This window comes from Physcomitrium patens, chromosome 18 (assembly GCF_059467195.1).
Source record: "Physcomitrium patens ecotype Gransden chromosome 18, ASM5946719v1, whole genome shotgun sequence".
Classification (NCBI taxonomy): Eukaryota; Viridiplantae; Streptophyta; class Bryopsida; order Funariales; family Funariaceae; genus Physcomitrium; species Physcomitrium patens.
Genome location: NC_143427.1, coordinates 4,214,427 through 4,358,605, shown reverse-complemented (window position 1 = coordinate 4,358,605; position 144,179 = coordinate 4,214,427). Strand labels below are relative to the sequence as shown.

The 144,179-nt window shown below is 35.0% G+C and overlaps 12 protein-coding genes across 26 annotated transcripts; 9 read left to right on the top strand and 3 right to left on the bottom strand.

The window, feature by feature from the left end:
* Window positions 1-25,127: 25,127 nt before the first annotated feature.
* On the top strand, window positions 25,128-30,320 carry LOC112295630 (uncharacterized). Of its 3 annotated transcripts, none has more exons than XM_024547461.3 (13): window positions 25,128-25,474; window positions 25,721-25,859; window positions 26,018-26,210; window positions 26,404-26,517; window positions 26,612-26,714; window positions 26,941-27,142; window positions 27,513-27,609; window positions 27,767-27,809; window positions 27,995-28,137; window positions 28,554-28,643; window positions 28,764-28,811; window positions 29,303-29,454; window positions 29,918-30,320. In XM_024547461.3, the coding sequence occupies exons 2-13, from the start codon at window positions 25,723-25,725 to the stop codon at window positions 30,051-30,053; spliced, it is 1,458 nt and encodes a 485-aa protein (XP_024403229.1). In that variant the 5' UTR covers window positions 25,128-25,474; window positions 25,721-25,722; the 3' UTR covers window positions 30,054-30,320. The 3 variants fall into 3 exon arrangements, with proteins under 3 accessions (XP_024403229.1, XP_024403231.1, XP_024403230.1); XM_024547463.3 differs by having other exon boundaries at window positions 25,194-25,431; XM_024547462.3 differs by having other exon boundaries at window positions 25,194-25,462.
* A 17,029-nt stretch (window positions 30,321-47,349) lies between these two features.
* Window positions 47,350-49,918, top strand: LOC112295234 (F-box only protein 6). Its single transcript, XM_024546520.3, has 2 exons — window positions 47,350-48,241; window positions 48,360-49,918. Exons 1-2 carry the CDS (start codon window positions 48,235-48,237, stop codon window positions 49,571-49,573), a joined length of 1,221 nt encoding a protein of 406 aa, XP_024402288.1. The 5' UTR covers window positions 47,350-48,234; the 3' UTR covers window positions 49,574-49,918.
* A 1,178-nt stretch (window positions 49,919-51,096) lies between these two features.
* LOC112295235 (RHOMBOID-like protein 13) lies at window positions 51,097-53,528 on the bottom strand. 2 transcript variants are annotated; one of them, XM_024546522.3, is made up of 3 exons: window positions 53,160-53,528; window positions 51,770-52,875; window positions 51,097-51,553 (listed from the first exon to the last, which is right to left on the bottom strand). In XM_024546522.3, exon 2 carries the CDS (start codon window positions 52,593-52,595, stop codon window positions 51,777-51,779), a length of 819 nt encoding a protein of 272 aa, XP_024402290.1. In that variant the 5' UTR covers window positions 52,596-52,875; window positions 53,160-53,528; the 3' UTR covers window positions 51,097-51,553; window positions 51,770-51,776. The 2 variants fall into 2 exon arrangements, with proteins under 2 accessions (XP_024402290.1, XP_024402289.1); XM_024546521.3 differs by having other exon boundaries at window positions 51,770-52,777; window positions 53,160-53,527.
* A 241-nt stretch (window positions 53,529-53,769) lies between these two features.
* On the top strand, window positions 53,770-57,399 carry LOC112295233 (increased DNA methylation 2). Of its 3 annotated transcripts, none has more exons than XM_024546518.3 (5): window positions 53,770-53,911; window positions 54,921-55,280; window positions 55,613-55,943; window positions 56,096-56,501; window positions 56,721-57,399. In XM_024546518.3, exons 2-5 carry the CDS (start codon window positions 54,949-54,951, stop codon window positions 56,993-56,995), a joined length of 1,344 nt encoding a protein of 447 aa, XP_024402286.1. In that variant the 5' UTR covers window positions 53,770-53,911; window positions 54,921-54,948; the 3' UTR covers window positions 56,996-57,399. The 3 variants fall into 3 exon arrangements, with proteins under 3 accessions (XP_024402286.1, XP_090100286.1, XP_024402287.1); XM_090244160.1 differs by lacking the exon at window positions 53,770-53,911 and adding an exon at window positions 53,928-54,060; XM_024546519.3 differs by lacking the exon at window positions 53,770-53,911 and adding an exon at window positions 54,077-54,794.
* An 11,472-nt stretch (window positions 57,400-68,871) lies between these two features.
* LOC112295289 (uncharacterized) lies at window positions 68,872-72,130 on the top strand. The gene is made up of 5 exons (XM_024546642.3): window positions 68,872-69,102; window positions 69,233-69,774; window positions 70,048-70,222; window positions 70,428-71,083; window positions 71,369-72,130. Exons 2-5 carry the CDS (start codon window positions 69,272-69,274, stop codon window positions 71,484-71,486), a joined length of 1,452 nt encoding a protein of 483 aa, XP_024402410.1. The 5' UTR covers window positions 68,872-69,102; window positions 69,233-69,271; the 3' UTR covers window positions 71,487-72,130.
* A 130-nt stretch (window positions 72,131-72,260) lies between these two features.
* Window positions 72,261-73,712, top strand: LOC112295290 (uncharacterized). The gene has a single exon (XM_024546643.3). The coding sequence runs from the start codon at window positions 72,490-72,492 to the stop codon at window positions 73,507-73,509; it is 1,020 nt and encodes a 339-aa protein (XP_024402411.1). The 5' UTR covers window positions 72,261-72,489; the 3' UTR covers window positions 73,510-73,712.
* Window positions 73,713-80,408: 6,696 nt separating this feature from the next.
* LOC112295287 (putative xyloglucan 6-xylosyltransferase 5) lies at window positions 80,409-83,844 on the top strand. Its single transcript, XM_024546639.3, has 2 exons — window positions 80,409-82,125; window positions 82,812-83,844. The coding sequence occupies exons 1-2, from the start codon at window positions 81,213-81,215 to the stop codon at window positions 83,375-83,377; spliced, it is 1,479 nt and encodes a 492-aa protein (XP_024402407.1). The 5' UTR covers window positions 80,409-81,212; the 3' UTR covers window positions 83,378-83,844.
* A 1,099-nt stretch (window positions 83,845-84,943) lies between these two features.
* On the top strand, window positions 84,944-93,541 carry LOC112295286 (uncharacterized). The gene is made up of 20 exons (XM_024546638.3): window positions 84,944-85,415; window positions 86,612-86,720; window positions 86,983-87,089; window positions 87,504-87,595; window positions 87,761-87,832; window positions 88,121-88,250; window positions 88,497-88,711; window positions 88,991-89,058; window positions 89,525-89,606; window positions 89,871-90,036; window positions 90,178-90,225; window positions 90,498-90,588; window positions 90,997-91,086; window positions 91,309-91,388; window positions 91,613-91,725; window positions 91,926-91,965; window positions 92,174-92,347; window positions 92,480-92,554; window positions 92,711-92,788; window positions 92,878-93,541. The coding sequence occupies exons 2-20, from the start codon at window positions 86,624-86,626 to the stop codon at window positions 93,061-93,063; spliced, it is 2,004 nt and encodes a 667-aa protein (XP_024402406.1). The 5' UTR covers window positions 84,944-85,415; window positions 86,612-86,623; the 3' UTR covers window positions 93,064-93,541.
* A 5,386-nt stretch (window positions 93,542-98,927) lies between these two features.
* LOC112295305 (serine/threonine-protein kinase STY46) lies at window positions 98,928-106,203 on the bottom strand. Its single transcript, XM_024546678.3, has 17 exons — window positions 105,913-106,203; window positions 104,962-105,648; window positions 104,294-104,408; window positions 103,778-103,863; window positions 103,508-103,609; window positions 103,129-103,201; window positions 102,711-102,821; window positions 102,333-102,383; window positions 101,907-102,091; window positions 101,327-101,434; window positions 100,995-101,068; window positions 100,702-100,877; window positions 100,481-100,576; window positions 100,238-100,318; window positions 100,005-100,058; window positions 99,682-99,816; window positions 98,928-99,433 (listed from the first exon to the last, which is right to left on the bottom strand). The coding sequence occupies exons 2-17, from the start codon at window positions 105,162-105,164 to the stop codon at window positions 99,335-99,337; spliced, it is 1,749 nt and encodes a 582-aa protein (XP_024402446.1). The 5' UTR covers window positions 105,165-105,648; window positions 105,913-106,203; the 3' UTR covers window positions 98,928-99,334.
* An 11,153-nt stretch (window positions 106,204-117,356) lies between these two features.
* LOC112295047 (uncharacterized) lies at window positions 117,357-120,148 on the top strand. Of its 10 annotated transcripts, none has more exons than XR_012219506.2 (4): window positions 117,357-117,395; window positions 117,511-118,709; window positions 118,883-118,958; window positions 119,160-119,284. XR_012219506.2 is itself a non-coding variant. In XM_073540562.2 (3 exons), the coding sequence occupies exons 1-3, from the start codon at window positions 118,597-118,599 to the stop codon at window positions 119,492-119,494; spliced, it is 252 nt and encodes an 83-aa protein (XP_073396663.1). In that variant the 5' UTR covers window positions 118,559-118,596; the 3' UTR covers window positions 119,495-119,642. The 10 variants fall into 10 exon arrangements, 3 of the variants coding, with proteins under 3 accessions (XP_073396663.1, XP_073396662.1, XP_073396661.1); XR_012219507.2 differs by lacking the exon at window positions 119,160-119,284 and having other exon boundaries at window positions 117,511-118,094; window positions 118,297-118,709; window positions 118,883-119,066; XR_016498267.1 differs by lacking the exon at window positions 119,160-119,284 and having other exon boundaries at window positions 117,511-118,359; window positions 118,566-118,709; window positions 118,883-119,066.
* Window positions 120,149-133,757: 13,609 nt separating this feature from the next.
* On the bottom strand, window positions 133,758-136,047 carry LOC141046510 (uncharacterized). Its single transcript, XM_073540857.2, has 2 exons — window positions 135,198-136,047; window positions 133,758-134,915 (listed from the first exon to the last, which is right to left on the bottom strand). Exon 2 carries the CDS (start codon window positions 134,231-134,233, stop codon window positions 133,829-133,831), a length of 405 nt encoding a protein of 134 aa, XP_073396958.1. The 5' UTR covers window positions 134,234-134,915; window positions 135,198-136,047; the 3' UTR covers window positions 133,758-133,828.
* A 4,341-nt stretch (window positions 136,048-140,388) lies between these two features.
* On the top strand, window positions 140,389-142,621 carry LOC112295360 (mitogen-activated protein kinase kinase kinase 20). The gene has a single exon (XM_024546845.3). It carries the CDS (start codon window positions 140,879-140,881, stop codon window positions 142,619-142,621), a length of 1,743 nt encoding a protein of 580 aa, XP_024402613.1. The 5' UTR covers window positions 140,389-140,878.
* Window positions 142,622-144,179: the final 1,558 nt, after the last annotated feature.

Sequence of the window (144,179 nt, the reverse complement as noted above, 5' to 3'; positions counted from 1 at the left end):
TAAAAAACTTTATTTTGAGTTTTATCTATTTTAATTATAGGATTTAAAAAAATTATAGGACCTAAATATTTAGTATGAAGCCTTGAGAAGAGATTAGAGCCTAAAGATGAAAATCTTAACTAGTAGGAGGCTTATTGGGAGGGATGAAAGCAAGGCATGGTTGGATGAAGGCAAGGAATGGGGATTTTCATTCCTATTGGTCAAAGGCCATGCCCAATGGACTTCAAGGAGGTTGCCTAAGGCCTTATTAGGGATTAGGATTTCTTCTTCAAAGTCATTCGAGCTTTGGAGGCTAGGATCATCAAGTTTAGGTTTATGAATGCAGATTGGATGCTAATTTTGTATGATTTGGAGTTTTTATGAAGGAGTTATTGGTACTCAAAGTTAAGGTGTCAATTTCATACCTACTATTACTTTTTGGAGAATAACATATGTTTACAGAGAGCAACAAAAGTTTGGCGATTAGGATTGGAGAGAAAACTTTCTTGACTATATTTTTTATATACTTTTTGATGAATTTGGAGTTTGGATGAAGAAATTATAGAGGTTTTAAGTCATCACGTCCTAATCAAAGGTAGTAAGTAAGTGATTTTGTTCATAGTAATGGTTGGAGCCATATCTTGAGTTTTTAGAAGAATTTTTGGCTCAAATCTTTTGAAAAAGGTAGATAATTGTGTTGAAAAACTATACATACAAACTTTGTGGCATTTTGGTATTTAATTTGTGAGATATAAAGAAAATTACACGTGGGTGTATAAAAACTAGGATTTGAAGCTACTGTTAGGATTTTGATGGTATCTTAAGATCCGCAATGAATTTGTACTTGAAATTTGTTATAGAAGTTGATAAGAATACATCACTACTTTATGTAAAATTTGAGTGAGTTTGGACGGTCGGATCAGGAGATGTGAGGTATTGAAGTTTAGGAAAATTTCCACATAATGGTATACAAGGTTTTAGAGGATTTTATCATATTTTGGATGTTGTTGGTTACTTGAGGCTTATGTATTTGGTGTGATTGCTCCAAAAAGGAAAATTTTATATATAAACTTAGGGCTTCTTTTATTTTGAAGCTTGATTCAGTAATTAGTGATAGCCAAGAGCCAAGTGCTTTCTTGAGACAAATTCTCTCTACTTCGACACTGATCTAAAATGATGATATGAGGTAATCTTTAGAGACAAAAGACAGTTTCAAAGAAGATTCATGCAAGTGTTGGAGCATCAATATCATAGTGTAATACAACCAAGTGAAGTTGCTTCAAAAGATGATCTATAATGACAGCAAACATAGTATGATTGTGAGGCATTTGCAACAAATACATAATGAGATCAATAATTACCTACTTTCAACATGCCATAGACAATAAAATTTGCTATAATAGCCCAAGAAATATTGCATTAAGTGATTTTTTTATGTTGTCATGATTCACAATAATACACAAAAGCTCATACATTATAATCCAAACTCGTTCAAAATCATATTTTTGAGATGTATTCTACAATCTTCTTATATCTTAGGTGTCTAGATATTGGCATATTGTGTCCTTCTTAAAGTATGCATATTTAAAATATACTATTATTAGGTACATAAATTCTCTTCTTAAAATAGAATAAGCCATCATTGATATGATAATCTCAATATTATATATTGTCTCCCTTCAGTTGATTGATAACCATCTTAAAATAACTTCTTTGTATTTTATTCTTCTCATTAAGTTTAAAATAATATAATTAATGATAGCAAGTTCTGCCTTGCCATTTAATTCGAGTTTTAAGTCAAATCTACGTAATAAGATATCCAACATGGTATATTATATCCTTACTTGTACTCAAACTGAATGTCAAAGAGTTGCAACTACTCTTTGTAATGATGATATTGTGATTTCATATTTTCCAGATACAAATCATATAGCAGTGGTTGATGGTTAGTCCAAACAGTTACTAGTTTCTCCAACAAATAGTATTGCCACACATTTGTCACATGTACAATTGTTAGTTGCTTTTGATCACATACTGAATAATTGTGCTCTATCCTTCTGAATTTTTGTGATTCATAAACCAGAAGCTAAGGCCCTATCAAAGTCTTATTGAAAAACACTGCCAATAGCAAAGTCGGAGGCATCAATATGAAGTATACATAGAAGGTCGAGATCATATGGTGTTGTGTACTAACACGACTATATGGTGAAAAATAAAAATATAGTTGTTATTATATAAGAACTTAGTATGAAGATGTAGTAGAAAAATAAGGATAAATGATAAGAAGGTAATAAAAAGTTTAATCTTAGTGTTGTTTTTTAGAGAAGGATCTTCTATTTACTTTGTAGGGTATAAATACCTCAAATTAAAGTAAAAGAGATAAGTAATTGATAAATATATATTAAAAAGAGAGTTATCAATAGTTTAAGCAAAAATTACCTCAAATTACCAAATATTACTACTCAGAGGAGCATAGTTCTTAACTTGGATCAAAATCATACACTAAGGCATAAAATTACATATCTATGGTGATTCTAAGATTTTTTTAGAGATCAAGGAGTAAAATTTGAGAACAAATTTGATAGGATCTCTTTAAGATTTAATTTAACAAAACAAACACTTTGTCTAGGATTTAGGATTTTATTAGGATTTCATTAGGATTTGATATAGAATTTGGTTAATGTTCAATTAGGGTTTTAATTAGAATTATGTTAAAATTTCTATTTTTAGTATTTTTAAAGGATTTTTTATTATTTCTTTAAAGTTTTTTTTAAATATTTCTTTAAGATTATTATTATTTTTTTAAAGATTTATTTTTATATTTTTTTAAGATTTCTTATTATTTTTCTTAGGTACTTTTTTATTTCTTTTATAACTTCTTTTAAATGTATTTTGAATTTGTCAAAGTTCAATTAAGTTTTTTAAGGTTTATTCAAGATTATTAAAGATTTTATAAGGCTTGGTAGGACTGTTGTTTCATTTCTACTTACCCTCTACAACTAAGAGCCAATGCATTCTCAAGCAAGAACACATATAATATGACACTAATTTATTATTTTTATTAAAATTATGTTATTTCTTATATCAATTTATTCATCTAAAAAAAAAAAAAAAAAAAAAAAAAAACTTATTGAGGTTTTTTAATGTAATAAGACAAACACTTTGTGTTTTTTAGGTCCTAAACAAACATCTATTGTAAAATAAAAAGAAGGCTATAAAGAGAAAATAAGACCTTTATTAGATATTGTATAAGATTTTGGCCCCATAGTTCCTATTGTAGCTAAATAAACTTATTTTTTGACATATTATCTTCTTTGACAATCATACTTGTTATTTTATGGTTGGGTCTTTTTTTTTAAACAATTTTAAAGAATATGCTTAGATTTTTCACAATATAAGTATAATTTTTTTTGACAACGATAAGACTTTTTTTGTTTAATAAGAGGTTTAAAATATACCATATTAATTTATATATCTCCTACTTCCAAATATATGTATTGAATAGACATTAATATTGCCATTGAATTATAAAAACATTTGAGCCACTTATACAACTCACACATCAAAATTTAAAAAACCAACTATCATACTTTGTAGCAAAGTCAATTACTTGACTTAATGCCTAAGGATTTAGTAAGTTTAGCATCAATTTTTTTACCTCAAATTATAATTTGTAGAAAAATTGACTAATGAGTGCAAAATCATCTCACTTCATATCAATTGCAAGTTGTCAAAATTGTAAAGCATATAATATTATTATTTTATTTTTCTCTCACAAAATACAAATCTTATTTTTTGTAATATAAATTATATATTTTTTTAATATATAGATTAAAAAAATTCCAAAAAATATTTAAATTATTTAATATTAAATTATATTATTAAAAAATAAAAAAATAAAGATAAAATAAAACATAAAAGTAGTATTTTGATATTCTAACTTATGATCTTGGAGTTGGATAGCTTTGAAGTTTAAGTTTAATTACTAATTGTACTTGATTGATGAATCCTCAAAACTTTGATCTTATGCTATTAAATTGTTCAAGAAAAATAACTCTTGATTCTTTAACACTTCAAAGGTATTTCATTGTAGTAGAAGTAACATAATTTGATATAAATATTTAAGCAATTATAATCATCTTCATATCTTCACTTCTTACTAGTCTTATTGTTTCTTGTAGTAGTAAATTGAATTAATGCATTGCAAGCATTAACTCTTTCATTTGATCTTGTATATGTACTATTGCACTTTTTATTTTAACAAAGAATATTAATAAGAATAAAAAAGGCCTTATTCTTGCCTCTATACATACTATCTAACTAAGAACTATATAACAATGTTCTATAGGACTTCCAATACATGTCCAACTAGCAAGATATGTATCTAACTTGTAAGATAAGTTTCTTATATGTACACCATATGTCCACCTTGTACCACAAATCACCAACATGTGTGACATGTGGCCAATTTTTTGGCCAAATTTTTAACCTAATAATCACCCATAAGCATGTATAAAGGCAAAATTGCATCTATGAAGCTTCTAAGAAGCTTTCTTACAAGATATTATCAAATCCATCTACTTTTACTTATTTATATTATTTAGGTTATTGTTAAAGTAAATATGGATGTTTATCACAATAGTCTATTATACCTATTTTACAACTAATCATTTTAAGAAATCTCATTATAATATTTTTAAATAGTTTTTATCAAAATTTATTCTTTTAATTTTTTTAAAAAATACACATATTTTTATTTTACTTTTGTGGCTCTAAAAAATAAATAGAAATTTATTTTATAAAAATAAATCATTAATGTTAAATTATTTTCCATTAACTCTCTAAATTTTATCAATATTTTCAAAAGTAATATATTTTTGTATTTTTAATTAAGCCTTTTTATAATATAATCATTATTTTTTTCTTTCATCTTATAAATGTATTATAATATAACAATAATTAAGTAGATTTTAGCCAAAAAATATATATGCAATTTATATGTCATATTTCATCTTTGATTTAGTATGTTGTTAATACTTTCTTTTATTATTGTCATTTTCTATATGTTTACATATATAGAAATTTAATATTGATCATTTATTATAATAGTTCTTTTGTATTGTAAGGTTTTGGATATTTCTTATTACGAGATTTATCATTTCTTACTATCTAGTTTTATATTTTTTTAGCAACTTTGGTTAAACTTGAAAAAATTGCTAAAAAAACTTATAGATAATATTTTTGAAGATTATATTATATTTGTATATACATAATTAATATCATATTTTTAAGAATATTTTGAAATTTTTATCTTAAGTAATAAAATAAAAGTTAATGAAGAAAAAATAAAACTTATCTATTGTTAGATTTAGAATATTTTTTTTGATATTATCACAAAGAAAGAATCAATGACAATCACATTTCTTAACTTTCCAAAAACAAAGAGACATCTAATCGAATATTTGAGAAGTTAAGAAGTATTTTAATAACCTTCACAAATATTATGATTACTAATACGTATCAAATTTTATATAAAATTTTATACGAATTTTTTGGAATAATATCATATCATATTGCAAAAACAAAATATGCTTGGATGGTAATTTTTAATGGATACAATTGATAATAGATACTCATCATATATTTTCAATAGGTATTTATTTGTTAATATTGATAAATTATCTAAACATATTTTTTTATTTTTAGTATTTTAATTTATAATTAAGATTAGATAGTTTTTAAAAGTTAAGCCAAAAATAATTATACATGAAAATAACATCTAGCATCAAGATATAAATAATGACAAAAATATTTGTTATATTTGACATTCCAAATCAACGAGTAAGATCTTATAATTGCTTCTACTATCATGAGTAAATGTAACACTAATCTTAAATTATAACATATTGTACTAGATAAATAAAATTAATTATAAATTTTAATCTACTTTGTATTGGACTATCTCAATATTGCTTATAGATTGCAAAAATATTGATTTATATTTGTAATTTTTAATAACTTATTCTCCTCTCTACAAATTTGATCTTCTACTATGTACATATTTCTATAGGTTTAAAGATTATTGGTCATCTTTATACAAGAATTCTTAAATTCTTGGATTATTCAAAATAGTATGTTAAGGCGCTCCTTATGTATTTTTGCTTTGCAACATCAACATCATTGTTACAATTGGTCATATATATTTCAACAACAAGAAGAAAATAATTAGAATTTTAGTATATTATATTATTTTCAAAAGGCATATTATGCAATAATTCTAGTGTCATCTTTTTGATGTTTTAATTTTACTATATGTTTAATATTATTGTCAATACTATGTATGTTCATTTCTTGTTTGTCATTCCCTTCTTATTCACTTGTGGCATTGAGTAGTTGTGTACATTTAAAAGAATTTGCTATTGGTTATTGCAAAATTTCAGTCCATATATGTTGCATCTAGCGCATATCTTCCAACACATTGACCTTATAAAGATTGATGTTGTTATTTCCAAATTATATTTGAATAAATGAATATCTTTGTTTGAACACAATAATAAGACAAATAACTATTGATTAAAAAATGGATTAGATATTGAAAGAAAAATGTTTCAAATAATATTTAGTATTTTGATATAATTCAAATTATGTGTAGCACAATTGTCAAGTAGCAAAAAATATTGACAATGTTGATGTTACATGTTTCAATTTAATTGATGGAGCTATTCAATGCATCTGGTCAACAATAATTAGTTATTATTATTCTAGCAATACTAAATTTTAAATTGGTCATTTCTCTTCTTCTTTTTCAAAGGTTCATGGCCTTTGAATCTTATTAAGAATAAAGAGGTGGAATTTTTGTACTATCCAAAGACTTCATTGTAAATGCAACAAATATCTTATTATATATTTTCTTTGTAGCTTTAATATATTGGTTGATTATATGACTATTTAAAAAAATTGATTTAACTTCTTCCAATTTATTGAACAAATTACAAAGTTTTACACACTTCTTATAAATGAGAGCAAAGTTATTATTGATGTGAATATTGTCACAATGATGTACCTATGTCACAAACATATATAATTATATTAGTAATTTTTATAGATTAGAGATGTTATGTAGAAATTGAAAGAAGTAAATTTGATAATATCTTATAGAAAAGAATTTAAGAAGTTTCATAGATATAGATTTGATTTTTCAAGTATTGATAGATGAGTAGTAGATTGAAAACATAGCCAACAAGTTGGTCACGTGTCGCACATTTTGATCACTTATCATACAAGTTGGCTATGTGGCACATATGTTGGAAAATTGCCTCGCAAGCCACACACATGTCACAAAAGTTCAACAAATGTTAGATGATCTACAAAGAATTGACATATAGCTCTCTAAATAGATAGTATATAAGTAGGCAAGAATGAAACTTTTCTCACTTTTGTCAATGCCTTCTTGTTCTTAATCTTCTTTCAAGAATCTTTAATCTTCTTATATTTGGTGATAGTCATTTTAGTTTCTATCTTATAACTAACTATGATTTGTCTACTTTTTCTCTTTAAATGTCACAAGATTACATTATTTCTATAGAATTTGGTTATGATTCATGTCCTTCACAACCTAATTTACAATTTTAGCCTAATTTACAATTTTAGCTTCTATTGCTAAAAAGTCAAGCATAGATTTGTAATAACTTCCAAACTTGTACATTTTCTGATATTCTTTAGGATGTGATCAAATGATCAAATGATCACATTTGTCTCTTGTGTGAGAAATTATACAAGGCCAAATTCCTACTATGTCCGCTTTCAGGGAAGCCTTTTACTATACACTATTTTATACACTATTTTATTATATGTTATTTCAAATTTTGACAAACATGAGGTTGTTGCACATATGTTTAATTATGAAATGAAAAAAATTACAAGAAACAAAGTTGAACACGAATATAGACTGTGTGTTGACTTTAAATGCAAATATGTTAAACAATTAAACATTACAACCTAAAGCTCTTACATTACGATTCATAGAGAACTCTTCTTTAGGACCTAAATCGATACGGGCTATGGCCTTTGTTGTGCCCTTCTCACTTCGACTCGTCATTGATCTATAGTTGCACACTCAATTGCTGGCTCGCCTAGCCGAAAAAATGTGGATACCATCGGATTTCATATTCCTCTACTTAAGGTGTATTGGGTAAATTTACATAAATGTGTACCACCTGATTACCATTTGAGCAAACAGTCTTTCAAGAGACTGCATGTGCACTTGTTACATTAGAAGCTGTGTCCACTTCTGTACTTTACAGAAACAGTCAGTGGCACTTCATTTCATTGAATACTTCGGATTTGGGGTAGGGCTTAAGCAGATCATTCAGAGTTAAGTTCAGGGACGGGCTTCGTGCCGTTTGTCTTCATTCTTTAAGGTCATCACTCAGCACTTCTTAGAGGTTTGCTGCTACACCAGCCGAAGTTATCAGCGCAACATGTTGCCCTCATTGCGATTCACCCTTCTACCAACACCATACGGTCACTCAGTACTTCTTAGAGGTTTGCTGCCACCCTTGCCGTAGCATTCAGTGCAAGATTGTATCCTCATCGTGACCTCCACCCAACCCACAAAACCCTAAAGCCCTAAAATCTATAAATTTGTTACAAATCTTGAAATCTTTTTAAAACTGTAACAATAGCTTCAAATCCTGATTTACGTATACTCTTGTGTAAATTTCTTTATAACTCAAACTAGTTCTTTAAATACCACAAAAAATAGTTTATAGCTTTTCAACCTAATAATTTACATTTTTAAAAATTTTGATCTAAAAACTCATGTGGAAACTCAAGATATGACTCCAACTATTACTATTAATAAACCAATATACTCATTGCCTTTGAATTACTTGTATTGTCTTCAATTTCCTATAACTTCTTTAAACAAACTCTAAATGTAATAATTCTTTTTTAAATAACATTAGTCTTAAAATCGCCCTTGTAGTTGTATCTTTCAATCTCTAAAAGCTATTGTACAACTTCTCATATCCTCAAAAGACCAACAATATGTCTTAAAAGACCTTTTAACTTCAAATGGTTATAATAGCTTCACTTCAGACTCCAAATCCTCTAAATTTTGAGCAAAAATTATAGCTTAAATTATAAATCTTATATTTCCTACTTTTGATTCTCAAATGTATCTTTTGAAGTTGCCAAAATTCTTATTATGGATATAGATAGCCTATTGAAAGCCCATTGGTCATGACCTTCAACTAATAGAAATAAAGACCTTCAATCTTTACTTTCATTCATCCATACCTTGCTTTCATCGCTCCAAATAAGTTTTTTAGTAGTTTGGATCTTCAGCTTTGAGTTCCAATCTTTTCTAAAAATAATTGTAGTAAATATTTAGATCATATATAATTTAAACACTATAATCAAAATATGTAAATCTCAATATAAATTTTCTTACATCAACTATTTTTAAATTAATCTACTAATTATTCTAATATATATCATGACTTATAAATATATTATATATTTTAATTGATTTTTACGTAATATAAACAATTACAATACTATGATATTATTTCCTCCTTTTAGAGACAAGTGCTACACAAAGTGGTCATCATTTTTTAATAGATCTTCTTATTCTTCATCTTACTTTGATAGATCTTATCAATGAAAAGTCTCAACATTCTTTACTACATTTGCAAGATTCTTTCTTGGCTCTCATGTGCATTTACTAATATCATATCTATACTAATAAATAAGATATTCCAACATATTTTAGCACCGCCTTGAATCTAAGTCTTTTTTTACTTCAAATTTTTTATTACTATCCACTTTTATAAGAAGATGTAGTATTTGTCTTCTTTTTAAAATATTCATTATCTTGTGTGGCTCTAAAAGAAATATGTAGAATATGGAATATATCTTCATAGGCTCTAGTGTCATATTATATGTTATCTTATTTAGAAATGCACCAAGCACTTAACTATAGAAGGTGAAGTATTTTACAAGTATCCAAAAAACCTTACTATTTTTTATTCATACAAGAAGAATGCAATTCAAATTTCAATTCAAAAGTTCTTAAAATCAATACAAAGTGCTCAAAAATACTCTTTTTAGTAACCTCAACTATACACAAACTCTAATAGTCTTATTACTTTCATAATTAGGTAATTTCTATTTTTCTTTACAAGCCCTAATCCTAGTCATTGAGCTTTAGTAAGCTATAACTTTTAATCTAATTATTTCCTTGATACAAATTTTTTCATATAAATGCCACTATAAGTCTTTTATATACTCAAAAAATTTCAATTTAATCCAAATTATAGAGTGTGAGAAAACATCCAAAAAACCGCATTAATGTTACTTGGTTGGCAACTTAAAAGTTGATGCAAATGTTCTATTTGTAATTTTTCCTTCTTCAACGATTAACTTTTGTTCAAAATTAGTATGTAGCTTGATCTTTATGTCCTCTAATACAATGCCAAATTTCATCTTTACGTCTTCTAATACAATGCCAACTTATAGATCTTTAGATATCATAGAAATCTTATCTGACTTAAAATTGCCAATTTATAGATCTTTAGATATCATAGAAATCCTATCTGATTTCAAACTACCAACTTTCGATACCTTCTTGTATTAAAAACCAAATATCTTTCAATTATATTATTAGATTAATACAAAATTTTATTTACACTTAGAACACCTAATCAACCAAGTATTATCCAATTTTGAATTGTAGATGTGACACTAACTACAAGGACTTTATTACTCCTAATTTAATTACATAAATTCAAAGTTACTAATATAAAACTTGACTTTGAATAATAATTTCAAAGTCATCTCAAATTCTATGAAAACAAGCCTTATGCTTTTAAGAGAAGCTTAAAACTAGCTCTTCAATTTCAATCTTTGATCTCCAAATGCTTCCATATTTTGCCCTTGGCGACTATTTTAATGGCTACAAGTCTCATTTTGACCCTGTCTTAGAAACGGCAAACTTTTGGATATCAATCGAACCTATCATAGGAATTTTTTAGCTCGACCCTACCTTCAACTTAATCTTAATTTCAATCATATTAATTATTTATCTCTTTTATCTTATTTTTATTAATTTATAGCTTTTTTTAGGCAATAAGAAAATTTCTACAGCTTGAAAGGTAAAATTATTAATCAATCTTTAATCTATTAATTATCAATATAAAAAAAATAAAATATATTTTTTTTTTATAAAAGTCATGTTTAAAAGGCTTGAATCATTATTAAATCAAGATGATAGCATATTAATTAGAAATTTATTTTCGATTATATTTTTAAAATATAATTGTATTACAATATGACACTAGTAGATGTAATTTATCAGCAATATAATTGACTAGTGTATAAGTAAGAAATGGTCCAAGCTATAGTAATTCAACTTGTCACAAAGACACCTAATCTTGATATTGTGATGAAGTAACTATACTTTGTTACCAATGTGAAATTGATGTTGCTCCCTATGATGAATATCAACCTTTGTCTTTTGTTATTTTTAATCTTCTTTTAAATATGCCTTCTATATTAAATATAAGTCAAATAAATAATTTATCAAATCTTTTGCTATAAGATTATCAACTTTTGAGAAGTCAAAAACATCAAGATATAGATGGTAACTATAATTAGTAAAAATATATATTTTTTGTTAAAAAAAGTGTACTATATTATTATTAACAAACTCTGTCAATGGCAAAAGAATTGTCTAATCATCTTATTGGTAGTTGATGATATATCTTAATTATTGCTCTAAAACTTGATTTATATGCTTTATTTGTTTATCAATTTAGGAAAGAAAAGCCAAAGAGAGCTTTATATCCATTTTTAAAATTTTAAAAAAGATTTTTTAAAATCTTATTATAAATTGAGTCCCTCTATTCAATATAATATCTTTGAGCAATCCATGATTATAATAGTTGTGATAAAAAAAAAACTTGGTTGTTTCTTTACTTTTAATAGATTTTGTATATAGTATAAAATATATCATCTTGATAAAATGATCTACTATCATAAATATAGAATCATAAGAACTTGACAGTAAAAGATCCGTGATAAAACCCATAGAAATAGAAGATAATGATTGTTCTAGAATAAGTAATGGATGAAAAAGTCCATAAGGTCAATGACAAGGAATTTTTGATCTTGAACAAATGTTACATGATTATATAAAGTTTATAACTACCTTCTATATTTGAAGCCACTAAAAATTTTTAGGTACTTTTTGTATCCAAAATGTCCGACAGTAGGGAAGTCATAATGAGCTTAAAGAATATGTAATTATACTTTGCCTTTAGGAATATATCATTATTCCTTAAAATAGAATAGATTATTCTTGAATTTGAATTTAGAAGTATTATGAGACTTAAAAGAATTGCATTTAATATCTAAACAAGAGAATTAAAGGACATACTCAATTGAATTTGCTTGAAAAAAGTTAAGTCAATAATCAATGTTGTTTTCATTGCTCGTAGATAAAAATTCTTTGACTTCAAGAGAATCATTTTTTATTGATAAAAATTTTTATATTAAAGATAATTATTCTTTGGTATAAGATAAAAATATTTAAAGATGACATTTGAAAAATCTTATTATTTTTTGGATCAATAAATAAACTTAAAATCAAATATTGATAAAAATATGCTCCAACAAGCTTAGCAATGATTCAAAACTTATGCCAACATGAAGTACTTGAGGTTATTTTGATCTAAATACATAGTAATTGGATTCAAGGCACCTTCTACATAATAATGCCATACTTAAAATAAATCCACAATTACAAAAAATTCTTTGTTGTCGATTTTATAGTTAATCTTAGTTGCTGAAAAAAAATTGGAATGAAAAATTACTAGGTGGAGTTTTTTATATGTTCTAATTTATAACAAAATAATATCTATAGCAAGATTTGATATATATATATATATATATATATATATATATATGTGCCTTGAAAATATAAACATAATACAAGATTGATATAGAAATAAATGATGTCTTTAAAGCTTCAAAAGATGCTTCAAATTCTTTGCTCTATTGAAATTTTTCTTTATATGTTAAGCATATATAAGGAACTATAACTTGAATAAATTTCTTGATAAAAATCAAGTAATAATTAGTAATTTTTTTAAATATATATATATATATATATATATATATATATATATATTTTATTATTTTTGAGAACTTTCAATCTATGATAATTTGGACTTTCTTAAGATCCATCATAAGACCATTATTTGACATGATGTACTTTAGAAAGTTAACTTGAGTAATGAAAAATATATACTTTTCTATCTTATATTTGTTTATAATAAGTAAAAAATAACTGAAACATATAATATATTTATAAGTATTGATACATATTACAATGATTAATAGATTAATTTAAAGAGAGTTAATATAAGAAAATTTATTTTGAAGTTAATCTATTTTGATTATAGTATTTAAATTATATAAGATTTAGATATTTAATATAAAATTTAAAGAAAAGATTGAGACTTAAAGATTAAGATTCAAACCTCTAAGAAACTTATTTAGAGGGATGAAAGTAAGATATGGATGGATGAAGGTAAGAAGTAAAGATCTTCATCCTTATTAGTCAAAAGCCATATCCAATAGTCTCTCAAGAGATTATCCACAATAATAATAAGGATTTTGGTGGCTTCAAAAAAAACATTTAAGAATCAAAAGCAAGGATTGTAACGTTTAGTTTAGCGAAATATAGATAAGATATTTGTATTGTTGATACATAGAGATAGATAGTTAAAGCTATATTTGAAAACTTTATAGAAGTTTCTAAAATTGGGACTATATAAGAACCATTGTGGATCATTCTAAAAGAATATAAGCACTTAATTATGCTCTAAAATTTTAATTTTTGTTATTTTTTATTTTATGATAATTAAACATATTAGATTAGGATTTATATAAGTAAAATTTAATGTTATAGAATTTGTAGGATTAGAGCCTTTGATGGTATAAATCATAGCTTAATTCCTTGATTTAGGATAATTAGGACCAAAGTGATAAGAGTTAGAAAATTAAAAACATAATTTAATTACTTTTAATAATTTAGAGATTATTAATTATAACTATGAGGATTAACTAAGAGCCTATGAGTTTATCTATAATCATCTTATATAATTTAGAATGAGTTAGAATTATAATTTTTTAAAAGATCTAATGAAGTTTAGTAATGACAATTTTGAGATTTCCTCCAAATTCAATAAATTCAAGCGGCATAGCGGTTCTTCTATTTAATAGAAACCTTTCCAATGCAATAGTGGCACCAAATTTATCCCTTGAAGTGAAGAAAACAAAATCAGCACCTTCTCTTTCAAAATACAAGTAGAATTATGAAATTCTCATTTTGAAGAATTTTACAAGAATTACCAAAATCCTTTTAGATAAAAACTTTTATAAAAATTACAAATGAGCATGGATTGAGGCATGAGAGTAGTTGATTTTAGCATAAAAAGATATTTTGAATACAAAGGTGAAGTTATATTTACCAAAAAGTGCTTTCTTTGACCACTCACAAGAGCCATCAGCCTTGGTAATGAAATTAGCTCTTAGATGAATGAAGGCCTTAGATCTACATTAGGCATCTTAGAGATCAAGGGTGGAGATGCGGCCACCCTCTCAAAAACCACCACTCAATTTTATAAGAGTGGCTTGGTTCTCCAAGCCATCTCTCTCCTCTTTTAGTGAACGACACAACCATGCCAAATTTTGGCCCTAAATCTTAATCTTAATTTCAATTTTGATCTTAAATCTCATTGTAAACTTTCTGATTGTGTGTGCATGGATCTTGAGTAGTGAATGATGGTCATTAGGTTTTAAGACATACTTCATTGTGGTAGATAGCTCCTTCGCCTCCTAAATACTCTAAGGATTTTAAGAGCCTCAGATTTCCTTCAATCACTTATTTAATTTTTTGATTTTCAATGAAAAATGTTTTTTGGCTATAGCTTTTGGTTTTAGCTTTCCAATAAGGTAAGGGCCACTCGATTTGGAGTAAAGGCGAAATTTTGGTGGAATTTTGAGTGCATGGGGGTCGGCTGCAATGGCAGTTTAAATTACCCACCTTTGAAAAGGTATTTCTTAGTGCTTCCTAATTGGATTATTTTTAATATTTGAGATAAAATTTATCTTTAATCTGAAATTCTAAGGACATAAAATGCATTAAATTTGAAGAAAAATTGAATTTTTGGTTGATTTCCAAGTAGAGAGAGGTTGCCTACTGTGGTAGTCTTAGTTAGTCAATTTTGAAGGAGCATTTCTTGCGGTTAGATACTAGATTGAATTTAAATTTATTGAAGCAAGAGGGGCTTTAAGTTGACTTTGTAAAAAAACTAAAAATAATTCAATTTGGAGCTTATAAAAAATTTTGTCAAATTTTGGAATAGAAAAGATTTGATGCCCTTAATTCTTAGACTTTATTAAGATACCTTGCTTTTATCTCTCCTTAGTCCTTCTTTTACTTTTATTTTTAGAGTAATTTATAACTTTAATATTCAACTTATGGATTTTAATTTTTAACTTTTAACCTTTAAACCTTTCTTTTATTTTCAACTTTTATTTTTAATTTAATCTTCAAGATTTTTACTTTTATTATGGATTAATAATCTGATCAATTATTTTTACCATCAGTTATTTAAAGAATAATAATATATAAGTTTTAATTATTTATTTATTTATTTAAATTAATTTTAATTTTATAATCACATAAAAATTAGTAGTTAATAACCATATAAATGATCTTAAACAAACCATTGAGATTTAAGTGGAAATCATGAAAATAGCCTTGAAAGACCATAGGAAATTTTATTAAATATTTTAATTAATATTGGTAACCATTTCTTAGAAGACTTAAAGTTAATTGAACTTTAAACATGAAGATTTAAATTTAATTAATAATTATATAATTAGAAGTTCTTCCATTCCATCTCTTGAACTTATTGTGTAGCATCAATTTCATTGAGTGGTGAAATTTGGAATTGCAAAGAGCTTAGGCTAGTTATCTAGTGGAACCCACTATAAAAAAATTCTAAAAATGATTTAGGATAGTTATCTAGATAGAATCTACTATTAAGAATATTTTAGAAAATTTCAGGATAGTTGAATAAGGTATAAATAGGACTAGGAAGGGCCATTTGGGGCATCTAGTCACATATGGCTTTGGATCCTTTCTCTTGGTAAACTTTGGTTTTGCATCTTTATTTTTAGTTCTATTTTATTTTTATTTATTATAGTCTACTATGTAGAATTTATACTGCTATGGATTAAAAAGGTCTTAGATTTTTCAAGATAGTCCGGACTTGTTTCATTAGTATTTGAGTAAGTGTTAGATTGTTCTTTAGTAGCGTGTCAATAGCAACCATTTAGTTCGAGGTCAATTGTTATGGTCACACTAATATTATATTGAGGCTACCACAAACTACTCTTAAGAAGTTAATTGGAAGGAGAGAAGGTATTATAATAGTAGAGTCTAGTGAGGAAATTGCAACATTGAAGATATGGCACAACAATCCCTATTAGAGGCTTAGATACAATACCTCATAGGCTAGATAGCTACTTGCAAGGGCAAATGGAAGCCTTTAGGACAATAAAGTCAACATTTGCTAGGCTGAAATTGAGTAAGCCCCATATATATTCTGAGACTTCAAGATAAGAAGATGTATGTCAATGGCTCTATAGCATGCAACAATATTTCTAACTATATAGGGCAAATACCATCGAAGGGATTATTTATGTAGCAAGTTATTTGATAGATGCGGCAGCCATTTGGTGGCAACATCAAATTCAAAGTTATGGAGCATAAGGTGGATTTTATAATTGGAAGGAATTTGAGACCAAAATTAGGAATAAATTTTGGCCCATCAATGCAATAAAAATAATACATAATCAATTGGAAAATCTTAAACGATCTAGGTTGATGTAAAATTATGTCGTTTAATTCAAGTCTCTATATTTTTGAATTAGTAATGTTTCAAAGATAGAGATGATGGATCAATTTCTACGAGGATTAAAACCTAAGATCCAATAAGAAATGGAACTAAAGAATCTACAAATATTTGAAGATGCAATTAAGATTGCAAAGAGGATCAATGCTATAGATTTTAGAAATTGTGGAGAACAACCTATATCCTAAAGTCCTATGCCGCTATGTAATATTATGGCATAATAATCAATTCCAATAGAGATTGATGCCTTACAAGGATTATTGATATCACAAAAATGACAATTATTAGTGTAGAAGGAATTATATTTTTATTATCAAGAATCAAGCCATTAGATTAAAGGTTGTTAAAAACATCAAAATTCAAGTATCAACAAATCAAGGCGAATTCATAGTCTTGAGTTTTACTAAGTCAATAATGAGATGGAATAGAGAAATGGGGTTTCTTAGTAAAAGCGTTGAGGGCCAATATTAGGAATAACTATTGCTTCTCAAAGACAAATGACATAGCCTCAAATAACTATAAAAAGCATCGACTGGTATATCTAATAAGATAACTAAGATAATAGCCATGTTGAGTAATTATGGATTGTGGTTCCACAAAAAAAATTATTTCAACTAAAATTACTAATTGATTTGGAATTAAAATTAAGGTAATCAAAAGAAGAAGTATATACCTTACAAATAATCAAGAAAACGTATTGAATGAAAAATGTGAAGAAAAAACCTTGAGTTTGAATAACACTTACGTCTTAAGAGAGAAGTTCAAGGTAACAAAGCTAAGATATGATGTTATCCTTGATATACCATAGCTAGAGGTAAAAAATAAGTAAATTAATTAGCTAGCAAGCACAATTTTTTTCAAAGATGGTAGATGCAAGGTAATTTTTTGTACCTCCCCATTGAATGAAGAGAAAAAATGATTTGTGACTAAAGACTTACTCATAGAGATGACCTTTATAAAGAAGAAAATATAATATAAGCTATCAATATATATATATATATAGTAGTTTCAAATCTTGTATCATTGATAGAAAAGATAATTAAATGACTAGAATTGGCAGAGCAACTTATACAAGAATATTAGAATATCTTTTCAACCAATCTATCTAATGGTGTATCTCTTGATTGAAGTACCTCCTTCCAAATAGAACTATTGTCTGGGGCCAAACTAGCAAGTTGGCCAATTTATCACTTAATACCAAATAAATTTGAAGATCTGTATAAGATATTGGATAAACTCTTAGTAAAAGATCTTATTTAAGAAAGCACATGACGATAGGGAGCACTTATACACTTTGCACCAAAGAAAAACGATAGACTTTGGCTTTGCATCAACTATTGAGGCCTCAATAAGTACACTATTAAGAATGCATATACACTTCGATATGTAGACAATCTTTTTAACTAACTTTGAGATATGACTATCTTTAGTAAATTAGATCTTTAAAGTGGCTATTTAAAAATACCTATTGCAAGAAAAATTACAAAAAAGATAGTGTTTTATACATGTTATGGACATTTTGAATGGCTTATTTTAACTTTTTGCCTCATCAATGCTCTAGCCTCCTTCATGGGTCACATGAGCAAATTATTTTAAGACTTTTTCAACAAGTATGTAGTTGTCTTCATTGATGGTATCACAATGTATAATAAAATCCTTGAGGAACATGAGTAACATCTACAAAAAGTATTGCAGCAACTGTAAGATAGTTGCTCCTATTACAAGTAATCAAAGTATGAACTTTGAAAGCTAGAGGTCATCTTTTTGAGGCATGTAGTATCCTTCAAAGGCATAAGCATGGAATAAGTTAAGATGAAAGTAGTAGAGGATTGGACAACTCTCAAAGATACTTTTGAAGTCCGCTCTTTCTTAGGCCTTATTGAATATTATTGCCATTTTATTTAGTAATTTGCACACATTGTTGTGTCATTGACAAGCCTATTGGAGAAGGGTACTGGATTTGATTGGAAATTGGAACACCAAAGCGCCTTTCATAGGTTGAAGGAGGCACTCATTATTGCTCTAATATTGCAACCATATGATTCCAATCTTCTATATACACTTGACATTGATACTTTTGACTTTGTTATTAAATTTGTCTTTCAACAAGACTTTAAAGGCCTTCAACCTATGGCGTATGAATCATGCAAGCTCATAAAGGCAAAGCGCAATTATTTTGCATGTAATTGAGAGTAATTAGTAATAATATATGCCACAAAGATATGATAATATTATATGTTAGAAAAGTTAGTAATTATTCAAATTGACCATTAATCCCTCCTACTTGAATTGCATCTAGAAAATATGAAATCATGACATCATTGTTGGCAAGAATAGTTGCAGCTTTTTGACATTGAGCTTGAGTATAAGCAATGGCAACAACATATTGTGTCAAATAACTTATCACAAAGATCCAATTTGAAGGCCAATTCAAGAAAAAAAGTAGAAATTGCTACCATTAATAATATCATTTGAAACCTAATCAAAGAAGAAGAAGCTACGTATCATGACACTTATTTCAAGATATTTATCAATTGATTGAAGGTGGATATTATATAATATCAAGATTATAGTCTTATTAATAGCTTATTCTATTTTAAAAAGTAAATTTATGTACCTAATAATATTATATTTTGAATGTACATACGTCAAAAAAGATATGACATTCCAATATTTTGACATCTAAGGTGTGAAAAGATTCTATAATAAATTCTAAGAATATGATTTTTTATAGGTTTGGATCATAATGTTTAAGCTTTTATATGCACTTGTGAATCATAACGACCTAATAAAGTATGCAATGCAACATCACTTAGACTATTGGAGCCAATTCTACTACTTATGACATGATGGGAGCTATGACTATGGATCTCATTATGTGTTTGGTCCATACACCTCACAATCACACTGTTGTTGTCTTTATAGACCGAATCTTGAAGCAACTTCATTGAGCTATGGTGCACTCAAATATTGATGCTTCAATACTTGCATGGATCTTCTTTGATATTGTCTTTCATCATCATGGATTACTTTATATCATCATTTCAAATTGAGATCCATGCTTCATGGGAAGTTTTTGATAGGCCTTATTCAAGCTATTGGACACATGACTTGCCATGTCTACGACCTTCTATCTCCAAATAAATGGACAATTGGAATATATAAATTAGGCCTTAGAGGATATACTACGAGTATTTGTGGCAATTCATCATAATGATTGGGATGAATATTTGACACCCTTGGGGTTTGTTATAATGATAATATTCAAGTAAGTACCAGTCATTCACTATTCTTCCTTAATACCAATCAACGTCCAATTATGCCAACAACTTTTTATTGTTTCATTGACATCAACAATTTGATAATGGAATTTATACAACAACTTATAATGGCCTTCCAGGAGGTACTACATTGCCTCTATACTACACAAAATTAACAAAAGCAATATATGCATAACTACTAGTAATACGAGACCTTCTAGGAGGATGATTAGGTGTTACTCTCCAATACCAACTTGCCACTTGCTACATCAACTCAAATCCATAAATTGATACCTTTATTGCTTAGATCTTTTCATATTTTTGTAGTGATTTTTGATGTCGCATACCACCTCAAGCTTTTGTCACATATTTGGGTCCATTCAATCTTTTATGTTTTGCAATTCAAGAAATTTTATACTAAGTCAAGTGACTTTTCAATTCCAAGAAGTACCACTACCAGCTATAGTTGATGACTAACAAGAGTATGAAGTAGATAATATTTTGGAACATCGCTACCTTTGCTATGGCAATGGACGTCCACAACTTTAGTATAAAGTCCTTTGAAAAGATTATTTCATCTACGATGCAATGTGGGAACTTATATAAAACCTCACTAATTGCGAAGAAATAATTTGGAGATACCATTGGAAGTGAAATAAGGACGTCATCTATTAATGGAGGAAAATTAACTATAACAAGGTAAAAATAAGATATTCGTATTGTTGATGCATAGAGGTAGATAATTGGAGCCATATTTGAGAAGTTTATAGAAGTTTCTAGAATTGGAGCTAGGTTAGTGGACTATGTAGGATCCATCATGGAACATTCTAGAAGGGCTTAGAGTAGTTATCTAGGTGGAATCCAATATTGAATATTCTAAAAAGAGCTTAAGGTGATTATCTAAGTGGAGTCCATCATTAAGAATATTTTAAAAAGTTCTAAGATGGTTGAATAAAAGTATAAATAAGACTAGTCATGGCCATTTGGCATATCTAGTCAGATATAGTTTTGGACCTTTTTTCTTAATAAAGTTTGATTTTACATCTTTTTATTGAGTTTTGTTCTATTTTCTCTTATTGTAGTCTACTTTGTCTTATATTGTGATGGAATTTATATTGTTGTAAATTAGAAGAATCCTAGATTTTTTAAGATAGTCTACTCTCATTTCATTTAGATTTTGGATTACAATTTATGTACAAAGTTTAGAGGATTTGGAGTTAGGGTGATGAAATTATAGCGGTTTGAAATTAAGATGTCTTTTTAAGACATATTTTTGTTCTTTTGAAGGTACAAGGAATTGTACAATAGCTTTTAGAAATCAAGAAGTGCAGCTGCAAGGATAATTTTAAGATCTACATCTTTTACACAAGAATTTATGTACTTGAAGTTTGTATGAAGGAATTATAGAGTGTTGAAGACAACACATGTAATTCAAAGGCAATAAGTGAGTTTTTTTGTTGATAATAATGGTTGGAGCCATATCTTGAATTTTCAAACAAATTCTTGGCTCAAAATTTCTAAAATTATGTATTAAAAGGTAAAAAGCTATATATCAAAATCTTATGATATTTGAGTATTTAGTTTGTAAGATATGAAGAATATTGCACATAAGTGTATGTAAGCAAGGGTTTGAAGCTACTGTTAGGATTTTGGAGATATCTCAAGATTTGTAATGAATTTGTAGTTGAAATTTGTTATTGTAATCGTTTATAGTACATTAATAGTTCATGTAAAAGTTTAGTTTGTTTGGACAGTTTGATTGTAAAATATGAATTAATGAAGTTTGGAAAATTTTCATCATAAGGATATATAAGGTTTTAGAATATTTTTATTATATTTTAGGTGAACTTTGGTACTTAGGACTTATGTATTGATATAATTGCCTATATAGGGATAATTTTATATATAAAATTGATATTTTTTTAATCTTAAAATTTAATTGAATAATTGGTGATAGTCAAAAGCTCAATGCTTTCTTAAGGCAAATTCTCTCTGCCTTGACAATGTATAATCTTGCAACTCTTAGTTTTTGTTAAATAAAATAAATATAAACTTAATGTCGTTTTATGTTCTTAGAGCAGATTAAGATATTGTCTAAATAATAGACAACAAAATTATTAAGAAATTTACAAAAGACATCATTCATTAAATATTAAAAAGATATTTTTCTATTTATGAGTCTAAAAGGTATGGCATTACATTTGAAATATCCATACCTGATTTAAAATACAATTTTTCATTCATTTCTTTGTTTAATGCATACCAAATTGTATGCTCCTCACAGATCTATTTTTGTATAAAATTTTGTTTAATTGAGTTGATAAAAAAGTTTTAAAATCAAAGATAGAAGATTCTTATTTTTATAAGAATCTTATTGAGTTCTCGATAGTCTACAAACATCCATAGAGATTCATCTTTTTTCTTCATAAATAAGATAGAAATCCTTGTTGGAGATTTTGAATGGCATATGAAGTTCTTAGCCAAATTCTCATCATTGTATTCTACGAGTGTAGCCAACTTCTTTTGTGATAGGCTATAGATTGGTCCAAATGATAAATTATAAAATAACAATCCTAAAATAATTGGATTAGAAGAAGATTTAATCACATTAAATAATACTAAATTATTATAACTACTAGTTGCTACATCTAAAGGAACAATTTTATGTGTAATACCTTCAAAAGACAACAAATGACCATCTAGTACTTCTACATGTATAAATTTTGTTTTCTTAACTAAAGATATTTATTATTTATTTATAAAATCTTTGTTTATAAAATAAGCTAAGGCTTCTAAATCTAATAAGATTAAGACTTTGTGATTTTTTGGTCCTAAATAAATTTTTATTGTAAAACAAGGTGAAGGGTTTGAAACGAGAATAGGATCTTTATTAAGTGTTACATAAGATTCCAACCATGCAATTCCTATTGTAGTTGGAAAAACTCATTTTTCAACACATCGTCTTCTTAAGCAACCATGTTCCTCATTTTGTGATTGCGTTATTTCTTTAGACAATATTGAGTAGTGTGCTTGGATTCTCCACAATATAGGTACAAATCTTCTTAACAATGACAAGTCTTTTTTTGTTCAATAAGAGGTTTAAAACGTATTGTGTTAATTTTTATAGGCTTTGGCCAAGATAAGTAAGCTTCCACAATCTTAGAAAGTGTTGCCATGGCATAACTTGCACTTTTCCAACCAAATCTTTATTCTTGGCATCTTTTAAAGAATCAATTATTGCATGGAATGGCTTAAGCAATAAATTGATCAAATAAATTTGCTCTCAATATTGTCAACAATAAATCTTTCATATTATCTTTCAATCCTTATCAAAATTGATTGTTAAGGGTTTTTTCATTCCAATCCATATTGCAAGTAAGATTTTAAAATTCAGTAGCATATGTAGTGGCTAAACGTGATCATTGTTGTAGAAATATGAGCTTCATCTCTACTATCCTTTTTCAATCACTTTTTTTAATTATAGTTATAAATACTTCTAAGAATGAATTCAAATCATAGTTTAGTTATGAATCTTTTTCCATAAAAGGTACCAACCAAGAGAAAACACTTCTATAGTGAAGTATTCCTATGAATATGACTTGAGTAATTCCATCAAAATATTGAAAAAGATGCAATCTTAGATGAAGCTTTATTTATTGTAAAAATCCTCAAAATATTGATCTTGTTCTATCAAACTTCTTTGGTATACTTATCCTTACATTCTTTGTACTTACAATAGCAAAACTTCTTATTTTTAATTGAAAACTTGTTCTACTTCTCTTGATTGCAAAATTTCTTAATATAGATATTATACTACAATCTTGGCTTCTTATATGGATATAGGAATAGTATCTTAAACTAAAATCTATATTAAGATAGATCTACAAAGAGAATACAATTTGGTGCATATAATAGATATAAAAGAATAGAAGATTATATTTTGAACTATTTATGGTTATTTTGAATATAATCACATGTCTTTTAGACTTACATATGGTCCAATTTCTTTCCAACATTTAATAAATGGTGTATTTTGTAAGTTTTTAGATAATTTTATTGTACAGTGTTTGAATAACATTCTTATCTATTTGAAGAATATAGAAGATTAATGAATATATTTGTCTTATTGTACAAAAATTTAGATATGCAATATTATATGTAAAGATAGAAATATGTGTATTTCATACAACTCAAGTGGAATCTTTTGGATGTATCATCTCAAATGATGATTTAAAAATGGGTTCTAAGAACATGATACAATGAACAATGATACAAACTATCATAAATTAGACAATTCCAAGAACATTACATTACATTCAATTGTTTTTAAGGATTTATAAATCATTATCAAATATTTGAAAGACCTTCTTTCAAGTTATTTCTCCACTCATACAATCAACTTGCAAAATAAAAATAAGGATTGATAAACAGATGACATAACCAAATCATTTCATTGGCCAAAATTATAGTTTTGATATATGAAGCAGAGTGTAAATTATGGTGTTTACAAAATATTATTAACATGTCAGGAACAATTTGCACAAAATATATCCAAACATTTACAGTAAAATTCCAAAAAAAATTAAATTAAATTAAATTAAAAACTTTCAAGATGAACTAATCAACAGAAATTGAGAATAGCACTGCATCTGTGAGTATCATGAATGAAGGCACGGAATGCAATCCACGAAGAATGTCCAGGACGCCGATCTTCACAGCGATCGATCAATCTCGCCACTCGAAAACTCCATGAAACGAATCTCACGAAGAGCACGATCGCAGGCGTGGGTAGAGAATTTGCGATCGCAACACCTCACGATCGGAGACGGATGGCTGCACCGACAAGAGCACCGAACTGACTCCATTCTGCACATCGGAGAAGAACCAAACCCAGTTCTTCGATGGAAGAATGGAAGAATTCGGCCGTGGTATATTGCTATGGCGGCAACGCAAGGCTGCTAAAAGCAAAGCAGCGTGATGGTGGGAGCCAAATGATGAACATCCCTCTGCCATGCTGTCGCTCGGGACATGAGACTGTAGCGTCGTCGCGGGAATGAACATGGCGTGGTGAGTGATGCGCACGAGGAGTCTGCGAGTGTTGACAGTGGACTGAAGTTGCCGTGGTTGCGTTGCATCGGGATCTTGCGAAGACAAGGCATGTTTGGAGTGTGTTTGGTACAAGGTTTGCGTAGCTGTGCTCGGTGGGTCGTCTTCCGGTTCAATTACTCGCTGGTGTGGCTGACGGTGTGAAGCCTTTCATCCTGCTAGTGCACGCTTTGTAGAATTTGAATTGGTAGTTTTTGGGTTCTGTAGATTTGTTTTCCTCGTGAATTTGCGTGGTATTGTGTTTTTTTTCTGTGTTTTTTTTCTTCTCTTTGTGTTGAAATCTGTTGCTAGCCTGTTGGATATTAAACCAACAATTTGTTCGCAACTTTGTTGCTAGCCTGTTGGATATTAAACCAACAATTTGTTCGCAACTTTGTCTCGTAGATATGGCAAATCAGTCCCCGGAGATAGAAGCCTTGATTCCGAAGAGGGCGTCCGATGGGGGCGGGGACCTTGAGGAGCTTGGAAGCTCGAATCCGGAACTTGGTCTTCGTCGGAGCTTGAGTTTGGTTGATGGAATCAGGTGGTTGTCGAGATTGCGTGACGTACTTCTGCACATTTTCAAATTTTCATTCCTAGATTTTGTGAAGAATTGGGATAGAATGTGAGGAGTGTATGGGTTTCTGATGTAAGGGGGGAGAGAGAGGACTGAGAAGGGGTGTCGCTGGGCATGTGATGCAGTGTGCTGGTGGGAATCATCATCGGTAGTGGCATCTTTACGTCGCCTGGCGTGGTGCTCCAGGATGCAGGCAGTGTGGGCTTGGGACTTATGGCATGGGTTGCTGCAGCATTCATGGCTCTCTGCTCGGCTCTCGTGTATGCTGAGCTTGGTGCTGCCATCCCCCAAGCTGGAGGCAATGCAGAATATTTTAGGGTTCTCTTTCTGTTGCCCTGATTTCCTCTTCTGCCTGATGCTCAGTGTTCTGATCATCGAACCCAATTTCGTTCTTAGAATTTAAATTCCTCTTGTGCCATAGCTTAGACTCCACCGCTAGGAATGGAGAGGTTTTTCCATCAACTGCAATTATGAATGCACGGGTTGAACAATGTCATGGCTTTGCACGCAGATCGCGTTTGGTGATGCATGGGGGTTTGCGTTTGTCTGGACAATGTTCTTCGTCCTTACGAATGGAAGCTTGGCTATCCTAACAATCACTCTTTCTCGTTACCTCGTTGCCGGCGTGAGTGGCAAAGTTCTAACTCTGTTCTGATGATTGAATTACAGAGATGCCCCTTGCGCCCTTGTTGTACGTAATACTAATTGTGGCGGTACAGTTTGTAGGGCTCCACATTTTTGAGGGCGATATGAGCTCTGACCTTACAGTGAAAGCTGTAGCAATTGGGTGTGTAGTAATCCTCACCGTCTGGAACTGTTTTGGTGAGGCCGTTTACATTATTTTTATTTTCGTCCCTTTCGGGAGCTCTTGGTGGATCCACAGGTTTTGATAGCCAATCGTTTTTAGCCAGAACCACCTTCCTTAGTGATTGCGCTATTTAGTTCTAGCCATCTCTATTGATAAAGTCTTATCTACCCGCTTGTACGACTCGCAGTCTATACGGGGTCTCCTTGGAGTAATTATTTTTGTTTGTGGGGTTCTATACAGGTATACATGTTGGTGCGAAGCTTCAAAATATCATTAGTGTACTTAAGCTCTTACTCATTTCAGTCTTAATAGTCGCGGCAGTGGTCTTTGTATGGGATAATCCCCTCGTTCTGGAGGAGAATTTTCGTAAGCCATTCGAAGGCAGTAATTTCTCGGGTTTTGGCGTCAGCTGTGTTGCTGCTCTGTGGGCATTCACAGGCTGGTATGCCTCAATTTTTTCGCCTTTTTTCGTTATGATTTTAAACCTTGACTGTGGTAAGTCGGGATTAATTTTGCTGTTACTGACTGAGAAATTTTGTTTCTTCATCTGTTCACGTTCTCTTCCTTTTCATGTTTTTTTCGCATGGACATCATCAAGTGCAAGTGGGTAATGCGTAAGTGAGAATCCCAGATAAGGATGGAAGCGTCAACATGGTGAATGCACCGCTTTTGTGCAGTCTAGAGAACCAACGAAATTTCAAAGGTTTCATCAGAATGTGCTTCGAAAGATATCAGCGAGTAGAAACATGGGCATTTCACATGTGAAGATGTTACACTTGATTCAACCTTATGAATCAACTGCTGTGATGTAGGGGTGACCTGGTATTTCTGACGGAAGAGATGAAAGATCCTGAGCGCGACATTCCACGCGGTACAGTGGGCGGCATGACTATTGTGATGATCATTTACGTAGGTGTTACCGCATCACAATTCTCTCTTCATGACAATCGAGCTACACCCTTGTGCAGCGAGCTTCCACTATTCGCTTAGTCAGAGTCTTACAACCTTGGGTACAGTGGTAGTGAAAATAACTAGTGCTATCCACGTCATTGTCTCAATGTGGCAGCTGCTACTGAACGCGATCTACCTCTGCATCCTCCCTGCCGCAGGTAAGGTGACGTTGCATTGCAGCTTGCTTGATTTCCATGTGGATGATAATGCTCTTGCATTCCAAATTTAAAACTCTTTGATTTCGACATACGATTCATGTTGTCCAGGAAACCTCGTGATTAGAAAAAGTTGCTATCGTTGAAAGACTTGTCCTTGACTCACAAATGGATGGATGTGATGACAGTGGTAAAGACATCAGCAGTTGTTGCCATTGATGCCGCCGATGCAGCTCTGGGACCTTGGGCAGGATCCTTTATGTCCATACTTGTTGCCATATCCCTTTTGGGGTCTGCAAACGGCATCATCATTTGTGGTGCTCGTTATTTGGTAATGAATCGTCTTACCTGATTGGATCCTGATCACTATTTTGTTTCAATGGCACACTTCGACGATAAACTGTCGTTGTAGACACTTCACTAGCTCAGGGTGATTGTTTTACAAATCTGTGCGTCATATTTTGGATGCAGAACTGAACTACGAATGAGATAAGAGCTCTAGGAGAAATATGGTTGTATGTCGAGTCCTGATGAGCTATAACCGAGTGTATTTTCTCCTAAAATCAACCTTACAGTGAAATAGGGTGTGCTGTCATTAATATTAGCATTCAACTGTTCTAATATTTCGTTTGCGATCATCTTTATTGCGGTGACCAACATTGAGGTGCATCACAGTAGTACTGGCTGCTGTCAAAGACTGAGACGGGAGCTGACAGCTAGAGCTTATTACATCGTTTTGATGTGCAGTATGCTGCAGCTAGGCATGGCCAAATTTTCAAGAGTATTGGAGCAGTTGGTACTCAGAGCCGTGCTCCATATGTTGCACATCTTCTTCAGGTACATAACTCTTTACTCCACAGAATAGTCTGTTACTAAATTTAGCCAAATTTTAGCTTGCATGGTGAGCAGAATTGCTTGTTCGCTATCTGATTAATGTCTATCATCTGCCCTGTGCAGGGTTTACTGTGCATTCTCTTGTTGCTGCAATCCAGCGATTTTGTTGAGGTATTCATATCAAACTATCTCCCAAACAAGAGATACTTCTGGAAGCTCAGAACAGTATTTATCTTTTACAATAGCTTAGAAACAGTTGCTCATGCTTCTAACCTCACTAGTAGGAATTGGAGCTTGCATTTGACGATTGAGGCAAATCAGTGATCCTCACAATTGTTCTAGTGTTTCATTTGCTTTGACATTGAAAGCAAGCTTACTATAATATTTGAGTAGGGGAATAATTGCTTAATCCTTTTCAATGAATGATGTGCAGTGACTTGCTAAGGGAATTAAGATGATGCAATTAAATATGATGTTTTTGACAGAGAGCCCTATTTGTGTTCTAGTATTAGTAGTAGTATCGAATATAAAGTCCGATGAAACTACCAACGCCACTGTTGAAGTTGGTTAGTGTGCAGACTTTTGAAATGTTAAAATCCAGGGCTAAAGAGTCTATTATTTTACTGTTGTGACACACAATATCTGTTCCTCAACATGTGCAGTTGGTGAGCTTCTTTGGCGTGTCTTCCTACATATTCTATGGTCTCACAGGAGCAGTTCACATAAAGCTACGTCGAGATCTTCCTACGCTACACCGTCCTTACCGTGTGGCCTTCTATCCATACGCACCACTCGTAGTCATATGTTTCTCCTTGTAAGTGATTCCTCTTTATCTCTCTGTTAACATTTACTCCCAGTTTACAGCATGTGCAAGTTGGGCTAGCTAACACGAGGGAACAATCATTTACAGTTGCTGTTGCTATTTTATGTATGTGTCGTGCCATGTTAACTGTTGGTGTGAATACATTAACTTAGATCGTACATATTGTGAACAACAAGTATGTAGAACCCAGTCGCCAACATGTTAGGTAACACAATGAGTATTGGAATTTCATTATTTTTTTATCTTTTCCTTATGAAAAAAGAAACGAGCCAACGGGCTTCATCATTTTGTTTTGGTTTAGACAGGCTCGAAGAATCACTTGATTCCTTGAAGTATTTTTTCTACTTTTTTGTGAGAGAATGATACAAAGCTGTTTATTATAGAAATACTAGTTTCTTTTGGTGGGTTTGATTTTGTGCTTAATTTAAGTTCACAATTGGTTGACGTTTCTCAGGTACTTGGTAATTTCAGCATTGATGGCACAGCCTAAAGCAACAAGTTTGTCTTTAAGTTTTATTATTGTTTCATTCCCTGTCTACTATCTCTCCAAAAAATCGCCCTTATCCAGCTCCTTGACAAACAATTCGTAACACTTGACTTAAATACCACGACAGATAATTGAAGAAGCAAGATATTTTGGTTAGTGCAATTATTTTGGAATTGGTAGTTGGTTAGTGCAATTATTGACGGAATCCTGCCTTTCCAGTTGCTTTAGACTTCGATGTGAACACGGTTCAATTATATAGTTTCAGACTAGGTTAAATGATCCAGACATATTATTGAATCTATTTCGATTCATATCCTTTGATATTCTATTGCTCTTCTGAAGTAGTAACAATTTGATGGATTCCATTGAATCATTTCGTCATGGTTTGCTCTTACGAAATTGGAGACAAAGACACTCCATGACAATTATGTGGCACCTACATTATTAGTTTGATTCCAGGATTATTTGTGCTAATTCTTTCTGCAAGAAGAATTGATGCCGTCGAGTGCAAGAATGATAGTACATTATAATGAGTCAAATTCTTAGACTATGTGTGAGTTAAGATGTAAAGCTAAAGAACCTCAAATGAATGTATTTAATTAATTATGCTGAAACTCTTTAAAGGATCTGGTTTTGTCAAGTCAATAGATTGTTAATCTGAACTGAAATGATTATTGTAAAACTATTAACACACAAATTTTCTTGCACTCAAGTAAAGACCAAAAGTGTGTTGCAAATAATTTCTTGAACTTATTAAATTCTTTGCAAAATTGCATGTATACTCAGTTTGTAGTATTGTTGTGTTTTTGCTTTTTTTAAAACTATTTTAAATATGTTTATGTGCTGTTTGTATTCCTATATTTATTGTATATGATATATACATTCATACTTATATATAAATACTTGGGTGTATGCATGAAGAATATAAAACTATGATTTTAAAGTATATTGAATACTTTTTTTAATCAGATTAAATTCAAAATCCATATGTTTAAATACTTATAAGAAGATAAAACATAAGTAAAAAGTAAAGCTGAGAAACACACAACTTTAATGGACAATATTTTACAACAATTCAGCTTTTATCTTATATGCTTTGATAGTTAAGTGGGTTTCTTTTTGTAAAATAAGTTAAAGAAATAAAAATTCGATAATAAATTATTCAGATACATTCAGGTTTGTTACTTGCAAATTTTCAAACAGTGAAAAGTGCCATATGCATGTGTTTTTTTAAAACATTAATCAACAAAGGCAAACCAAAACAAAATCAAAATTTCATTGATAGGTTGATTGGTTCAAGTTTTCAATAAGAAATATTAAAAATTAAAATCAAAATTAGAAGACACTTTTATCTAAAAAAAATAATAACAGTTTGCAACATAAGAAAATTCATTCCATCCTAGCTCAAATAGATTATCAGTTTAAAAATACCCAACACAATCTAGGTATGTTGGATGCTAGTGGAAATAAGTGTTGGCGTGAAGATTAAATCAGTTTAACAAAGTAGATTTTTTTTTAAGATAATCACAAATAATGAGTTTACGAATAAAAATTGGATGAGAAAAATCTACAAACACTTTTTGAACTTTTTTCTGAAAAGAAATAATCTCAAGGCTAAGCTAAGAATAAATCAAATGGATGCTAATAATTACATGGTTAATTGTTCAATATGATTTTAAATATTTTTTGATGGAATGATTGATGTATTGAATCCAAATTCAACCATCTAAATATGAATATAAATAGTTGTTGGTTAATTACACAAAACGTGAAAAAATGTGTTAAGATGCATGTGTAAATATGAAAGTTACGGATCAAGTAGAAATGATTATAATTGCAATAAAAATAATCCTACAAATGTTGGCAAATGATAGTATTTGAAACAATTATTTCATTTTCTAACATCTGAAACTTTTATATACATGTCATGCTATCACATAAATCAACTATCTAGCCTTTCTGTTTATGTCACTCTTAAGTATATATATATATATATATATATATATGTGTGTGTGTGTGTGTGTGCATGCTATGTTAAATTCTTTCATTTTTTTAATTAAATTCATATGTTATTTAATAAAGAAAATGAGAATTCAATCAAAGTCCCAATAACTAAAAAAATATACAGATTTGACAAAAAGTCTTATGTACATTTTTCAAAAACGCATAAATGCAATTGCCACATTATTTTTGTAAATACCAAATCACACAGTATTAGAATTTGTAGACAATTTCAAAAAATGGCTATTGTGAATGAGATACATACATAAATATACACTCATGATTTGATCCATGAATACTGATATATTTGGTGCACTTCATAAAGCACCTAATTAGAAAAATCTACTAAGGCCTTTCTTTGAAATTGGTTTGAGCTAGTTTGTTGAAATAGTAGGTATTGGCACATGGTGAAGGATGCAAAAATAAGTGTTATTGATATTAGTATTAAATGAATCTGTTGCTCTATGTCAATGTTTCTTTTTTAAAAGCTAAAACCAGTTTAATATCCACACCTCACAAACCAATATTAATATGTAGGTACAACAAAATAATTCGCACTTGACCAATGTCTCCGCTAATATTCTCACTAATTTGGCTCTCTCCGTGAGATTAGCAATAACTCATGAACTAAATGTAGCCCAATTCGTGTGATATAATTTGCACCCTTTGTGTGACCTTTCAAACTTGATTGATGATCATACTAAAACAATACCCACTTTATTGAGATAGTTGCAAAAGTCCCAATCTTTGTTGATTGTGTGCCTAAGTTTCACATTTAGATTTTCTATTTATTTAATGTGTCGCCAATAAATGATAAGTTGGTTTCTTTGGTCATCGTTTAATAAAGGGTGTCTAAAACTTGGAAATATTGTTCAAGTTTAGGGTGGCATTCGTTTATTAAAATATATATATATATATATATATATATATATATTTAAAAATATCGAAGTCAATTTTTTTTTCAATTCTTTGTCACCGAAGTTGGAGAAGAATTCAGATATAGATGTGGATGAAGTACTGTAAAATCAAACTATAATGCATCTTTAATAGTGACTTTAGGCGACATGCAAAAAAACAAAATGCTGTAAATCATAAAAAATAATGAATTAATTTTTTTGAAGTTTCATTAAATAAACATTCATCAGAGAACATCACTTCAAAACTCATTCACGACTATATTTGCAACCATCTTCTACTTTATTTTAAATATCAATTTTACAAAATTAAAAACTCTGTTATCATGAACTCCATAAAATGAAAGGTTTAATTAGTAAGAAATGTTTTGTATTTTCAAGAAGATCAACACCTCACACCTTTCAAAAACAAACCTGATACCTTCTATAAGATGACAAACTACATTTGAAATCATATACCAATTCTTTTCTTTCCTTTTCACATAAAACTCACAGTTCATATCAATATATATATATATATATAGAGAGAGAGAGAGAGAGAGAGAGTTGTTGACATGATGTTGAAACCACATGCCCACAAAGTGAAGAGGAAACCATCAATGTTTTGTTAGAATTAATACCATAACATAGTGAACTCCAATTGTTGGCACCAAACCCTAAAATATTTACTCTTGTTGGCAAGGGTGTAAGAAAGTAGGTGGGGGCCATTAATTAGGCGATAAGTATGCTAGAGAATGTCTATGAAATATCTTTGGAAGTCTCAGGATGCATTGAAGGAGGGACCCAATGAGTTGTAAAGATACATGTATGAGACTTGCCCTTCCCTTGCAAGTGGGTACTTGTTTTTTGCTTTTTAAAATCACAAATATAATATTTAAATGCGTAAATGGAACGCTTTTGGCTTAAAAAGGGGACATGGTTTGTACACAATCTAGGCAAGATTGGAAGAATGAGATTTAGTTTTTATTTCTTTTTCTGGCTAAAGGTGTGTGAGATAAACTAATTTCTATATAAAGATCGCCCTGACCAGAATACTTTATAGCACAGGAATTTGTGAAAAAAAAGAAAAAAAGAAAAAACCATTATGTTAAAAAGCTCCATTTTGGGTTTGTGTCCTCTCATGTAAGAGAATAGATGCACCAATCAACCAAACCTTTACTGCTTTACTACTATTAATAAACATTTTTGATTATTATTATTTATCTTATTAAATCGGAGAGACTATTTTCATGTAATTTCTTTTTCATTAAACGATGGTCACGGTAGCTATTCATAGAGTGCGTTATTTTAGGGCAAGAACAAACTGTTCGATTCACACCAGATTTACATTAAAAGTTGGAATCGTCGCTTTGATCGTAATTATTCATTTGCTTTGTAATGTAATTTTAAATTGTCACCAATTGAGCTCAACTCCATAAGTTAAGAATCCCAGAATGAACATACTTAAATTACGGAGCATGGGATATGAACCTGACCTTGGAAGGTGGAGTTCAACAATCCAATAGTTGAATCTCCTTTCTCACACAAATCGGTGAATCGATGAGACGGATGAATTAAACTTTGCCAAAAGCAGCAGAAGTACAGGAGACCGTTAACTCTGGCACCATAAATTTGTTCATATATATATATATATATATATAAATAGGTATTCACCCATTCACTTGTGCAACCTTTTTCTACAGCATACACTGAGGACCAGACTATCAGCCACTTTCTCGCTCTTCTTTTCAGCCTGGTTGGTTGACTGAGCTGCAGGATCAATGGAGGATTAAGTGGAATAAAACAAGATCACTTTTTTTCCATAATATAATGAGAGCGTTCTGTAGACTCTCTCTGCCTGTGTCTCTGTCTCTCTTGGAGTTTGGCCTTCAAACCTACAAACTGAAAAAAGCTACTCATAACTGTTATGTTGTGTGATATAATGTTATGTCACCCTTTAGCCATTTGTAGGGATAAGAATTAGGAACAGACATAATCCTGCTTCCGCCTACCAGACGGCATTAGCCTGCTGCTTAGTCGGAAGACGAGTCTAAACCTCCTGTAATGCGTTATTATAATATGATGAATCGAAACCTGTTACGGAAGGTATTTGGGTTTTGGTTCTATGTCTCTCAGCGGTTGCGGCTAATGACTCAGGCGGCGCTCAGTCGATCGCGTTTAATCCAACCGCCTTGATTACTCTCCACGACCGCCTCGTGTGGGTTCTCGGTTACCTTCATGCTCGGACGAAGTCTCGGATGAGCGTTTCTGTCGACTTTTGACAGGATTAGCGTTCGACAGATTCTTAGCCCTACACCATTCCCTAGCCTTCGGTCCCACAGAAACAGAACAAGAACACGAAAAGGAGAAACAACAACTAAAAAACAAACGAACGAACCACCAAACAAACAAGACAAGACAGTTCTCGTGGTGCCTTGGAAACTAATCACAAAACCGAGAATCATATACATTAATATAATGTGTTTATTCATGTACATTCATTGCTACGGAGAGTGAGATGCAATGCTTGTGTGTGTATAGGGGAGGCGGCAACCTGGTCCACAGGGCTCCAGGATGGAGAGACCTCCTGCGTTCGCTCACATCTTCAACAACTGTCACGAAATCCAACCAAGCATTCAACTACACAATGCTGCAACCGGACAGCATCGGACGACACAGCACCACCGCGTCGAAAAGCTCCTTCGACGCAGTGAGACATCTAGATCTCCATCGTCGGTGTTTTTAATTTTCTCCGGCTTAGAGGATGGACTGTGGAGCTAGCAGTGAGGAAGTTAGTTAGCCCGTAGCCTCCAGATAATGGCATCATAATACAATGATCTTCGTCGCATGGGTAAGATAGGATGCAGACATTCTTCAGAATCCAAGCCACTGGTACAAGCTTACGACGATGACGAGAAGGAGGAAGAACAGGAGTGTGGGTGTTGCAGGACTGGACGTGCGGTTGTTGGCTCCGTCGTCGTGATTCGCAAGTCCAGATAAGTCTAGACGCGGGCGGACCCACGGCTGTAGCCAGTGGAGGCCATCCAGCAGGCGCGGTGTGGATGGACGACGACGCGCCTGCAAGGGTCCCGTCGAGCTTTTCGTCAGCGGATAGAGTTCCCAAGAGCGGTCCCCTCGACGAGCCCTACCCCCACCATCGACGCCGAGGAGGAGGTGGGGGCAACAGAAAAAAAATAAATAAAAAAAATACACAAAACAACACACTAAATTATGTACAAATTAGAAAAAGCAAGCGCTGCCGTGGTCAACACCGTATCCGCCATCGTACGCCCTGGTAACTAACAGACTGCAAGACAATTTCGAGCTTGTCCGAGTGGGGTGGCGAATGGCCTAGAGCTCCGGCATCTGAGGGATTGGTTCTGATACTACGAGTCGGTTGCTCCCTAGCCTGCAAGTTAAAAAGCGCATCCGGCGCAAAGGCCACTGGGGACTGCACCGGCGACAGACAGGATATCTGTAAACCATAGTTTCGAGGCTGGCGGAAGCAGAGGAGGAGGAGGCGATGCCACGGCTGCGAACCCCCCCCCCCCCTTTGCAAAAAAGCCACTTTGGAGTGTTGTGATCGCTGAACTCCGCGCTCGCACACAACTGACAAGGAAATTGCATCGTCCAACCTCAGAAGGCATCCTGGAAAGCAGATCTTTACGGATCCTGCACAACGAGGAGCAGGGAAAAATTGTGTGCGTCTTGTAAGAAGAGAACACTGGACCAGCTTGTCCCCGTGTCTTTGACCCCCACATACTCCGGCGTCCTCACAAAGTTTTTATTTTTATTGTTTACCGTTTTTTTATTTTCTGCTCCGGTTCTCTCTGCGTTAACGATTCCACTTTGTCTTGCTTCCGTTGCTCTCCAGCTTGTGTCGAAAGCGTGAAGTTGCAGACCTACTATAACAGTGCGTTGCCCATTTTTTGTTGCCGCCTCGACAGCATGGTTTCCACAGTGCTCTCGGCAAAATTAGATGCACAGCATATTCTGTGCTAATATCCAAACCTCCATGTGCATTGGATAACCTTCATACAATTTGGAAACACCAAGTTTGGTTATTTTTAATGTTTTCTCCCCCCCCCCTTTTTAATATGCCTGTGTGCAGTTATTGCTGCATGTGGAGTGTGTTGCGATTTTTGTAAAATCTGGTGTCAACTATTCACCGGAGTAGCTTTTAGATTTGATAGTTTGGTCTTCTTCAGACCCATCTCGTACCACCCAACTCATAACGTACCACTTAATTCCATGTATAACTCCATGCTTTTTCTTCTTTTTTCTTTTTTTTCTTTTTTTTTTATCCTTCTGAACTACTTGGATGGTTATTTGTTTCCCTTGCATGGGTGCTAAGTAATTGTTTACTTTTACCAAGTCTATTATGGCTATAAAATCTATTTAGGATGTTTTAGAATGTGTAAACTGAAGTTGAAGGAATGAATATATATATATATATATATATATATACATATACATGTGCACTACATTGCTTGTAGAACTCATATTTCAAATTTGTTTAGAAGAGATATACCATCTTTTGAAAACTCTACAACAGTGCACAAATGTACATACACATATAACATGTTCTATTTTCTACACATATAATAATAAATTTTAGTCTTTTATATAAATATTAATTTTTTTCTGTAAATTTGTATATATATATTTTGATTTTTTTTAATATTTTAAATAAAAAAGTTTAATAAACTTTTTCCAAACTCACATACAACAAACTGTAGATATTGCCACAATTTTAAATACAATTGTTAAACCAAAACAGTGCTGTGTATAAAAGATAACAATATAACCAATCAAAGCTAACTACCTTTGTTTACTAAGAATACTTTGTTGAAAATTAATTCTTGCAATAATCTATTTATATTACAAAAAAATGAAATTAAATTTAAACCCTTTGGCATTGGTTATCAACTTATTAAATTTACAAATATAGCTCATGAGCAGCCTAGAATACCTAAAGGCATCACAAACATGGTATTGACCCAAAATTCATATATATATATATATATATATATATGTATATACTTAGTGGCACAAGTTAGTTACATATAGTTAGTGGCACAAGGTCTCATTTGTTTAAAAATAAATTTAACAAAATCAAGTTACTGTACTAACTAAAAATATCTATACATTACAATATCTGTAGAATTAAGAAATAAATTTATTTTTTATTTTGATATTTTATATAGTTATTATATATATATATATATATATAGATGTGTGTGTGTGTGTGTGTGTACTTATTGTAAAATTCAACCTTTTTTAAAAATAAATTACAAAATACTTATATAAAAATATTCTAATGATTATATATATACATATATATATATATATATATAATTTTTTATTTATTTATATTTCAATCCTTACTTATGAATTCTTGTTACAATAGTGATTATAATACATGATTTTAATCTAATGTATTAAAATAAGAAAATAGATTAGGAAAAAATTAAATTCAATATACATTGACTAGTTTCTTTCTAATAGATTAGACTTCAACTATAGCTTCAATCAAAAAATATTTTTTCTAAATTAAGAAATTAAATGGGATTTGTTAGTTTTTTTTTTAAGAATGGATGTTTTTGTAGAACCATCTTCTTCTTTTTTAAAAATAAAGCAATAAAATAGTAACATTAAAATTGTTTTATACATGATATGCTTATCTTGATTGTAACATTTTTAGAATATTCTTTGCATGAGCACATTCCTCCATTCTAATGTCACTTGAAATATATAATATGTGTCACATAAGTCAAATTGGAATCCAAAAATGTAAAAAAATAATAATTTCCTTTTTTTAACACAAACATTGAGAGGCTAATATAAGAGGCAAGAAGAAAATCATATTTCTACTTTCAAAAAATAACATTTCTAATGTTTCAAATACTACTACCAAGCTGTGATGTCACTCAAGACTAAGAAAATTACACATATCATCTATATCCTTCTTTTTGAATCAACTCTCAACATTGTAGCCATCCTTGATGCTTGGCAAAGTCCTTTTTTCCTTGGTCTCTAGCCTTGAACCAAGTTCAAATTTGCTTAACATTCAATAAATGACATTTTTCAAATATTTGTCTATATATATATAGAGGAATGTTTAATAGACCCATGTTTTAACTAAATCGACCTACAAATGATGAAGAATATGGTAATCATGAAAAATGTGGTTGGTTTTCACTAGTTTTGGATCCAGTAGCAGAGAAACGAATCTGGAGGTCATTTGTTTTTTTTGGAGATGGATGGGTCAATTTAGTAAATGCCTAGGTCTTTATAACATTCCTATATATATATATATATAACCTCATCAGTGTGAAGATGCTGCTGGGCTTGATGCTTTGGAAGAGATGCAGCGCTGGTGTAATGTCTTCAAAGACATGGTCGATGTCCAATGCATGTGTGGATCAGCGTCCACAGAGACAAGATTTTAAGCGCCTGAGACACTGCCATGTCTGGACACTGCTCAGAAGTAGGCCAGGGTCGCCGAGGTCTGTCGAATTCAGTTGAATATTCGAAGCATCAACCTAAAGCTGCTAATCCTGTGTCCTCCACAGTGGCACAAACCGTGGACACTCTGTAACAACTGTCTGTATGTTATTAAGTGCTCTTGTCATCATAAAAACAGATAAAATAAATAAAAGCACCGATTCAAATAAACTATCATACTTCCAAATTTGGGTAATGAGTGTGGTTCGTGTTGTTCATTGGATTAATGGTCGGTTGTTGACTTTGTAGCGCTGAGAATAGGTGGTTAGCCCTTCAGACAACCTACATTCGACATGAAACGTAGACCCAACTGTAGGTGACATAATTGTGCAGTTGTGGCAATTAGCTAGATTCCCTCTCGTGTTTTCATGTTTTAGTTGTGCCAGCACTGCGTGCGCCTTGAATGCTATGATCAGTGCACATCATGAAATTTCTCAGCAGAGATATGGATTTCTGGTCCAAAATCTAGCTGCTCGTCATCGAAGTGAATCAAATTTTCTCTACTTAATGTAGTAATTCAGATTTATTTTGTTTTCTCAGAAAAAGAGTAATCGTCAGAGCATCTCTGCATTTCTTAACGCTGTCAAGCATGATAGAAATGGAGAATCGGACTGAGAGACATCACAGAAGAAGGCTTGATGCATTTCCCACATGGACATGCAATTGCAACCGAGCAGGTTTGGGGGGAGGGGGTATACACAAACGAGTCTCAGCGGCGCATAAAGCTCCTCAGAGCGCCTTGGCGGTCATAGATTCGGTAGTTGCGAAGCACAACACAGAAAAATAATAAATAAATAAATAAATAAATATAAAAATAAAAAACTCTTCACGCTGAGCTGTATTCACGTTTGTATTGAAATTATGCTGATACGCCATTATTGACTCGAACCACGTGTTTGAGGCCTGGAACTTGGAGCTGTGCTCCGCACGCCTTTGGAACAAAATCGAATTCGGCATCATGTGCTTAGAGTTGATGATGGACAAAACTGAAAGTTAAAAACATATTCTGCGATTGTCATAGAAATATGCAATGAAAAGTTCGATTAAGGCAATGCTTTTCCCAATCTTTTTGAGGCTTGATGATGTCTTATAAAAGTTGCATGCAGTCTAAGAAAGGAACACTTATCAACGGCGTACCCGCAATGTTCCGGGAGGCTGAGGTTGGAGCTTGATCGCTTGATGGTCTTGGTAGTTATGTGATAAATCGAAGACTTTGGGCAGCGAGCTCCTCGCTTACTCCCAGTCCACCCACGAATGATGCAGCTCAACTATTCAGAGGTATTGCCTGGGTGATGAGTGCAGGTAATCCAGTGCTGGCAAGATCATCTCGTACCCACAATAGGAATCAACTTTCAGACTGTAAGAACGATTTAGGTGGATCAGCCTCTGATGGGTCGGTCAAAGACCAATGCGTATTTACTGGCTGATAACCGACTGCAGATCGAAGCAATTAATACTCCCAGTGCCCGCAAAGGGAGTGGACTGACCAGTCCAGACCAGTTGTAAGGAATCAATCTGCAATGTGATTGAGCAGCAGTGGCTGCAAACCTGCCAGCTGCCCAACAAACCGCCATGCTGATTCAGTCCCTGTGTCAGATGTGTCGCCGTTGTTCGTCTAGTAACCGCGGTTCGCATTGACTCGGACCGCTGAAAGCATCTACCCTGTCCATAGTGTCCTCCCTTTACCGACGAGATTCATGTCTAGGGGCGGTCGACTGAAAAGTAGCCACCAGTGACACACTCGAAGTGTGACACGCTCGGTTGTGCCGAGCAAAAGCGTCAGAACATCGGTATCTAACAAAGTCCTGTATCCCACAGTGCTAAAGCTGCCAAGTTCTTGTTTACTACCACACACTCAAAAGACCAGATGAAGCGACTGGACGATCATGAGAAACAACTGAGTTCATGTCCACATCGGTGACTTACTAGCGAATTGGTATTCAGCTGTGCTTCAAGACCCAAACGAAACCCGTTTCAACTCTTCACAGAACTTGGAACTTTGTCAAGTTGGTTCCGACGGAGCACTGTGCCCTTTGCTAATGTCCCCACTGGAACTCCACAAACGCCTTGCACATTGATCACAAAAAGCCAGCAAATTGGCATCTGTGGGGTTCAGTCCAGCCTCAGCGAAGTTCTGGAGCTGACTCGCACCACTTCCACGTGACGATTGATAACAGGGTCAATTGTTCTCATCTTGTCCATGCGCTTGCAACGAATTGCTTGTTTGCTACAACATCGAGTCACCAGTGCTGCTGCTCACGAGCTCCAAGCCATCCGACCGTTTGCAGAGGCGAGGTACCTGGGATTTGCAACAACATAGTGGCCGAACGCCCAGCAAGCATAAAAAATCTGGCTTCATTCTGCATAGATTTGAAACATGGGTCCAACAACATACAAACTCATTTGCATATAAAAAAGAATTTAAAAAAAATTATTTACTCGGATTAGTTTTAAAATATAAGAATAGTTTATGATGCTTCATAAAACGGACTAACATTCAATATTACTTCATATGACGTTTTGACCTGAATTCTGTTTTAAATCAACAATTGCATTATATTTATATATATATATGGAATTGTTAAATTGACCCAAGTATTTACTAAATTGACCCACCCATCTTGACCATCATCATAAAATTCTCCACCACTAGATCTACATTGGACAAAAACCAATGAAAACATGGTTAGATCCTCAACCAATGATGATGGATGAGTTGATTTAGAAAATACATGGGTCAATTTAACAATTCTCTAAAATATCTATATCTATATCTATAAATAAATAAATATATATATATATATATAATTGCATCCTCAACAACAAATAAACATCACTTGTAATAAAGTAGAATGAACAATAAAATCAATAAATAAAATTTGAAAAAATTACTATAACATCTATTTATATACCAAAAAGCAAATCAAAAAAAGTAAAATATGAATTTAGGGCTCAAATGCACCATAATATATTTTACAACAACAATACATAAATTAATAAGTTCCTTCATGTGTTTCCTAGACTTTTCCATTATCAACATAAATATCAAACATACATATATACATACATACATAACTCATTTTGATTTCTCCATATTTGGATTGGCAACCAAATGAATTGAAGGGGGACTTAATCACGTCCAAATCAAATCCATTCAGATCCCCAAATGGCAACACAAAAACTTCTCCACCAATAAACGAGAGGAGAAGATGGAGGCGATCCGATCCAACGGCGAAGAAGTCTCCACGTTTAGTATTTTTGGATTGTCCCCTCAGCAAGGCAACCTGGTTCCATCGGCACCGTCCAAACGGTAGCGCCAATCGAAAGGTTGCCTCGCATTCCACGCGGCGGGTTTAGGTGTTGCCGCGGTAGAATGCCACTGGTGGTGGTCTAGTAAAAGGAGACATTCTGCCGCGCTGCCTGCGGTATCACCATCACCATCACCATCATGCCCATCACCACCATCGTCATCCACGGATTCCGCGCCACCAAAGCGGCTATTTGGATGAAGTTCTATGGTTTCGTTTACGTTTTGGATGTAAAGGAGATGGAATTGTCTTCGCCTTGGCTCCCTCTCTTTCTGTAGCAATTTTCTTTCTATTGTTCACTTTTCTCTCGGCTGTTTACTTTTTCGTGTTTTGTCTATTTCCGCATTCCTTTTTCTTTATTCTTTCTCCCCCCTCCACGAGTGACCGAGTCCACGAATGGTCCCACTGCCCTGCTCAAATAAGAGCCTACATGAAACCCTGTTTGCGATGCCTACTTAAAAAACAATTAAACAAACTAAATGTGAATACCCAATTTTAGAAGTTAATTATCTGTGGCAATTCTGAAAAAAGGGGTTTTTGATGTGATAAAAAATCAAAAATAAAAACATATTTAAGACTTTTTATTTATTGGCTTATTTTTTGTAATAACTTGGTTACAAATGTTTGCCAAGCTTTTGTGTGTCTTGAGATTAGTTTTGATGGGCAAGCATATTGGAGTTCCACGTGTCAAATTATAATTGGTCTAAATTTTTGGTGATTTATTTTGGCAATAAAAAAAATCCACAAATCTTGTGACAAGATATTCATAAGTATGTGGCAAAATGATACATTTTGCATGTAATGTTATAGATTTTTTTATTTATCAAAAAAAAATTATTGCTTTCTATTGTATTTTTATTTGAAGAGAGAAGTTTTTTTGGTCAAAGCAACAAATGGGATTCAATTTGTATTGATTGAAACACACCCTAGTGGCCTCCAAATTCGGAAACTCTTGACATTGTGATTGTTTGTTCCACAAGTCTTACTTGCTATTTATAAAATTCCTTATTTCTTACAAAGACATGCACTTCTTTAATTTTTTATTTAATTTTTTATTATAAAGAATGTGCAAAGTGTACACTCCATCTCATGTTCACGTGATTTTTTTTCATTAAGTATGTTTGTCTATGTGAAAGGAAAAAAAACATGTGTACACAATCAACATCTATTGCTTGAAATTTATCTCATAGCATGCAAAATATAACTTGATAATCATAATTTCCAATTATATATATATATATATGTAGATATATATATATTATTTTTTTGAATTTCAAATTATACATGCTACTTCTCAAAGTCTCAATTCATAAATAATAACTTGATTATAAAAACAAACCAATCTTTTGACAAGCAATGAGGGTTTCAAATGTCATATTCACTCTTATTTTCTATATTTTCTGCAAATGTTTAGGTAATTCACAAAATATCACACAAAATCTTCTGTTGAAAGATTAAAGAAATGTAGTCAGAAACCATTAAAGCCATTGATGGTTACATACAGTCAAAAAGATTACTATTAGTAGTAAACGTAAAATTTATTTTCCATGTCAAAGAAAAACAGTAGTCCATAAATTTTAATACTATAAATAAATGAATGAAAATCCATTTCTCAGAATGTGAAGATAGTGAATTTCCAAAAATAGCATTTCAGAAGAAATCATCAATATTTTAGAATTTTAAATTAAAAAATTGAATAATTGTTGATTATTTTTATGAAGAAAATCATTTACACATGCACTTTGACTCATGCTTTTTGTCATACAACACTACAACTTAATTGTGACAATCTTCATTCCACAAATATCTTTTACGATATCTTTCACGAGTTGGGATTGACTATATAATTGAGGATATTATAATTTTCTTTTACAATCCATTATGATCAAGTAAAAATCATCTGATTTACCAAAAAAATCTATCTAAAAATTATATGGCTAACAATCAAGTAAAGAAATACACTCATTAGAAATTATTTCATTTATCCTGGTTATTGTTATTTTATTTGTATTAATATTAAACATAGATATTTGTTCCTTAAATAGATGGATCAATCTAAATAACACTAAAAGAAATCAACTTAGATATCTTAGTTAGTGTTGACATTAATCTACATCTCAAAGATGCATAATAATCGGCATATAAGTAAAGAGCAAAGAAGACCCTTATTTTATCCACATCATATTTTTGCCACAAATAATCAAAAAAAAAAAAAAAACAAAACAACAACAACAACAACAACAAAACATAGAGGTAGAAAAAAATGAATGTGCAATTACTATTGTTTTTTTTCTCCACACGTTTGGCTTTAGGTGAAATATGTATTTACTTCCATCCACCCCCATGCCAAAATATAAAGCTCAAACTTTAGTTTATTATTATTTGCAACAAATAGCAAGTAAGCATTGATTTTGGCATGTTTGTGGTACCTATATGGCTAATATTTATTTGCCGAAGGTTGACTACTACGTCCAACAAGGAATTAGAATAAATTTACTTGTATAAAAACTTTAGGTAGAATTTATGCAGGCAATAAAATACTCAAAAAAAAAATCTAATTCTTTGATGGTGTGTAAAATAATAATAACAACAATAATAATAATATATTCTAATATGTATTATTATATAATTGTTTTTACAAAATGAAAAGATTTTTTTTGTATGATTTTTTGCATTTTTTATTTATTGTTTACTTAGACGTTGGAAAAAAAAAAAAAAAAAAAAAAAGTGCTCATCATCAATACAAGAAATTTCACTAATTCATTTTTGTTAATTTTACTTATTTATTACTAAAACATAAATTATTCTATAAATGTATAATATAGTATATTTTTTTATGTCCTTACAACTTCTACATCCCACTTTGAATCTTTTTCTCAACAAGTCTCATAATAATCTTTAAATAAAGTAGAAATATTTTATTTTAAAAATTTCTAAAATCTTTATTCTTTGCATCTTTCCTTAAGTAATAAATAAAAAGGACATAAATTTTTTATCTTAAAATGATACACATATAATTTCATAGATAATAAAAGACACAATATGATTTGACAAACAGATTAAAACTTATGCAAGAAAAAATAATAATTTATTCTAAACTCTTGTTTTTACGTTAGTACATAAAATCTAAGTTCTATTAAAAAACTTATAATGCTTAAATAATATTAATAATCATAATAATAAGAATAAGAATAATTAATATCAAACTTGTATTTATTTATTTCTTTGTTTCATTTTTACTTCTATTGCTAAAAGTTACTATGGTAGCAATGGATGTGATGCATTTGAAATATTCACATGATTGTTAGCATTTATTACCTTTTTTATTTTTTTAAGTCTAAGAGTTTAAAAATGGAGCCTTAATTAAAGTAATAAATTATGCTATGACAATAACAAGATTTTTTAAAAAGACTATATACACATGAATATAAATAAACATCAACGTAAACAAACAAATTAAATTAAATAAAAATAAAATTTAAATACAAAAGTCATCTAATATTATTGAAGAAACAACAAATTTACACACTATAGAAGCTTGATTTATTTATTTGTTAAATGATTTCTATTTATATTTTAACATCCAATATCTAATCATTAGATTCTAATAATCTAAGTTTGACTTTTTAACTTGAAAAATAAAATATATACAACTTTAATAAGACATCTAGTGCCATTATATTAAAAAGAATATTGATAAATATTTTTCAATATGTTAATACATTTTAGATAATTATGTATAATTTTTTTCAAAGGATATGATTCTAATTTTTCATTCTTTTTTTAATTCCTTGAGAATAGAATATGACCTAGTTGGTAGTATGACCACATGTAGTTATACAATGCTTAAGTTTGAGAACTATGTAGACCAATGATATTACTGAGTTTTGAATCTTTTTTTAAAGTTTACCACTAAAAATCAAATCAAACTTTTACATTATTTGTTTAATAATTTATTTGATGTGCCAACTTTTTAGGATTTCAATCTAACAAGAAAAATTTAACATCCCTAGGGACATTCATCCAAAGGACATTCATCCAAAGGACATCAGCACTGGTTCAAGGCGAGGGGTTGTCCTGTCTCACCCAATTCTCGAACAACTTTAACGGGGGATCCGGCAATAGAAGGAGGCGGATTCAATGATATGAAAGGCGGGGGGGGGGGTGTATTAATGTTATTCGAAAGTCATTGGCTTTCAAATCAAATAAAGCGTATGGAACCATGCGAGAAAAAGTAACTGTGGGGTGGGAAAAGGCAAAAGAAAAGGTGGATGGCTCCGCCTGGGACTGACACTGGTTCACCCTGGAGTGCAAGGAGCCAAAAACAGGAACCCAGCCCAGGGAAGCGCAAAAATAGAAAACAATCATATTAAAAAACACACTCTCACACTCTCTCACAAACAAAGGCAAAAAGTGGGTGGGGGCGTCCCGCGTCGCGGACGGCGCAGCGTTCCTCGTGAATCTGGAGGCGAGGATCGAAGTCGTAGCTTCCAGTCTAGACTCTAGACGATGCGGCAGTCGTAGCGTTGTAGAGTAGTAGGGTGGTCAATGGCACAAGCACTGGATGGATGGAAGCAAGCAAGCAAGCAAGGCAGAGGAGGAGGAGGAGGATGACGACGACGATGCATTACACCGTCGCCATTTTGCTTTATAAAGCATGCGTCTCGACAACCCGCATTCCTCACTCAATCGCCGCATTATTTCTCACCGTCTCCACAGTTTCTCCTCCTCCAAGTCCCCCCACTGTCACCTCCGCTTCTCTCTGGTCCTGCCCACCAACACTATCTCTTGCTCCCCCGCCCCGACTTTCGCTTGCAGTCCTTTGTTTCCAGCTCTTGAGCCCCAGCTGTGAATTGCATTAAGTGTGTTGGTTTCAGGACTGGAGCTGCTGCGTGCTTTGTCTGGGTCCAGGTGTCTCGTGTAGCACGTCGATCGTGTAGTGGGGGAGTTGTGGGATTCAATACCTTGGTCGCGGTTGATGTTGGAATCGTTCTTAAGGGGACTGTGTTCAACGTTGGAGTTGTGAGTGGGGGAAGAATTGTGTGTTACGTGTGGGTGTAGTTTGTTTCGTTGCGTAGATTGACTGCGTTGTTGACGGTTGCTGAATTCAAGGCAGGATAAGGTGTGTACATTGTGCTCACCCAGGTCGTGAAGAAGAAGAAGAAGAAGAAGAAGAAGCAGAAGTAGTGGCAGAGGGAGAAGAAGAAGAAGGTTTGCTTCAGATTTGTTATGGGAGACAGATTGCAGGTGTGACGTGTCGCGAGGAGGTTTGAATTCCGAGACTGCGTAATTTTGCTGCTGAGGTTGCATCTCTGAGTGCAAGTGCAATCGTGAATGGCTTACTGCTTGTGAGCAATCTTTCATTTTGTGTTTGGGAGGACGTGAGTGACACGGCCTGGGAATGCTGCTGGGCGGATTGTTCTCCCCCTCGCTTTCAATTCGATGGTCCAAGTAGTCCTGGCAGGGAATTGATTGAACTCGTCCACTGCTCTGGTACTCGGCTCTATTCACTGAACGCTCGCGAGAGGTGTGGTGATTTTAGATACGGACTTTGATACCTACAGCGAACGTCACGATGCCTGGTAAGTTCGAATTTTGCGTGAATCCAACCGCTTTCGTGTCAATCCACTGATGATGCTTATGATGGTAGGTATTATGTAGAATGTAGTTGCTCATCCGGACCGTGGTTTGTGGTTGCAGGATTACTGGACGTCAACCTTTCAAGTCTTTCTCTGACCAGTGATACACATCAGAAGCAAGTATGGATGGATCCGGAGCTCTGGGGCGCTCTACCAGAGCCCCTCGTGGAGATCATTCTTTCGCACATACCCTTGCCTTATCTCCTTCCAATGCGAGCAGTCTGCAAGAAGTGGTACTTCCTGCTGCACACGAGCTCCTTCCTGTCGTTGCAAAGACAGCGTACCGTGCAGTGCACCTCATACGTTCTTACGGTAAATGAGCCTGCATTCTCGGCCTTCTCCTTTTTCCAGCAAGGCCCAGAGCTGTATTACCTCCGCAATAGCTCCCTTTACTGCCCCATCTCCAAGAATTGGTTCAACATGTCGCTAGATTGCATCCCGTTTCGTGATTTCTACATCACATCCGTCGGTGGGGGATTGCTGTGCTTCATAGCCTACAAAAACAATACATCCTCCACCAATCGGGAGGTAGTGGTGGGAGTTTGCAATCCCGCTACTCGCTCTTGGAGGCTGCTTCCCTGCTGGGAAGAAACTAAGGCGTATACTTTGCCGCAATTTGTAGCTATGGTTGTGGACAATTTCAACAGAAGCTACAAAGTTGTTCTCGTTGATCACGATAGAAGAGTTACGCGCTTGTACAACTCGCAGTCTATGGCGTGGACGGAATTCGATGATGTGCCAGCCCGCCATAATTTCCCATACTACGACAGATGCCCCAGCCAGGCGGTGGTGAAAGGCAGCAAGCTGGTGTGCACCACGCAGTGCAAGACGGGGATCTCCACTTTCGACATGAACACCGGCCTGTGGGAATCGTATCACGTCTTCCTGCCCGGTATGCACAGTAGCGTGCACCTTGTGCAGCACCATGGCCGCATTCTCATGATCAGCAGAGTGATGAAGGCCAAGTACGAGGGATCTGACCGAGTTCAGATATCCGAACTCGACCCCAAGGGACTGCGAGTCACGATATCTCTGGACGACGTCCCGCTCGGTCCTTCTAAGCAATTCCTCGACCACTTCAAGGTCTGCACATACAGCAGCTATGATGAATCCGAGGGTTTGTGTTTCATCTCTACCACGACGGGCGAGCGGTGGTTGTATGACATAGAAGAACAGTTCTGGCACATTTTGCCGAGCAGCCCGGGAAGCAAGACGAAAAGCATGGCGGCTTACGGAGGCTTTTCGGTCCATTTAAGAGTAGATATCCAGCCTTAGCTAGTGATGATTCGGGGGCGTTTGGTAAAGCAGACAGATCGTAGCATAATCTACTTGTACAAAATTCACAATAGGTGTGGCCCGGGGTGCAAGAATTTTAGGGTTTGCATCTTCCGAGATCGAACTGGCCGCATACACGCTAGGTTCCAATGGTGTCGTCGATGTTTCGATCGATTGATGTGATTTGCTTCATTAGTAGAAAAGGTGGCTAGCAATCCTTCCAGCCACCTTCTCTTCTGGTGGTGCCGCTTCTTTGACTAGAGTAGGCTACCTGTACAAATTGTGAAGTCTTTCTTTATCACAAGATTTCTTCTCTCTATATATATGAACACAAATTCAATCAAACTATCTACGACTTGGTTCTTATCCGACATTGTCCATTCAGTACACCCCTTCGCTGCAATCATTGATTTTCGCTCACTGACCACATGGACAGGTGGTAAACTTCAATTGCTGATACGATCAACGTTAGATCTCTGTACAACGTAATACAACAGTGCGCTTGATGACCCCACACATGAATGGAGAACGGCAACAGTGATCCACCAGCAGTGTGGTCACACCCCACGCACCCTGATTTCTCGTCGCTGACGCCGAAATACTCGTTCTCTTAACAGTTTTGCCATTTCGATACGAAAGGTTGCAGAGATATTAGCCGATGTGCATACTATTCCTATACATAAGAGGTTAGCACATGAGGATTGAGCTTGTGGCAACTGTAGGTGGGGTCTCAAAAGATGTGCAGTCGCGGCATTCTGATTCCTAAGCGACATTTGTATCCTCAAGAACTTGTCAATTGTGAAACTGGATACTTAATGTCAGTTTCACGGAGTCCTAGACCCTTGATGTTGCTGGATGTTCCCCATTTGGGGACATACAACAGACAAGAGCTTGTTTGTGTTCGCCGATCAAGAGGTCCACCATCGACTCCCGACGATCATATCAATAATTAACCAAAAAGCCATGAAGAGTGGTTAGAAGTGTGTCACCTTTAAAGGCACATTTTGATGAGCGGGTATAGTTACATGAAGGATGCTAACATTGAGATCTCTGGTTACCCGCTTTTGAGAAACTCCAACTCCGAGGGATGTGCAAGTAAAATAAGGAAAAGGCGAGTTTAAGGTACATGTACCCAAGGAATGAATGGATGAGGAGTTTCGGGTGGTTTAGTGGAGGGACAGGGGCATAACGTGAGGTGAGGTGAAGGCATCAAACTGGTAGTCTAAGTAGATGATGCCCTCGGTAATTAATACAAACTTTTCTAGTGCATTTCACATTCAGGCAATCCAGTTTTGATTCATGACATAGCGGTTAAAATTTTAGAATTGAGAACTATTTGTTTCGAATTAAAACGAGAAAAAAACATGAACGGAAAGATATCCAACTCAAAACCTGAATCTGTAATGAACAGTTCTTCAGAGATACACGGATTTTGAGATGGTTTCTGCTCAAATCACGGCTCCAGAGTGCCAAACTAAAAGTAAAGATCAGTACATGCAAAGGACAAAACAGAAAAAAGAAAATTTAAGTAAAACGACCGTTTGTTTCTCTTTTAGATTGAAGTAAAGCATCTTACAACTGCACCAAAGCTTCGAGTAAACCTACTGAAGAGATGGGCGAGACTGCATAGTTGGTAGAGTACCAGTTGGTGCCGAAACAGGTACATGAGCATGGTCTAAGATCCTGACTAACAGTCTGCTAACAATCAAAATAACAGTATCTTCCATTAATGTTTGCTCAACTCCCTGGCTAAAGATGTGTGGATAACAGAGGTTTGTCCAAGTTGCATCCTCAGAGCAGTCTTCAAGGCCAAGCTTGATAACATCCATGGCCTACCACTTTGCATCTGCTTACGCGAGTTCTGCTCTTGGTGCTCGTGTGTTGGTTTGTATGCGTGCATGAGACGAAATCTCAATACTACAGCGCTTTTGAAAGAACGTAGAAGCAAGCTTCATGATGTCCCAAAACGTGATCACCAAGCTAACATGAAAGTAAAATTTGGTTCAGAACACAGTTAACACTTAAAACACAGTAATGCAAAGACTTTAAGACCTCAAGACAGAGCAACTCCGGAGCAGAAAAAGGCCAGAATCTCCCCAAATGTTCACTAGTACATATGGGGTACTACATACCAGTAAAGGCTAGATAATCTGATCAACTTTTGAGGTCAAACAGGAGATTTATTATGATACTAACCTGAGCGCTACACCAAGTTGCTTCCTTGCAAAGTTCGAGAAGCTCCTGACCAGCTTGTAGATGTACTGGAAGGGGCAGCGCCAACGCTTGGCATATCTAGATCTGCCACAGAGTCAACTTCCAAGTATGGCAACTGAAATGACGTAGTCCGGCTTAGACTCCACACGAATCCGAGTGCAATCCAAAAGGTGAGAGTAGCTGCCCAGTAGATTGTCATCCCTTGTACTACGCCCCAACCAATAAGATAACCAACTAGTATTCCTGCCAAGTGCCCCAGGAAACTGGCCTGCGGTACAATGATGGATGTAAAGATGAGCGACTCAAATGGTGCGAGGCTGATTGGGAGCGATAGAAGCCCAAACAAGTTCAGCTTCAGAGATGGCTGCCTCACAGCAAGGATGGTCATCCACCCAAACACAACACATGAGTATCCGACTGCAGTTACCCGCCTGTAATACTCTAACTTCGCTCGAGTAATGAGCACATGGTACATGCCTAGTACCATCAATCCCGAAAGAAGAACCAGAATTGTTGTGTACTGAATGTAGTAAGCGGTTCCTAGGTTATAGTCATTGAAACTCTCGACAACTCCTAGGCTCCAGAGAGCACTCATATTAAAAACCAAGTGAAGGAAGCTAATGTGAGAGAAAGCAGACGTGATGAACCGCCAATATTGCCCCTGAGAAATTACAGATTCGTAACTAAGACCGACGTCACTATAACCCACGTTTCGTTGTTGAATATATAACCAAGTTGCAGAGCATATAGCGATAACGCAAGTGCTTGCTGGCCTGTCGAGGATATCATAAATCAAAGGTCGCCCCATAGTGCCAAACCCTTGTTTCTTCCTTTCGCCAGCAATTTCTGGTTTTCTACATTCTACGCTGATTTGGAAATACCTTCAGATCCCAATAAAAAAATCTCCATGATATCATATTGCATTAGCAACATCTTGGGCCCTTCCCAGTTTCCAACGGCGGGACGGCGCCACAGCTTCTTGCTCGCGGCCTATTTCATACCGCCATCCGCAACCAACAAGACATTTCAATAGCGAATCCAGGCGTTTACCCATCACTCATAACTCACATGCATTCCGATCACCTAATCTACAAAACGGAAAACAATGCATTCAATTCAAGAGCTTAAAAGATTCCTTCAAAATAAACTGTTCATTGTACAAATGTACATAGAGAGCGAAACGCAAACCGCAATATTAGACACGATCATTTTCAAAACCTAATTCAGAGAGGAAAACTTCTGCAAGATGAATACTGAAAACATTAATCACTGGCAAAGGATGAAGTGCTCGAGTTCCAAAAACCCACAGAGAAATAATATGTTCCTGATTATACAAACCAAAAACTACAGGCGATAACAAAAGAGAACTTACCTAGACCAATTCGCCTCCACAATGCATTCACTGATCCCCGACCAAGCCCCGTTGGCAAAGAAAACTCTGCTCCGTCGAAAATCTACCCACGCGGAAACTCTCCAGCGACAGCAACTATCGATTATCTCCCATTAACCCTCCCATTTCATACCCCAAATCACATGCTACAAGGCTTCATAGCCCATCAACACCACCTCACATTCCTTCATCACCCGACGCTCAGCTACGAAAGTTGTTCCTAAATCGACAAAACTTAACTATTCATAAAACCCTAAAATCGACCTTGAAGCTGCACAACTGTAATGAAAACCTTGATCGTCAGTTGCATGGGTACAGTGAAAATCAACTTGTCAGGGATCCTCACGAGAAAAACATGAAAATCTAATCTCGATCTAGTACCTATTGGCCCCAAACTCTAAATTCAACAACAATTACTCCTCGCCACGTTTGTTGAATCTCGGAACTGGAACTCGCAAGCTCAAGCAGATGAAACCACATGACGACGTCAGCCAAGCGGCAACGACCGACTGACTGTGTGGTGTTCAGTCGTCCGGTTCCGGAGGGGAAGGGAGCGTGGGAACGAGCGTGGCGCACAGCAACCAAGCGGGATGGCAACACAATGGCTAGGCAAGGCAAACCATCGAGTCAGAGCAGTTGTGCGCACGCTTCCAAGCTCCATCGTCTTCTCACCTTCTCGCCTTCTCGCTCCATCTGCACCTCCATCTTGCAGCGCGGTCGGCGATCCATTCTCTGTAAGTTGAACTCTGCCTGTGCATCTCTCTCCCGACGCCGACATCCTAGGATGTGAGATTTTCGCGTTCTGGGACGTTGTGCACATTTCATCGTCGCGTTTGGGAGGCTGTTTGTGCATGCCCAACGGATCCCACCGTGTATATGAGACGTATGTTGAGACATGTGTTGAGATGCAGGAAACCAAGAAGTTCGAGTGGATGAGTACAATTCGAAGGCTGAGGTTTAGGTTTATGTCAAGGATAAGGGTCAGCGGTGCGCTGTAGGATTTCGGAATGAAAGGGAGAGATGATTGACGTAGTGGGTCTTAACTGCGGTTATCTTTGGTGGCTTTGTAGTTTTCCGAGTTGGAAGAGGTTTGTCGGGGACAGATCTTTCACGCTCCAAATCGTTGTTTTGACCCATAGTCAAATGCTATTTTGGAGACTCCGTCGAGCACCTGTACGTGGTGTGGGTTAGGTTTTATTGGAGCCGAGGTTTGGTAAAATGATATTTCGTGGATGCGCACGGAAACATTTTCAAAATCAGTAGGGGTAAACATTGAGTGAGGCAGTGGCTGGTCTAATTAGGTTAGAAGTGTGGGCAGTTTCAAACTCTGCGTCACATTTCAGGCTCTATTTTTCCAGGAGTTCACTACCTGCTTAGCTTGAACAGCACTTGCCATCTGCATAAGTATCCTAAATCTTTTTCGGACACAGATGCATGTTTGCAAATGCTGTTCATACAAGCATTGAAGAGGGTCTTCGGCTTTTTCGCCGGTGGACCCAAACGATGGCGGATTGTTGTTATCAGCTCGCTTATTGCATGCAAAAGCATTTAGCGAATTGTTACACTTTATGGTTTACAGGCTCTTGAGCTTGGGGATGGTTTTATCTAGCTGAATATGTAATCTTGCTCTACTTCAAAACGCCCGAACATACTCTTTTTTTGAGCAATTCTCTTTATCAAAATATTGGTATTATATGGCGTTATTTAAAAAACCTCAGTTATATTTTACTTTATTTTGTGCAGTGTTAGCAGATTGGTAGTTGCAACTGCAATGCTGGAACAATCAAGAGACGAGGCAGTTGGCCTGATGGAAGCAGACTTTAGTATTATGGAGCAGCAGCCATCCCCTCCTTCGCAAGGGGATTGTTTTCCCGAACCTGTAAATTTACCCAAAGCCCGCGTTGGGGCGTCAACCAATGATCAACGGTTTCTACTGGTTTTTATTCTGGGAACTTATTTTGGCCCTGATTTGCGAGAGGAGATTCCGCGTAAATCGGCTCTGCAGCGAACATACATGGGGCTGCCTCCATATTCAGCTGACGAACTCGGGGGCTCCGTCTTCAAGTTGTCGGAAATAGAGAGCATCTATTATTTTGCGCTTAGGTATGCATCGTTCACACACACTGTTTTGACTTGAGCAAGGCTTGCTACACTTCGGTGTAGTAGCTGGATTCTACTTTTAATTTAACTACTGTTTGTGGTTATATTATTTCTTGATGTTTCGTTGTGATAGATAGCCTATACTTGCCGTCTTACTACACGAAGAATATCAGCAACATTCTTTCTGTCTGCACTACAAACTGGTCAATATGCATCTATCAATGGGAACTGATGTGGTCTACGCCTTGCGGTGAAACCATGGATGCAAGATTATGATTAGTCCTTGTTGCTAGAAATTTTTCTTGTCCCTTCTAACCTATTTCTTGGATCTTTAGGAACTCACACCCCAGTGCGCGAGTCAAACTGCAATCACTCTACAAGTTTCTGCAAGGTCACCTTGCGCCTCCTGTCAAGGAAAATCTAGAGGACGTGCGCCAATTCACAGCTTTCTTCCCTCCCCATTTGCATCGTCAATCTCGTTACAAGGGGACTTACAAGGTTATTGAGAGTATGGTATTTATTGACGACCCCGACATCACATATATGAAAGTGGAGGACGTTGAGCGTTTCAAGCGCCTTAGTGGGCTTTCCGAACTAACACTTGACAGAGAAGAGGCACGGAACTACCAACACGGACAACGGAATGATCGAGATGATGAGAGGCAGGTAATGTTCAAAGCTTCTGTTACACCAGCTCATATGATTTTCTTGCAATGTAAGACAGAATCCAGTTTACGGAAGTTTATCCGAATATTTACCCAGGTTTGAAAGTTCTTTGTAACATGCCTAATGTAACAAACGATTTCTGTGACTGACAGGCACGTTTTCAAGCCATGGCAGTAGCTCATGGTCATGTGGCGGAGACGGGCGCCCGGGCACACCCTCTGGTGATCATGGATGCATCTCTCGATAAGAGGAAAAGGAGGAAACGTGAATCACAGTTAGATGTTCTCTCCCTTCCATCTCCTTTACCCGGACCGCAAAAGGAAGAGAAAGCAGACTGGGCTCCGAATAGCAAATTAGGGGCTGCTATGCTGCTGCTTCCCTCTTTACCGAGCTTGGAACAATGGAATTCAGTAATCAATACATCGAAGCCTGTGATTACCTTCACAGGAACTGCCGCAGCTCGCAATGCGGGTCCTTTGATCGGTCTCGTGGACATTGGTATAAGTGACGATGCATATTTATTCCGAACTGCTTTACCTGGTGTCAGGAAGGAAGAAGGTACGTGTAAGGCTCCCTAGACCTCTCCGATTATTCTCACCAAGTACGGTATACGGTTGTTATGTACGTGCTTATATTGTTTTAAAATCCTTAGTGAGCTACATCATAGTGCCACACTTCGATGAAGATGATGGATTAGTATACTCTTCAGTGTTAAGTATGGGGGACACGTATAACATAGACGAGTGCAATGACTTATGGGGGAACGTGAATGTGCAGGTGAATTCAAATGCGAGGTGGAGTGCGACGGCAAAGTGATGATTAAGGGCACTACAACTACAGGAGAGGCTCGTATAGTCAGGAACAATGCAATCTTCGTCATGCAAACTCAATACTTATGTCCTCCTGGTCCCTTCACTGTCTCGTTCTCTTTACCAGGTCCTGTAGAACCCAATCAATTCACTGGTACCTTTGGTTCTGATGGTATTTTAGAAGGTATAGTCATGAAACAGCGGCACAGAAGTGGTGCAGCGGCCTTGCTTTTCGAGTCTTGAGTATACACTTCAAGGAAATTTGTTTGAAAATCAAGACGATTGAATGTTTCTCAAGGGGATTGTCAAGCAGAAAGCATCTAGGTTCCATGACTTGAAGAGACTACCGTGTAGTCCGACCTTGCTTCCTGCCGCATCCTTGTGCCTTCAAATCTTCATCAGCGGTGGATTGCTGTCTAGATAGCATGCCCAGAAAGCGCTGTTCAGAAACAGTCTTTATTTGTATAGAGCCTTAGCTTCAAGCTTTGTTGCGTCATGGATCTAAAATGTTTTCCTGGGACAAAGCGAGATGCCTCTCAGAATCAGGATTTAGTGCTGGACACTCTTGTGTACATCGTGGGGGTTTGTATGAAATGAAGTTCAGATGTAATATAATTTGGTCTTCTTTGTGGGATGTTGATAAAAGACGAAGATTGCATTGTTCCTGACTATACGAGCCTCTCCTGTAGTTGTAGCGCCCTTAATCATCACCTTGCCGTCACACTCCACCTCGCATTTGAATTCACCTGCTTATTCTCGTTCCCCCATAAGTCCGAGTTTGATTTTGTTTTCTTTACTGCCATTCAATTCGATTAGATATGTTCAGAAAGTGTTACTTTTTTCTATCATTTGTCAAATTGTTCAGTTATTTATAGCGATTTGCACGTGATCTACAACGTCCACTTTTAACCTTGCTAAATTTGAATGCTCAAAATTCTACTTTATGATGTAATATTTTATGAGGTAGGTGGAATTCACTTCTTAAAGATGACTTGTTTCATGAAAATAAATTGGTGGTTGAAAGCCTTGCCACTCTGTTATTTTACATCGTAAGATAAGGTGGAAATTTAGGGACTTATATTTAATTACATTTTAAAATGACTTTAGGTTGTCAATTTGTAAATTTTTAAAAGTTTTTTTTTGTTTTTTTGTCATACACAAAAGCCTTAAATGTACACGATACTTATGCTTCCAGGAAGAATTTTTACAACTCAAAAAATTTACTCATTAGTTTTTTTCTCTAACACAAATATTTTATAAACAAGGATTCAAAATTGATTCAAAATTCAAACTTTCAAAAGTATGAAATATCCTCTTTTTGTATTGATTCATCTCCATGTTAGTTTTTTTACAAAATCAGGGATAATATATATCACATTGTTGTATCTTGCATTTCATAAATACAAGTAACCTGAGTATATAAATGCTATTTGAGTAAATTGGTGAGAAACAAAGAAAAAAAACAAAAAAAAAACAAAAAAAAAACAAACAAAAAAAACAAACAAACAAACAAATAAAACAAACAAATAAACAAACAAAGTATAAACCAAATTAAGTCTAAGTTTGGATTCTAATTACGATCTATGTTGAATGTTTATTTTAACTTAATTTCAATAGTTATTAACAAAGATAACCACAAATATTATTGCTATCTTTATTGTGTACAATCTAAAGTCAGATTTTGAGTTCTTTGTATGAGAAACAATCTTGTTCTGGTATATTTTGATTTTGGATGTTATTAGAATATTTAGATTCTTTAATTGTAATACACACTTATAAGCAAGCATGCACTTTTCTATACCATGTGATAACAAAAATAATGGCACTTGAATGCTTTATCTATATAATATTCTTTATTCTTTTTTAATTCTATACATTAGTAATGGAGATACTTTTAAATTTTAATACAAAGAAAAAATCAATAGCAATAAAATTAGTTAAAATATGATTATTTATTTTAAAATATTTTTTTAATAATAGATATTATTGAAACTTACATATAATATCTTCTAAAATCATAAGTAAATTTTAGAAGAAATCAATATTTATAAATAAGTAAAAATTCTTTCATAAAAATATTTATTTTTATATTAAAAAATTATACATGAAAAAATGATACAATTGAAAATTATTATCAAATCTATATGTATGTAGGTGTGTATATGTTAAATCAAAGGTTATTAAAATTTAAGTGGATTAAGATATCAAAAATTAAATTTTGAAGGTTATTGAGACTTTCTATGATTTTGAGTATTTTGTTAGTTAGATTGAAATGATGTTTTTTCAAGCTAATAATTGATTTAATTTCTAGCATTTATACAAAATTTTAGAGTAAGTGATTAATTGACAAGTACATGAATTTTAAAGGAAGAAAATTCAATATACTCTTGTATTACTTGAAAAGACTAGAAAGTTAGTCAAAGATGATAATATATTAAACTAGAATGGCTATTACCAAAGACAAGAAGACTAGAATGTCTTGAAACAAAACTAAAGACAACAAAGACATTGACAAGAATGAAGAAGGCTTCATTATTGCCTCTATAAATACTATCTAACTAAAAGCTACATGATGATGTTCTATATGACCTTTGACTCATGTCTAAATTACAAGATATATGTCTTAACTTGCATGGCAAGTTTTGTATATATGTGTGACATAGTTAATTGTTCTACAAACTTCTAATATGTGTGACACATGGCTAATTTGTTGACCAAGTTTCGAACTTATCAATTAACAACAAACATGTTTAAAGTCAAAGCAATGTCTATAAAGCTTCTAGGAAATTTTTTTACAAAATATTATGAAATAAATTTATTTTTATTTACTTCTATTTAATCATATAGGTAATTATTAGAATAATTATGTATGTTTGTGACATTATCCTTCTTTTAGGAATAACTTCCACAAGAAGCAATCATATATTGAAGAAATCTAAGATACGACAAATTATGTTTGCCACACACTTTGATCTTTGTTCTCTTTGAAGATGGTTGATAGGACCTCTTAGCTATTCATAGTGTCCCATACTAAGGCAAAAAGACCACCTTGTTATTTAATTATTGTTGAGGTTTTCATAACTCTTTTCAAATAAAACATTTAAAATACAATCAAGAGTCATTCTTACTTCTAATAAAAATACCAAACATTAAGAATCTCTTCCAATGTTGTGATATTAAATATATTGTATCTTGCCATTTATTCAAGAAAGGATATGTGTTTTTTGAGGATCTTCATCTCAATTACACCGTCTTGAAAGTTGTGAAAATCATAATGCTTTGTCTGATAAGTTAACAAACAATAGCTATTAAATTGAATTTGCTAGTTGTTGGTTTTTCATCTTTTAAGCACCACAAATACATTAAAGCTACAAACAAGGGTAGAAGGTAGAATGTTATTTTTTTTTGATCTTCTTTCTTTTATAGCAAAGATTTGTTTTTTTATTTTTTCATCTTAATTTTGATGGATGTTGTCAATAAAAAGCCTCAACCTTTTTTGTTGTATTTGTAATATTTTTTGCTAGCTCTCATGTGCATTTACTAATATCATATCCATATCAATGAACAAGATATTTTTTATCTATTTTGGCATTGTTTAAAATCCAAACTCTTTTAATCTTGAATTCTTGATTGTTATCTACTTTTATAAGAAGAAGTGACATTTGTCTTCTTTTTGAGATATTCACAATTTTATATGGCTGAAGAAGAGATGTGTAGAATATAAGATGAATCTTCATAGACTCCAATAAATATAATCAATAAGCAAAAAAATTAACTTGTTTATAAATAAGAAAGGGTCCAAGCTTGAGATAGTCCCAACTTGTTACAAAGATGGATAGTCTTGCTATTGCAACAAAATAACCATATCTTATTATCTTCATTGAATTTTAGTTATTCTTTGCAATAGGCACTTGCATTCATATTTTATCATTCTTGAGCTTTTTTTAACTACGCCTTCATTGTTGCATGTAGCTTTAATAAATAATTTGCTAAATCTTCTACTACAAGTTTATCAAATTTTAAAAAGTCAAAAAATATTAAGTTGTGGATAATAACCATAATTAGCAAAGAAAGGTATTTTTTGAGTAGAAGAATGTATCAAATTATTGTATGCAAATTCTGTCAATGGCAAAGGAATTGTCCAATCATCTTGATGATAGTTGATTATATACCTCAAATATTGCTCTAGAATTTAATTCACTTGTTTTGTTTGTCCATTGGTTTGAGGATGAAAGGCCAAAGATAGTTTTATATCCATCTTCAATACCTTAAAAAAGATTCTCCAAAATCTTGATATAAATTGTATCATTCTATTTAATATAATATCTTTTGATAATCCATGATAATAATAGATATTGTTAAAAAAAACTTAGCTATTGTTTCACCTAAAATAAATTTTATACATGATTCAAATTGTGTTATTTTGATGAAGCAATCTACAATCACAAATATAAAATCATATGAACTTGAACTTAAAAGATTCATAATAAAATCCGTAGAAATAAAAGACCATAGTTGTTTTAATATAGGCAATGGTTGAAGAAGTCTATAGGTTTGATGATAAAGAGCTTTTGATCTTGAAAAAATATGACATGATTGTACAAAATCTTTCATAATCTTTTACATTTTCAGCCATTAAAAATCTCTAGATATAAGTTTTAAGGACTTGTTGTATCCAAAATGTCATGACGTTGGAAAGTTGTGATGTGCTTGAAGATCATGTAAATATGCTTCTTCTTTTAGAACATATAGATGACCTTCAAAATAGAATAGGTTGTTCTTGAACTTGAACTTAGAAGTATCATGAGACTTAAAAGAAGTATTATTGATATTATTAACAAGAGGATCAAAGGACATACTTAATTGAATTTGTTTGACAAAAACTGAATTAACAATCAATGTTGACCTGCTAAAATTCAAAACTCACACTAATATCAAATATTTGAAGTTTTTTTGATTTATGTATATAGTGACTGGATTAAAAATGCCTTCTAAATAATGACATCACTCTTAAAAAGAATCCATAATTGTAAAAACTTTTTTATTGTAGATTTTGTAGTTGATCTTTGTTGTTGAAAATTTCTTGGAATAAAAGTTATTCAATGGAGTTTTTCATTTGCTCATATTTGTGACAATGTTTCACCAAAGGCAAAGTCTAATACATGCATTTTTATAAAAAAATGTCTTAAAAAAATTGACGCAATATAAAAGTGGTGCAAAAATAAATTCGTTCATAAAAACATCATATAATACTTTGATTTATTTACACTATTCAAGTTTGTCTTTACAAATCAAATATGTATGTGGAGCTATAACTTTAAAAAAGTTCTTAATAAAGATTCGATAGTAATTGGCAAAGTCCAAAAGCATTGTATATAACTTATTATTTTTAAAATCTTTCAATCTATCATAGCTTGGATCTTCTTTGAATCCATCCTTAGTCCTTTATTGGAAATAATTTATTATAAAAAATCAACTTGAGTAGTGTGGAATATATACTTTTCCATCTTGGCATATAATCTTGCATCTCTAAGTATTTGTAACAAATAGAAAGCATAAAATTCATATTTTTATATATTTTTAGAATAGATTAGAATATTATTTAAATTACAAACAATAAAAAACTTTAAGAAAATCACAAAAAATACTACTTATAAGATGTTAAAAATCAACTAGTATATTTGTGAATCCAAAAGACATGACATTATATTCAAAATTTCCATACTTAGTTCAAAAAGTAGTTTTCCATTCATCTCTTTTTTTGATGTAGACCAAATTGTATGCTCTTTGTAGATCTATTTTTGTGTAAATATTTGCTTGATTGAATTGAAAAAGAATTCTTGAAATCAAAAGTAAGAAATACTTATTCTTCATGGTCATCTTATTAAGTCTTCAATAGTCTATGCACATCTGTAGAGATTCATCATTTTTCTTCATAAATAAGATAGGAGTTCTTGCTAGAGATTTCAAATGGCATATAGAGTATTTAACAAAGTCTTTATTAATATATTCCTTGAATGTAGGCAACTCATTTTTTGATAAGCAATAGATTGATTCAAATGGTAATTGAGTTCTTTCTTACAAATCAATTGAATAATCATAGGATTGATGCTTTAAAAAGATATCTCCATTCTTCTTTTTAAAAACATCCTGGAAATCTTGATATTGGCTAGAAATACCTCTTGATGTCTCTCCACCATCAAAAATGGGTGTAGTACATATAGCAAAAGATGATCCTTTTTTTACTACATGCATGAAAGCTTTTGCGCTTGCCAGTAAGGATTTGCATGTACTAGATTTATGTATTTTTATTTGATTATTAAAATTATAGATTAATTTTTTAAAATATATATATATATATATATATAATAATAAATTCAATCTATATAAGGATTATATTTTTTATCTATAATAATCCTAAAATAATTAAATTTAAAAGAGATCTTATCACATTAAATATTACTATGCTATTATAATCTTTAATTGCTACATTGAATAGAATAGTCTCATAGATAATATCTCTAGAAGATAAGAAATGACCATCTATGACTTCTATATATACGGATTTAGTTTTCTTAACTAAAAATATTTCTTATTTTTTAAGAAAGTATTTGTGTGTAAAACAAGCTAAGGCTCTTGAATTTAATAAGGTAAAGACTTTATCATTTTTAGGTCCTAAATTTAAATCTGTTGTAAAATAAGATAAGGGATCTAAAGAAAGAATAAAATCTTTATCAAGTATTGCACATGATTCTTACTTCATGGTCTTGATAATAATTAAAAAAATATATTTTTTGACACATTATCTTTTTTGACAACCATGCTCGTCATTTTGTAATTAGGCTATTTCTTTGGATAATATTGAGCATTGTACTTAGCTTTTTGACAATAGAAGTATAAACCCTCTTAACAACATCAAGTCTTTTATTGCTTAGTGAGATATTTAAAATATATTATATCAATTTGCATTGGTTTTGACTTAGATGAATAAGTTTGTGAAAGCTTAGGAATTACTATCATTACTTGATTTGTTCCTCTCGAGCCAAATCTTTATTCTTGATGTATTTCAAATAGTCAATTGTCACTTGAAATGGCTTATACAATAAATTATTTCAAATAATTTATTTTTGGCATTATTAGTAATAAATCTTCATTGTTATCCTTCAACCTATATCAAAATTGGTTGATAAGAGCTTTTTCATTCTAATCCATGTCATAAGTAATGTTTTGGAATTCTACAGCATATTTGGTGGCTGATCATGATTCTTATTGAAAGAAAAGAACTTGATTTGTGCTACTCTTTCTTGATCACTTTCTTCAAATTTGGCCATAAACACTTCTAAGTATGAATTCAAATCATAAAATAATTGTAAATTCTTTTCGATCAAAGGTACAAACTAAGAAAGAATACTTCCAAAAAGAAATGCTCTTATAAATCCAACTCGAATAAATCTATTAGGATATTGCTCCAAGCCAAGAATCCAAAATAATACTATAATCTTAATGCTAATATTTTCACCTCAAAAATGTAAAGTTTAATATATAATCTTTGCATAATTTTTAAATTAATATCACAAATCACCTCTTTACTACCTCTTCATTCTTCTAAGTACTTTCAAAATATAAAGATGAAAAGAAATAGAAAAAATGTAATACATTCCAATTAAGTGAAAAATAAAAAATCACAATATAAGTCAAGCATCTCTGAATCCATCATAGAAGAATCAAATGTTATTAAAATTTAAATAAAGTAAAATATCAAAAATTAAGTTTTAATAATTAATAAAAAAATTCTATAATTTTAAAGAATTTTTTATTTGGATTGAAGTGAATTTTTGTAAATTAGTATTTGACTTTTTTGTTAATATTTGAAAAAAATAAGAGTAAGGAAATGATAAAAAATGAGACTAATAGATGCTAGAAGATCAATATAAAGGCCAAAGGCCAACACCTAAATAAATTAGGTGCATTTTCTCCCAATTGATCATTTTAATTTTTTAAAAATTTTATATACTTATTTTTAATATAAAGAAATATATTTTAAAAATATAAATCAAAATCAAGGATTGATTTAATAATAATTGAGGTTTTATATTTGCTATAAGAATTTTTTTTAGTTCAATTAAGAATTAATTAAGATTTATGTAAGGATTTTTTAAGGATTTTATAGGATTTCTTTAAGATTTCTTAAAGGCATCTTTATAATTTTTTAAAATATTTTTTAGGATTTTTTGGATTTATTAATACTTTGAAGGATTTATTTAATATTTAATTAGTATTTTTAAAGATTACATAGGTTTATTTTAAATTAATTAGAATTTAATAAGATATATTTAGGATTTTTAAAATTTTAATAAGGTATACTTAGAATAATTGAAAACTTACTTAAATTCTTTAAGATTTCCAAAAAAAAAATTTTAAATATCTTATGCATTATTTTGGGTTATAAATTCAAATTTTAAGTAAGATCAAACTCTTCCATAACCAAATGCCTAATGCATTCTAAAGCTGATTTTTACATAATATGACACAATAATAGTGTTATATCGGTCTCTATTACTTAATTTTTGATGGTTTAGAATATTTCAATCTATACAATAAGAAAAATTAAGAAATTAGCCAAAAAAATTCATAAGTAAAGAAAGAAATAAATATAAAAGTAAGAATTATATAAAATTGGCTTCTCAATATATTCAAATTAAAAGCCTTAATCTTGTAAATTCTAAAACAACCATAAATGCATTAATAATGCATGGCATATTGAAAGTTTTTATCCCATATGACTCTTTTTTATTAAAAATTGTCAAAAAAAGAACATGAGATTTTAATTATTTAGAAGAATTTAAATAAAGACTTTTTACTTTGTTGGTTGAAAATAACTTCTTTAAAATATACAATAGATTCTAAATTTTGACAAAGAACTTATACAATTTATAGACTTTTAATCATATTCCTAAAACATATTCCACCAAATAACTTCTATATAATATTAAATTGTCCTCTTTAAAATGAACAAGGCTTTTTATTGATTGGCACTACCATATTAAAAAATAAAAATAAATAAAAATAAAAATAAAAATACTTTGCAATCAAATAAGATTGGATTATATACAAAGTCAAATTGTAAAATAGCAACGAATTATTTAACTAAATTTTAGGATAAATCTAAAAATTCTATAGACTTAAAATAGATTTAAAAAAATAATAATTATAATTTATCTTATTTAAAATAAAGATGTTGTAGTGGATTTTTGAAAGAGAAAAACTAACAATGTTATAAACAATATATGTTCTTTTTGCCTTCTTGCAATCTTAGAAATAACAATTTATGGGTTTTGGTAATGCAAGTTTACCAAATACATTTAGGATTAGAATTCAACCATCATTTCCTATCTCAGCAAAGAAGATCCAAGAAATCTTACTCAACTTGTTTTTAAAATCCAATAAATAATTTTTGATGAAGCTCTCAACAAATTCAAAGACATTAAAAAAAATTGGCTTGTTATTGTAGAAGCATACTTCTAAAATATATGATATGAATAAAATAATATAATTCTTAGGTTAGAAGTTTAGACTTAAGAAAAAATACTACATATAATAAGATATAGATTTATAGATTATAATAGCTAGTTGGTATCAAATATTTATTTTTATGCAAAAGATTGCTTTATAACTACAAATATATTCAAAAAATTATATATATTTATAGCAAAGAAAAAAAAATTAGCACTTGTGAATGTATGTAACTCTATTACATAGAATTATGATCTTTTTCTAAAAGTGAAGATAGAAAATTTTAAATATTATCTTTAACAAAGGCTTATTCTATAACATTAATGTCATATTAATTAAAAAATATGATGACTTTCTTATGTTTTAAAAAAAATCCAAAAAAAAAATACAATATATATATATATATATATATTTATTTATTTATTTATTGAATTCTTTCTATTTCAAGATTGTAGAATTTCTAATCTATACTTTTTATATTATTGATTACAATATAAAATATAAAATTTAACCACTTGATATTCTTGCAATCATAGTTTTTAATTTAATTAATATCACTAAACAATTTTAAACCCTTTTAGAGTAAGAAGATCTATTTAGTAGATATCCTATATGTAATAAATTATAAGATTTTCTATCTTTGTCATATAGATGATATCTAGTAAGAATCAAATCTTACAATATGAAGTTTTAAAAATAAATACACTATAGATTTGAATCTTTTATTATACCTAAAAGATGTAATCTATTGGTATTTTTTTGAGGTATAGCTATTCCAATCAATTACTTCTAATAAGAAAGACTAGATTCTAAGTTGAAATGCTTATGTAACATTTAATAAGTAGTATTTAAAATTATAATAAATTAGTAGTTGTCTAAAAGTCTTTTAACTCTTCATTTAAAGTTTAAAATGGATTCTTTGATTAATTATTTATTTAATTTCTAAAGATTAAAAATCATTGCAATATGTAAAAAAAATATTTTTTAGTTATTATTTTTAAAAAACTAATAAAAAATTTTAAAGCATTTTTATCTACTATAAATTTATTTTTTTAAGTAAAATATTTACCAAAATTATATTTTTAATATTTTAATACTATTATTGGATATTTTTCTTATATAACTTATAAAATTTATATTAAAGAGTCTTATTTGATAAATTTTTTTATTTAATCTTTTTTTTCGTCATATAATTTTTTGGTATCAATATTTAAGTTTTAATTAAAAATATTCTTAAGATTTTTTTAGAATCCAATACTAATAAGACTAGAATAAAGTCTTGAGTACATCATTTATAAGACTTTTTTTAATTCCACATCTCCTATTTTAACTACTTTTGCTTGTTCTTTAGAAACATTTTTACAAAATCTAATTGCATCCTTTAATTTAAAATTGAAAGATTTTTTTTTAATAAATATTTTATGTTGCATTGGACTTTACATAACTTAAGAATCTACTATTTTATTTATATCTACCTAGAATTATAAATTCTAATGTCAATTCTATTCTAATATTTAATAATAGTACTCTTGGAAGAAAAATAATTAATAAATAAATAAAATATCCTTAAAGACCTTTTTATATATCTTATTCTATACATGTCATTTGCATATTATATTTGGAAGAATTATTTTCCACCTTATCAATCAAATTCTAATATCCCTCAAATATCTTCTCTATATTACCTTGTGTAGATGCTTCCATAAATGTCAAAAGTCTATACCTTTTATTTGATTATTTTTATTCTACTCATTTGTCTCCTCAAGACTCTAATGGAATAATTTTTAAACATGAATCATAGGAATCTATTGTCAAAAAAGAAGTTACAAGAAGTTATAAGAAGTAATAAAATGATTCAAAACACAACTAATTGGAATATATGTTCTTCTTTTGTAAGTGTTATATTCCAAACATTTGTACCTTCGAACTATGTATAAAACACAATACTTAACTTCTTTCTATAAAATGGTCTAAGCTTCTTTGCATTGATCTTACTAGGAATATGTTCCTAGAAAGGCAATTCATAACAAGATGATTATTATATATATATAACTTCATTAATCTTGATTTTTTTATATATTATTGAACATTTATATATTTTATGACATAATGTGCATTTTTACAGAATAAATTAATTGAAGTGGTTTTAATCAATTATTTAGAATACAACTTTATAATGTGCAAAAACAAAACTATATAATATTATCATTATGTATCATTTGTTACGTCTAACATTGAAACTATTATAAAATTTATACATATTAAATATGTTAATTTACCATTTTATTTCTTGTTCTTTTAGCAAATGTCTATTATAAAATCAATGTACATACAACAACTTACATAATCAAATTAGACGATAAAAAAAACTTTGGTCAAAATGTGCTCTTCAAAGAATAAAACATCAATCATTGGGTATTTGCATAACATTTAGTTTGTGGTGGCAATATTCGTCAGCCGAGCACAAGTTCAAGGAGAAAGACATACTCAATGAAATGAAAAATTAGAGTGTAAGGTGGAAAATTAGGGTTTCCGAAAAACCACGCAGGACTGGAGTGAATTACGCACGCACTCCAAGACGATGATCTAGTACTGACATGCTCCAGGGTCGACGTCGAACGACGACGCCGACGAAGAATGGGACCGACGCAGCGTCGCGTGAATTGTGGCGTTGAATTCCCTTGAATGAAAATTCGGCGAGACACAGAATCCGCGGGTGCCATGCCAAGCCAGGGCAGCGTCGTCGCAATGGCGGAGACTCTTGTCTCACTAATTCGAATTTCGTCTTACACCCGTTTGGTGTCTGCGAGGAGCATAAGCTTGTGAATTCCAGCGAGGTTTGCTGATTCCTCAGCGGTGGATATGTCCAATCATTTCCGTGTCCTTTGGTGTTTCGTATGTGCTGACGATTGGGTGTTCTTTCCCCCTCTGCATCGTGGTTAACATTCCGGAGATTTGTTGGTATAGGAATTAGGGTTTAGGAGTTGCAAGAGCGGATTTGCAAGTATGTCGACGGAGGAAGAAATTGGCGTTGGAGATGTGGAGATTGAAGTCCATATGGATCCAGGTAATGCTGGAGGTGTAGCGGGTTACAGGTATAATAGAGACGAGATGCTTGCGATTTACTGGGGCATGGGGGATAGCTATTACATTGGGGTAGCAGAGGTGTGTGCTGTATTGGAGCCTGTAAGCCAGGAGTTGTATGATATGGACGTGGATCATTCAGCTCAGAAACCGAGGCACAAGACTATAGACAGGCGGCAGCGAGGCAAGAAGGCGAGGGCGCCGAATCCCGAGTCGGAGGTGCATTTTCCTGATGAAGAGATTATGCTGGAATTGGGCTTGGATCTTCCGAATCAGTTCCTGCCTACGTTTTCAGAGCCCGAGGTCGATGAGGACAGTGAAGACGAGATCGAGAGTTTTCAGCCTCTGGCATTTGCAGTTGAGGGTGAACCTGACTTTGAATCCGGCGAACCGCAAGATGGGTGGGAGTACCTGCGGCGGGTCAAGTTAGTGTTTCTGTCCTTTCTTTTATTTTTTTAATCACTACATATTGATCTTTGTTTGTCTTTTTTCTGCATCTTATTGCCATGTTTTGGATGCACCTGAAGTAATTCTGGTTTGCAGATTTGCTTGCATTGGTACTTCTTCAGTTTGAGTTCTAGGGTTCGCTGCTCGTAGACCGAAATTTTCAATGAATCGTATAAGAAGTGTTAAGATTTTGGTTATTAAATTATATATGCTTACGAATGTACGTGTTCTAATATTCTATTGGTTAATAGATGGGAGTTTGCACGCTGTCCCAAGGTCAAAGTTGCAACGATCGATCCCAAAAAGTTTGCTGAACAGACCCCTTACATGCCATCAATACCTTCTGTGTCAGCTTGCTCTCCTCATCTGCTCCCAACCAAAGAGTGGGAAACTGAATTCCTAGCGGATTTCTCAAATCTTCGCATGGTAAGTCGAATTCTGTACATACAGGACAATCGAGCCTAAAATTTCTAGGCTAGGTTTCTTTTGAAACGTTACATTTGTGTCTCTTTCTGCTCTGCTCAGCTCCTCATTTTCATAGGATTTATCACTGTTTTTTTCTTATACCAGGAAGAAGTTTGTGCATTGCATTCTCTCAGAATAAGGATTCTTTTGAACTGCTGTGCTTTAGAAATATGCAGAATCCGTAGTAGAGGAGAGGAAATATAGTGGATCTTTGCCATCTATCCATAACCAGGTCGGATGGGAGACTTTCTGCTTTGGAAAGTCGGCCAGCCCGGTGGAGGAAGCTACAACATCTGTGGAAGACAATCTCGAGGCCTCACAAGGCGCGATAGAGGAAATTTCAGAAGACAAAATTAAGAGCGTGGATGAAGTTTTAGTTGAAGGGATCAAAATAGAGATGAACAAGGATGCAGACAATATCTTACTTCCTAATCTGGATTCCGAAACTGAATTTCCAGCGTTGGGTATCAATGCAACGTCATCAGATGAGGAGCTGCATTCCAGTCGTGTACCAGACTCAAACATACAGAAGGATGCAATCCAGGATTCGACGGTAATAATAGAACTCATTAAAACCGGATTGAAGGATGCTGCTAAACGGAAATCTAGTGATCTAAAAGGTCCAAATCCCCCTCTACTCAGTATTTTGATGAGACTGGACGAAGTTAAACGAGCAGCTCTCCTACGATACCACATTGCTTGGCTTGAGAGAGTGGAGTGTGTAACCAAAGGGCGGGCACAATGGCTCTTTGCTCTCTCTGCTGTGGTTGATAAGCCTCTAGATGCGCAGACAATGGCAGCATATCGGGCTCTTTTGAGAAGGTACATTTCTTCACTTTCTGTCCCTATTTACGCACTGCACTTGTAGTTTATACCTTCTAGATATTCACCTTGACTTTTTTGGGATTCCGTTAATTCTTTAGTATGTCATTGCATGATGGTTATTCTCTGAGTATCTTGATGTCCAGAGCTATTAGTTTGAAATTCTTGTGGTATTGCGGATTATTGAGTATATTTGCGAACTTTCTCCTATTTTTTTCATAGCGCTTAAACCGATCCGCAGATGTTGAACTTGCGAAGTCACCGATGGTATTTTGTTTCTTCTAGGTGCGCTGCCTTGCGGTCAAGTAAAACATCGGCTGAGGACGAAGAGTTACACATGTTGAACATTCTCATCACGATAGCTGGGCGCTACTTCGGTCAAGCGGAAGATGCGCTAAGTTAATTGCTCACTCCAGATGCCGAATCAACGCAGACATGGTTGGTGTCTGGATACTTGTAACTTCCATCTATGGAGCGACTCGCTTGCAAGAAATCCTTAGGAAGCTATTAAATGATTGTGAATCCGGTTTGCTACGGAATCAACTTTTGTTTCCATATCCTCCTTGGTCGGACAAGTTAGTTTGGTTATCTCAGAGGCACTCGTCATCCAGGTGTGATCGCATGTTTATTTTTGCCTGCAGTTTTCAGCTTCAATAACCATGTCTCATAGAACTGTCACTTCCTCTTTGGAAAAAGAAAAAGAAAACTGGGTTTGAATGCCCGTATAAGTAGGCTTAACACGTGATGGAGGCACATGGGTCCTCTTGATGCAAGTGGCTACCTCTGGGTCTCTGATCTTAAAACCCAATTTTGAGTTCATGTTAGGTTCTGTGGACGCCTTGTGACGGAACCAAAATATTTGATGAAAGGTAAAATTAGCTCAGGACGGCTGATAGAATGCGCAGGATGTAGCCTAAACTATACTACATGTACACTTAAACAATAGGAGAGAGAATGTGAAGCGGATTTAAGTTCAAATTTTGACTGAGAACTGTTTTGTATTTAAGTAAATAAAGGTCGACTCTAGCAGAGTTATAATTGTAACAACTTTTGATTGTCGTATTTCTTACGATGGTTTCGGGTTCGATTCCTGATGGCACTTGCTGAGGAATTTTTATATCTTCGTTTCTCACGTGCTTAAATATAGCAACATCCTTCGCAAAAGCTATCAATCGATCACCTAACGCCGACGATTTCAGGCAAACCCACAGTAAAAAGAATCCAACCTTGGGCAACGTTACGGCAGATTCGAGTGTATTTGTTTTTAGCACAAGCCCTACGCCTTGGACTGCGTGTCGGTGGTGCTCGCATTCGCAGCATCTTGCAATTGGCAGTGGAAGTTATTGCCGTGGGCCATCGAGTTCAGACGGTCTTTCCGTCTCGGACAAACCCCACCGCCCTCAACGATGTCGATGCTCGCGGTTCCTACCGAGCAACGATCCGAGAAGAGCCGAGTGATCTGCGAAGGCGACGTCGTTGTCGTCTACGAGCGTCATGATCGCATGAAAGCCGTGACGGTGGCCAAGAACGGGGAGCTTCAGAACAGGTTTGGCGTCTTTCCGCACAATGAATGGATGGGGAAGGAGTTCGGATGCCAAGTGAAAGGCCGGAATGGGGCCGGGTTTGTGTATCTGTTAGCCCCAACTCCTGAACTCTGGACCTTAGCATTGCCTCACAGAACACAGATTTTGTACATTGCGGATATCAGTTTTGTTGTGTCGTTTCTGGAGCTGCGGCCGGGAAGCGTGGTTTTGGAGTCGGGGACGGGGAGTGGGTCTCTCACGCATTCTCTGGCCCGGGCTGTAGCGCCCACAGGCCATGTCCACACGTTTGATTTCCATGAGCAGAGAGCGAATGCTGCGAGGGAGGATTTTGCCAGGAATGGCGTGTCTGGGGTGGTGACTGTGAAGGTGCGCGATATTCAAGGTGAGGGGTTTCCTGAAGAGCTCGCGGGCTGCGTAGATGGTGTGTTCCTTGACTTGCCTCAGCCATGGCTGGCTATCCCCTCTGTGGTGAGGTCTCTTCGACCCGACGGCTTGGTCTGCTCGTTCTCCCCCTGCATTGAACAAGTCCAACGGACGTGCGAGGTTTTGAGCAAGCACCAATTTGCTGATATTCGCACTTTCGAGGTTCTCCTTAGGTCATATGAGGTGCGCCATGAGAATCTTAGCACCAGTTTCGAATGTAGTGAGCAGACGTTTAGCAAGGAGGCTACGAAATCGCCGCCTCATAAGCGGCAGCGAGGTGAAGTTGATGAGAAAGGTGGACCCGAAAGTGAAGGTCACGCAGAGGACCCCAACGGAGGTTCAAAGACTGCTGCCGGCTCGATTGTGAAACAGTCGCGCCCTGTAATTGCTAGACCATACCCAGAGACTAAAGGGCACACTGGGTATCTTACGTTTGCCCGGCAAGCCACATGTATGTAAGGGTTAAACGTTTACATGATGGCTATTAGGGTTTAGGAAAATTTTGGAGCTTGCCAACGTTTTTTATTGGAATTTTGCGTTAGTAACACAATTTTTGCTTCCGGCACCGTGTGCTGGAAATTCTCCGTTAGAAGGAGAGTTGGATTGGCGGAGGGACTTGGCGATGCTGAATGGTGAATCTCATGGTTATGTTTTTTCGTCGATTGCTTGAGTGAATTTTTTCCTGGCTCGGGTTATAGTTTAAGCGGATTATCCCCTCCTTCAATGCGTTACAAACATTTTACTCATGTTCCATCAACAGCATTTTTAGTCAGGTTTCTTGACGCAACACGAAGTGGAGATAAGATTTTTGTGTGGGTGTGTGAGTGCATGTATAGGATGTCGGAGCGGTATGATTCAGGAAAGATGATTTTGTTACATGTTCCCAACTATTCCTGCCAAATCCGTTGGTGATTCGTGATGGTTGCTCCTTTATTGCGCCTCATTTTCATTTCCATACGTCAATTGGAGTGACATCCTGGGCCCTGAAAATTTTACTTACCAGCTCTGCCCCGCGTTGTCACGTTCAAGGTAGCATCTTCACTGTATGTCGTATGAATAATGAATGAACTCGAAGATTTCACAACGGCATTTATCTAGGAAACAGTCTCTTTCGTGGCCTCGTAACGGCGGGCTAATTAAACCTAGCAACACTCAACACACAAGAGCAACAAAAAGTGAGATTTCTTAAAGCGTCTCAAAGTTTTTCAAAAGTTTCGAAGCCTCCGAGGTTGTTTCCACACCAATCACGGTTACCGTGGTCACATCCGAAAGCTGTTAAAAAATGTATAATCACAGCAAGGTTCGTCTTCATCGTCGCTTCTTGAATGAACAGCACGGCACTTTCATTCACCGTTCGGTGAACAATTCGAAAGGGGGAGGGAGAGGGATTTTCACCAAAGGAGATAATAATCATAGTGGCAATTTTTTCACAGTTTCGGAAAAACTGCAAAAAACTTGAACTTGAATATGTCCCAGTTTTTACGAGTAATAGAACCTTTCGTTACAATAGGAATTTTTGCCGTTTTTATGAATGTTTCGATACCCCTCCAGCGTGAGCTGCTCACTTCCACCGCATGCAGCCACGAAGGAAAGTTAACAAAATCATAAAGGAAATAGCTTGAGCATCCGAAGCCGCCGAGAAAGCATTTGCTGCTCTGGAGCACCTGTCCCTGGATGCATGAATAGAGTCACTAGGCTGTACCATGGATCCAAGATGAGTTTCGGACACTCATGAGTGAAGGAGAAGATGTGCGCAATGTTGATGAACTCGTTTATTCTGAGAAAAAAGTACCGAAGTTGACAGGAGCATTGGTGTCATCAACGTGAGAGCAGGCAGTTTGCGACATAATTGCATACAAATCATTGTGCATTTTCGCACTGAAAGGCCACCGTCTTGACTAGGACGTGGATGGCCATTCTTCACTTCCCTTTTCTCTTCTGCAGTAAACGGGAATGCTGTCAAGGTGTTGTAAGTGGCTGCTGCAGTGCGCTCACACCAAGCACTGCAAAGTTGCCGAAACAGGGCAGCCAAGCCAGCACATTCTTGTGCAGCTACTCAGGGGGGAGTGCAATCCGCGATAAATGATCCACAGATTTAGCCTCACGGAGAAGTATTGAAAGCGCGGAGTATTCACTTATCCACTGAACGGATCGCAACCTTCTTGACTTCAATACAATACCCAGCCGGTACGGGTGGCTTCAACAAACCTCAATCTCAAATCACTCAGCCATGTTCAAGGTGGTTGCCCATAAAGTACCCACCTGTGCGAGATCAGCAAATATGAACGGTAGCCAAACCGCGTTCAAACTCGCCAGGCTTTGTCCAAAATCAAGATCGATTTCACATTACTAGAAACAAACTAAAAAAAAAAAAAAACTAAAAAAAAAACTAAAAAAATACTAAAAACTAAAAAAACCACGAAATAAATCACCGACATGGATAAAACTGAAGGGCACAGATAAATGGGCTACAGGCACAGCACTTCAATAGCTCAGTGCGATTATTGAAACGTGGGTCAAACAAGAAAGAAGGAAAATACAAACAGTAAGAAAAAAAATGTGACGGGCTTGGCAGGAGCAAGGCCAGGAAGGGAGCTGAGAAAGTCAAGGAGATAGAGCACACAATGCAAGGACTGCCAGCTTTGAGGTAGCAATTACTCTGCAACCGAGCCAGCCTTTTCTGCATAGATTGACACCAGCGTCAGAACCACTCCTCCTCCCCCGATCATCGCCGATCATGCTTGCCCTCTGCACCCAAATTGCTCCATCTGCCAACGATATGTAAACAAATCCCCCAACTCCTGCAATCTTCCCCTAGTTCCGAAGACGTAACCTCCGAGACAATGCACGTGTGGAATCCCCGCTATCACCCACCGGCACCCAGTAATTCCCTCGCGGTGCTCGCTGAGGATCCATAGCCTGCTGATTTCCCTGCAACGCGAGTGACGCAACCCTAATCGCCCACTTCGGTCGCCGGTGTGAATGGGGATTGAACTGGTCTCTCAGAGCGTATTTGTTTATGGGTGTGTATGTATGTATTTTGTACGTGAGTATAGTATTTTTGTATGAGTACGTCGGTAGATGCATGTTTAGTGCAGGTTTCTTCTGTTTTTTGGTACCAAAATCTGTTCCTTGCATTAGGGTTTCTTCCATTTGTGAAGTTGGGCCATGTTTAGAAGTTAGTGTATTTGTACGTACTGAACGCATCTATTTAATACATGCATGAAAAAAAGTAGGGGTATTGATTCCCATGTAACCCTATCTTACAAAAAAATTCATGAGATATGGGCATGTCACCAATATATGTCACGTGAATATGTGAGCATTTAGTGTATTGTCCTTAAATAAAAGTGTGAAATTTTGTTAATTCTATTTTTATCTGTACTTTTTAATGTGCGCCATTCAAGGCATAAATTTAAAGAAACTTTAACTCCCACATAGCACCATCCATAATAAAGCCAACAAAATATATTTTGAATAGGCTTAAAAAATAAAAAAAAAATGGTTCATTTAATTTCCTAATGGGCAATTTCACTCATGCTAAGATATTATTTAAGTGAATAAAATGAAACAGAAAATTACACCAATTACTAATAGTCTATTTTTCTTTATCTGATGTTCATGATTTATGATTTTTTACACCGAAACAAAATGAATAAAAGTCATATATGTATGTATATATATATAGATAGATATATATATATATATATATATATATCAGGTATTAAAGACTTAAATTCAATTAATTTGATTGCCAATGTAAAAAATAAATAAATAAATTGTGCTAAGTGTAAATTTCGTGACTTTATTTTGTTAATTCGTGAAGTGATATATTGTTGTCATAAAACCCTGTTAAAATATTGATGTTAGGATTTTATTTTTGGTAAATGTAAAACTCTATGAAGTTTTTTAAAAAAATGTGTACCACTAGATGTTCATTTAAAGAGATTTTGCAAGACCGACAGAATAACCAAGTTAATGTATTGCACGAAAACATGATTTTAGGCTCTTTAGTATATGTAAATAAATTGGGTAATTTGAGAATATATACTCAATACTTGCATTTGCTAAGTTGTTTTTGAAAATTAACATAAATGGACATTTTTTTCATTAGGATGAAAAAAGAAAGAAGACTTCCTTTAAATGTAAATTTCATACATACAGTTAATGAAGGTTATACTAAGAGGTGCATTGCTAATCTTTTATGTGTATGTATGTATACAAACAATACATACATATATATAAACAAACTTTTATATGTTTTGATTATGAATTGATCTTGTCTGATATATTTTAGTTTTTCAAATAATTTATAATTATATAGAACAGCATGATTTTATTGTTGAAATATGTATTACAATATTCTTCCCTAGTGAACATATAACTAAACATCTATATAATTACTTAATTTGTGTTTATTTTTTCTAATCCATGTTATTTGAATAATTTTATTTGCATAAAATATTGTTTTTGCTAGACGAAATAGTTTTAAGATAAAACCTGTGTTTTAATATTATTTTTTAAAATCATTTGCTAAAAAAACATTTATTTATAAATATTTATGTATAGACTCTTCATCAAGGTGCTAAATGTGTTCAGGATTTGAAATGAATTTTATAATATTATCATGGTCAACACAAATCTAAAGATGACTTAATCATACTGAAACAATACTCAGTTGCTTTAACAATATATAATAATTTTTCCCATCTCAATGAGTAATGTAAAATATTGTGTACAAACAAGTAATACAGTATGAAAAAATTGCAGTGTAGAGATTTGAAAAAAAAACTCCTGTACATTACCAAAATCTATGGTTTATGTTTTAGTTAATATCAGTCCTGTCCACATCAGAAAGTGTGTGTGTATATATATATATATATGTATATGTATATATACATGAATATTACATACTTTAATTTTTATTTATTAATTTGGAATATATTTATCACTTCTTTGCAGAATGTTATTTACAATCCAGAACCAAATGCTTGAGGTAGATTAATAATAACTTTTAAGTATCAGTGTTAAATATACAGTCATTTATTTTTTTATATTTACATTTATCTATTCAATGAGTTATGGCATGATTATATAATTTGAACCCATAATTTGCCATCAAAAGTGGAAATATTCAAGAGAAGAGACATTGCAAACAATTTTTTTTGTGTGAATATGTATATATAGTCATCAATTTGCTTTTGAGATTCAACAAATACCTTTCACACAGGCCTATACAATAATTTATTCTAAACATATTTGAATTGTGTAATGACATAATACTCTGCAACAAGCACATCTCCAATATTTTGTTTGCTTAATCATATAATGTTTTCAAAATGTATGCATATGTAGTATCAAATTCTAAATCTTCAACAATAAAGCAATTGATTACCATCATTCAGATTTTAATTTTATTCTAATGAAATTTGTTAATGCATGCATGTTCAAGTTATGATATTTAACACGTGAAAATTCTAATAAACATTCCTTAAATTCATATTTAAATACATATGACCAACTCTTTCATCAAGCACACAAAAATCCACAATGGCAATATCATAGGGTATCTATCATTCATGGATTAATTGATTCAACTTCACTCAACTATATACATATATATATATATATATATATATACACACACTCAAAGAAATGTACAAATAAAGAAATAATATAATAATTCACAAAATATATTTGTAAATTCAAACTTGTCCACCTCACAATCAATTAATTATGTGACCTCAACCAAGTCACTCAAGCAACACCACGAGATATCAACACCTAAATTATATGCCAACAATAAATAAATAAATAAATAAATAAATATAAAAGTGTCACCAAAACCTCGCTTTCTTTTGCATATGTATATATTTACACAACATGATATATCAAATATTAAATTTGCAGATACCGGGAATTAACATGTGAAGCTGCAACCTCATTGTTGTCAGAATGAACCTTTTCTAAAAAAAGTGTTACTCTCAGCACACATCACAATAATAAACATGGGAAAGACAAAGAAAAAAAGAAAAAGAAAAAAATTATGTGAGGTAGATGTTTATAATTATAAAAATAATTGAAAACTTCATATTCGTCACTTCATAATAAGCAATGTTATTCAAAATTGCCACTTGTTGGTTTATTCTCGACAATATATTGTTGTTTGACAGCCAGATATATTCTTGTGTATCTGATTAAGTGAATGTCTACAAATTATTGACATGGGCGTGTTATATATAGATTATGATAAGATTCACTTGTGATTGATAGTGCCAAAATATGTGTGTGTGTGTTTGTAAACATACACTATAAACACAAGCATCCATGCATATCAATAATTGTAAAAAAATCATAATAAATGTGTGATTCGCTGGAGGCCACTGTTCAACAGAACTCTTTCAACAACACAGCAAAGTAAAAATAAAAAAAACATTTAGTACACAACAAGTTAAAAAAAGCTAAAAGGATACTAAACATCATCCAATCAAAGCAAAAGCTCAAAGATAAAAAATAAACTTAGCTTTTTCGAAAAGTGGACGGATTTTATCTAAGTGTGTGTTCAAAAAGGCATCTCCTTCGTGATGGTCAAAGCCGATATATGGACCAGTACTGCTCATCCACGTGGCGAAGCATCAGCATCCCGAGGGCTGAAATGACGTATCACGGGCCGGGTGCCAGCATGGACCCGCGCAAAAGCGTAAACTCATTTATCCACGACCTCGTTCACACACGACCCAGTGATAACCAACCCAGCGTCATTCATCCGACCGATACATTCATCCAAATCCAGAGAGGGAGACTCGCTGTCACCAACCCCCGCCCTCATTCATGCCCTCCCCCGCTAATTCAAATATCATTTCCCCTGATGAAGGTCGCTGTCTTTCTCCAGTGCCATTTATGCTGCTGCATTATTTACATGCCGCCCTTCGTCACCCGCTTCTTTCATCAAAAAGGATGATGAAAATTCATTCATCCATCCAAATTGGGGCCAGGGGGATTACGGTGCCGTCGAGAGCTAGATCGACCAGAGAGAGTTACGATGGTGCGGAAGGCATCGCAAGAGAGAGACAAGACTAGTAGTGTCCAATAACCGCTAGAATTCGTGGAGCTTGAATTGCGAAGCTAGAATTCGGCGAAATTGGAACCGGGATCTGGCGTTCACAGACGAGTTAGTTTTGAGCTACGGGGCTGGATTTGAGGGACGGGGGTGGTTGCGACGGAAAACAGGGGGCGGCTCTCCGGAACGATAAGCAGCGGCGTGCGAGCAGTCAGGTAGTCAGGCTTTAGCAACGCTTTCTGTGTATATTTTCGAGGCGATTTATTTTTATTTTTATTTTTGTTTTGTTCGATGACCTTTTTTTCCGGTAGCATTTGATCGAGAGTGGTGGAGATGAGTCAGATGCGCGCTTCGGGTACCAGAGCCCTCGTATGGGAAGCATGGGCTGTGGCTGTGAACTGTTAGTGGCGTCGACAGGTCGTCGACAGTTCGTTTGCAGTGGACTGCTGCTCCACCTGGCCCGGTGAGCGGAGCTGGTCGTCTTTTGAGCCGCAGGGGTCGTCGTGATGCATGCTGGTGGTGGCTCTCCTCCTGTGCTTATGCTCATGCATTGTTAGGAGTTCATTCTTTCGCTAGCTTGAGGTGTTTGGAGGTGGAGAGATCCTGTGAGAGAGCAGTTTGGCTGGGGGAAACTTGGTGTCTGTGCACGAGCTTTTCGTTCTTTTTTTTTTTTTTTTTTTTTTTTTTGATTCGACTGTGCGGATCTTCGCTGGTTTGCTGGGATTCCGTTGATGTTTGAGAGTGTTTGGCCGTTACTTGAGAGATATCTAATAGGTTACCGTTGATGAAGCTTAGATGTGAGGACATAGACGTCGTACATTGTGTGTTGTATTGTCAATGTCTACTTGCTGATGTGTCTTGACGGACTGGTTCTCACGAACTAGCTGGTATTTTGGTACGCTAGGAAGGTTGTCATGAGAGTAGTTTTCGTGTTGCACTCCTATCCAACATTATTGCACTTCGTTGATTTTGTTTCTGCTGAAGTGCCGGAGTAGTGGAAGATGTTTTAGAGCAGGGTTTAAGGTCTTTAGACGATGCTCTGTGTATGAGCGGTTTTCATTGATTGACGCCCTACTTAATGCGTTGAGCATCGAAAGACACGATGTATCGTCAGATGAAAGAGGGTACGTTGTTACGGAAAATGTCGCAAGATCAAATGAAGGCCGCGCTGCATACGTATCACCCCGCCCGCTTCCTGGCCACTCCCAAGGGTCGCAAAGTGGTGAAGACGATGAACACGTTCAAGATCACTATCCTGTGTGGGTTTATTACGCTTCTCGTGCTTCGTGGAACCTTGGGTCCTGGTGGACTCACCTGGGGCAGCAGTCCGCAGGTCGCCGATTTGAGGGAGCAGATCATCATGTCGCAGAGGGCCCGGGTGCTAGCCCAAGTTGAGGAAGCGATTCCTGATGAGGTGACTGCCAGCAAGTTTGTGGAAGAAGATCAATGGGACGGAGTTTCGCCTTACACTCTGGGCCCGAAAATCACCGATTGGGATTTGCAGCGGGAGCTCTGGAACACGCGGAATCCTGGCAGGAACCGGACTGTGGGTGGAAAGCCCAGGACGCTGCTCGTCTCGGGCTCGCAGCCTAGCCCTTGCGCCAACCCAATGGGCGATTTCTACCACCTGAAGTTTTTGAAGAACAGGATTGATTATGCCCGTCTGCACGATCTCGAGTTTTTCTACAACATGGCCACTTTCGAGAAGGAAATGAGCTCGTTTTGGGCCAAGCTTCCGCTGCTGAGGAAGATGATGTTGAACCATCCTGATGTGGAGTGGATATGGTGGATGGACAGCGATGCCATCTTCACGGACATGACCTTCGAGATGCCCATGGAGAAGTACGGTAAAAACAACTTGATCGTGCACGGGTTCCACAATCTGCTGTTCGAGCAACAGCGGTGGATAGGTTTGAATACGGGCAGTTTTCTCATCCGGAACTGTCAGTGGTCATTGGATTTGCTCGATGCGTTGGCTCCCTTTGGCCCGGAGGGTACCACTAGAATTGAAGCAGGTACGTTTTTCTTCTAATCTTCTTTCGTTTTGGTTGTTCATATGCCTGCATTTTCTTTGTAGCTCCAGCTTGGTTTTCTAGTTGGGGTCTGCAGTTAATGGCTGTTTTTCTAGGTGAAAATCCTCCGTGCTTATCTCTGTTTTGATTTTCATTTATGCCATACCCTGGGACACTTGTTTTTGTTTTGTTTTGTTATTATTACTATTTTTCATTTAGTAAATTTGAATGTTCTAGTGTCAATTTGGTAATTGTTTTAAGTTATCGAAGTTAACTTGGTTGTTTTCTAACTTCCTCGTAGTTGCGAGCAGTATTGCATTCATTGTTGAAAATAGTTTCATGTGTCGTTTCTAGCTGTTTAGAAACCGTCGCCTGTCAATATTTTCCTCAAATCTTCGACCGCGGAGAGTTAATCTAGTTGATGTTTCTACTTCGTCCCTACTTGCTAGAAGCAGTGTAGAAGTGTGTACTGCAAATAAGGTGGTGAAGGATGTAGTGTAACTTTCAGCAGGATGTTGGTGATTGAAATCAGACGCTCTGCTAAGCCAATCCATGGTCCATGGATTCTCTTCGAGTTTCTTTACATAGATTTCAAATGTTTGAACATCCATTCAATTCGTCGCCATTGACCTAATGGAGTGTACAACATGGCTAACTATTTTTATTCTGACGGATGCTTGTGTCTGTAGGCAAATTGTTAACTGCGAAGCTAGTTGATCGACCTGTTTTTGAAGCTGATGACCAATCCGCTCTTGTTTACCTTATCTTGTTTGGCGATCCTAAATGGAAGGCGAATACGTATATTGAATGGGAATTTTTACTGCATGGATATTGGAAATATGTAGTGTATAACTACGAGGAAATTATGGCGAAGAATCACCCTGGGTACGGAGATGAGAGGTGGCCGTTTGTAACCCACTTTGTAGGGTGCAAGCCGTGCAAGCTAGGGGCATCTACAGAGAATGACGAATGTTTCAAACAGATGGAGCGAGCCTTTAATTTTGCAGATAACCAGGTGCTTGAGAAGTACGGCTATACTCACACGGCCCTGGGTTCTTTCAAGACGCAAAAAAGTCGTAGGGACACTACTGACCCGCTAGGGTTGCAGCAGTTACAGCAAAACTCCACGAAACGCTCGAAGGAGACTGTTTCTAACTCAACTGTGAAGGAAGAGTCCGAGGAGGACATACAAGAAGAATTGGCTCAGCAGGCGATGGCTCAAGAGAAGCTTGCTGAGATGGACTTACCCGAATAGATCATGATTAGTTTCTTAACGGCAGATGTATAACCCCCTTATTGGTCAAACCTCTTCCCGTGATTCTCTCCTCGCAGTGCAACAACCCCAAGTAGAGATCCTGAAGTTAACTCAAAGAGCTTTCAATTCAACTTCAAATTTTCAGTGACGTCTACTAGTCTTTTCATAAGCTTTTAGGCTTGTATTTCAGGCCTCTGCACGTATGGAGGTGTGTCATTTTAGTCCACCTTGTTGGCAGATTGGCTCCAGTAGCGAAGATTGTGCTGTAATCTGTCTTAGGGGACGTTTGTAGATGATAAAAGGATACTAGCATAAGACTTGGGTTGCGAAAGCAAGACTTTGTGGAGCTCATCCTGCAGCTTGACAGTGATTTGGATGGTCAGGGGTGTTGGAGCTCATGTACTGTAAAAGAATCCGGCTGTTTTTGCAATTTTTCAAAGCAATGCTTCATTGAACCTTGTGCTCAACTAGCTCTCCAGTGTTGCTTAGAATGGTTTCTTTCCATCCAATATTCCTGGCTGCTGAGAATTGCAGATCCAAGTCTAGACCTTTTCCTTGCACGAGCAGATTGGGCAGCTCTGTCTGCTCTGTTTTGCAGTAGTTCCTTTTATTAGACGAAGCACTCCATCTTCTTTCTGAATAGTTCGTAGCCTGCATTATGTGAGATCATTCTGTATTATGAAGCTGCCGGGTTGAGAAGCTACAGTCAAACCTGTGTCCTTACCCAGAATCTCCGCTGCATACGCCCCTGACAATTTGATTCTTACTCGGAGGTCAATCGTTTCCTTAAAACGCTAGGTGCGAGTCCTTCAAAAATTCAGAGCATCAAATCATCGTGCGACAATTACTCAAATCCTTCGTAGTCTGGAGGCCATGAGTGATGCCTCTGATCACATGGTTTGGGACAATGTTGTCGAGAACCGTTTGTACAGTAACTGTTGTGACTATCCCTTAAGAAACAGTTCGTTCCAAACACCGTTACTAAGCTGTTACAAAATACAAGATCAAACTACCCACACTTAGATCTTTGTTGCAATGCAAGCACATCAATGGCAGCCAATAACTGTCCAAGTTTTTGTCTGCAACACTTGATACACATTCTTGTTGCTTACTGTTTTGCATGCCAAGGTTGCAGGATGAAACAACCGCATTCCTGTTGTTCATCATGCAATTTGCAACAATTCTAGTTGCCGACCTCACATGTGATACGTTTCATCGTCTTGAATTGCATCATCTTGTGGATATGATCAAGATCGCATCTAGGCGAGGTTAAATATAGCATGCAACCTGCGGTTCATCCAACGTCAGCAAATTGGTTTCCAATTCCATTGCTAAGTAGGGTGAAGACATGGCCTCACCCAACCGGCTTCAAACCTCGCCACCGGAGCGTGTTCTTGAGACGTCGCGTCGCGCTTCTCCACATGGTAGATTCTTAAAATAATGCTGATTACATAATGGAAGAGACGCACCATACTGAAGCTTTATTATTCCATGGGCACTTCACGACAGGTGCCGCAAATTTCTATTCGAAGTTTGTAGTGGCACACCCTGAAGTCGGTAGTGGCGATGGAAACTAGGGGGACACGCTAACGTCACTCTTCAACAAATCATTCTTCAAAACGAATACTATACTTTCAAGAGGGAATTTCTTCAACTGCCAAACACGCGTTACGTACGAAGCGTAGGAAACCACACGAGCATCTGCAGACTGTTTCTCTACAATATCTCTCCTGCTTTTCCTCTTGAATGCACATACAAGAAAACTGTCAAGAGCTCCTTCACACAACATCGACGCGGGAGCACCCTAACTGACTCGGAGCAAACACGATGCAGACCAGGTCGGCGTTTTAACCACGAACTCACGAGTAAACCCCAGCTCCGAACAAAGACATTCATCCTCGGATCCTTCCTTTCCACATTCATCGAAGCACACAGCACCCAAAACCCAAGGACCCCACCAACTGAGCGAACACAAAAGGCCGAGGCGGGAGGAGAGAAACTTAAGGTATCATTGCACCATCAGCATCATCAGCTTCAGGTGCTTCATCTTTCTCATGCCAGTGTCTGATGACTTGCATCCAAAGTTGCGGTATGCCCAGGTTGTGTCTGTTGGGAAAACAATGTTGCTTGTCTGTAAATCTCAAATCACAAGGGGAGCGTGGACATGGCTCTCTAGGGTTGTGATGTTATGGTAGGTAGAAGTTGATGGTAAATGGCCCGTTTGTTTCAACGTCGTGCGCTGGTTGCTTATGTCGCACCTTGAGGCTTTGGCTTTAGTGTTCGACATGGTGAGTAGATCGAGCTCAAGGCGACGTCATAGTCTGCATTGTGTCATGGTGTGGACTTTTTTGTTCGGTTATACATGGGAGTGAGACAATTGTCGGATGCTTATTGGTTACGGGAAATTGGATTAAACTCGATCAGTGGCCCGATTACGAAGTCGAGGAGGTTTATTTAAGGGGGTAGATTTTAGTGACGCGGCTCTTCATCACAACGATAGAGAGTCGTGTCCGCCGTGTCGAACTTCATGTTGTGCTGGTCGTCTGTTTTAGAGGAGGATGAACTAGGCAATTCGCAGAGGTTTGGGCATCACGTGTTTTTTCAACGTCCAGGTGGGTAGGTCGCCAGTGATTTTAAAGTAGGATCACGTTCACTATATCAATTTATGTAATGACGCTAGGTGTTGGGAGTTGAAATTTGCAAGCCTGTGATGGAAATAGCCACTTTTGAGTAGGGTTTTTTCCGGGGTTTGATGGTGAGGTACTTGGTTTTTGATTTTTGTGATTACTGTCTTATTTGACAACCTTGACGCTTGGCTAATACATCTAGATTTTTTCATAATTTTTGAAGGGATATGGCTTTATTTTCATATATTACGTTGGATTCCGTTTAAATTATTGGCTTGCGTTTATAGAATACTTTCTTTCAACTGGATTTTAAGGACCATTTTCAGTTGACTACCAAAAAGAGGAATAAACTGATCAAGTGCTGTCGTTTACACAAGTACGCGCGTTTCATTGTCTTGTACAGCGTAGATTTTATTGTCTGTGTTGGCAAAAGACAGAGCGTGGGCAATAGTAACTGTCGGGAGTGGCTGTCTTTGTTCTTGTCGATCGAATGTCTTGGATTTGCAGTCTATAAGTTTGCCCTAGTCTATAATTTTCTTGATATTGTAATTATTACGCTGCGAGTTTGAGTAGAGTTCAATGGAGGAAATCTTGGTGTTTTGTGAAGGAAGGTGAAGCCATGGAGTTAGATGAGCCGATGGGAAAGCTTACGGATCGGATGCAGATCAAGCGAGAGCATGGCGTAACTCTGTTGCAATCCGTACTAAGTAATGCAGGTAATTTGATACTTTGTTTTCGTTTTATATTGTTTAATGCCCTTTGGATCATTCTAAGAGTTTGGATTGTGACCAATTTGAGTAGTATGAGATTTTCGAAACTCCCGACTTATTGCTTATTATTCACCTAAGATCCATCTAGCAACTGAAAGGTGAAAGTTGTATCGTGAATAACTTTAATCCGTTGTGCTAGAACATACAAGATAAAGGAGAACATGTAGTCTTCCAAAGCTGAAGATTTAAGTGTGCTCCTGTGTTACAGATCCTTTGCGAAGGCAAGAGTTATGGGCGATAGCGACTCAACGAGTGAAACTACTAATGAGCGCTCAGCAATGGGAGAGCCGCCATGGTGGCTTCTGTGCTGCGAAGGTGTTATCTTATAACCTTTTAAGTGAGTCTGTATATTCATGTCAAACAGGTGCTTTTTAGCCTGTAACGTGAGATATTCTTTGAATTAGCTCGCTGGGAAGTTTGTCATTTATTTTTCCATGTAAGGACAGCAGCATGTGGTACTATATTCTGTGCGTCAGGTGTCTTACTTATAAACGAGTTAACGTTCCGCGAAGTCGCTAGAATCAGCAAAAGACACTTGTGTCGTCTCGTGATATGATGCTCAATTTGAGACATTTCTTTTGCGAACATTTTTACAAGGTCTGGTCTGTGTAACCTATGTAATCTGTGTATGCGGGAAGTATAATATCGTATAGAATGTAAGGCAATATTTCGATTCTGTGTTTTCTTGATTGGTACCTTACTTATATGTTTTCTGCTTGGATCGTGCAGATTCTTGTGTTGGGTGGTCAGCAAATGGCGTTTGACGATGAACTCTTGCCGTTAGCTACCCTTCATCTCGAGGATACTGAACCTGGAGTTCGGTTAGTTGAATTCCAACGCGATTTCCAGCTATGCGGTTTGCTATTAGCAGTAGGCAGATGTTCATGTTTTATCCAAAAGATTTCCCAAGGAACAACAATGCTTGTGAGTTGCAATTAAAATTTGAGTGTCTTTCCTTTAATCCAAATTTGGTTTTTTAAAAACAGATTGGCGGTTGGTGAGTGCTTGTATGCCCTGGGGAAAGTGCAGGGAATCTCCGTTTATGACAGTATCAAAGAGTATGTGTTCTAATTCCTCAAACAAGGTTAATCTATTTAGCCTACCATCTTGCTGTCCGTTAAGGTTCTCTAATGAAAATAAATGGATTCATGTTGTGACATTCGACTTTGAAAATAAGAGGCAATGCGTAGAAAGGGTTATGTCTTTTTAAACGTGAATTCTGGAGTAGATTTATCCTTCAATTATTCTTACATTTCCTCGAAGTTTGGTTTCAATGGGTGAGTCAAAATTTCACCGTTGGTGAGATAACTGATGCAAGGAACTTAGGTTTTTGTTGGTGCTGGCAGCCGTCTACTACTGAGTATTCAAAATGGATTCGATGGTGATTTAATTAGTGGGGATGAAAGCGACCAGGATGCTTTTGAAGAAAGCCCTGTGAAAAAGATGCCATCTGTGAAACAAGTCCATTCTGGTCAGGTAGCTCTTCATGAAACTCAACTAAGACAGATGGTAGAGATTGAATCTATGTTATGTTTGTACACCTCTTTTCACCACGTCCTGGCTTAGGCCATTGACGTCCTTAGAACATTATCCCAATTCATGTTCATCCACATTTCTGCTATAGCTTCGTTTGTAGTTTTTGAACAGAGGAAATTGTAGCATAATTGACGTAATCCAATATCTGTGTACATTAATGGCATTTTTTGAGTGCGAAAATTGCAGAATGGTGCAATGGGTAGCAGATGTTTGGAAACCTCTGTAAAAGCCCTCCAAAGACTAATGGAGGGATGCGGCGAGAGCTTTCAGGACCATGTGACTTCCCAACTTTGGCAACTGCTGTTGAAAGCTTTGTCTCACCACAATCGATTTGTTCGGGAAACAGGCTTCCTATGTGTCAGCACGCTGTGTCAATTCTCTCCAATGGACGTTTTGAAAGAGTAGGTTATCGGTGAACATGCTGCCTCTTGTGATGTAGCCAAGATTTGTTCTCACGGCCCTCAAAAGTCGTATCCATCAGTTTAATCCTGTATTTTGGGCTGTGTGGAGATTCTACTGTTAATTTGTATTATTCCACGTTGCTGTAAGACATGCTTAACATTTTCTGATGTGTATGATATGAAGCAATTACTAAATACCGCATGGGCCATGTTATCGTTTGATGAAGAAGCAAGTTTGTTGTAACATCTCTGATCAATAGCATTGATTGTGAAGTGCAGCAATGGTGGATTAATAGCCTCGTATTTGGCGCTTGGATTAAGTGATAACTGGAGCCAAGTTCGATACGGTGAAGCATACTATTCCATACTCGCTTTTCACAATGATGAATAAAAAGTATATGCGCTCTTTTGCATGTTCTCCCTCGCTCATTAAGTTGTACCTGCTGAATTTAGCGTGTGTGTGTGTGAGAGAGAGAGAGAGAGAGAGAGAGAGAGAGAGAGAGAGAGAGAGAGAGAGAGAGAGAGAGTGCTATTTATTTAAATTATTATTATTATTATTATTGTTATTACTATTTCTTTATAGTTGCTGGATTTTTGAAGGACTGAAACTATAATTTAACCTCGGAGAACAGAACATTATGTGAGAAAATTTGAAGCAGAAAAATCTTATCATTTATTCTATGTTTGTCAAGAGCTCAGGTTGGAAGCTTGAAATTTGACAATATGACTTGGACTGCTCCTTCGAAAGTTGAAACATCAAGTGGATAGTTGTCGTGACCAAGTACTTAAATGGACTTTCTGTTTTGTGTGCAGCGGCATCTATTGCGACAAGGACGTTTATGCGAAGGACATCGGAGTTCAAGTCTGATTTCTTTTCCAAATTATTGCCAGCCATGTACGTTGATTTTGTATTCCATCCTTATTCTTATCACTGATGGAGCGAGGGTCATCAATCATTCACTAGAACAACGGAGTATCATTGACGGAAGGAAAGGGTGGATAAATTAGTCCTTCCTTTTTTAGCGTTGTGAATTCAGTTGGAGGAATTTAGAAGATCCAAAGTTTGAGATTCTTTCAGTAATGCAGATTGTTTTAGGCGTGTAGTCCACTGAAATCCTTTATCAGCAGATTTAGTATCGCGTTGAGTTTGTTTTTGCAGGTGCTTGAACAGATATCACGGAGCTGAGGGTTTGAGGCTCTATTCTCAAGAAACTTGGCAGTTGGTGATGGGTTCAACAGGACGGGAGGAAGTAGCCAAGTATGTTGATGTTGTCTTGGACTACTATATTGTACAATCAACTGCGCAAAATCACCTAGTGAAAGAGGTACTTTGTCAGGTTTTGGATGCAGCTCTGCAGTACGCTGTAGGACGTTCCAGAGTGGTGGCTTCTTTTAGAAAAAAGTTGTTTTCTACGAGATTTAGTACATCTACAACTATTTATGTTTCTCGTGGTGTTTTGATTTAGGCAGCATGCCACTGCATGGCAGAATTATTGTGGAAAATCGATCCTGAGGTGAAACTCTTCCACACGTCCTATTGATATTGCATATGTTTGTGACAATCTGGTAGTCTATTTGCTCTTAAGCAATAATAACTGTTAAACGATAGTTTTGGGGTATCTGCGGTTTAAGAGTGGATGAACTTGTTAATGTGCTTCCTGTGCACGGTTGTCTTTCATTTAACCTGAATTGCAAGTTATTGGTTATTATTTGAGAAGCACCTTCAATATTCTTATTCAACTCTGGCTGTTAGAAATTTTAATATTCAAACTCAATGTGATTTTAGAGGATTGGATCGTTAGTACCACGTGTGCTCACTACATTGATGAGCTGTTTCAAGGATCCTAGTTGGGCAGTGCGGGACGCTGCGTGTTCAGGTGAATACTTGTCCTTGAAGTTTGTGATTATACTATATGACCTAAATTTTATGGATTTTGTTCTTAGTGAATATCCAGATTGATGTGTAGCATGTAAAATATTTCAAATAGATGCTACTTTTAGTTCCCTGTGCAGAATTTAGTTTCTTTCGCATGTTGAAACTAGGGAATTATGGTGGCTGGCTAATGCTCTATAGTGATTTAAATGATTGTTTCATCCGAAGTGCTTGACCATAATCAGTTTGAGATCTCACTCTTGTTTAGATCTAGATAAAATCTAGATACTTTGGGGCTACCTTCGGATGTTAAGCATGGAGGAGTTGATGGATGAGCTACTTCAAGCAAATATTCCTTCTGCATCTTCTCTGTTTCTGAAGTTAATTGAGAGTGTTCATTTGACATGTGAAGCAATGAGAAAGGCTATTGAAGGCTACCCTGAAGAAATGAAGAAATTAATGCCACAACTCTTCGACATGTGGTTCGCTCATTTGGCAGACAGTATCCAATCAGAATTGTGCGTAGCTGAGGCACTTTAGTTTGAAAGTATTTTGATATTTTGATATTTTTAATTTTAATTTTTTATAGCTTTTTACTCGCATCTGGAAGGGAACGTTGAAACCTGATGTGAATGTGCATGTGGTAGCAAGGAGATAGTCTCATAAGCATGTAACTTATAGCTGTTTTTTAGATTGGTATTTCCTTAACAGACTTAATTACCAGATGTAAGAAGTGTCCGTGAGAATTCAGCATTTACTCTAGGAAGTGCAATGCGCTGTTTTCAAGGAGAGGCAATAGAGATGGTAAGTCGATTGTTTCGCTCCTGTTTTGCACAACTCCTGATTCTCTGGAAACAGCAGTAAATACCGCTATAAGTAAACCGCTATAGTCGAGGCTTGGAGGAATTCTGGTTTAAACAACGAAGCACAACACATTTTCTGTAGGAAAGCAAGATGCCAAAAGAAATAGTATTGATAATTTTTGAAGGACCTACAGTTTCTCTTTGTTTTAATATTGACCTGTGCAGGCAGTTGCAGTACTACAAGAGGTTTTGCCTCAGGCAAAGAATCAAGTAGATAAACCGTGCTGCTGCCATGGTTCTCTTCACGCTACTCAATGTGCCTCACCTGGAGCAGGACCGTAAGTTTTAAACTACAAGTCAGTTCTAGATTTGAAACGTATAGCATGTGCTTGTGTTACGTTTATGCTGAACTGGTACATGTGTGTAAATGCTCAAGTTTTAAAGAATGCCTGCACTCATTTGCTCTTGAATAGTGGTTTGCTAGGCTTATTATGTTTTCTCAAGTATGGAACTGGGTTGGCCTTTGTTGGAATTGCAGACACCATGGGCGTCCGCCTTCAGCAGAAGAAAACATGGATGTAAGCTTCTTTGATATGTTGAAATCGCTCTCCCTTAGTACTTCCTGCGTGGATACTGATGTCAATACTTCCTCCTCCCTTCGTAGTGCCCCAAAAGAGATGTTTTTCAAAGTGAATCATGTCGATGATTATGTAGTTTTGAAATCTTTGTTCAGAGCTCTTATAATCTGCAAGTACCTCTCTTAATGGATTTCTCTTTACATTTCAGGGCGCATTATCTTCGAATCTTCTGCCGAAGCTGGCAGAGCGTTGTGATGATTACGGATTTTCTAGAAAGAGCGAACCTTGGGAAAAATCGGAAGGTGGCATTTATTTACTACGAGAGCTTTCTGTTGTAGCTCCGGATCGTGCGGCCAAGTTCTTACCAGCCCTAGTACAGCTGGTACGTTACTATAACTTAGTGATACGTTTGCACTGATATGAACGAGCGATGTAATTGAAAGAGTACTAAGGAAGAGCAGATGAAGTTTTGTGGCCTTCATGAGCTCGCCACTAATCCTGATGTCATTTCCAGGCTCAGAGTTCTGGATATGTGGAATATCACAGCCTGATGGAAACCCTTTACAGACTCTTGCCCTTCATTGCTGAGGTACGGATGTACTGAAATCATGACTTCAATTTTGCTCTCAGTTCATTGTGAAGTTGGCTATATGTGATATAAACGCCAGAATGTCAAAATGTCAAAATGGTATTTACTTCTCATAGTTTGATGTGTATTGACCATCAAAATTGGGGAAACGTGCAGAAACTGGGGAAGAAGACTTTCAAGCCGTACTTGGAATTGTTTATTGACCCCCTTTTTTCCGCTTTGACCTGCGGCCAGGTATGCATTGTGCCTCCATCCTTCTCTCTTTCTGATCGAGTTAGACTGTAAACTTTTTGATTTACTTTATGAATATGTCATTTGCGCAGAGACTCTCAGAGAACGCATCCGGCTATTGCGTATCCAAGCTGATTTCATTCATTGGGCCGAACATTTTTAAAGCCCGATTGGACAGCAACCAGCTAGCAATTTTGCAATCGAGTCCCTTGATCAACGCTCATTCCATGACTGGAGGTAAAGCCATTGGGAACCAAGTCAGTTCATCAGTGATGTAGTCCGGACATACGCTTGTTTCAATCAGCAGTTTTTAATGCTGTTAGGTGCATTCGGTGTTGGCTAATCTGAGATCACGCTAAAATTTTGCTTGGATATTTTCCTAGAAGTTCTGTATAGACGTGTTTTTTCCAGAACTTTTGCTCGTAATTCTGTTCCTTTTGACCTATTAGCACAGTAGATGGAGTGATAACATGACAACACGACAGACCAGTTTATCCGCATCCTTTGTGATGGTCGATTGGAATAGAATAAGAGCCGTGTCACATATCGATCTTAGCCAGGGGTGACGGATCTCATTGTCATCCTGAATGCTGGTCTTTAGCTTACTGTGCATGCCGTGATGCACCACCCCATTTGCAAGTTTGTGGGTCCCTGTAGAAAGTGCTGCTCATTCACTTAAAATTGACATGCAGACATTGGAACATTGTTAACTTCATGCATTATTACATCCAGCATGTTCAATGCAACGCTGTTACACATGATTGTACTGCAGTGAAACATTGATGCATTTTTTGAATTTAAAGCAGTGTTGATTTTTAAGTGCACCAATAATTCATTTTAGGGTGTAAAGAATTACATACTATAACAGTTGGTAAGTGGAACAGTTTGCAAACATACAGTGAAAACCACACAAATGTTTCCAAAATATATGCGAAATTGGCCAAGTCAAATGAATAAAGTAATTGAGAAACGAGTTTGTAAAAAGATTATGTGGAAAAGCAAGAATGATAGCAACAGGTTCTGAGTAAACAAAAAGCAATTTATGTTCATTTTATGGATTAACATTAATTGATCTATGTATAATATTACCATTTCGTATAGTGAGATATTTATAATGATAAATCACTTCAATAATATGGAATTAAAAAGTTAATTGTTGAACATCAAATTTAGCAAAATAACTCTTCTTTTTAAACCTCTAATGACTAGAATCTACTAAATGACCTTTTGATTCCTCTGCATAGTATTAGGTAAAAAGAAATTAAAGAATGCTATTTAAAATATAGTTAAAAACATTTAGTGGTATTACTTATTAACTATTAACATACAAAGAACTTAAAACATATGTATATTACAACTGTACATATGAAAGGTCTAGTTGTGAATAACTGATACATGGATTATTTTTTTTGTGTTGATTTTAATTGAATAAAAAAATGAGATCCACATGCTATAAATAGAGAATTATAAAATATAATAAAATACAATCAAATTTTAAAGTGAATTTAATCTAGGCTTTTTTGGCACTAATAATTTACTGAAATAGTTGTATTAGTTTATGTAGATAGATTCATTGTTTTACATTAACACAAAAATATCTAATTTATTTGATTACTTGTTGATTGTCTATTTTTTAAAAATATATTGTACAATACTTTTAATTCACTATTCTTGTATAATTTATTTTTTTTGTTAAAATATTATTCTATTATAGAAAAAATAAATGTAAATTTTCTTTAAATGGTTTTAAACGTATCTTTATTTTATACTAAGTTTGTAAAAAATCACTAAGTTGAAAGCCGTGCAAGAATAAATTACTTATAAAAAAAGTTACTATGTTTAATAAAAGAATAAAAAAGCTTGTACAACAAACACCATCAACAAACACCTAAATAGTAATTTAAACAACCACTAAATAATGATATCATTCTTTTTTAAAGATGTTTTATATTGTAATAATTTTTTTTTTATAAAATCAAAATCATAATAACTTTGATATTTTTTAATTAGAAAATAGTGAGGTAATTAATAATTAAAAAATCTTAAAATAAATATTTTAAAAAATAAAAAAACTAACCTTTCTTATAATATATATATATCCATATAAATATATATATATATATATATATATATATATACATATCTTTTTTTATTGATATTAACATCAACCATATCTTTAAAAGAATCAAAAATAAATTATAATTTAAAAATATATATTCTTTCTAATTTTGACAAATTTAGTATATAGCAAAGAGCCAATTATTAATCCTACATTAAAACCAAGAATATAAAATAAGTAGTATATTATGAAAAAAAGTAAAAAACCACTAATAATAATACAAAAAATACATTCACTTCTTCTTTTTACAATCTAGTTTTCTTTTACGGATATGATAATTCTAACTTGAAAAATATGAAATAAAAAAAATTTATATATACAAAAAAAAATCAAATAATTAATAATAAAGATTTTTTTTGTCATGTATCGATATTGTATCCATTGTTTATTATAGGTATGTAGTAGATTTAGAAGGATAAGCTAAGATTTAAACTATTTAAAGCTTGATCTACACCTATTCTAATTATATATATATATATATATATATATATAGTTTTAATTTTTTAAATATTATATAAAAATTATTTTAAAATAATATTAAAATGTCACACTTAAACCTAGTTATTAGAAATAAATTAGGCATATAAAACTTAGTTAAAAAGCTAAGTGATGTAATAATGATTTAGAAGTGGATAGAGCTATATTATAAAAATTCTTAGAAATAAACTTATCTATAAAAATAATAAGAAAATAATATGTATATGTATATATAGACTAAAATTTCTAAACTTGCAAACTAGTGTTATTTGGTAAATAAGAATTAAAAATTTACATGTCAAGAAAAAAATATATATTTTTATTTTGACAAGACATGGCGTTACCTCTAGAATATTTAATTGTCGTTTGATTACATGATAAAATCTTGATTTTATTTGTATGACAATGTAATGTGATTTTACAGTCTAACTTTATATTCTAAAAAAAAAAACAAAAACAAAAAAACAAAAAAAAAAACAAAATCCAAGTTTTAGATAATAAAAAATAACCAAATAAAAATAGAGAATGGCTAATGCTACACCTCCAATTAATATTGCTATATTCTATGTGACTTCCTTGTTGACAACTAGCTAATAATATGTCTTGTTCTTTTCTTTATTTTTTTCTTTCTTTGCTTTAAGAAATGATGGTAGTTGAAAGAAAGACAATGAATATTTTTAAAAAAGAGAAAGAATTGCAAGCTAGATTTTAAAAATAAAAATATTAACTCAAAAATATTTAATTATTTTTAATTATTTTTTGAATTGGCTATTAAAAATGTATATTTTTAAAAAATATTTTATTTTTGAGTAAATATTGGAAATAAATATTGAGGTGCTTAGTGTAGAAGTGCACTTTATAGTCAATATAGAGGTCATGTAAGGTCTAGTAATAACAATTGGAGATGTAGTATTTACAATTCTCTAGAAAACATTTTATTTTTTTATTTTTAGAAAATATTTTTGACACTAATCTTTACATGCCATATAAATATCTTTCTAATATTCTACACTATTTTTTTAGTGTTTTAAATATTTTTTCATCTTATTGTAAGTAAATTGCTTTATTTTTTAAAAATAATTGTAATTGACATTTTTCTCATGATGTCACTGCCTTATTACAAATCTTATTATTTCTAACAATATATCTAATATTATTCATATTTAAGATAATAATATTTATTTAAGGTAATTTGCTTTGAATTTAGATTTAGCAAGAAACTTACCTCCAATTTACTTATGAAAGTACATTTACGTGTTTAAAGAAAACCAAATTAAAATAGTAATAAAGAAAATTTAAGAAAGTTTATATGATTTTGCAATCTATGCACTTAGATTCAAACTTTTTTTTTCTATTTTTATTTTGTGATTAAAAAAATCAAAGATAAAAATAAATAAAAAATAAATAAAAAATAGTGATTAGGTGGAGTTTCCTACATAAACTATACAATACAACACAAAAAGACAATGCCATTGCTACCACATCTACTTTGAAGTTATTAGTATAAAAATCAAAAGCTCATAAAATTTTGTATTTGTTGGTTGCTTTGTATGAACACAAGATGCTTGCATGTCGACATCAATGCACAAAAATGTAGTCCGTTTGTGATGGTGAGTGCATTATCTTCTCTGATGAGACAAAGATAAATCGATTTTGTTGAGATGGTTGCAATTGGTGTTGGATTTGTCATAGACAATTTTGCAATTCAAGATTGTTTTAACTGATAGTAAAATTTTGTGGTGGTTTGGTGATGGTGTAGAGTTGCATGATGTTCTTGGGTCCTTGTATCAATTGTTGAGTTGAAGAAAGAATAATTTTGTATCAATACAAAAAAACCTTATAGAAAGGTTTAATATACACTGTAATGGCTTATAATCTTCATCTTTTCTATTTAATTTTTTTAATATCATAACAATCCCAAACATACAATAAAAATTGTCTGCAAATGGTTGAGATCACAAAAATTCAATGTTTTTAAGTAGCCTGTGTAATCTCTTAATCTAAATCCAATTAAGCATCTTTGGACAAGAATAAAACTTTATCTCAATCAATATCAAAGTCTTCCAATAAAAATTTTAGAGTTAGGGGAGCATATTGAGAAATGTTGGGTTTCCATTATACCAAAGGTATAATAGAAGAAGGTTGTATAAGAGCATGCCAAAGCAAATCAAAGCTCTTTTAGCTAGACAAAGTATTAAGTTGTTTGGTGATGGAGAATGTACAAGTGAGTCAAGAAACATGGTTTTTGTCAAATACAATTTTCTTGTACATATTAATGTAAAAGAGACATTTTTCCTCATCAAAATGTAACCTGCTCAAACTATTGTCTTACACAATTTATAGTTTGTGATGACCTATTGCTAATTTCTCTACAATGTTGATTGAAAGAGGAATTACAAGAGTTTGACTCAATTCTGCTACACACTATATATTTGTATTTGTATATGTATATATATATATACACATGTAAGGGCAGGATGTGGTGGAAGCGATTTGGAAGACGGACTCAGTGCCCACCCAGTGGACTTTCAGAGCACCGATTGCTGCAGATACCGTGAGCCGGCAATAAAACACAGTCTCGAAGCTGGGAGTGTGTTCTCAACTTGCTACACCTCGTCGTGGTTCTATCAGTTGGGCTTTTGTTTGGTGGACATCCTCTGGGTGGCCAGTGGGTGAGTTCATCGCCAGTTTGCCTGGTGCTGGCTGGTACTGATCATTTGGCCGTGCCATATACCGGCTGACCAGTTCCATATGCTAGCAGACTCCTCTTGAGTTACGCCTTCTGCAGGAAGTGCTGCTTCGAAGTTTGGAGTATCGTCTTCAAAGAGGTGGCGGGGATTTCAACACTTTTACTACCGACTCTGATTCCGACTTCGGCATGTATGTGGCACCAGACAGCGTCCAGCTTCATTTCCATGAGGGTTTCGTCAGGGTTGGTCCTCAGTCGCGCTCCAGATGGACGGCAGGGTGTGCGTGGATCAGTGTGGACATTGTGACATCTCGGACGATGTTGCTACTGTGAGAAAACGAGTGTGGTCCATCTGGTCCCAGGACACTGATCACGCACTGCATCTCACGCCGAGACTGCTGGATCTGTGAACCAGCAGCAAGTCTCTTAAGAGCGTCGCGTCCACAAAACTCACGCCGCTGACGCTGCTTCCGAATTCCCACTTCATCCTGAATATGGTGAGAATCCACGAGCGTCTTCAGCGCACACAGCGATCGTACAGTCAATAGAACTGAGCCGGGAACACAACCTTGCGTCAACCATCGCCCGATCAGGTCAGGTCATAGAAATATATTCTAAAACCAATAGAAGGCTGCTCTTCCAGAAATTAGTAGTTCAGGCTCCACTGAAGATCGTCGACAGGAATTCCAGTGAGGCGATCAGCATTTTGCGTACCATCAAATTCATTTACATTTATCACCATTTACCACCATTGGAATGCGATATTGCTAAAAATCATCAGATTCCCAACTAAGAACATGTAATTCATGAGCACAAGCGTACGATTGACTGGCGACAGCGAAGTCATCGGAGGAGGGTGATTCAAACGGTGCCACAACAGAAGCTGATGCATTTAATACCCACTTTCAAAGAAACAACCGTTTCCAAGTATTCTACTAACTACAGAATTCTTGGCTTATATCAAAAATCCACACCAAATCCAGTCCCAATCCAGTTGAAGCCTCGAAACTCTGCTAAACGGAGACCTGATATGCCAAAGTATGTGCAACTGCATGTCATACATTGCATAATATGCTAATTCAATCACGACTGCAGCTCAATCTCCATACCAACTGTCCTTTAGTAGAAAAGCCACGGATCAGGGCTAGCGCCGGTACAGCCTAATTGTGTTGAGCATGTCGCAAATCACCACTTGCTCGTAACTCCTCGTGTCATTACAAAGATCTGAGAAATATAGGCGGAGAGTGGACGTTGGCAACATACCCTATCGAACTGCGGAGCGTTTGAACGAGGAAAAAAGCCCACCAGGCTTCTTCACATCCCTGGTCCGCTTACTTTCCTCTTCCAATATTTCTGCATTGACCTGGAACCATAATAATAAAGTTTGAAGTATGTAAGAACCAATCCGAACCACAGCTCTCAGGATTGTCACTCAGTACGTCAGAATCAAAACATCCCAAAGAGACGTTAGAAACTACCATATAACATCAAAGATATTGCAAATAATATGAAACTTCACAACAATTCATCTCTTTGAAATACAGAATTTTTGTCGCAATAAGAACTTTCGAAATTCTACTCAAAGCAACAGATAGTGTACTTTTTCCATACCTCCTTCAAAATCACCTTCAGTAACGCGGTGATGGTTGTAAAGTCGGGTCTCGCAGCAGGATCTGTCTTCCAACACTTGTGCATGAGCTCCATTAATTTTGGATGGATGTTTCTTGGGATTGTTGGTCGCAAGCCCTTCAAAATAAAAAGTGAGCACCATTAATTATAATGTCAGTATTGTAGCGCATGAATTGCTGATTGAGATACTTCTATCGTTTCAGATAAAGAAAAACATGTAAGAAAGTTAATAGTGCCGCAGCCCATAAGATCTACTACGATGTTAACACCCTATCAATAATTGGAAATGGATAAGAGCGATCAACCTTCTGAACCACTCCCACTGCAGCTTGAAGAGGAGTAAGATCTGCATACGGTACCTGGAAGAAAACAGCTTTTGAATGTTTTGCGCTGGATAATTGAAAGCAGAAGTTGAATCATGGAAGTGATGAAAATATTTAGTTTGAAAACCCTCTAAGAAAGAGAAAGAGATTGTTTCATCGTGGAACAGATACAGGAAAATTCACATCAAGCAAGCAAAAAGTGCTAGATTTTTCACCTTCCCAGTGAGAAGTTCCCAAAGTACGATACCAAAGCTGAAAACGTCTGCCTTATAATCATAAGGTTTATGTTCAATGACCTAAATACCAAGGAGTAACAGGTCAATCGTCAAAAAAGCAAGGTCAATACGCACAAAATTCGACATGAATAGGCACTTTCAGGTTTCAGTTCTTGCTGAAAAGACTGTACGAACATGGGGTTGACCGTCAACAACTTCCAATATATGCTGTTATATTCATACCTCAGGAGCCATCCATCGATATGTGCCAGTCTCTGCTGTCATAATGCCTGATTGTGCTTGAACTCTGGCTACACCAAAATCAGCGACCTTAACCACCTTTAACCCAAAGCGAAAAAGTAATCGTCAGAGTGCATTTCATACAGCGTGACATGCACTGACTGCAAACTGAGGGATATGGAAAAGAAAGAAGAATCTTCAGGAAAGTATTCACAAGTACTAACCTCGTTCTCATCCATGAGAAGGTTCGCAGCTTTCAGATCCCTATGTATGATTTTATTCTGGTGAAGATAGTCCATTCCTTTTGAGATATCAATTGCTACTCGCAACAACATGGGCATTTTCAACACGGCTTTTTGCTTGTGCAGATAGTCATATACACTCCCACCGGACATGAACTCTGCAGAAACGATCAGATTGTGACATCAATACTCAAAGTTATTTCACCGTAGGACGGACTAAATGTGCACCGAAAACAGAATGCAATCTCTTCCTACTTCGTTTAGTGCAGTCATACCTGTGACAATACATAAATTGGGCGGTTTCGTGCAAGCCCCAATGAACTGTACCACGTTTTTGTGTCGGACCTTCCTGTTTTGTTTTTACAGGAACACATCAAGTATTGTTATTCTGATCACTATACATACACAACTGCAGTGCATTTCAAAAAGCAGGGATTTTGAGCCTCCATCACACACAATTTAAAACAGAGTGGTCAACAATCCCGGTCGCAATTGCAAAAATGCTACGGTAAATCATTATATCTGGCCGCTACTAATAGTGATCCGCAAGGCCATCACTACAACGTAATGACACGGTTAAAGTCTAATTAGCTGGAGATAAACATACCGCATAATACGTATTTCTTGCAAAAATTCTCGTTGCAAATTCTCATTCAAGCGCTCCGGTTTAAGGATTTTGATAGCCACATCTTGTCCGCAGTAAGTCCCTTGAAACCTGAGCACCACAAAGTAATCAGGCCCTTCCCATGAGGAGACCCCATCCAGTACACGAGTGCAAGAGAGATAGAGGAAAATCAAATAGAACCTACACTAATGCAAGACTCTAAACTCCAGACTGGCACCTTTGTGTTAAAACTAAATTAGATCAAAATCAAATTTAAAATTAAGTCACAATAAACCATAGCCCTGTTTATGACATGTAATAACAGAAAAAACAAAAGAACTACATTCTCTGACTCCAGCTCCGTAACACTACCCACTGATCAACACAGATTGCTCAAGACCATATTAGGTTATGGCATAAATTTTGGTCATCACTAGTAGTTACATCCATTATCTATCGATACATTTTACGCTGTCCAATCAATACACCTCAATAATTCTCAAAAAATCTTCAACTTCTTGCATCCCCCACCATAAATGCCCACTATCAGTTTGACGTATTCCATGAGGCAAGAAACACTTACAAGTCTCCGAAAGAGCCGTTCGCAACCTTTTGGGTGAACTTGAGCTGATTATAATCAATCTCCCAATCATCAGTGCCAGTGGATGGCAAGGCTGGTGCTGGAATTTGTCCATTCTCAGGATGCACAGCGGTTTCATGCACTACAGGCATTTCACTTTTTGAGGAGGGTTTCGCCCAGGCTCCTTTCTGAACAACCCCAAGTGCACGTTTCTACAGTGAGTCATTCAGTCCCAGAAATGCAAAAGGGCATTTAAGTCGCCCTCCACGGATCACTTCTAATGCAAATTGACGGAGGCGCTATGGTACGTAGAAAAACAGTAACAATCACAGAGCGAACCTATACATTCCGATCAGAAAGCTGCTCATGATCATGCTCAAAGACTGACGTGTACGAGAAATCTCAAAATGTTAAGGGCATTCTCTGTACCTCCATGGCCGAAAGAGCCCTAGACAACGCTCTTGTCAATTCTTGAATTTCCTGCATGCGAATATAACATGAACGTATCTTGAGTTTAGATTATTAGTGAAGGATGAAATATTACAAATCAAATTTTTCAAATCCAATGCTGGTCTGAGTTATTCCCAAAACACTGCGGGAGAACACACTGGATACAGAGATTTCTCGAGCAGCCTCAGCCATTCACAATTGTATTGATAGTAAAACCAATTGATAACAGCTATGCGTTCACGAGAAGTACAAGCTGCAACTACCGAAAAAACCCCTCATATCCAATGAAATTCACAAAAGAGAGGCAAACACTCAAGCTGATACCAAGAGACAGACCCAGAAGAGAGCATAGTATACCTCTGACTGCCAGCCATCCACCACAAACACAGCCAAGGAATAACCATCAGTTGTTGAAAAAACATGAGCCTCTAGAATATTTAGACCTACGTCGGCAAGCAAGGCTGACATCTGCACAAAACACATACCCACTTGTGAGTAGACCTGCATTGTATCCTCATCGAACAAACACAACTTGATTCAACGATCTTCTACGGAAAAAGACCACTTCCGGTTCTCACGCCGCATTCCATACATCCCAATTGCAACTTACTTTATGTCCTTATTGTGGATTACGTGCACGTCGTGTGACAAGCACGTTGTTTCTACTGTATATGATATCCTATAGATTAGTAGAAAGTATCTCTCACACAGAAATCCTCTCCAGCAATATCTGGTCGTGCAAACGCAAGTCAATTACAATGCGATGTCCAAGCACCTGACTGAGAAGCTTAGGTTTATCGATGGTTGAAAAAGTAACTTCATGCATTGGCATATAGAGATGATTCGCACTGTCAAAATCCATCAAACACTATTTAAAAGCTTCCTTCAGAATGAATGTTCCACGTTCTAAAACGCAGCATGGTCAAGTGTTGTAGTACTGGCATTGAAGGACTAGGTCGCACAAATAGTCCCCCTGGGGTTAAAAATAATTTGAGAGCTCCATCAACAACGTTTGAATATGATATGCAGAATCAACAATTACACAAAAATGGACAAAAACTAAAACACCTTCATAAGAGTGTTTACATATACTGGCTTCGAATGAAAATAAGAAGGAGCTGAACAATTAATTAAATACAATTTATTGCTGATACCTCTGCGAATGATTACTGTCATCCATGTCACTCGATTTGTTGGTGAAATCCAATGCAAGCGCCTCAAGATTGGGTGACGATCCAAAAGCTGGTAGTGCCAATCTGTTGACGGCTTTTTCCAATTAAAAAACTTAAAATTGGAAATAAGAAAAAAAAAAAAAAGTGATAAAATTCTACAACCTGTTTCTTTCATGTGTTTCTTCATGCATAGTAAACAAGCTCAAAACTAAGTCACAACCGCCGCAATTGGGAATGCAAGCAACACAGTACCTCATCTTGGTTAACGGTCGAGTGCCTCCAACTTCATCCTTAAAAGCCTGATTCATGGGTTCGTCTTGAGAGTCGGCTGGAGGAATCTGCCAGTGACAATCACCATGTTTAAAACTGTTGCACCTCATCTAACACGCTCTTCCACCACGACTCTTCTGATGCTTTTTCTTTTCCTACTCAACTGTCAAAAGTAATTGCAACAAATTTCCGCTGACTGACTACAGACCTGGCAAACCAGAATAACACCAAAACATCTTCAAGATCGTGACCTTAAAGAATGATGTTGACGGCCGTTTTCAGTGAGTAGCTATTGTATCAACATGAAGAACTGAAATTCCCTCGTTTCTCAAGTGAGAAATAAACTGTTTCATTACCTTCAACAATAACGATAACTCATAATATAAAAATATAAAGGTAAAACTCTACAGTCCATCCGTAGCACCTCCAACCATCAGAAACATAGTGAAAGCTGGGCAGAAGTTGGCCAAATCGGCGCAAGAGCGTTGAGAAAAGTACCTGAACAGCACGGACATGGAAGGCTGGTCTGTTCTCAGGAATCTTAGCTTCCTCAAGTAGCCGCTTGTGAGTAAGCACATCCTCTGCTCTGTCGGTGTTGACGTCGAGAGCATATCTGCAAAAATTGCAAGGAATGGATGATCAAACTGCAGAAACAAGTCTTCCACCGCAATCAAAGAACTGAACTCTGGAACCGTATTCAACTGTCGTCGTAGCTGTAATATCTGTGACGACACAGTCACAATAAATGGAAATATAACATCTGGATTCTGGCTGTTGAAGATGTCAAACCAACCTGATTTCAAATTCATCGCATCATACAACATGAGTAAGAGTTTAACCATCCAACACAGAATCATTGCTCCTTATCTCAAAACCCCAGAACATCTGAACCCAATTCAGTTTTCTGCTCTTATGACGCCATACGTCAACTTAGTTTCACGTGCACTCCACCTAAGGAAAAGTCTGCCGCTAATAGGCATAAGAAAATTCAGATGATTTATTGTTCCGAAAGTGTCAACTAGGTCTTTCATTAGGGAATCTGATTCCTTGGTATACAGAAAGCTATGTATCCACATGCGTAAATGGATTCAAACAAGTTCCTCCTCCGGACTGGGATGAAGGAATGAAAAGGCTGTGAAGCTGAGCAAGGTGGCTAAAAGTAATACCTCGTCGGCAGTCGGGTGAAGTGTTTCTGAAGCTCCTCAGCGAATCCAGGTTTCTCAACACACTCATGACCAATCTCGGTGAGCTGGGCCAAAACCTTCGCACATACTTCCCCTTTTTTTGGATGACGCTGATGCGTCGGGGACGTATTCCCCTCCTTCATGCTCTTCGTCATATCTACCGGAATCTCCGACTCAACCTCCATGTACTGATTCCACGCACAATTTTCAACTCGTCGCCGTTACAAGAACGCACAGTACCTCCCGAATGATTTACAGATCGATCGATCGATCGGTTGATCTCACGCAGAGGTCTGCAACAAAACTCCAATCCAATCTAACTCACAACCGAGGATGTTCACAAAGTGTCGGGCTGCGAATGCTCCCAATGCCTCCTCCAGACACCGGGGAGACAGCAACGGCGTCGCGACCCCCTGGTGTACACAGGCATGGTCACTCTTCTCCAGCGGATTCACCTCCTCGATTCCTCGCCGACTTCTCCAATTCTTCTCCCTCCTCGATCCAGCAATAACTCCTACTCCACCACCCCGGAACGTCAAAACAACGCCACCATTTTTCCCCGGTATCATACAGCCTCGATCCGAATCGAAACCTCTTCCTCCGCCTCCTCCTGCTCCTGCTCCTCCTCCTCGTCGCGATCGATCAACCTCACTCCCACAACTACCAAGCCTAGCGCAAAATCACTCACACCACCTCTCATGAAAAGTCTCAAAACACTAAGGTTAAAAAAATATCTAATTCAAAATGTCTACGTTTCATCAACCGTCAGCAATACAAAAAAGAAAGAAGAAAAAAAAAAGTACCCACAAACCCGACCGCTTAAGTTTTTCAGAAACCAGCGATCGTTCAGGGAATGAACAAAGAGCTTCTTCAGCTTCATAAACTGATGCGATCCCAATCAACCCTATCGATTGGTTCAGGTTAAGTCCATACGACAAACCACCATAAACGCGCGCGATGAAGGATGATGGGCTCTGGGTCTACTTTCTCGCATCCCCGGTCTGGCTCCGTTTCTCCTCCCTCCCCACCCCACCTGGCCCGGTAATCAGCATCGCAAATCCCGATAAGAATGGGCAGTAACCATCGGTAACTACAGCGACAATGAGGCAGCTGGAGAGCACACGATGTCTAGATTCTCGCAACTGAAACAGCAAGACTTAGTTAACTTTTTCCAAATGTTGCGAATGACAAAATCAGACCAATGAACGTCAAGTTTTTAATGAAGCGCTATCGTTTAACAATGCTGTCTGTGCTCTCTATTCAACCAACAATCCAAAAAGGATTGACTCTCGACGAACAGAATATGAGATAACTCCTCCGATGGGTACTTGTTTTCGTTCCTTGCGTTTTGAGTTTATTATATATATATATATAATTAATTTTACATTTTTTATTATTGAGAAGCGGCTCGTTTGTTGACTCTTGTGCTGCTTGATTGTGGAGCTGATAACTAAGAGAGGGAAACGCAAGTTCATTGGCGACAGCCAAGTCTGAGATTTCGGCAACACTTGGAAGCAAGCAGAAACGCCTGCGGACCATCAGCCACTTGCCGAGCTTCCCTCATTCCATGGCATGGACCAAGACTATGCTTGTGGATAGGCATTATGTCGAGCAATTCCAGGAGGCTGTGGCGCCAGTCAGAAGGAAACGCTCAAGTCATTTCTCCTCGTGTATTCGCAATAGAGCACTGTTCTCCGAACCGAAGACCGGCAACAAAAAACGAGAAAGGGGGGGTCGGAATATCTGTTGTGCAGACGCTGTGGCACGCAGGAGCCAGCGAGCATCTTCCCAGCCAGCGAACCCGCGTGGGGCCTCCCCATAGGATGTGATGCGGCAGCTTGACACTGCGGCAGTGTATACCGGATAAGATTGCGCAGCAGAAGCCTAAGAATAGACACCAGGAGGAGGATGGCAGGAGTGGTGTGACTGTGCAGTGGTGGATTCGAATCACAGCATCACTTCTTGCTCATTTGCTGCACCAACACCACCACCATCAGCCGTATCCGCCGAGGAATCTTGCGCCCAGATGGTGGCGTCGCGCTTGCTTGCTTACTTGCTTGCTCTCCGTCACCACCTCAACTACCACCAGGCACCATCGCCATCGCCCTCATCCGCGACGACCCTGCTGCTCTTCCTGCCGCCTCTACGCAAGTCGCTGCCGTCGAGGACATGACGCGGTCGCGCGTCCACGTCTTCTCTCGCGCGGCTGTCGTTGTCATCTTATTCTTTTTCTTCTTGTTTGATTGGTTTTGCCATATTTGATAAATTAATGAATGAAGTGCCGCTTTGATTTTTCTGCATGGAGAGCGATTGATTTTTTGATTGCAGATTGGGAAATTGATACATGGTGGCGATTAATTGTTGAATACCTTGAAAGTAAATTGGACATTGAAATATGTTGTAGCTTGGGTTTGATACAAGTTGATTAGTAATGGTTGTAAATGATTAGGATATTAAGGTTTTACAAATATAAGATTCAATGGGCAATCCAAAGAAAATGTGAATTTGTGGAAATTATTTTTTTAAGATGTTATTATGGTTAAGTAATTATTTTTTGTTTAAATTATGATATATATATATATATATATATGTATATAATTTTTGTGACTAGTTTTATAACTGATATTATGAATAAAAAATATATATATTCTGACCACTTGGAATAAAAGATATAATAATCAGATTTTTACGATTGTCTTAAATATAAATAAAAAAATTAAAGATGTAAACATTAATTTTTGTATAATATTAATTATGTTAAATCAAAATCAATATATGTGGTGCCAAGCTAGAACAATTCTTTTAATTTTTTTTTTTTTTTTATTATCTTTCTGTATCTTAAAGCTGGTTACAGTATTGTTATAAATCTTTGCCATTCTAAATATTTTTTATATCATTTTATTACCTTTAAATATATTAGAAATAAGCATGTAAAACTCAGTAGTATTTTATTTGATTTAAAAGAAACCATCAAGTTATTATATTGTTCCAAAGTAATTTATTTGTGTTTTTATGTATTTCGCAAAAAATAAAAAATAAAAAATAAATTAATAATTTTATTATTGATATTCATAATGTTTTTGGAAAAAATTAAAGATCATCTTAATTTTCTTGAAGGTAATAACTTCCCAATAAATCTAAAAAAATTATTGCAATAAATAATTCTCAGATTGGTTAGAATCTTTGAATTTATTTAATAACTAAACTCAAAATCTCTTATTAATCATTTCAACATATTTTTAAGCATTCAATAAAATACTTTAAAATAAATAAATAAAGTTTATAATGTACATTTCTTCTCAAATTAATTAAATTTAAAAAATTAACAAAAAATATAACTTTGTAATTATTATTAATATTAATTAATTTATTTAAAATTTAAAATTTTAGATTTTGATTCATATTTTAAAGACCTCAAATTGTATATCTAAGGTTCTAAAATATAAAAATGAAGAAGATATTAAAAATTCTAAAAAAAAATTAGGTCTCTATATTAGACACTTGTCTTTATAAAAAATTGGTTGAATTAAAGAAAAAAAATAAATATTAAATGTAATCTAATTATACTATTCATATAATAAGTATACATATATCCAACTACTTCCATAGTAGTAGTATTTGAATATATATATATATATATATATATATATATATTTCATTAATAAATTTATATGTCAATATTTTATAAAAACAATTCTTATATTTTTTTTATGATTAGTTTTTATATATTCATTGCCTTTTGGATTAATATTTTAATATAATTTAATTTTAAAAAATTAGACCATTTATTATTCCATCTTTTAGTGTATAAATACATACATATATGATTTATTGTTTAAATTTAATTTATAAAATAATTAAAATATATAATAATTATTATATTTAATCATATTCTTAGTTTTTTTTAATTATATATTGAATCTTATTCTTTGATATTATAATAGCATCACAACTATAAAAAATAACTACAACTTCTTTTTAGAATAGGTATGGAAAGCAACAAAATCTTTGTGAAAATAAATTGGTCTTTAGTTAAAAGAAAGAATAATATATTCAACCACTATTTTTAAAAACTAAAATTCATAGAAAACATATTTTAGAAATATCAAGTTGATAATTTTATATGATCAAACAAATTTTTTGAATATTATTATAAACCACAAATTATTACATTATTTGTATATTAATCTTAAATAATATCATTTGCATAAAAATAGAGAATTTCATCTCCTTTTGTAATATTTATTTTTTAAAAATAGTTGATAAAAAAATATTATTATATAAATATAGATCTTTGTATACTATTTTTTTATTTGTTGTTACCATTAGTCTTTTGCAAAAAATCACTTTGTTGAGATATCTTATTAAAAGTATTAAATAATTATTCTATATCATTCTTCATTTTGTTTTATAGTAAGATTCAATATTAAATATTAATAATATTTTTTTCTGTAGTATTATTTTTTATTAAGTTTTAATATCAAATATTACTATAAAGTAAAAGAACTCTTATAAAAATAATCATTTTACTTTTTGTTATATTATCAATTCTTGGTCTAATACTAATGTATACTAGTAATAATTTTAAGAACATTGAACCTCAAAATTTTATGTTTTAATTAATTTTTTACAAGATAAATTTAAATTATGTTAAATTTATATTTCATATTTTATTTTTTTGTAGGATATGAAAATAAAAATTATTGTTAATTTTTTCTTCTAAAGTATATAATTTTAGTATTTTATTTAAGTGTTATTTACTTATAAATATATTTATATACACATCTATTTTATATATGACAAATAAATAATAAATCAACTAACACATTTGATTTTCTTAATACCTATATATATATAAACATATTGACATACATTTTTGCTAATATAAAATAACAATGCCAATTAAAAAGCATTCTTGATAATATACATGAATTTTTCTTAATAAAAGATATTTATTAATATCATAAATTAAAATTATATATAAATACATATAATTTTTAAATAAATAATTATTTTCTTTGCTACATTCTTTAATATTCTTTATATTTTTTTTCTTCAATGCTTTGTTTTTTTTGTTCCAATATGTATTCTAATAAATTCACAATGCACCCAAAATAAGTCTTTGTATGTTAAAAAAATTACATATTTATCGTTCACATTTACTAAATTTAAATATAATTTTTTCTTGTATAATATTTAGTACAATAATTTTTTACATACAAATGATACTTAAATTTTGACTATATATATATATATATATATATATATATGAAACTGCTAGATAGATATCCATTTGTACTACAAATCTTACATATACACAAAAAAAACTTTTATTTACATTAAATAAATTTAAGGTGAATTTACAATAAAATATTTGAGTGTAATTTTCTTTGGCACTATTTTTATTATTAGTAATTTAGAAAATTATAATATTTTTTATTCAATTTTTCATCTATTTTCAAAAATTTATTAATTTTATTTAGAAAAATCTAATATTAAATTTTTATTTTAAAATATTTTGATATAAAATAAAGATACTATGTTTTTAAAGGCACATATGGCATAGGGAGGAAGTGTCTACAAAGTAAAAGAAAGATGTTTACTTAACAATCTCTTATCTATATATATATAATTAAGAACTTAAAAAGTATATAAATATTATTTTACTATTTTTTAGATATGGCTTCAAAATATTATGCTAATAAATTTTTGTATTTAGAGTTTTTACAAATATTTTTGTATGTAATGAAACATAAATTACAAATAAAAAAGCTACACTTTTTTAATTTTTGTGCCATAAGATTAGTTGATTTCAAATTATATTTAATTTAGCAATTTTTTTTCTTCTTATACTTGAAGTGTTTGCAAATTTTATAATTTTTACAATATTTGAGGTTGAACAACCAAATTGGTTGCTATTAAAATAAAAACTAGCTCAAAACCATCTTGATAAATTACTATAATTTTATAAATTTAATTATTTTGATGTTTTTTTTTAAAGATTTTTTAATATTATAATTTCTAAAATTTTCTAATTTTTTTCCAAAAGTCGTTTAATAATAAATATTTTCAAATTAAAATAATTATCATCAAATATTTTATTTATTGATGAAATAAAAATTTAAAATCTCATTCTATATTTTTTGTCTGCAACAAAAGAGATGTGTATTGGTTTGAAATAAAGCATGTCTTAATTGCATCACTCTTTATTGTGACAATTCCAACTTCAACTAGAAATAATAAATCTTTTATATTACATATAACAATTAATGAGAATATTTAAAGATGGTTTTATTCAAAGAAGACACTATCAATTTTAATTGCAAGATAAAAATGTTTTAAGCTAAACAAGGATATGTTATATTTTTGGTTTAGTTGTTTCCTTACAAGTAGGCTTCAGCCAAATTTTGTAGAGTTTGAATATAAAGAAGCATATTGCCAAATAGGAAGTTAGGACAAAGCGTAACTTAATCCAATATCATTTAGTTAACAATTTGTATGTTTAAATTAAAATATTAATAACCTATCATTCATACTAATAGGTGCAAATTGTAGTTTTAAGACATCTTGACTTTTGGTAGCCAATAATCTTTACTCAACAACTAGTTCTTCTATTAGTTGTAGTCTAACTACTTAATGCTGTGGAATGGCAACCAAGCTAACCATTAGATAAGAAGGTTTAGTCAAATAACATCTTCTCAACCCCACGCAGTCTTCTTAAGTAATTATCCAAAACCAATTAAATTAATACTAACACTTATCTTGCAAACAAAGTTGTTTCTTTGCTAACAAAATAATTATTTACGATAATTCCAATTAACAATTGCATTGTAAAACAATGCCCATAAGAGACTTGCTAATGTTTTCTTTAAGACAATGTTTCTAAAGGAATTAACACAATTATTTTTCTTGAAAAAATCAATCCAAATAATAAAAGTGTCTTCCTTGCTGACTATATAGATTTCTTATTAAGATCTATTACAAACACACAGAGTAAACAAGTACACAATGTTTTGAGAAGATCTAATTTTATTTCTGAATCTTCTAATCTTTTCTGGCTGATAACATCTTCTTGATTAGAGTGTGTCTAAAAAACTATTGGTTAGGTAATTAGAAACTAATTATCAAAAATAGGCACTAAAACTAAAAATTAAAGATGTTTTTATTAATTTGCAAAGTTGTAGTATAAAAAAATAACTAACAATGGATGTTTTATTCATATTTATTGTTTCTTGTTTGATTGTATTTATAAGTGTAGTAGTGTAGATAAAAATTCCTTTGATAACAAAAAAATGGGTGTTTAATTCATATATATATATTTTTTGTTTGATTGCATTTATAAGTGTAGTGGTGTAGATAAAAATTCATTTAATAACAAAAAATATGGTGCAATGGCAGTAGAAGTCAATAAAAATTTTGAAGATATAAATCTATATAGAACTTTAAATAGATAATACACTTATATGTTATTATAATGAAAGAGAATAAGCAAAAAAGAATTAGGTACAAAATAAAAACAAACTATAATAAATATTGCCATATATATAAAAGTTATAGAGTCTTGAATAAACACTAAAATATAATAAAAGCAATGTGACATATTTAAGAAGATCTAAAGATTTAATCTACATCACAAAAACTTACTTGATTATTTTTAAAGAAAATAGTATCTATCTAACATGTTTCTATCTACTTCTATTTAATTCAATTAAAAAAAACATCCAAATATAATAATATAGTATTGAAAAAACTAGGACCAAGAAAAAAAAATTAAAATAGAATTTGGACCTTATAGGAGGTTGGATTGCCGAAAAAAATAGTTGTAGAGAATGCAAAACAATTACGGTTTCAAAATAAAAAAAAAAATAAAAGAATTGAAGGTTCTTATTTATATATGATGGAATTAAACAAATCTTCATATTATTATCATTATTTTTTACAAAGACCACAAATACTTTTGATATCTCAAAAATTCATGAATAATAGCAAAATTAATTCTTTTTTACTTATAAATATTTATAATATATTAAATATATATAAATATCTTTGATATTATAAAAAATTATAAAATATATTTTATGTATTTTATTTATTCATTAACATGGTTTTTATAATATAATTTTTATTCTTTTTTATTTTTAATTCTATTTTTATACTTAATTTTTTAAAAAATTATATCTATTTTTTTTTGATATAGATGATTATATTAATTATATTAGTATAATTAAATATACAATAATTTATAAATATATTTTTTTTTTATTAATAATCAAAAAAAATATTGATTTATTTTGCAATATTTATTGGTATTTGTTACACATAGAACTATAATAAATAACACATATATTAAGAAATAATATTAAACATTTAATACATCTTAAAAACCAAATACTCATATCTTATTATATTTACTATGTTATATAGATAATTAATTATTATATAAGTAAATTTTTTATACTTACTAAAAAAATATTAATTTATTTTCATTTATTTACATGTTAATTTTTTTAAAGAGTAAAATTAAGAAAAATCACAAACATTAATACACACAATTTTTTCTTATTATAATCTAATTTGAAAAAATTCAAAGTCAAAGTGATAATCAATATTGATTCTTATTTTTATTTTGTTATTACATATACAGTATGTCTTATATATACATAATTTTCTAATATTTTGATTCCATGAATATTATATATAAAAAAATTATGGAAAAATAAAATATTTAAAAAATAATATCAATAGAATTTATCTGTTTTTAAATATTCATAATATAATAATAATACAAAATATCAATGTAATAGATAAATAAAATATTAAAAAAAGTTATATATATTATTATATTATTTTATAATATTTTTTTATATTACAAATGCTAATGTTGCTACCAACATCAATATCTAAAATTTTCATAATAACTAAATTGACGTTGGAACTTTAATTTTTAGTCACTCTATCAAAAGAAAATACAAAAATATATTTTTTCAGTATGCACTTGTTCAAAAACAATTTAATGATTGATATTGCCATCCATCCAATTCCACAACACTGTGTATTTCTACTCCAATCAACATCTACAACAAAGCAAAACCTAAATATTTTGATTGGTATAATATTGTCCAAATGCTTGATATATGTGCACTACTATATTTTTATTTAAAAATTATATATATATATATATATATATATATATAATGAATATTGGTTTGATTGTACTTTTTTTTCTTAATATTTATAAATCCTCAAAAATATCCACATGGATACTTTTCTAGATTTTCCAAAATTTCATAGGTTTATCCTTTAACTTATCCACATGCTCTACTACTAAGTAATGCATGCAAAAATATCTCTAAAACAATGACACTAAATACCAACTTTATTGAAAAGGGAGGGAAGGAGAGAAGATACCATAATACATGTACTACAATATAACAAAACTTGTATGTCATAAAATAAACAAGACATAAAAATGCATTAAAAACCAAAATATATGTAACAATTAAAAGAATTATATAATAATTATATATATATATATATATATATATAGGAAATTGATGCATTGATTAGATTTTTTACAAAATTGATCCTATATTATAACCATTTATGTACTGCACAGCCAAAAAGTAAGTAAAACCCTCTACTAAACAAATGGCATCAATATTTTATAATATTATGTAGAAGTCACTTGATCGTAACAAGTGATCCATATTTGATTAAAGAATTCTATAGAGAGTTGATAAAAGACTAGTTGAACTTGCATCATGATTTGACAAAAATGTCATTTTTGCTCTCTCTTTCTCTCTCTTTCTCTCTCTCTTGCTTTTACAAAAAGTAAGGTAACTATTTCAACCATGATATGATAATAACTTGAACCTTGATTTAAATGCTCAAATCTCACCCTTTAACCACACTACACCATGACAAGCTTCCCACATGCACTCCACACCCTTCCACATGCTTTTGTTTCTTGGATTTTTTACAAATTAATAGAAGTATGTAATACATTGTTGCTAAGGCACAATGTACTATGCTTTTGTATTCATTAATGGATTATTCTTTTTCCTTTTTCTTCCTTTCAATAAGTACCTACAACCATCGCAATACATGCAACAACAATAGCACCAAATTTAGCCATCTATTGAGTGGATCTATGTAATACTAGAGGAAAGAGAGGCCAACTTAAAAGATTTTGCCTATTGTCATGGATTTGTACTTTAACAAATGCACAACCACACGTTCTTTAATACAAGACTTACATGCATTGTCTTTCTTTGCTATGTCCATCAATGTAAGCATACTATCAGTGGTATGATTTGAGCCACCACATCTAAATAATGTTGGTGTCTCTTCTAAATCAAACTATGATGTACCTCATGAGAAGAGGATGCAACATGGACATCTTACGTAGTAAATGCAGAACACAACTACTGCCTAGTCATTGATATGGCAGCCTATCTATCAATAAGAAACTTGTCAACTAACAAAATTTGAAAGATTTGAAACTTCTTTGATGTTGGTGCCTCTTCTCAAGTTGTCTATATTATAATAATACAATTGAATCTGAATAGTAGATGCATTTGAAGGAATATATATAACCTTTGAGATGCCTTGAAATGAGAAGAATTTAATAACAAAACTTCTTTAGAAGTCCTCTTAGATGAATTAGAGAGTAGTAATGTCTTCTAGACAAAGAAATTAGACAACAATGGTAGGCTTTTTCACTTGTTCTTTGCACCTTCTAAGGTAATTGAACTGACACACCAATATAAATATGTACTCAACATTATCTTATTGGAATCAACATATAAGAAAAATTGCTTTTGAATGCCATTACTTCATGTTGCTACCAACACAAGCATTAATCAGTCTTTTTTGCTATGTTTTTGCTTTATGTATGCAGAGAAAGAAGACAACTATGTTTGATCTCTAAAATAAATATTATTTGTGTTTACATCAATGCTTCCATATGTTTTCGTGATCAATTGCGAGCCTTCATTGATGCATGTAATGGACATTGTCTTTCCAAATGTTGGAACATAGCATTTGCTATGCTTGTGGCACATTAAAAAAAATGTACTATCAAATGTCAAGCCCATTATCTAAGATGCCATTGCTTTTGAGGTCTTTATGATGACATAGAAGAGAGTGGTCTACACAATCTATATCAAGGAGTACAAAGAAGCCATGAATGGCCTAAAATGTGATTTTGATAGTGTTGTAATGAGATATGTTAATATAATTTGATTGTCTCCATATTATACAAAGTTTATGAAACTTTAGACTAATCAGATTTACCATTATGGCCATTATACAATATCATGGCTTGAAGATCTACATCGTACATTAAAGGATCGGATCATGATTTCCAGAGGCAACCTTAATGATGTATGTAAGAAGATTAGCTTGGCCATCAATGCTCAGTTGGCTAGTTTGACAAAGGCTAGTTTATGATGCTACATGACACTTAACCACACATTCCAATACTATATTGTGCAAGGTAGTTTATAAAATTTTGCATTATGCCTTGAAAGTAGTTGCAAAGGAATTCAAGCAAGCACAAAGCATATCAATACTAACCATACCTTGCTCATATACAATCACATTGTCAATGGATATGTCTTGTCTACATAGATTTTAAAACTTGATACAAGCTTGAAAGGCTTTGGAAGTTGACAATTTTAATCGCCATTGGTGGCTCACAATGCAAAGTGCTACAATAGAGCATGCTCACAAAATACATAATTTGGTATGGCTTGGCTAGCAACATAGGTTTATAGATGAGATTATATGCATTTTGGAAACCACGACCAATCTTGTCACTAATCTAGTACCTACTGAAGTCTATGATAGACATGTACTCATAGGAATTCTTTATTGTTTCAACATAGGATAGCAAATCCACAACAATGTAAGCATTACTAAAGAACCACCATGATTGTCAAAACTATCATGTTCTTTGAGCAAAACAAGGCTCTTGATCTATGGCAATCTTGGAAGCTAAATGCCTTGGTTGTATTGATATTTTACCTTTTTGAATGCTTTTGTCTGACAATTTTTGGATGCATTTCTATGCATATTTGAGGCAATATTGAACATTTAAGCCAAGATTCAAGTTGCTATCATATCAGAGTTGAAATAGTTACCTTACTTTTTATGTGTGAAAGAGAGAGTTCAAAAATGGCGTTTTTGTCAAATCATGATGTGAGTTCAACTGATCTTTATCAACTCTTTATGGAACTCCCTAATCAAATATGGGTCATGTATTACAATCATGTGTTCCCTATATGTTCTCATAAAATATTGCTACCATCTATTCAGTAGAGGGTTTTCTTTACCTATTGGTTATGTAGTACATAAATGATCATAATGTAGGATCAATTTTGCCAAAACCCTGGTCAATGCATCAATTCGCATATGTATATATATATATATATGTAAATTATAATCTACTTGGCTTCCTTGTGAAAACAATGCACAGTGCGGTGCCCTGCCAAACTTTTGCTTTTTTGCTTATTCCCCTTTGCTTTTTAGGGTTTTGGAAGCGGGTGTGCGGCAATTACTTTGCAGCGGGTCCCGCAGAGATGCCCTGAAGATTGAAGCGGCACCGGCGCTGCTCGTTGAAATTCCTTAACTCAATCGAAGGCAATCTAGCGCCAAGGTCTCTGAAATCTGGACGCTCATATAGTTGCGAAGCCGATAGGCACGAAGACATAACTGTTTTGTGTGCAGGAATTGAAGAGGATTGAGCGTGTTTGTGTGAGAATGTTGCGAAGTGAAATTGTTTGTGTCCTTGAACCTCAGCTTCTGAATCCTCTGTTGTTGCCTTGCCGAAGGAAATAGGTATTTGATTAGCTTCTTGGATTGATTTAGTGCTGCGAGAGCCCCGCAGCACGATTCATCTTTGGTGTGGCATTCATCTTCGGATAGCTTGTCAAGGCTTTTGAACCACAGGGTCTGTGTGAATAAAAATCGCGACAATCCCATTCAGAGTACCGTGATGCGGGGTTAATCATGCACATTCACCTCTCTTAGTGAGGGCGGAGGAATTGTACTCGAAGCCTGAGACACATCAGTCTGACTCGAATTTGCTTCGATTTGGACTTAGGGCAGAAGTGGTACAACACTTATGGCTTCTGCGGCTTTTCATCTCAATCGTCAGCCATGATCTGAATCCCCAAATTCTGCACATCAAGGATTTGTGTTACTGCTATACTCTACTCTGGGACAATCAAACTTGCGATGTGAAGGCTGAGTCATTGCTCGCTAGGATTTGATCACGGCTCTTACCCTCGTTGGATCTGATTGAAATGGGTACAGGTTGAAACCCCTGTGATGTCGGCCAAGATTTTTTCTTATTCTTCAATGGCTGAGAGTGTAAACGTATGCGTGGAACACACATTTATTCTCTTCCTTAAGATTTGAGACTGTGTTCTGCATTTGAAATGTTGCAGGTAGGTATTGTTTCGCAGTAGATATTGATTTTCAACCTTAAGTTAGATAGACCACTAATATGCCGAGAGGTTTCACATCAACGTTTCAATTCCTGGGGTGTCTTGTTGGGTGGATCTGATTTGGGTTGGTTTAAGTTGGAGACTTCAAGAAGACCTCAAGGAGCAGATGAAAAAACACCGACATGATGAGAACATCATGGGGCTCAATACGGAACATCATTCGGATGTCACCCTACCGAATTCTTTGGCCTTGGTCCAAAACGTAACTACTTCGAGCAGGTCTTTACACTCAATCGTGTATTCTTCAAAGAAATAGCTGTTGCTCTGAAGCTCTTCACTTAACTACTACATTTAGCGGAGGGAGAGGCCGTGTGGAGAAATGCAGTGAACTTGTCTTGATTTAGACGAGAGTAAGTATGATAATAGACAGTTTAAATGATCTTGCTTTACAGGTCCCTCGCGTTGCTCTTCATCTGGAGCATCTGGGGATGGTTCGTGCGAAGCAACACTCACCCTCACCCACGAATGGTATGGAAGCAGAGCGACCTAACAATATCAACCCTATTTTTGTACATCTGTTTAATTAAGGCTACCCTAATATTAATTTATGGTCCAAATGAATCAAACTCGCTCAAATTATATGCTCACTTACATTTAAATATGTTTATGCACACACACAAATTGAGCATAGCCTTAAAATGTCTCTTGGCTGCTTTCATGTGAGGCGAGAGCGCGGGCCATTCCACTGGGACATTAAATGATCCCAGAGATGTAGTTATATGTCACCCGCACAGAACATTTCAATTAATTCCTTGTTGATTCCTTTTGTTGATGTTCTCTTTTTTGGCATGAAATTCAGTTGTGAAAAATATTTCTTGATAAAAATGCTGTAGATAGCTAATTAGCACGATCTTTCGAAATATTTATGCTGATGAAGTCTGCTTGGTGGACGATGTCGATCCTTGATCGTCGCGATCTGTACAGACTCTGTTTCTCGTGTCCAACGAGATAATGTCGAAGGGAATTGTTCCTGGAAAGCACATAAGTTTATTGAATGCAAATAAACACCGTACATGCGCCAGTATAAGAAGGAGAAATATGAAAATGCAGATTATATTGGATCATCGAAGGTATGGAAGCTAAGAAATACATGCCCTAATTAATGAAACTTGCAAAATATTCACTTTCAATCCTTGGATGCTCTCACTATGCGTACAGCTCTGTGAGATTTGTGGAGTGTCATCGGAGATCGAACGCACGAGTCCCTCATCTCAACGCTATAAGTTGTTTCACATTCCTGAGCAAAAGAAGTGCACCATGACCAGCATGTCAATGGCCACTAGACTTGTACAGTATCAGTTCGACATTGGTTGATGGGTTTTCAGCAAAGCGTCTTCAACATGTTTTCTGAAATTTGCACTTCACGTCAATCCTTGTATTGATTGCCACTTAAGGAATTATGAGAGAGAAGCATAATTAGTTGTGGAAGGTGCATCCGTCCTGAGAAAGTACAATAGTCTTCAGAGTTTCAGGGTTTCAGGGTTTAGTATCATCGATATTTTTATGATAGAATATTATATTGTCCATGGTTCAGATTTCGAACGAACCCATTGTTCAAAGTCGAGATGTTGCTGTTCCTGTTTCGGAACACACTGTTTCTGCTTCTGTTTGTCTGATGATAACCTCTGAGACACAGTGATATCGTGTGGTTCACATTTCGCACCACCTTTCGAGTGATGACAGAAACAAACAATGTGTAATGAAATGGGCAAAAGTTGTACCACTATTGCACCGACTTCAAGACCGCAAACTATTTACAGTCCCTAAGCGGCATCCCAATCACCCTGACCCTTCGAATGGCGGTAAGCGCAGCCAGCGAATCTGATGTTCAAATAGTGTAAATAATTGAACCGCAAGTTTAGATTCTGCGATTTGCACCGCTCAAGAGTGCACTAGGACCTCCTTTGGATATTCGTAGCTCATTAATGGCACTCTCAGAATAGATCCTTGATGTCCAAGACAAGGATTCTCATGTGTACTTAGGGGTCGAGAGGACATATTTTAAATAGGGGTCACGGGAGTAGAAACTCCTGAGCCAGGTTTGCCTGCCCCTAGATACAGTTCCACTGCTTATTCAAGGACGCAGAGCATGTCCAGTAACGCCTTTTTGCAAAGACACAATAGCTGAGATGAGCAATGAGCGGTGTGTTAAGGGTCGAAAAAGATCCGCATGGGTAGTTTTTCCAGCGCTGGCACTGTTCATGGGTGTGCTCTGAGAGCGAACCCAAGTTGATGTTTGAATCTGTCTTTGTTCCCAAGATAGAAAACTGTTTTCTGTTCGTGCGGTGTCATGCTTCCAAAGAAGTGCTACCTGCAAGAATTTTGTGAACCGTCTATTGAGTCAATCATGTTACTGCCCATGCTGTCCTTATGCCATTTTGAATTCAACGTGCTTCCCCACAGTCAAGCTCGGTACTGTCAGAAAATGTATTTTTTTAGAAGAGGATGCTGCCGTCGCCATAGTCTCACGACGTTGAAGCACTGTAGAACGTCTTCGTTGTCGCTGGGTCGAAGCATCAAATGCTAAGTCAATCTCTCAAGGTCCCGGTTGAAATTCGAATGGCGGAGCAATTCATTTTCCTATCGAAAAGTGTGAAAAGTTTTATCGTACGTGCGGTACCACACGTTCCAGATCTTTGGGTTTCCTCTAAGGTTTCACCCTCAGTCGCTTGGCAACCTCTCGTTGATTAGAAGAAGCGCAAAAAGTACCGGAGGCGAGAGTTCCATTGCAGCTCGCGGCCTTTCCCTCGCACTGATTCAGCACATTCGTCAAAGCGGCTCAACATGTGATAAAAATGGGACTCTGGGAAACCTATCGAGATTCTGTGACATTCCATGACGATGCCCAGAAATTTTTACTTGTGGCTTCAGCATGCTGACCCAAGTTTACAGTCTATGACGTAGCAACCTGGAAAGCAGATGGACGATTCCTCTGGGATTAAATGTACATTATTACATTCCGAAGGGTGCATGGTCACATTCCGACGTCATAGAGCTGAGTTCAATGACCGCCTGGAGAAGGTTTGCGTGGGGAATTGACTGTCTGGAAAATGTTCACGTAACACTGTCTTAAATAAAGATTGGTACAGACGCAACTAGAAGATCCTTCATTGCCTGTGGAAGGCAAGGCTGAGGTTGGGCTCTCGGAATCATGAAGTAGACCACAACCCTGCTGACGTTTTGTGACATCAGTCGCCTACCGCACCCCCAACGGATGTTCCTTTTCAGCTCATGTTCATGATTCCGAACAGCACTTCGTTAGCCTTGTTGCTTCGAAGATGCACGCAAGGGCTGATTCGTGGCGACGGAAATTTCAAGAGGAAACGCCAGGGGTGTCGAACATAATAGTTGGAGTATTGTGCTAGGCTGAGTTGAACTCCAGGTTTGCATTTCCGCCACCCATACGTGTCGAGCTCGCATGCTCCATGAAGTCACCACCTCGGGCTTTTTGTTTTGTTTTGTTTTGTTTTTTGTTTTTTTCCCTCTACGCTTTGAGTTAGATGGCTTTTGCACAATTCTTTTGAACCAAGCACCGGGTTCCCACGCATGACGTTGGATCTTGCACCGCGACCTTCAGGGTTACGGAGCTTCCACGCCAGCTTCCATCAGCAGATACTCCAACTGATTCAAATTCCTTGCAAAATATATGGATAAGAAGAAAACCTTACTAGGAATGACACTGTCTGCTTTTCCTTCCTATCTTCCTTGCCTCTTCAGCTCACAACACCAAATCAAATACATGATCAATAGTCTCCGAGTTGGTAACGGTTCCATCGTCCTAGATACACATAAGCCCCCGAAGTCCCACCAGAGGCCCCTGGCGGCTACGCGTGTGCGAGCTGGTTGTGAACATGCCGTGACGCGCAAGTCGATTCAAGAGGATCTTATCCAAACCCCCATCCAGCAACTTCCACCCGAATGCAGCCGATGCCGCCACATCACGAACCTGAATCCTGAACCAGTGCCCGAGCACGAGGGACGAGACTTCTCTGCCCCATCCGGCCGTTCCCCTAATCAAACCAACAGTAGAGGAAGAAGAGAGGAGAACAATAGGGGAGACGTGGAGACCCTGTCTGTAGAGTTAGTTCGCTCCGTGAACCTGCAGCGCAACCTTCCGTGAAATCCATCAAAAACCGACTTCTGTCTGTAAGCGTCGGTCTTCGCGACTTTCACGTGTGCAAATTTGCGATGGCAGTTGCGGATAGAGTCAAATGCTGCTATAGTGGACGACGCTTGTGAAGGCGCTTCATTCCTTCTAGAGTTTGCATCTCCACATGAAGATGCTCGGTGCGTAACGGCGCGGGTGGTCGTGGGGCTGTGGCGGATTCCTCCTCGCGCGATGCTTGCTCGCGTCGCCCTCGCGTCGCCGCGCCGGCGCCTCGCTACGCCGTCCAACTCATTCCACCACGTATTGAAAAATAACATAAAGCACAAAACAAAACAAAAATAAGTAAATGAATAAATAAATAAATAAGGAAAGCTTGGTGGATGGGAAGGGGTAGGGATTTTTTGTTTCTTTCTTTCTTTCTTTCCTTCATTTTATTTTAATTTTAATTTTGTTTTTCCCTCTACTCTCCTTTTATCTATTGGAGTGTAGAAGACTAGAGGGGCTTGCTTGAGTGCTCTTCTATGTGTCTTGTATTCTATAAGATAAAACAAGTGGAGTTTACATAAAAGAAAGTCTTGTGATGTGAGAGATTTAGATGCTTTTAAATTGGTTAGAATTGTTGTGATTTTTTATTTTTTATGAATATGTCTCATATTCTTGGATGTGTTTAGAAGTATTCTATTTTTAAAGCAAATTCACATGATTGTTGTGTTATGATTTTCTTTTATATTTTCATATTTTCTCACTTTTGAATAATTTTAAGTACTTTTTTATTTAATTCAAATTGATATTTGATTTTGGAAGATTTTAGGATACAAAAAATGTTGAATTCGATTTCTATAGCTTAAAAATTAAAGAAAGAAGAAGAAGGTAAGAAAAAGTGTTTGTTTTAAAATAAAAATCAAAGTCGGTTATGTTTGATTTTGTCAATAATTTCTGCTTGGTAAATACCTCTACCAAAAGTGTTAGCTTTGTTGAATTACAATAAGTTATAAACTCTTTGATTGCAGTTTATAAGGCTTAAATGCTACAATGTTTTTAATTTATTTCTAAAAGAACACATTCCAAAACCAAAAGATGCACTCCATCAAATCCAAGTTAACAAATTTTAATGCTTGTTCTTGTCTCTTATTAATGGTCATTACATATAATGTGCAATAAGAATTGTTTACATCACAATACAAAAAAGTAAAAATACTAATATAAAACTAAGGTGATTTGTGGTATCTAACATATACAATTCACTTGCTCTATTGCTAGAATTTTCACCTCCACAATTTGTACAACAAACATTCTATAAGTAAATTTAGTTCTTCTACTAAACTCTACCATAACATGTAGTATTTAATATTTTTGCCTTGATCATTTGTAAACCAATTATTTCACTATTTTTTACTTTGAAAGATGTAATAAAATCATTTATTACTTTCCTTATTTTTAAAAATGGACTAAAGAGTTTCATCATGACTTTACTCATCCTTTTAAACCTTAATAATGATACATACACACACCACATATACAAAAAAATCACAATAAAAAATAAAAAAAATAAAAAAAATAAAAAAAAATCTATAAATACATACATGCTTACATACATACATTCCAAAAATGAAGGCAAGAATAAATCTGAAAAAAATAAACAAGCTCCTCTATTAGTTGAAAGAATATGTGTTTAATTAAAGCTTTCATGGAGGAGCTTGCTCTTCACATGGACTTCACAAACATACAAAGAGGGAGTTTTTTTTTCATGTTTTTGTGGCAAGAACATAGATTTTTATTTTTTAATCATCTATCTCTAACATTTTCTAAGTCAAAAATAAGTTTGTAAAATTTTATTTGTTCTAATGAATGCATTGAGTTTGCAATCTAAAAAGTTATTTTAAATGTACCAATAAGGTCGTCACACTTTCACTCTTTGCTCTGTTTGAAGCATTGTTGATCTATTTTACATAGAATTCACCTCTTGATTTGGTCTGTATCTAAATAGATGATTCTTAGTTGAATAAATGTATTGTGAAACCTTTAAAAAATAAATTCAATCAAAACGTTTTTGGATTGTTGATACAATTATTTATAAACAACATAATAAAACCTAAATATACCTAATTCTTATGAAAAGGTTAAAGATCAAGACTAGACAAAGAACATAGAAAGTTTATTTAAATTGTTTTTAGAGTCATAGTATGGAAAAAATATAATTTAATCATTTATAGATTTCTGTCCTGAAAATTTCAATAAAAAATAATGTTATTTTAATATGATGATTCTAATCAGAATAGATCTTCTGAAATAATTTAAAACTATCCTCATGCAATTCATAATATAATTAAAAATCTTATTTTTTTAGTTTCAAGTTATTAATAAATAATTATTTATTTTTCATTTTATTTATAATTGCTGAAAATATCAATAATCTCCATACATTTCTTATTAAAAAATTCGACCACAATTTTGTGTATTTTAAGCTAAAAAAATTGGAAATAATTTTAAAATAGATATTGCTATTTGGAGCATTGGATTAAATTGGTGTAAGTGGGCATGCATGTGTATGTATATATATGTATATATATATATATATATATATATATATAAACACTGGAAAATTTTGCAAAAGGTAAGGCTTCAATATCTGCATTCTATAAACAAAGTATCAACTATTAAGCATATGTGATTATTTATAATGAAGATTCCAAAAAAAAAAAAAAATGTTTGGATGTAAATTTGTGGCAAAGTCTTTTAAAATATTCAAATTTTGATTGAGCTGTTTAGAAATATTATGTTATATGTTTATTATATGATAATAATATTCGATTCCATCAAAATTTTCTAAAATTTTAGTGCATGAACAAATTTTAAGTGCCCTAACAAATCTTACAAATTATTTTAGAAAAAATCTCCATCACGTGAGTTTAAAATTTTGATTGTTTTTAAAGTTTGAAGTATTACAACAATCTGATTAATTCTCAAAATTATTAACTTTTAATTTTCAGTAAATGTTTGGGATTGAATTTTCATCTATTAGCCGACATTATTTTTTACAAGGATATATATACATATATATATATATATATATATATATATATTGATACTTTGTTGTGCCATAGTATAAGATTTTATCATCTATAGTCAATAGTTTGTTTTTTTTATTACCATTACTGCTTTGTTTAGAATAATTTAACATGATATTTTTACCACCTTGCTAAATGTGAAAGTGGTATTTATGTAACTTGAGCTATAGATGCTTTTTTAAAGAGGATCACCGCTTTCACATTCATGTCATTTTTTGAACATGTTATAAAGCATTTCTTACCATTTCGGTTCTCCAGTTCTTTACAAGCACGTGCACTTTTGGGATTATATGTTACAATTGCCTACAAGAATCCACATACATTGTTGAACTTCATAAAATGATCTTTAATTACAAAACAATAATATGAAACAATGCATATATGTAACTTCATTTTGTGTAATATATTTTGTGTAATATGAAGATATGTATAAAGACATAAAACTTTGAATTTGATGTTTTTTTTTTTTATATATTTTTGATATTGATTTTGTTTTTTTTTATTATTATTATTATTAATGTTAACATCAAATTAATTTTTCTATAAATTGAAAACCGTTAGTGTAATTTTCAGCTTCAAGTCCTTCAATAAAAACTAAATTAAGTTAAATCAAATATGTATAATATGATTCCATTGCTATAAAAAAAAATGTTAATTTAAGAATGTTTAGAGGGTTCCTAAACTTTTAAGGAAATGAGTTTAAATTATATTAAAATTAAGTTTTTAAATGTATATATAAAAATATAAAATTTTGATAGAGTTTTTATATTTAAATTAATATAATAAACTTGTTAAGATGTCTATTAAATAGTTGCAATAATAAAGCACAATCTTTTCTTACAAAAGAGAATGTCTCAATGAAGTATCCTCAATCAACTATTATGATTTTTTAAATTTTTTATTAATTTGACCTTTGACGATTCAAAGTCTTCACTAATTTTATTGCTCAAAATAATCAAGTTTTAAATAGTAAACTGTATCATTAAAGTTGAACAAAAAAATATAACATATAAAGATAGAGATAGTTAAACTGTAACATATAGAGATAGCTATCTTTGAAATTCCTATAATTGATATAATAATTCATCTTGGATTTAAAAAATTAGAAATATAAAATTCATTGATTTCTATCATAAATTAGAACTAAAAAAAAAATTATAAAAAAAATAAGTTAGAACATAAATTAGAACTAATAATGCTTGAGAACAAAATTTATAACAAAAATTAATCAGCAAGTAATCAATAACATTAGACACCGAAAACTATTTTGTACAAAGAATTATAAATGGATGTAGAAAAATTAATATATAGATCTTTTTTAAATCCTTTTTTTTTTATTTTTTATGATATTTCAGTATCCTTATGTCTTTAGCATATCTTTGCACCACTAAGATAGAAACAATTGGATAACATTTACTTGTTGTACTGAGTTTGTGTAGTTAATATTTATATCTATATGTTTTCTTTCTTATTTTAAAATTATTGGCTGATAAATAATGCACCAAAACTGTATGTATGTATGTATATATATATATATATATATATATATATGTATATATAGATATATATGTTATTTATTTATCAAAATATTGAAAAAAATTATTTTTTACGTCTTGTATGAGAATACATGATGACAGATTTATACAAGAGTTTTAGACTTCACAAAGAAGTTCCTTACTTTCATTTTTTTAAAACAAAGAAAAACATTGGAAATTTATGTATATTTTTAGCTTATAAAAATGACTTCTATTAAATGAAATAACCAATTGAAAATTTTAATCTGAAGAAAATTAAATTTTAAAATATACAAGATTTATACACTTTTATACAATATATATATATTTATATTTATATGTATATTTATTTATTTATTTATTTTCAATCATTACAATTCTTTGAAATTAAAATAATAATGTAGAAGAATAAATATGATTTTAATATTTAAGTTTACACTTATTTCCATTATATATTTTGTTTTTCATGAAACATTAAGTCATTATACATAATACTAAAATTAAAATTAAAATGTGTTATTATAATTGTATTATAATTAGAAAAGTTAATTTGAAGTCTAAGATTGATTCTAACAAAGACTGCTTTTAGAGTTTAATATGATATTATTAGATAATGATATATATTAATTAATTCAATTTCAGTTGTCATAGATAGCTATACTTTACTAAAATTCGTATTCAAAAGTAATTATTTTTCTCTTTTTTCTTTTTTTTATCATGTTAGTTTTTTTTACAAAACTCAAAGAACATGCTATATTTAATTACTTGTTATTTTTTTTCTATGCCCAACTTTAAAATAAATCATCAATTTTTGTTTACTTTGTAAAATACTTGAATGCAATATTATAGCATAAAATATAAAATTCAACATGTTAAGTTATAATAAATGGAGGAAAAATTAATGACTTTGTGAATTAAATATTATTGTAGAAAAAGCATGTATGATACATTATTATTAACTGTGTTATAAAATAATTAAAAAATACAAGAATTTAATCTAATATGACCTATAACTATGAAATATTACAAATGTAATATCAAAATAATTACAAGTTTAGACCACAAAAAATTATAATTTAATACAAGCTTGTATTAGGCTAACAAGTTGAACTTCAGAGACCAAAATACAATATATGTTTATATATGAAAATATTCACACATCTTCTAAAAAACTATATTGCTCTATTTTTTAGATATTTTTGGATCATCTTCTTTCAATGCAAAATAAAATTAAATAAAAAATAAAAAATAAAAACTATCTGAGATTTTAAGTGATAATATAGAATAAATATTACTTTGACTCATTCTACATAAAGGGATAGCATTCAATGTTTAGTATGCAAAAATTAAAATATATAATGGTTGTTTTCTTTGCATTCCAAAAACAATAGAAAAATTAGTAATTTTCTTTATAAAAATGCCTTCCAACCAAATGACTATATAAATGAAAATAAACTAGAATGTCATTAATGCAACATTCACTTGGATTCTCATGATTAATTGTATTTCCAAGCTCTCGTTCCTGTCCCTTGTTATCCATTCCTTAACAACCAAAAAAAAACATAATTCTAATTCCAACTATAAAATCTACACTTTGCACTCATAAAACCAACAACACTACCTCCTAGCTTCCAAATAACGTCCAACAACTTAACAAACTATCCTAAGAATATATATATATATATATATATATATAAGAATTGTATTGCTTGGTGGCTCTGCTCAAGTAAATCACAAAGTTCCATGCGCTAGCGGCATGAAAATTCAAATTCTGTTGTTGTTTGTTGGGATCGTGGCGACACAGCAATCGACCGATGGTTCCATCCATGGGCCGCAACTGGATTTACTCAGCAACTGGGAAAATGGGGTTGTGGGGGCCATGGAATTGGAATTGGGAATTGCGGATCATGCTCTTGTCTCCACTAAAACGAACGAACAAAACGAACGATCGAAATACATATATATATATATATATATATATATATATATATATATATATTACTTTATAATGACCTCGATACAAATATATATATATATATATATATATGAATTTGTGAGTTGATGCATATTATAACGATTCTAGTGGATGCAGAATCGCAGTTATATCGCGAAGGGGGAAATATCGGCAACCGGGGGGAGGGGGAGAGATAGACCTGATCTTCATACAGATAATGCTGCTGCTGCAGGGTGATGAGATAGAATCTGCGTCAGTTCCACGCCCACCGCTAATCATGAAGCAGTCAACTGAATGTAGTTCTCTCGCCTTTGTGCGGTTGCATCATTCGGTTCCCAGTTAAGCATTGCGGAAATGCGACAGTGGACGGGGCGGGAAAAGAGGCATCATCGCATTTGTGACGCAGAAGAGAATCAGCAACTGCAGCAACGATTCAGAATCAATCCGCCAATGGCTGCACCGCATCCGGCATATGCTGGATCCCTGGCTGCGAAGATCATCCCTCCATCGGGCCAGGAAGGGTCACTTGCTGCAGCGGCGTCGGGTTGATCCGACACAATCGAGGGCCCCCCGCCATCGCCAATCGGCCACTCCCTGTTGCTGCGCGGCCAGAATCCTCAACGCATTTTGTGAGATTCGCGGTGTTCGAGAACCGGCAGTTGGAGAGCCGTGGATGCTAGCCAGTTTCCAACCACTCGTCTCACCGGGAAACTCTCACCATGCGGGGCATCAGTTAGCGTGCTCGCATTTGCATCGGGCAATTTGGGGGACTGGGAGTCGATTAAGCTAACCGAGGGATTATCAACTCTTCCCTCCGCTAGTTACAGTAAAATACTGCGATGGGGACTGGAAGCGGAACCAGGCGACCACGTTGCAGCGTCGTTTTGTTTCAATGTTTCTATAGGGTCGTTGTCGTCGTTGTCGTCGTCCCCAGGAGTGAGTGCAGTGGAAGGCACACTTTCCCCCCGACCAATAGTCGGCTGCGGCGGTGGTGGTGGTTCTCGGGTGGGGCCACACAAAGGGGCTGCGAAAAGCATGTTCCGCCTTCGGGGAACCACTGCAGCAACGAACCCCCGTTCGGCAGCAGCAGCAAAATTGGTTAAATGACACACCGCCTTCGCAGCATCACACGTCGTGGCGAATTCTTACTGCCACGCCTGGCTCTCGCTGTCTCTCGTTGTCTTTCTTTAGCTCTCTTTTTTGCTTTTGGCAACTTGTTTTTCATGGATTGGATATTCAATTCTCATACACTGGATTCAGCCGAGGGTTCCATTCTCTGCACGAATGGGTGCTCCTCCTGGGCCATGATCTGCCTGAGTGAACTAAATTTCCGCGGTGGATTTTTGCGCGACTGATGGCGCCATTTCCTGGGCTTATTTTTACCCCACCCACCCTTTGATCGGTTTCGCTCCGAATTAAAACATTCAAATTATTGGACCCCGTCAAATGTGTGTGTGTGCTTTTTTTTTTTCTTTTTTTTTTCTTTTTTTTAATTCTTCTTCATTTTCTGTAGTTCCTGATTCATCCCCTCTCGGATAAATGCAACACCGTTCCCATTCCCATGCGAAAGAATCTTCAAAGCCTAATTCAAACTGCTTTCTGGTCCATGTTTTTTTTTTTTCATTCCCCACCCAACCTCGGTTACTTCGCCACTGGGGGGAGCAACTCCCGAGGTGGGGGCTACTGTGCAAAAACTTGAAAATCATCGATTGAGAGAGAGAGAGAGAGAGAGAGATTCGTCAATATTCGAATCGTTCTTTAAATAATAAGCAAGTGTGAAATTTGCTGGAATGCTATGAATTTGCTGTTGTGTTTAAAAATAGTGATAATTATAAGAATATTGAGAAAATCAATGATGGAGAATCAAAGATGTTTGTACAATCTGAATTGCGCCAAGCCTTGATATTAGAATGATACATTCTTTGTTTTGAAATGGAAAGAAAAGACAAAATATAGTAAACATAATATTAGAATTTAGAGAATAAAATGTTCATTAATAGGAGGAGATGAGTTTCCTATATTTTTTTTTTTTTGCTTTTCTTTTTTCTTTTTTTTTCTTTTTATTTTATGGGAGGGAGATTTTTGTATCTAAATGCCAATTTGAAAATTGAAATCAGTGAGTTTAGGATTGAAAGATCAGTCCCGGGAATTTGAAAAATTAATTACGCGAAGATATCAAGGGCGTGTTTTGATTACCGTGGTGGAATGCTGACATTTTGTTGATGAATTTAGAAATTTCAGTGCAAATTTGTGATTGTTTCTTAACTCAGAATTTGCTCTTTGTACAATAAACTATATATTACACAATGTAATAAGATCTCTGTATATATATATATATATATATATATATACAGATATATTATTTTGTGAATTTGAAACGAACAGAGTATTTTTCAAAGTAAAATAGAAAAGTATACTCTGAAAAGTAATAAAAATTTAGCAATCTTTTTGACTATATGTTAAAAGAAAAAAATTAATATATTATAATGTATCACATGTAAGAATAGTATTTAAATAGAAATTACAAAGGAAACCTTATCCCTTCTACAATCATATATATATATATATATATATATATATATATGACATAATTATTTTTATAACAATTTTCTTCATATATCTTTAAAAGAGAGTACACCAAATAGTCACTAAAAGTATTTCAGACAGATAAACTATACAGATAACAATTTATTTGATCATAACTGGCACATTTTAAATAAAGTAAAATTCAATTCAAAATAAGTTATTGTTGAAAATTTAAAAATTCAAATAATGCCATCATACTGTTTATGCTATAAAGTAAATAAATAAATAAATAATAAAAACTCTCATACGTTTATTTTTTGAATTTTTTTTAAGGTGAATGTCAATGTGATTTAATTCGTTCATTAAAGGATTATTAAAAAATAATGGAAAAGAGTAGTATCAAATTAACATTGATCAGCTTCATGAATTCATTTCAATGTTTTGATGCAACTGTCTGTAAGCATTTTAGTTACTCCAATCTAAGCATTTTAAAATAAAATACTCAATTTCTCTACATCGACAACATTTATGTATTTCTTGCATTACCTCCAAGGTTTCACATTAAAGTTTTATGCCATGAATTGATTTTGAAGAAATAAAAAAATAATCCTTGCTACAATAAACCAACCATTCCCAGTCCCCCACCCCTGTCCTTAGCAATGGTTGGGAACAAGGAATAGCTGGGAATGAAAATGGGGGATGCAAGGATGCAATGACAATTAAGATAGAGTGAGTTGCTTTAATAAAAATTTGGTTCACTTTATCATTCCCCTAAATTTACTATTATTGTAAGACTGAGATAATGTGGACATGCCACTTAAATCTGTTAGAAAAGTTTATTTTATCTACAGTTCAATTTGGTTCATTGATTGATGGTCTTTTTACAGATACAAACACAGGTGTTGGTGTGGCTTGGAAGTCCAATCCAACGAGATACCCTGGATTCTGTTGATACCCGGAGTGATGATACCCGTATTAGATACCCCCACGAATCTAGGCAGCAGCTCAGATTCCAACCACAGCCAGCCAGGGAGGGAAAGCTGCACCCAACAACACATAAATAAATAAATGCTTATCATTTTGTATTCCCCATCCCCCCCCCCCCACACACATTGGCTGCTGCCCAGTTTCAGCAGCCTCTCTCTCCCTCCCTCCCTCACTCACTCATAAATTCGTTCTGTCATGTAATATAATGGATAAAAAAGGGGGAAATCAACATATCAACATATGTATGGTGGTATCATTGAATTTGGGGTGAGGAAAGAAGTCCAAATTAAGTTCATGACCCCCCAAAGGAGGGAGAGAAGGGAAGGGAAGGGGAGTACAGAGTACATAATACATGTGTGACCTGGAATCATCCAGCACAGGCACACGCACTCACACAAGACGAAATAAGAGAAAATAGAGAAAGAAATCACAACAAAGTCAATCACAAAAAGCCCAGTTGTACAACGAACACAAGAAGAAGGCAGTGGGAAACCAAACACATGGGCAGGGGGGGGGGGTCCTTGCTGCCAATTGGCAATGCCCCATGTGGTGAGAAATGGGGGAAAAGAAGACAAAAAAGAGTAAAGAATAAAGAAAAAGAAAAAGAAAATAGATATGTTTTTCTTAAGGAGAAAAGAAGTTAAAAGAACAAAGACACTAGAACTATCTCATTTATGCACGTTGGAATACATGTGTGTGTGTGTGTGTGTGTTTGTTGAATACTTTTCATTTGTCTCACCTTTACAATACATCCTTTCTTCATTTCACTATTTTTATAATACAATGGAATTGTTTGATATCTCACAACATGCCCATGACAATGAATGTGACAAGTTGTTGTGAATCTAGTGGTTGGCATCATCTTTGGACCTAAAAATCATATATTTATGAATATATGTATGTTCTTGTTTGTGTGTACATGTGCATACATGCAAATGATGTCTAGAAGAGAGTCACACTTGTTTCTAATTTTTTTCTCATTTGTCAAAGAATTGTGATCTCTATTGGTGTAAGTCTGCACACCCCCCCCCCAATAAAAAGAATATATATATATATATATATATAGGTATATATTTAATAGTGTTACAAACGAGAAGGAATCCACTGGAATCTTGTCGAAATAGGAAGTAAAAGTAAAAGTCGTTCTGCACGGTTATGTACATTGAACCCAACCCCAGAAGCTAATCACTCTCAGCGACAGAACTAGTCACGTCACGTCCGGTGGCGGCAGTGAAGAGCCTGGATCGGGCCGTGCCAGGCTCCTCACTACCGGTGGCCCCCTCGGATACCCCATCCCTACCTCCAATCGGGGTCGAGAAATGACTGCCATGCTCGTCTTCTTCTTCTTCTTTTTCTTCGTCATCTATTTTATAATCCGACTCGCCGCGGAATTTGATTCCGCGGGTAATCCAGCTCAAATTCCACGGCCTCGCAGCAGCTGCAATCTCTCTCAATCCCGAAATTAGCCTCCTCCGAGAGCCCAGGAGGCACCGTCCCACAATTAGCATCTCATCATGATCGTCCCCTCCTAGCGGTTTGGATCGACGTCCCCGCTTCTCTGCAGCGTCCAATGCTCTATCAACCATAATTTAGTATTCTTTTCTGCTGACACTGGCCGAATCGGAGCAATGGATGCGCGGTGCGGAGCCTTCTCGGATCAATCCTCACCCGTTGTTACGATGCGCGTCTCTCCTCTCCCCCCGAGATTTGCGGCCAATTTCTGCACACCCTGGCGCCCACCCAGGCGCATTGTTCGTCGGTTCTCCTGAGGAGTGGCATCGTGTGACGGAGCTCCGTGGCTGCACGCCCCTCCTGCTCCCCCGATACAGCGCCCAATGCTACGCACGCTCTCGCTCGTCGATCGTCGAACGAATCGTTGCCGCTGGTGCTGCTGGCAACTGCAGGTCCCGGTTCTGGTAGGCGCCACTGGTCCACCGGCGATCCTCAACCTGGCTCACCCCCTCATCGTGCATTGTCATTATTGACGTTAGAGCGCGATGTCAAATGGTTGACACGACTTTTTACCGTCGAGTTGGTTGTCACGACTAACCCCAAAAAATATTTAATCCACGCCTAAGTGTCAAACACCACAGCGCGATTTTTTGTGCTTCAGATTCTTTTGATCAGCCATCATATTTTTTGACCGCGGCGTGATTCCCAACCTTTCCTGCGTGACATTGTTGTTGTTGTTGTCTCATGAGGTTGACTCTTTGTGCTCGGAATTTACTTGCTTGACCTCTTTCCACTGGATTCTCATCGTCGCCTAGTCTGCATGTATACAAAAACTCGATCCTCCGTATAAAAAAATATAAATATAATCTAAAAGATTTATATTGCGGTAAGAACCCACATGATCTTCCTACGATCAACTGGTACCCCCTCTCAGGACCACTCGCCGCTCGTGTCCCAATCCATTTCTTCCATATTTTACTCCCAATTGCACCAAACACGTAAGAATTCAAAACAAGACAAAGCGAAAGCCTCAGTCTTAAATTCAAGCTTTACAGACAGTGTAATTTTTCACACTTGTGGACAGTCAGAGAATTGCACCTGCATGTCCATGGCTGCAAGTTGAGGGTTCTAAGTCCACCCCAGGTCACCCAAAGTCATGAGATGAAGACCCCAAAACTGTGGCACAGAATTGCTGTTTTTTTAAAAAATATAAATAAACAAATATCATGACTAGCATGGTGTTCTCAATTATGGGCTCTACTAGTTGACCCTTCCAATCCCCCACAACAAATGCGTGGAAGTCTTGATGAAAGTGAGGGAAAGTGCTTCCGCAGATATTTCTTTTTTGCAAATTTTGTTGTTATATTTCAGTTATTACAAACAGTTTTGATGACTTAACAAGAAAGTAACAACAGCACTGAGATGTTGACGTGAAGTTACGTCCACAAACAAACTTATAAACATGCAGATATTTTTATTTGTTATTATTATTATTATTATTATTATTACTACTTGCGTGGTTTTCCTATACTAAACTAGTGGAAATAGTTATGGAGTACAAACACTTGGAGGAAATAGCAGGTTGTGCATGTTCAAAGCTAGTACACGGTAAAGACAAATATATACATGTATAAAATAAACAAATTGGGAAAGATCTGACTGGACTGCCAGGCTGTCGGTTTGGCGGACATATGAGCAGTGTCAATCAACAAAGCTGTTCAAGAGGAATTCGTAAACACCCATTTTAAAATCAATATATACTTCTAATTCTTTATATTAACGAAGAAACCTGACGCTGGGGAAATCACAGTGAAAACCGCCAGTGCTTGACTTCCGAGAACATGACCATGTGGTGCGACTTAACCCCAAATTATTAGCCATGTGGGTGGACAGGCTGGATCAGGATCGCGCCAACGACTGGCCAAGACCCCTTCTGGTTTAGTCCACATCAGCATCGCGATTCCAGCTTGGCTACCAACTGTTCCCACTGAGCTGGCTCGCGCCCGTGACGAACAGCGCGCAGACGACTTCAAAACCATCGAAGTCAGGTCGGATTGGATGTGGGTAGGAGTCAGTCACGAACTGACAGATGGCAGGTTTTTGGGATCCAGGTGTCGGTTTTATTTGGTGAGTCACCCCTCGAAGAATCCAGTTGGACTTGGTGATGTGGGCAAGGCTTGGAGCCTTGAAGCCTTGGAGCCATTGCTTTTTACCTACAAAGCAGTGGCCATGGTAGAGTCCACCTTGGTGAGCGGGGGTTGTGAAACCGGTTCCATTAAAACCCAGGAAGGAGTAGCTGCTGGTGTGGGGGTTTTATAAATTTTTGGCCCCTTTTTCCCACCATTTATAATTGCTAATTGTGGGGAATTGAATGAAAGTCTCCTCTAAATCTCATGCACAGCATCCAATATCGTTGCAAAAAGATGGGGACATGAATTAGGGTTTCGCCAACCACGCCCAAATTTTGTTGTTTTTATTAAATAACCCAACACTGGGAGTTAGATGAGCGGCATGTGGTAGGTCTTTAATTCTTCATGTGACTGGTAGATTGAATTGCACATCCAATTCAACAATTATGTGCCCAGGGGATAAAAATGTGGGCGTGGAATTGCGAAGCTGGGGAATGAGTAAAGTGTTAAGGTAGTCAGTCATAACACCTTTTGCGACCATGAGTTAAAAAAACAAAGGGGCGTTGTTAATCGCATGGTTCCTCGTGAGAGCTTTCGAAGGAAAACACACACAATTGAGAAATCGCTCACATAACTTCATCTCGAACTTTGTTGCTTCTTAGTTAACCCCGGTAGACTCACAATGCAACCATTATTTAAACAAGAAAACGTAGCTCTGCTTTGGGAGGGGGGATCCCAATTAGGGTTTGCTAAGCACAGCTAGGGCATGGGATTAGACTCACATGACAAGCTTTCGGTCACAAAAAGATTGCCTCATTCGGTCATCCGCTTAGCATGAAATCAGTTGGGCCACACTTTAGGCAAGGCTTACAGAAAAGAGTGGACATAAGTTCTCACAATCGCTTAATCACCTAGCTTTCCCCCCTGAACACCAGGGTTTCCGAGCGTGGTTTGAAGTGCGCATGTTAGCAGCACCCCATCCGAATACCCCTAGAGATCCACGGAGAATTTGCCGTTTCCATGATGTGGGGGTTCTATAAACGCTCTGCCAATCAGCCGGGCGAGAGCATATTTCCTTAAGTTCTGGGCTCGAGCTTATAACTATCATGTTTAATTATAGAAACGCGTGTAACCTGCTGAATTTTATAGTATGGTACCCAATGATCGCCTAACAATGGTGTGATCCATTTCACATTTAATAAGTCGAAGTCAATATCATGTCAGGGGAATGAAATTCGATATGGCATGGTGGGAAACGCGCAGGGTAGTAAATTTGTGGTTGTTAAATGCTCAAACAATCGCTGTAACCGTCCAGGATCCACTCATCGTACCAGAGTAATCACAACAGTGTCTTCACAATCATTAAAACCAGGATCAACACCAAAAAACATGGGCACACACAATTTTGTGCGAAAAAATATAAAAAATATATAGTAATCGACTTTCTCAGTTCACCTACGGAGGCATGACGAATCATGTGATTTTTGTTTTACCGCATTCCTCATACAAGTCAATAATAGGGGGTGGGAGGGGGAATCATGGACTGAGATGGGTCATGGCTACACGACGGCAACAATCGACGCCTGAGGGACTTTCGACTGCTCCGTCGTCATGCTCGGCTGCAGGTCTAAGCGACTTCAGTTTCAAGGATCAATTGGCAGTGTGACCAGAGGGCAGCAGCCTGATTGCAAGGTCGGAAGGTGCGAAGACCAACCCAGACATGACCGGGGTGGGTGGGTAGTGGTGGTGGTGGAGCCGAGAATTTGTCGAACCAGAAGGGGGGGGCAATGGCACGACAAATTCTTGGAAATGGGAACTCAGAAATTCCTCTTCAACGACGACAGATGCTGCTGGACACGTTTGCCCCTCGTGCTCACCTGCACCACCACCCTACTCCTCTGCCTCTGTCCGGACTGGTGGTTTTCGCCTCCACACCACCCCACCCCCCCTTTTGCGCCGTTTCGGTTTTTTTTTTTTTTTTTTTTTTTTTTTTGTTTTTACCGCTGCCATCTGGACGAGTGAGAGGATTTGTGAGTATTAGCCCAACCGTGATGAACCTACAGCGAGGGTTCTGACCGTCAAAGACACGATACCTACGCCGGTATAAAAGACCGGTTTGACGTGGAGTACTTTTTTTCTCAGACACCTATACTTTCAGGCGTCGGGGGTAATGAAGGCTAACCCTTGGGGGAAGAGCAGAAAACACATGGGCGCTAACGCCTCTCGATTGGTGCATTTTCACGGCGGCGAGGTTGAACATTTTAAGGGGGTCTAAACACACACGATGGTTGCCACCACGCCATTACCCAACACGAGTCGTCATCTTTCGGGGTTTTCCAGCAAGCGCGAGCCGTTTGGATGTTACTTTGTGGCGGCATCTTTTTGAACAGTGACCGCAGTTGGCACATCAAACTGGGGTTGGGAGGAATAGGAGGGGCAAAAAAAGAGAAAAATACATACAATAACAAGACAACATGCTCTGGACGACGGCTCATGAGGGAGTGCATGCCAGAGCACGGCACGAAAAATAGTTTTGATATTTCAGTGGCTATGTGAGTTTTTTTTTTTTTTTTTTTTTTTTTTGGGCGATGACGGCATATTCCTGAACAAATCCGATTGACCGTGTGAGTGGCATGGCGATGCTCACCCGTCAATCGTTTTTGTCCGCCCAGCACACGATCAATTGGCGCTATCTGGGTAAGTCTCTCAGCGGTTGATAATTCAGTACCCACTGTAGCTGGAGAAATACCGAAGAAATGGTTTACATTCCCAGTGAAATCTCGACATGTGTCTCCAACACTCACACACGACCTCCTATGAAATTCGCAAATGGCCCTTGGAGTGTAGTGTAGATCACGGTGCCGTTAGCGGTATCACTTTCTAGTGGATTCCACACCCCTCAAGCTAGCTACCGCTATTTCGAAACATATCCTCTAGTTCCTGAATCCTTACCAAGTAAAATAAAATTATAAATAAAAATAAAAACGAAAACAAAAACAAGAGCGCAAAGGGTTTTCGGTTGGGGACCGAGGATAGGGGGAGGGATCAGAATGTCGGCTCTCGCGGCACCATATTCTGACAGGACAACACGCCACATGTGGAGCTGCGTCTTCGAATCCGAAGAATAAATCGTTGGAACGACTGAGCTATTCGTAGCCTTGCAACTCTACTGATTGACGTCATCAGGCAAATTTGAATGTCCTATGTTTGGACCACCTCCCAGAATCATACAAAATAATATTGCTCAGAAAAATAGAATGACAAAAAAAACTTTTACGACCAGAGGGTTTATCCCTGGCAAAACACTTGCGGAAAGCATTTACAGAGAGATTATTCACCCAAATTTCGAGTGGTGTGTGTCAGTAATCGTGTTTCCCCTCGGTTACGCGCATTACAGTGCTGATGCCAGCATTTGTAGCGATGGAAATGTCGCCATTACCCGGCGGTGAACGCCAATTTCAAGTCGCCATCGTCAACTACCGTCGCCCGCGGTTGCAGCGCAGTGAAGAACACTGCATAGTTACGGTGTTCTAATCTGGGGGGTTATTTGTGACAGTTGAGGGCTGCCACGGAGAAGGTAAATTTCCACCCAGCTTTAGTAGATTCGCCGCTGTGAAATCGGTTCCGTCCGGTCGACTACGTCGGCGTGGTGGGTGAATTTATTTTTTAGTTTTTAATTATTTTTTAGTTTTTTGTTTCCAGAGTGGTAAGATCATCGTGTGCATCAAGCAGCAACAGGGAAGGGAAGTCGGACAACAAGGACACTGACTGCATCTTCGGTTTTCCGTCGGCCGGACGAATCTTGAGGACCCAGTGGGCTAGCGAAGGAGCAATTCCATGGCAATCCAATATCGTTGGCAAATTCCGTCGTGTGCGAGGGTCTGTTTCCATTTCAACACTTGAAAGATCCGCGTTCGGGGTGTCCCCACTGGCCCTATGAGATCCCGTCCGTCGTCGGAGTCTCTCATTCTTCGTTCGACGACAGTTGCACGGGGACCAACTGGGCAGACTATTCCGTCCTTCGGAGGCAATACCAGATCTGCTTCTGTGAGAGTTGGCGATTTTAATCCGTTGTGGTCACTTTTCTGTTTGCTGAAGATCCAATCTCGGTGAATAGTTGGGTTTGTGACATCTTGCCACAGAGGTAATAGGCAGATGCGCGGAAATTAGGAAGTTTTTTTCGGTTTTTTTTTACGATTTTGGAAAATCGATTTCCTCCCTATTTAATGGGAGCAGTTGGAAGCTTGAGAGGTAGTGGTGGAAGGTTGATGTCCCGACGATTGGCCAGGGACACTTCCTCCTCCCGACCAACCTGACAGCTCCGTGTAGTTTATTGTTTTTTCTACCTGGAGCCTCATTTATTTATCTCGCCCCTCAACTTGCGTCGCGCAGGGGGGCTATATCAGTCCTCCGCGCGAGACAGTCTGCTCGCTTCGTTTGTTGTTGTAGTCCCAAGAGGTACCAGAGAGACTTCCGAGCACGTCTGGAGTTGCTCCACAAATCCAAGAGAAATGAAAGCGCAGCGGTAGAGCACGAAGAGAATTGAGAAAGGCTGAGAACGTTTCAGAGGATTGTTTGTTTTGTTAATTCGTCTTTCCTCTGAGCGATTTTAATCTGGATTGGGAAGAAGCAGGAAGCAGGAAACTAGTGATGGCAGGGCAATCGTGGATCCGGGGAAAGTTGTTAGGAGTAGGAAGCTTTGGAAGCGTGAACCTTGCGATTGACAGAGAGGACGGTGAGGTGTTCGCGGTGAAATCTGTACAATTGAACGAGCGCGACGCTGGGTCAGAGGTTGCCTTGCGCGCGATTGAAAATGAGATTGAAATCCTGCAGAAATTAGATTCCAGGTTCGTTGTGAAATACTTGGGAAACGACTGGACTGACGAGGGTGGTCAATTGATGCGCAATATTTTTCTGGAGTACATGCCCGAAGGCTGCCTGACGGATTTCGTGAAGCAGTTTGGCAGTTCGTTAGATGAGCACTTGCTGAGGACATACACCCGCAGCATCGTAGAGGGCATTGATTACCTCCATAGCCAGGGAATTGTGCACTGCGACATCAAGGGAAAGAACATCTTGGTTGGCAACGGCAGCGTGAAGCTCACAGATTTTGGATCCGCCAAGAGGGTCGACATGGAAGTCGAGGTCGCTGAGAACGACCTCGTGAACTGCTCGGCGAAGGTTAATGGTACGCCGTTGTGGATGGCGCCCGAGGTTGTACGCCAGGTTGAACAAGGACCCGCTTCTGACATTTGGTCTCTGGGATGCACCGTTGTGGAATTAGCAAGCGGTAGAGCGCCATGGGGCAACCTCGGGGGGAACCATTTCGCCGCACTTTACCACATTGGATGCACTGACGAGCTGCCTTCGGTGCCAACCTCGCTCTCCGCTGTAGCGCACGACTTCTTGTCGCACTGCTTTCAGCGCGATCCACGAAGGCGATGGACGAGCGCCCAGCTGCTCAAACATCCCTTCCTAACGACGCGGTTTGTGCCAGCTTCAGTGGCGGTAAAGGCCCCCTCGTCGCCAATTAGCGTGACGCAATTTCCCGACAGCGATGACTCCGCGTCGTTTGTGAACTCGGTGCCTACGCTCGCAGCCGCGCCCTCGCTCATCAAGCGTGGATTGGTGAGCGCGCAGTCTCCCGTTGAGGAGAACTGGTGGAGCACCCCTGCGGGCATCCCTGATTCGGGGCCATGGATCGTGGTTCGATCACCCAAGAGCTCCTCTTCTCCTCCCTCCTTCGCGTTGTCGAATTGGAGGACCCCTGTGTCTGCAATCACTCCCTCTGCTGAAGCTTCAATCGAAGCACACGAGGACGAGGATTTGGGCACCGCTTTCGATGTTCTCCAAACTCTCTCGAGTCCAGTTTTGCACATTTCATCTTCAGTGGAATCGGAGGCTGCTGCATCCTCCGATGCCGACGAGTACCCACACATTCAAATCATCGCAAACGGCGAGAATTTCTGTCAGTCCGCTCTTTCCGATGCGGATTCTTCAGTTGTGGGTACCTTAGATTCAAAGGGAGCTAATTCTCCTGTCAGTTTATTAGATTTGGAGAATTTTGAGGTCTCCTCCACGAAGCACGCAGTTTTAATCCCCGGCAATAGTTTGAATTTAGGGTTGGCTGCTCTAATCGGCACCATCAATGAGTACTCTGAGGGGGTTTTCCAATACTCAAATGCGCAGATTCTTCTTTACTGGTATATTAGAAAAGTGTGGCTCAGATCTAATAGAGATATAGGAATCTGGCGACCTGTTCACAATTTAGACCATTGTATATTACAATTACTTGTGCAATACACAATTCCTGCATCATTTACACCCAATAGAATAACTCGTGTCGATTCCTTTCATTTATCTACATCAGTTGAATACGATGTTGTGTGGTAATTGTATGTTCATATTTCGTTGCATTGTCTGTGCATGTGACAATCGATTAACAGCCTCCCGGTGCATACTCTTCCTCTTTTTCTGCGTCTTCTACTTCTTCTTCTTCTTCTTCTTCTTCTTCTTCGTCATCTGCTTCTTTCACTCTTTACCGACGTCGAAGAGGAAGACGAGCCATGTCGAGATTTCAACCAAGTCTGCTTTGCGTCGATGTGTTTTCTACATTGATTGAAGACAATCCCTGGTTATGCACACAACAATGGCTGTGGTGTGGCGTGAGGGGGGCTGCGTATCACAGGTTTTGGGGACACGGACGAGCAGGGAACCGGAACAGCTCAGACCGTTCAATACTATGACACCAATCATGCTGTGGTTCCTTTTTTCTGGCAGTATGTGTGCACATCGTCCTAGTTCTTGTGATGCCTCTTTAAGGGAACAGCTATTGGGTGGTGTCAGAGCCCCAGGCCTGACACACACACACACACACCTACGCCTTGGTTGGAACTACTACAGTGCTCCACACATCTGTTCTGTCAGAACCACCCCCTTAACGTTTCACCTTTGAACTTGCTCATTGGCCTCTGTACCAGTTCCAACTCTGTTAGTTCACCTTTCCAACCATCAGGTTACTTCCGTATGAAAGCAACAATGGCAGAGCCAGCAGTATTCGTGTGCACCCGCTGCGTTTATACTTCACCAATTTGTACCTGCAGTTTAGGATTATTACTCAAGGGCCTGCAGTTTGTTTGTTTGTTTGTTTGTTTTTTTCCACAATCCATGCCGCTTATCAGGACATGCCCCATCTTTAGTTTTTTACATTTATTATTTTATTCGCAATAGTCCTTTTTCTTCTACAAAGATTCATTTATGTTTGTTGTTGGTATCAAAGTGCTGGATGGAATTTGGTGAAGGATTCTGCGACACAATGAGTAAAGGTGTCTGCAGAGGCTCTGCACCATTGCAGAACCAAGTTGATGAGTGTTGCAAGCATTAGCCGATTCCGAAATGATCACCATCCATCCACTTCTTCCATAAAAAAGCTGAAGCTGGCTTTGCTGATCATCACCCAGTACCGGAAACGGCACGCGAGAGGTTGAACTTATTTGCCTGGCTGCAGGGTGCATGATGCGAATATATAAGTGAGGAGAGGGAGGGGAGCATGGCAGGTCTGGATGTCTTCCACCAGGGGAATATCTCTGTCGATCATCGATCGGGTCCAAAGGCAATAATGCTGCAGCTGGGCAGTTTTTTCTCATTGACACTGGATTGAACGCCGAAGCTGCAAGCCTCGGAAAAACCAAATGATTGGTCGCCAAAGTTCACCATGTGAGCTTTCGCAGAGGAGTGACCAATTATTCGGTTCCATCCGAGAGGGGCCCTTTGTGTAGCTGTACTTAGTTTGACGGAGGTGATAATCTACTACGATCTGGAGTGTGCTCCAGGTGTGGCGTATGCAAGCTTCTCACTTCGTTGTGCACAGAGAGCTGGGAAACCTGTACGCGCACGCCATGGCGATTGCAGAGCCCAACTTTGGGATCGACTTCGTACCTACTCGCCCGTC

Excerpts from the sequence above, each read along its gene's own strand:
- LOC112295630 (XM_024547461.3), top strand. The coding sequence starts at position 25,723 with ATGGCAAATCAGTCCCCGGAGATAGAAGCCTTGATTCCGAAGAGGGCG. Across the intron at positions 28,644-28,763 it reads ATGTTGCACATCTTCTTCAG|GGTTTACTGTGCATTCTCTT; the intron begins GTACATAACTCT and ends TGCCCTGTGCAG. Across the intron at positions 29,455-29,917 it reads GTAGTCATATGTTTCTCCTT|GTACTTGGTAATTTCAGCAT; the intron begins GTAAGTGATTCC and ends GACGTTTCTCAG.
- LOC112295235 (XM_024546522.3), bottom strand. The coding sequence starts at position 52,595 with ATGGGGCGACCTTTGATTTATGATATCCTCGACAGGCCAGCAAGCACT.
- LOC112295233 (XM_090244160.1), top strand. The coding sequence starts at position 54,029 with ATGCCCAACGGATCCCACCGTGTATATGAGAC. Across the intron at positions 54,061-54,920 it reads TCCCACCGTGTATATGAGAC|TGTTAGCAGATTGGTAGTTG; the intron begins GTATGTTGAGAC and ends TATTTTGTGCAG. Across the intron at positions 55,944-56,095 it reads ATCGAGATGATGAGAGGCAG|GCACGTTTTCAAGCCATGGC; the intron begins GTAATGTTCAAA and ends TGTGACTGACAG.
- LOC112295289 (XM_024546642.3), top strand. The coding sequence starts at position 69,272 with ATGTCGACGGAGGAAGAAATTGGCGTTGGAGATGTGGAGATTGAAGTC. Across the intron at positions 69,775-70,047 it reads GAGTACCTGCGGCGGGTCAA|ATGGGAGTTTGCACGCTGTC; the intron begins GTTAGTGTTTCT and ends ATTGGTTAATAG. Across the intron at positions 70,223-70,427 it reads ATTTCTCAAATCTTCGCATG|AAATATGCAGAATCCGTAGT; the intron begins GTAAGTCGAATT and ends GCTGTGCTTTAG.
- LOC112295290 (XM_024546643.3), top strand. The coding sequence starts at position 72,490 with ATGTCGATGCTCGCGGTTCCTACCGAGCAACGATCCGAGAAGAGCCGA.
- LOC112295287 (XM_024546639.3), top strand. The coding sequence starts at position 81,213 with ATGTATCGTCAGATGAAAGAGGGTACGTTGTTACGGAAAATGTCGCAA. Across the intron at positions 82,126-82,811 it reads TACCACTAGAATTGAAGCAG|GCAAATTGTTAACTGCGAAG; the intron begins GTACGTTTTTCT and ends TTGTGTCTGTAG.
- LOC112295286 (XM_024546638.3), top strand. The coding sequence starts at position 86,624 with ATGGAGTTAGATGAGCCGATGGGAAAGCTTACGGATCGGATGCAGATC. Across the intron at positions 87,833-88,120 it reads GTTTATGACAGTATCAAAGA|CCGTCTACTACTGAGTATTC; the intron begins GTATGTGTTCTA and ends TGGTGCTGGCAG. Across the intron at positions 88,712-88,990 it reads CCAATGGACGTTTTGAAAGA|CAATGGTGGATTAATAGCCT; the intron begins GTAGGTTATCGG and ends TGTGAAGTGCAG.
- LOC112295305 (XM_024546678.3), bottom strand. The coding sequence starts at position 105,164 with ATGGAGGTTGAGTCGGAGATTCCGGTAGATATGACGAAGAGCATGAAG. Across the intron at positions 103,864-104,293 it reads TCCATGTCCGTGCTGTTCAG|ATTCCTCCAGCCGACTCTCA; the intron begins GTACTTTTCTCA and ends TGTCACTGGCAG. Across the intron at positions 103,202-103,507 it reads GACAGTAATCATTCGCAGAG|TGCGAATCATCTCTATATGC; the intron begins GTATCAGCAATA and ends GGATTTTGACAG.
- LOC112295047 (XM_073540560.2), top strand. The coding sequence starts at position 118,597 with ATGAAAAAACACCGACATGATGAGAACATCATGGGGCTCAATACGGAA. Across the intron at positions 118,710-118,882 it reads AACGTAACTACTTCGAGCAG|GTCCCTCGCGTTGCTCTTCA; the intron begins GTCTTTACACTC and ends CTTGCTTTACAG. Across the intron at positions 118,959-119,414 it reads CTCACCCTCACCCACGAATG|ACTCTGTTTCTCGTGTCCAA; the intron begins GTATGGAAGCAG and ends CGATCTGTACAG.
- LOC141046510 (XM_073540857.2), bottom strand. The coding sequence starts at position 134,233 with ATGGTTGATAGAGCATTGGACGCTGCAGAGAAGCGGGGACGTCGATCC.
- LOC112295360 (XM_024546845.3), top strand. The coding sequence starts at position 140,879 with ATGGCAGGGCAATCGTGGATCCGGGGAAAGTTGTTAGGAGTAGGAAGC.